Below are 144179 nucleotides of genomic sequence, written 5' to 3' on the forward strand. Positions count from 1 at the left end.
GCATTGTTTCCATCACCAAGGCCATATTTTCCAACTACTGATCCTTCTTCTTTGTTTCCAACTTTCGCATTCCAATCACCAGGAATTATCAATGCATCCTGATTGCATCCTGCCAGCCATGGAGGAGAGTTCCACATTGCTCCACATCCTCACCAGGCTTGGTATTGTCAGTCTTTGTAAATTTAGTCATTGCTGTAGACTGTAGCCAACAGGGCACTGGTGTATACGTAATGACTGGCTCCCGGTTTGTGGCTTTTCCCCTTTTCCATGGTGTAAACACTTCCACAGTGGCCGATTTTAAGTTGCCAATGTGATCTCATTGAACCTGGATTTGGGAAGCTCTGACTCCAGACAGGGTATTCAAAGATCACAAGAGGCCATCAATTCACTCCACTGGAGACCTCTATGGGGTGAAATCTGGACTGAGAATGCAAGACTGGGTACATTTAGCTGAGCTGCTCACTTGTGTACAGGTGGCCCAGGGGGCACTCCAGACCTCTCCAGAAGAGTTGAAGGCTCCAGGCTGGCCACGGATTTGCCCAAGTGCCTCTAAGCCTCTCACATGTTCCAGAAACAAACAAGGGTGAGCAGTTGGTACCCCTCAGATGCTCCAGAGAATCAAAAGTGAGAGCCTCCAGAACAGAGAGAATGAAACATTCTAGAGGCTATAGAGCTCAGGGGAGGATATGGCTAAGTAGGAAGATCTACTTTCCTTTCCCAGCCCTGCCTCAGCTTTTTTCTCTGCGTGTGTTCTTATTTCCTATCCATTCCTGGGGCTATATGCTGAGTTGTTCCCTTGGGTGGTGCTCTGAATAGCGATGATTCAGAAATGCTCAGTGTCAGCCTCATAGGAGAGAAGTAACTTAAGTGGCCAGTCCTGTATTTCTTTATTTAGGGGCCTGTCATGATGTTCAGGTTTGTCTGAGAGTAGGTTGTGACTGTTGCCATGATTTCCCACAAAGCCAGCCAAGCAGGAATCAGGAGGCCTACCTTAGGCCTGGGGAGGCTCAGAAAGGCAACTATGAGGATGGGGCAAGCCCCCGGGGGCCTCTCCCATCCAGGTGGTCTTCCTCTGTGACACCTGGGTTCTGCAGAAGCCTTGACAAGAGGCGCTGCGCCGGATTCTAGGCCCGGCGCAGTGGGCGGCTTTCCGCACAGACTTGTCAGGGCTGGAATTTGACTCCCCAGCCCCCAGGCATGCGGATCCTCACGCCCAGCCACCTCCACCCTGGGCTCCACGTGCTGCCAGCCCACCAGAGCCGACTCCCCGGGGTCTGAGCGCTCTCCCTTTGCCCCTTGCGGTTCGGCTGCTGCTCTCTGAAAGGAAGGGTCCAGGACTCGGCCTCTAGATTCCAGCTCCAGACCTCGTTGAGTAACGGACCTCAGGTTCTTGTCTGTCTTTAAGAGGCACCGACAGTCTGCCCACAGCAGCATGGTAGGGAGGTGACTGGTAGCCGCTCCGTGCATCCCAGGGCAGGTGCAAAGGTACTTTTTGAAAGGACACGAGTCCACACGGTCGCCGCTCCTCTGGGTGGTTGCTTTGGAACTCGGAACTTCCTCAGGCCGATGGGTGGACTTCTCTGTTTTCCCGAGACAAGCTCCCACCCACCCCAACCCCAACGAGTTTCTTCTTCCTGATACCTGGCCGACTTCTGAATCCCATCCGCGTGGCCGGGAGCAGACACTGTTCGAGGATTCATGGATGGAAGGGCCTAGGGATGCACAGTGGGTGCTCACCGCCCTGAGCGCCCCGACCTCCCCAGTCCCCCGCTACCCTCCCCGGCCCCGCTCCTCATGACGGGGGACGAGTCCGCGCAGGACCTTCTCCGGCACCGCTCCCCATGACCGGGGATGTGCAATCGCAGGGCCCTTCCCAGCCCCACTTCCTTCGAGGAGGGACAACCCCCACAGGGTGCGCCCGGGGACGGCGCTCAGGGCTGTGGCTGGACCCAGAGCTGACCGCGGGGCAAGGACTGAGCCCCCTACTCAGTTCTTCGCTCCAGGTGGCCGCTGGCTAAGCGCAGCGTCTACAAGGCTCCGCTCCGGGACACTTGGAGTCGGGTCTACGTGGGCATCTGACTCTGATCTTCACTCGGGCCAGGTGAGAGGGCGGAAGCAACTCCAGGTCCTCCTCCTCCTAGACCCACTCAGCCTGGGCCCGCCAGTAGCCTGTCACGCGCTAGGACCCAGAGGCTCCCGCCCGCCTCCCAGGAGTGGGCGGGAGCTTCAGACTTTGTGACGTCACGCGAGGCGGGGCTCTGCCGGCGCGGGGCGGCCTGACTTGCGCGGACAGACAGACAGACAGACTGACGGCGGCGGAGCCCGCGGGTGAGGGACCCACGGCCTGGGGTCCCGGGCGCTCTAAGCGCGGGCTGGGCGGGGCTGGGAGGGGCAGAGCAGGGTACCTCGGGGGGCGCCACCTGCCTGGACCCCAGGCCTCAGGGCTGTGCGAGTTCACGTGTCAGGGTGCGGGGTGCTCCCCCTGCTCCCCTTTCAGCTCTCGGGGCTCCGATGTGGGGGCACAGGGCGCTGGCCCCCGAGCGCCCCGGCCTCCGGTCGCCCCTGCGCAGTGCCGCCGCGTCTGCCCGTGGCCGGTCCTTTGCTGGCTTCCTGGCGCGCTGGCTGAGCCTCCGCCCCAGCTGGACTCGAGTCCTCACGTCCTCACTTTGCTCCCTGCAGGCCCGGTGGCGGCAATCACTCAGACAACGCTGCAATGTGGAAATAAGGAGCCAGCGTGAGCCCCGGAAGCTCCGGAGGCTCGGCCAGGTGCGCGGCGCCTGCAGCCGGCGCCCGGGTGCGGGATGGAGGCTCAGGGCTTGGACTGGCTGCTGGTCCCGCTGCAGCAGCTGGTGTCGTGGGGCGCGGCCGGCGCCATGGTCTTCGGTGGCGTGGTGCCCTATATTCCTCAGTACCGGGACATCCGCAGGACGCAGAACGCCGACGGCTTCTCCACCTACGTATGTCTGGTGCTGCTGGTGGCTAATATCTTACGGATCCTCTTCTGGTGAGCAGGACTTACTTACGCTGGTGCCCGGGGAGAGATGGGCGTCTCTACAGTGCATTCCAGGCAGGACAGGTGGGGAGTGCCTTCTTCCTGGGCAGGCCACATTCTGCACTTCTCAGGATGAAGGGGTTGTTGTTGTGTGCCGTCGAGTCGATTCCGACTCATAGCGACCCCTAGAAAACTAGGGTTTTCTAGGCTGTAATCTTTACGGGAACAGATTACCAGGCCTTTCTCCTGAGGAGCTGCTGGGTGGATTTGAACCGCCAACCTTCGAGTTAGCAGCTTAACGCTTATCTTTTCTGCCACCAGGGCTCTTTCAGGATGAGGTTATGCCCCCCCAAAATGATGGAGCTGGGGTGGGAATCTCAAGTGTAACTTCTAGTTCTGCTTACTCATTTATGGTCTCTCATACTTAGACATCAGCCACTTTCCAGGGCCCTCTCTGTGTGACATTGTCCTAGGACTGGGGTGCTGAGGTCCCACCGATGGGGTCCCTCCTCACAGGGAATTTCATTTCTAGTGGGAGGAGACAAGAAAACAAGGAAGTGTACAAGTGAATAAGAATAACAGAAAGTGAGGAAAATGGCACTGCCAGGTATGGAAAGGCCTTTCTGGGGAGGGGCCTCTGAGCTGAGACAGATGCTGGAAAGGGGCTGTAGCCCCCAGCCCTTCCAGGCCTGGTTTTGTTTCACTAGGGTTGTCTGTGCGTTTAATAGGAAGTCAATATTTAATAGGAAGTCAATGTTTTCTTTGCCTCCTCCTGGGCCAACTTTCTTTTATTGTCATTAGCATTCTGCTGAGGAAATTGAAATTAATTTTAATCGCCGCTGAAGCCACACATAATTGAGAAGGGGAGTTTTCAGAAGAAAATGAAGAGAAGTCTTATAGCTACATTTCAAGGCCAAAACACCTGGAATTTTCCTTTCTTGTGATCCTGAGGCAGGTGTGTGCTCCCCTCTGTCAGCACAGATAAGGAGGAGCAATGTTGTTCTTCTCAAAGATCAGCCTGAGAGCAAGGGGAGCAGGGAGGTGAGTCCCGACAGCTAGCATCCTGAGCTTTGCTGCTTCTTTTTAATATTTTATTGTTTTTGGAGAAAATTTACATAGCAAATTAGGTTCTCATTTAACAATTTCTGTACATATTGTTCAGTGACATTGGTTACACTTTTCACAATGTGTCGGCATTCTCATTATTTCCATCCTGATTGTTCTGTTTTCATTAATCTACCTTCCTTGTCCCCCCTTATCTTCTCATCTTTGGTCTAGGGTAAATGTTGACCGCTAAGTCTCATTTAGATGATTGTTTAAAGGAGCATAGTTCTCATGAGTAATATCTTTTATTTTATGAGCCATTGTGACTTTTGGCTGATAGATGACCGCCAGGAGTGGTTTGATTTCCAAATTTAAAAGTTATCCCAGGGCAATAGTCTTGGGGGTTCCTCTAGTCTCTACTGGTCCAGTACGTCTGGTTTTTTTGAGGAATTTGAGTTTTGTTCTACATTTTTCTCCCATTCTATCCTGGACCATGTATTGTGTCCTGGTCTGAACAGTCGGTAATGGTAGCTGGGCACCATCTAGTTCTTCTGGTCTCAGGGTGGGTGGGCTTGGTTCCTGTAGACAATTAGCCCTGTAGAATAGTTTCTTCTTTGAGTCTTCTGTTTCCTTCTTTCTCTTTTCCTCCTGACACCTAGAGACCAATAGTTGTATCTTAGCTGCTTGCAAGCTTTTAAGACTCTTCACGCAACTCACCAACCTAGGATGTAGAACATTATCTTTGTGATCTATGCTATACCAAATGACTGAGTTGCCTCATGAAACTGTCGTCCTAGATCTTCAAACCCAGTAAACCAATCCCATGAGGTATTAGGTTATGACTAGGAAGTGTCCATAACTGTGCCCCTCCTGAGCTTTGCTTCTGTTTATTACCTTTTGATTTTTGGGGTTACTTTTTGAGTAATCATAGATCTGCTTTTTTTTTTTTTTAACATTTTATTGTGGTAAAATACGTATAACAAAAAATTTGTGATTTTCACACATGCAGTTCAGTGATATTACATTCACCATTTTGTACAACCATCACCATTGTCCATTTTCAAAACTTTTTCGTCACTGCACACAGAAGCTCAGGTCCCCCTATTCCCTATCCCACTCCCAGTCTCTGGTAACCACTAATAAACTTTAGTCTCTATGCATTTGTCCAGCCTGGATATTTCATATAAGTGAGATTATACACTATTTGCCCTGTCGTGTCTGACTTAGGTCCCTGGGTAGCACAAACAGTTTGTGTGCAGCTGCTAACCAAGAGGTTGGCAGTTTGAACATACCCAGCAGTTCCATGGAAGAAAGGCCTGTGATCTGCTTCTGTAAAAGATTAGATCCAAGAAAATCCTATGGAGCTTGTTTTGTTTTTAGGTGCTATTGAGTCAGTTCCCCTATATGCAACGGGATGAAATACTGCCCAGTCCTGGCCATCCTCATAATTGTTGCCGTTTAAGCCCATTGTTGTAGCCATTGTGTCGATACATTTCATTGAGGGTCTTCCTCTTTTTCGCTGATCCTCTACCAAGCATGATGTTCTTCTCCAGAGACTAGTCCCTCCTGATAACATGTCCGAAGTATGTGAGAAAAAAATCTTGCCATCTTTGCTTCCAAGGAACGCTCTGGCTGTACTTCCTCCAAGACAGACTTGTTCGTTCTTCTGGCAGTCCGATGGTATATTCAGTATTCTTCAGCAATACCATATTCAAAGACATCAATTCTTTGGTCTTCTTTATTCATTGTTCAGCTTTCGCATGCACAGGAGGTGATTGAAAATATCATGGCTTGGGTCAGGGGCACCTTAGTCCTCCAAGTGACGTCTTTGCTTTTCAACACTTTGAAGAGGTCTTTTGCATCAGATCTACCCAATGCAATACATTGTCTGATTTCTTGACTTCCGCTTCCATGGGTGTTGATTGTGGATCCAAGTAAAATGAAATCATTGACAACTTCAACCTTTCCTCTGTTTATCGTGATGTTGCTTGTCAGTTCAGTTGTGAGGATTTTTGTTCTCTTTATGTGGAATCCATACTGAAGTCTGTAGTCTTTGATCTTCATCAATAAGTGCTTCAAGTCCTCTTTGCTTTCAACCAGCAAGGTTGTGTCATCTGCATATTGAATTGGTGCTTAATTCTACTCTCATGGAATCTCAGTGAGCTGGAATCAACTTGAAGGCAACAGATTTATTTTTTTCGTGTCTGACTTACTTCACTCAGCATAATGTTTTAAAGGTTCATCCATGCTGTGGCATGTATGAGGACTTCATTTCTCTTTATAGCTGAATAATATTCCATTGTATGGATGGACCACATTTTGTTTATCCGTTCATCTGTTGGTGGACATGTGAGTTGTTTCCACTTTTGCTAATTAGTTTTAAAATCCACCATATTGAGGCATAATTTTCATTCAATAAAACGCACCATTTTAAGTGTAGAGTTGATGGGTTTTGGCAAATGTACTCACCATTAACCACCAAGATACAAGTTTCATAAGCCCAAAAGTTCTCCTGCCACTCTGCCTTTAGTCCAGTCCTAGCCTATATGTTAGTTCTGCCTGTGTCTGGAATCTTAAAGGTGTTTCAACCCTAATCAAAGAGCCGGAGAGGTAACTGGCTAATCCCAGATTGTTTGACTCTGAAGCAGGGTGTTTTGTGCACTGCAGCTTCCTTTGAGAACAGTTTTAAGTCTCCTCCCAGGGTCTGTCTCTGCGCCAAGGCTACTTCTGAAGGGGCTGTCCAAAAAACCAAACCAAAGCCGTTGCTAATTTTTGTTTAGCATAAGCTGCAAAACCACATTTCGGAAATTCCTTCCCTTTCTCCACCCATTTCCCTTTCTGGGAGGCCTGGTTGCCTGAGTGGCTGGTGCCTGAGCACTTCTGCTTCTTCTTCTAAAGTGGCCTTAATTAAGTCTGTGGTTGAACAGAAGCAGCTTCCGGAATGGGATTGTGTCCGATAATGTTGTTTACTCTGAGCACACTGGGTTAGGGTGGGGGTGGAGTGGGAGAGGGGGACAGGGAATGCCTGGCCTGGAACCTAGCCCGTCTTTTTAGGTTGTGAAGGAGCACTGTGCTGTCTCTAGGGTTGTGAGATACATTTTCTTCAAAGCAGTGGGGGAGAGTGGCCTGAGGTTGGATTACCACATGGAGAAAGCAGTTCTGTTTAGAGGCCTACCCCCAGTGTGTTTATCACTCAGAATCGCTAATTCTCTGGTTTGGAGATGTCAGAGAGTTAAAACAACTTCTTATCTGCTGCCTCAGCAGTGCTTCTGGGTTTAGACGGTCACTGGCAGGTGCTACAGATGATAGCATTGGAGCAGGGCTTCTTATTTTCCTCTCCGGGCCCGATGTCTAAGGAAGCATGCAGAATGTGTGGTAGCCTTACATGGGATTCTGAACTTTGTTCCCTGTGGGTGTGTTTCTGTCCCCTGTTGGTCTTCTTTCATAGAACCAGCATTCTGACAGTGCTGGGTTCCTTCCAGCCAGCCTTCCCTAACACAGGACTCTCATTCCTCAGTGCTCCAGGAAACATTTTGGGAACTTGCAAGATGAAGAAGGGAGAGCAGAGGGAGCTGATCCCTTCTGGGTGTCTCTCTGGCTTGGAGGTACAGGCTCCATGTGTTATACACTGTAGTGTTTAATGCTGGTGTATAAGGCCAGGAGCCTTCTACGACTCTTGTAGCCAATGCATGTGCTCTGTCCCCACCCAGTTCAAAATCCTCTTGCTTTGAGGGTAATACAAACGATTCCATTTATTTTTCTCTCTGGAGCCCCTCTTGTGGCCTGCACTCCAGTAACCCCATCCAGCCTTCATGACTAGCAGCCTATTTGATCCAGTGAATTTTTTGAGGGTTTCCTATTTGCCAGGGACTGGACCAGATTCTGTAGGATTTATGCTTTTATAAGAAGTGATATGTGGAATATTCCTTCCATCCTTCCATCCATCCACCCATCCACCCATCCATCTACCTACTTACCCATCTATCACCCTCCCATCCATCTACCCATAAAATCTACCCAACCACCTATCTAGCCACCTGCTCATCCATCCACCCATCCATCCACCCACCCACTCATCCATCCAACCATCAATCCGTCCAACCACCTAGATGTACATATCTATGGCATAGGGGCAATGAGTCATAGAAGGTCAAGAGAGTAAAAGTTGGGTGGGGGCTATGGCAGGGGTCCAGGTGAGAGGGAGGAGGGCCTACACTGGGCCAGTGGTGGTGGGAGACACGGTGGAGTTAGACCCTTGAGCAGCATTTCCCAAAGCTGGTCTGAGGACCTTAGCCCACAGAGCTCCAATCCATTTGGAGTGTATCTGCATTCTGTTCCTCTCTGCCCCATGCACAGTATCTGAGAGGCCCTGGGCCCAAGTTAACTTTGTTTAACCTAGGGTTTCTGAAATGTGTGTAACTCTATAACCCTTCGTTTCATAAAGTCCTTATTATCATTTTGCAAAACTAGCATTCAGCAGATTACACTCTGTGCAGTGGTGATGTACAGGATTGGCCTTTTGGCATCAGAAGTTGGTAGAAGGGCTCAACGATGCCTTGTGGCTAATATGTGCAGACTTTTGATTAAGCAGAGGACGTGGGCATAGAAGGGTCCAGAGTGCTGAGTAGAGGTATTGGTATTGCTGGGCTTCTCACCAGATCCACATGCATTCAGCGGGACCTGGACCAAGCCTACACATTCATACACAGGATGTGAGATGCCCAGCTTCCTGGCATAAATCTAAAAATGAAAACACAGTAGCAGCAATTAGTAACATTTTACTACTAAGACTGATAAGCAGTGAGTGTTGCCAGAGTAGTGAGTGTTGCTGAGTGATAGCGGTGAGTGTTGCAGGAGCAGTGAGCATTGCTGGGGAGGAGACACACACTTCTTGACTCGAGTTCTCATTGCTACTTTGGCGACATGAGGAGGTGCTCATTTAGGAACTTCTACTGGAACTTGGCTGAACAGCGCAGGTGTGCATACCTCCCTGTGGCCTAGCACTTACCTGCTATAGTAATGACAACACGGCTCTGGAAGCGGCTGCTTTATGGCGTTTGAGGACAAGGCTTCCCACACTCTACAGTCCTATGCCCAGGCTGTTGTCATTAAAGGGAAAGAAATGAAATCATCTGATAAGTAAAAAGGGATGTCTTTCTATTCTGGAAACCCTGGTGGCATAGTGGTTAAGAGCTATGGCTGCTGACCAAAAGGTTGGCAGTTTGAATCCACCAGGCGCTCCTTGGAAACCATATGGGGCAGTTCTACTCTGTCCTATAAGGTTGCTATGAGTCAGAATTGACTTGACAATAGTGAGTTTTGGTTCTATTCTAATTGGAGCCCGGGTGGCACAGTGGTTAAGAGCTCGGCTGCTAACCAAAAGGTCAGCAATTTGAATCCACCAGCTGCTCCATGGAAACCGTATGGGGCAGTTCTACTGTGGGGTCACTGTGAGTTGGAATTGACTCGACAGCATAGGGTTTGGTTTAGTTTCTATTCTAATTAGATTTTTAAGATTACTTATGATGTTGAACTTTGTTTCATATTTATTTTGTCAGTTATGTATCTTTTGTGGAAACCTGTGCCCTTTGACATCTTGAACTTGCTTGTCTTCGTCTTGAAGCCAGTTAACTCTTCACCTGTGTGTCCCGTGCACATTGTTTTAAATGGCTCACATTTATTGTAAACTTGAATTTGTCTGGGTTCGACTTTTGACGTGTGGTATCAGGGGAAGCTTAAACCTTGGTATCTTCTCCCCCAGTTATTCCAGTCACTCATCACTTCTATTGAAAATTAAAAGAAAATGGAAGTGGTCTTCTGTGTAAAATGGCCCAAATTGCACATGGTTAGCCTTATGACCCTAAGTTAAGTGGGAAGAGTCCCTACTGGATTCTTGTAGACTCACTCGCTTTTATCTTGGGGAGGCTGCACCCCAGCTTCCTTGCCATCCCCTTGTCTGACCTCCACCAGTGGAAGCATTCAGTAATACCCTCCCGGGCCAATAGGTAGCTGGTGGGGCTGTTTCTAGGAACAACCATGAGCTGTGTGGAGCAGGGGGGCGCCTGGATCCTCTGATAGGTGTCTCTTTACCTCTCCAGGTTTGGAAGGCACTTTGAGTCCCCTCTTCTGTGGCAGAGCATAATCATGATCTTGACCATGTTGCTGATGTTGAGACTCTGCACCGAAGTCCGCGTGACCAATGAGCTGAACCTCAAACGCCGCTCTTTTGCAGGTTGGTGAAGGAGGGTTATCACTCTGGAAATAGAGCTGTACTAATCAGCAGGCACCATGCGTGCCCACTGGGGAGATAGCAGGCACCTTGATCTAATGTTATCTAAAAGCAGCTTGAATTTCATCTAATGGCACTGTTATCTATAACTGGTAAGAAGATTTTCAGTAGGTGAAATTACTTTAGTGACAAATTTTATAATGCAAACCAAGTCCTGATAATATAGCTTCTTTACTGAAAATTGAGTAACTAATCTTAGTGTATTATTCTTCGCTAATAATTACTGTTGCATGCGAACTCTAAATTATGGTAGGCAGAGTGTTTCTTTTCTATCCAAGTTTTGGTTTGATCAGGTCAGGGAAAGACACAGCCTGTGAGTGCAGTTCTATCTCCATCTTTGTGTATGGCTTATACATAAAATGCACCAAGTTTTCCTCTTGCACCCACAAGGTAAACTGGGGTCTTTCTCATGTACTTTGTTAAGTATACATCCAAAGTTATGCTTTTGTGGGTCAAGGTTACCAGACTTCCTAGAATATGTATCTGTGCTCTGATGGTTAGAGCTGGCCAGGACTAGTTCCGGGCTTAGTCCACACTACTCCCTGACTTTCTGGTTAAAGCTCCTTGCAGTCTAACATCCTGTGTTTGAACCAGCAGGGCAGCGGGCTGCTTCTATGCAGGAGTGCAATGCTTTACTTTCATTTCCCTTCTGGTGACTAAATCCAAGACAACTCTCTTTCTAACTTTGTCTGAGATTTTTGGGGGTGTGTGTGTTTTAATCTCACCTGTTGTGCAGAGAAATATTTTTCCCCAGAGTTTGTTTCGTTTTGGGGCCCCCGTGGGTTTCAAATCTTGCCGGGAAGTCGGCGCCCCTGTAGTTTCATTCCTGATCATGGTTTTCTCTCCCTCTGAGAGGATCCTTTCCCCTTTTGCATGCTTCTGTTTTTAGAATGAGATGTATGTGTGCCATTTCAGTCTTGGTAGAAAATAGGTCAGCTTCTAGCTCTAGTGAGTATCCTGGACCAAATAAAGATTTGTTTAGTGTCGTTTAAAGCTGTGAAGATGACCACTAATATGTTCTCTAGTGTGTTTTTGTTCTGTCTCCCCTGTTAATGCCGTTTCTTTTCTCCTCTACACGTCCTTTTTTGTCTCTCCCTGTTGTGATTTGGGTTTGAAATGACATTAGAGATGGCACTTATTATACCACTAATGTTGCCTAGGAGGCAGGATTTTTAAACCCATCAGGATATTACTAGGTAAGGACTTGTGCTCTTATATTTATGCTTAAATGGCTTGGGCTTTCATTTGCATGGCTTCTGTCCCTCCTCCCTGTGACTTAGGAGCTCTATCTGTCCCCTTCCCTTTGTGTAAACCCTCAGCCTTTAGCTTGGATGTGGTGTCTTAACTGACCAACAGGACACAGTGTGAAGTTTTTCCTTTAGAACACTAATTGCCCCGAGGGAAGGAGGAGAAAGATGAGAGGATAACTTGTACCCATGATAGCAGAGACCAGGTTTTGGGACCCTATTTGAAATAGTAAGCAGGCTGAGGTAAGATGCCAGATGTAGCAGGTTTGAGAACCTCTAGGGATGCCTCAGCTTAGAATTGAAACTTACATGGCATTGTTGAAATGCAGGAATACCTTCAAGAACCTAAATCTACGTGGTCCCCTTTATTTGGATTTTTGCCACCTGGTTCCCCTGGTGGCGTAGTAGTTAAGTGCTATGGCTGCTAACCAAAAGATTATTAGCTTGAATCCACCAGGTGGTCCTTGGAAACTCTATGGGGCAGCTCTGCTCTGTCCCACAGGGTCACGATGAGTCAGAATCAAGTCGCTGGCAATAGGTTTGGTTTGGTTTTTGGTTCCTCAAGTTGTCCTAGGTAAGGGCGAGGGTGGGCACTTTGTGCATACACAGAAACTCCTTCTTTCTGGTTGCTGCTCATCAAAAGGGAAGTTTTAGATTAAAAAGTTGATTGCGATAGTTGATAGCTAACTATTCTCTTTACTTCCAGTATTCTACATAAATTCCTCCAAAAGGAGGTGAGGATTTAGTTAAAATGCTGTTGTTGTTAGGTGCCATTGAGTCAGTGTACCCTGTGTACAACAGAACAAAACACTGCCTGGTCCTGCACTGTCCTCACAATCATTGTTGTGTTTGAGCCCATTGTTGCAGTCACTATGTCACTCCATCTCATTGAGGGTCTTCCTCTTTTTCGCTGATCCTCGACCTTACCAAGCATGATGTCCTTCTCCATGGACTGGTCCCTTCTGATAACGTGTCCAAAATACGTGAGACGAAGTCTTGCCATCCTCGCTTCCAAAGAGCACTCTGGCTGTACTTCTTTTAAGACAGACTTGTTCCTTCTTCTGGCAGTCCATGATGTATTCACTATTCTTCACCAACACCGTATTCAAAGGCATCAATTCTTCTTTGGTCTTCCTTATTCATTGTCCAGTTTTCTTATGCATAGGAGGTGGTTGAAAATATCATGGCTTGGGTCAGGCACACCTTAGTCCTCAAAGTGACATCTTTGCTTTTCAACACTTTAAAGAGATCTTTTGTAACAGATTTGCCCAGTAGAATACACCATTTGATTTTTTTGACTACTGCTTCCATGGGTGTTGATTGTGGATCGAAGTAAAATGAAATCCTTGGCAACTTTAATAGTGAATCTCAATTCCCAAGAAATGGCCAAAATTTATATTTTTACAGAATAATAGCCTCCAAGGGCGTCCACGTCCCAGCTCCCAGGATTGTGAATGGTACCTGATGTTGTAAGAGGAGTCTGCACGTGGGACTCAGATTACAGACTTTTAGATGCAGCAATTGTCTTGGGGTATCCAGGGGCTTGATCTCTTCACAGGGTCCCTAAATGGGGAAGGAGAGCTGGAAGGTCATAGAGATGACATGAGAGGGACTCAACCCACTGTGGCTGTTGTTGAAGATAGAAGAAGGGGCCATGAGCTGAGGAATGCAGAGGCCCCTGGGTGCTGGGACACCCTCATATGCTCTTCTAAAGAACCCAGACCTTGGTCCTACAACCACAGAAGCTGGATTCTGCCAACACCCGAGTGAGCAGGAAATGAGTTCTCTCCTGGAGCCTCCAGAAAGGACACAGCCCTGCTGACACCTTGATTTTAGTTCTGTGAGACCCATGTTGGACTTCGGACTTCCAGAACTGTAAGAGAATAGATTTTTGGTGCTTTAAGCCACTAAGCTTGTGGAAATTTAGAGCAGTAGGAAACTCATCTACCTACCCCTTATCCTTAAGGTGTTAAAGTTTGTCGAGTGCTTCTCTCAGTAGGCACTCATGATTTGTCTCTGTTGGTGATGTTGACAGTTGACATAATGGCTCCTGGGGCATTTAGGCCAGTCAGCAGTAAGCAGTGCAGAAGTTGCAGTGTGCTTGACCCATATGCTTCTGTTTTTTTTTTTTGCAGCTTTGCTGAAGTTGCAGTCTATAGTGGTTGAATAGCGTCCCCCTGTAAAAATGGTGTGGTGGAGGCATCTAACCTCCTTGTCAAACTTCACAAAGCGGGTGGAGAATAGTTATCAGCATTAGAAGCCCAAGGCTGGTTTCCTATGAGGCAGAGGTCAGATATATGTCTTTTTGCCAACTTTTTACCAATTTTGACACCAGCCTTCCCTCCCGTGGCACTCTCTACTTCTCCGCTGGGTTCCGTAACTTGTTGCAATGACCACGCAGAAATCACAGACCATACTCACAGTTATGGGGTTTGTTAGGGAAGTAGCAGGTTACAGTTCAGGTTCAGGAATGCTCAGGATACAATTCTTTGATCAGGACAGCCTCTTCTCAGCTGTGCCCACAGGCAGGCCTGTCTCTGGCTCTTGGTGCCTCGGCCTGGCCTCTTCCCTGCTTGGGCAAGCGTTACAAAGCTCTTTAGTTCTGCTAATAAGTGCCTGGAGGTACCCCACTCCTCCAGTAAGCCTCTTGCCTGAATACACTCAGCTTTTTTGCTCTGTGGCCCTGGAAGCTCACCATGCTGTCTCCTGCTGGTCTCCTGGTTCTACTGCCTCTGCTTCTCACCATCTTGCTGTCTTCCATGTTATAGCTCTCTCTTTCTGTCTTCTGAGTCTAGGAGGGTCTTGGTGTAGGGATCCTGGGTCCAAAGGAAGTGCTCTACTCCCTCTCTTCTTCTTGGTGGTAGTTAGGTCTCCTGTGCTCTGGGATTGGCTCTCTTTTAAGCATAGCAGGATAGCAAAACTGACCAATCTCCTTGTTAGGGTGCCATACACCTTATTTGCATGGTCCCCCCCCACCACAAGAGTGCCATACACCTTATTTACATTATTAGAAAGCTATCCAATCCCCTTGGTGGGCCATAAGCACCTCATTTGCATAGTCTTCATCCAGTCATTTGGTGGAACTTAAAAAGACCATTGGTAGAAGGGCCATATTAAGTAATTCACTGCAATGCTCCTCCAAAAAAATTCATGTCCACCTAGAGCCTCAGAATGTGACCTTATTTGGAAATAGGGTCTTTGCAGATGGCATTAGTTAGGGATCTTGAGATGAGATTGTCCTGGGTTTAGGTTGAGCCCTAAATGGAATGACTGGTGTCCTTATAAGAAGAGAAGATATAGAGGCACAGAGGGAAGGTGGCCATGTGAAGACGGAAGCAGAAATTGGAGAGGTGCTGTCACAAGCCAAGGAATGCCTGGAGCCACCAGAACCTGGAAGGAGCAAGGAAGGATTCTCCTCTGGAGCCTCCAGAGGGAGCACAGCCCCGCCCATGCCTTGATTCTTGACTTCCGGCCTCCAGGACTACAAGAAAGTAAATTTATGCTGTTTTAAGACTCTTAGTTTATAGTCATTTGTTACAGCGGCCCAAGACACTGGTACACAGACTCATGGGTGACATCTGTGACTCTGATGGATCAGAACCAGCATGCAGAGGGTGCCTGGCCCTGCTGCCCCCAGGCCTGCCCAGCCTGTGCTCCTCTGTGTGGTCCTTTGTTAACAGAGAACTGTGCCTCCTGCAAGGCTCTCCAACCCTGAAACGCCAGCTGGGCCTCGCAGTGACTACAGATGGAAAGCCAGCGGGGACACAGTGCATGTTGTGAAAATCCCTAAGAGTCTCACACTCAGCACTTTCAATATTTGAATCAAAGTCAAGTTGACCATTCTTGTGTCTGTCATATGTAGCTTATTCCTGAGGGAGTTTAATGAAATGTGTGGATTGTTTCCTCTCATCTGCCTGCTGGGAAGGGGTGGGGCAGAAACCAAGCAATTCAGGCTGAAAATTTGTTTCATTTTATTTATTTTTGCTTTTTAAAAGTTTAACTTTGTTTCATAATTTATTTTTCGTTTTTAATTTCTCTTAGAGAAATAGAATTATCTGTGGCTCAGAGTCAGGGAGTTGAATTTCTTTTACATTTACCCCAAACCTCAGCCACAGAGTTCCAAAATAGAACTGGCCCAGCCAGTCCACATATACCGTTTTAAGGGACGGAAGGACAGAAAGACAGACAGCCCAACTATTGCTGGCTGGGGCATTATTATTATTTTTTAAACAACATGTTTCTATCCTGTCTGCTTCACCCAAGGCTTAACAAGGGGAGAAGAAAAAAAGCTTTATCTTGATGTTGCTGTAACTCTTTGGGAGTGTGTGGACAATCTAAGCATGGAAAGGAAGGCCAGAGCTGAGGTGTCACGTGGTTCATTTTGCCTCACTTTTTCCGAGGAGCACTACCAAGGCTTAAAACGTGGATCTTGCCCCTCTTAGCAGCACTTACTCCACACACTGAGTCAGCGCTGAACCATGGCTTGTGAGCAGCCAGCCTTGGGGAGGAGGCGTGCTCTGTGCTGCTGTGTTTTTGTCAGTCCCTTCCTACCCTGTCGGATCTTCTTCTGCCCCATCACTTCTTAAAAAAAATACACACACACATACACACGCACGTGTAAATGCACAGGCATGCACACACACATATGTGCACATGCACACATGCTTGCACATTTCAAAACAAATGTTCTATTTGAACACATGCAAATAATGTAGAAAGAAATATACTTCAGTGCTGCCCCTTTCACTCTTCCCTAGATCTGTTAACTGTTTGGTGTGTATTTTCCAAGAGTTTTTGTTTTTTCTTTTTAACTTAATTTTTATTTTGTTGTGGTCAAAAAAAAAAAAATGTATATAGCAAAAATTTTCCATCTTAACTATTTTTAAGTTCAGAGGCATTGTGAATATGCTAAAAAAGACACTTTAAAAGGGTGAATTTTTTTGGTACGTAAATTATATTTCAGTTGAGATTAAAAACTTTTTTGGGAGGTGGGGGTCAAATACCTTTTTGAGAACGAAAGCTGAGGACACTCCCCTAGGCAGGGTTTGCACGCAAACATTTTTTAATGTATTTTGTAGGGGTTTGCTGGCATCCTAGGACATCAGGCTCCATAGATTCCTATACTGTCCTGCCTGCTGCCCAGCTCCGACATAGACCCGTCCCGGATTTGCCTGGACCACTGTGAGCATACTCCATTCACTGGTCCCTGGTCTCCAGTTTGTCCTGTATCTCACCTGTGGCATCCTCCCCCTCTGCTACCAGCGCACCCTACCCCAACGCAGGCTGAGCTGTAATGTATCCTTCCTTACCTGCCTGCAGCAGTAGGTCTCAGATATCATGTGACCAAATCCCTTGGGAAGCAGATGAAAGTCTGGCCTCTTGTCATCTGACCAGCCTTCTCTCCTGCTGGCCTCTGACCTGTTCTCTGACCATCCAGAACTGACTCTCCTGGGTGTTAGCTCAGGTGAGCCTTCTGCCAAATCACCTTTTGTTCCAGTAACTATGGCTGCTTGAAAAACTACCCCCAAACTGAGTGACTTAAGTCAACAACATTTATTTTGTTCACAGATCTGCAGTTTGGGCAGAGTGTGGCAGGGACTCTCTCTGTTCCATTTGACATCAGCTGGGTCAGCTCAGAGGCTGGGAGCTGGAGTGACCTGCAGCTCATTCACTCAGACATCTGATGGGTGATGCTGGCTGTCACTGGGACCTTAGCCGGGGCTGTCATGGAGCGTCTATATGTGGTCTCCTCACGTGGCCTCGGCTTCCTCATGACATGGAAGCTGGGTTCCAAGGGCAAGTGTCCCCAGAGCAGGAGTCCTGTGGAAGTTGGCTTGGAAATCACACAGCACACAAGCCCACCCGTAGTCAGGGGAGAGGACGTGGACTCTACCTCCTGAAGGGGAGTGCCAGGGTTCTGGATGGTAATGTGGGATAGAAATGTTGCTATGGCCATCTTTGGAAAATACAACCTGCTACATCTGTGGTTCCCTGGTGCCTGGCAGAATATGTGTTCTGTCCAGATTTGCGGAAGTGCATGATTGTAGAGAACATTCCCCAGTGGCTTCTCAGCTTCAGGTGGCTCCCTCTTCCAGTCCATCCTACACCAAGACACTTTTCTGAAACAAATCTGATCATATTGCTTTCCAGCCAGGAAACCGTAGGTGGCTTGACGCCATGCCAGACAAGAGTGCGACGTGGATTACAAGGCGGTTGCAGTCTGAGTCATCTCCCCTTATACAGTCTCTGTCTTGCTTCTTCCACCTTTACAGATGTCTAGTTAACCCACAGCTGTGTCCTCCACCCTTCTTGCCTTTGCTCTCCCTGTGCTTCTAGAAGCTGACCACATGGACCCCATAGCTCTGCCCTTCAGTGTCAGCATGGTTAGGCCTGGAAGATGAAGAGGGAAACAACTGAGTTGTTGTGCTGTGTGCTGCTCATTCCTGTGTTCTGCATTCACTCACCCCCTCCCCCACCATGCTCAGGTGCTTTCCTTTGGGACCATGATCTGTAGAGGAGGTACCAGTGACTGGTAAAATTGGTCAGAGGTAGAGAAATAAAGCAGAGAGGTCAGGAAATCCAGCAGACTGGTGGTCAGCACCAGGACACAGGAGGTGGTGCAGGACAAGGGCAGGGTGAGGACTGCAGTTTGTGTCCTTTGTGCTGTCGGCTCGTAAAAGCCTCTACTTTCCTGGCAATGTCCCACCTCCCACTGGCAGCATCTAGAGGGCATCTGCTGACACCCAGTCTAGGCGTGAACTTTGTTTAGCGTTTGCTTTTAGCTGTTTGCTTGCAAAGTTTCCATTTGAGGTCGATTCTGCACTGCCTGGGGCAGATGACACACAACCTTTGATTCCACACCTGCTTATGGAGCCCCCTGATTTGAGTCCTACTCTTCCTTTTTAGCCACCTTCCGTCCTCTGGAGGTGCTTGGCTCGTATCTTTAGGGCCTTTGGGCAGCTGTGGAGGGGCAGCGTGGTGCAGTGAGGTCCTGGTGGGGAGAAGCAGGCTTCCAGGCTGAAGTCAAGCATGTTGTTCCAGGTGCTTCTGGGTCAGCCAGTTGCACTCAGGTTTGGAGGTGTGTGGGTCACTGGGGGCCAGGGTAAGCCTGGTCTGGACCATGTGGCTGCCAGGGTCACATGCATTTGCTCCCCACTTCCGTGGGCATTTTCCCTTCTCATGTGCTCTGAAAACAGCTTTATGAGCAATCATCTGAATAGATCTTATTTGACCCTGAGACAGATGTACAGCAACTGAAGCTTCTAGGGAGTAAAAATGAGAGAGAAACGCATGAATGAGTTTCTGGGGCAAATAGAAGTGGGATCTGTGGTGTCACTTGTCCATAGTGTAGCAAACAGGCAGTAGACTTTTTGCCACTATGACCTTAGGAATTAAATGAAAACGTAGCGACTTTTAACTTTTGTCCCCAAATTTCCTCCTCCTGCCCCTGTGCACTTTTTTTTATAATATTGAAAGAAGGTAGCTTTGGAGAAAAAGAATTCAGAAAGTGAATTTTCCTGTACACAGAAACCAAAACCTTGTGGTCTTTCTATTCCAAGGGTTTTTTTTTTTTTTTAAAGAAATTCAAAACGTCTGGGAAACATATCTGCTTAACAGTGTTAAAACCGGTCTATTTTTGTCTTTTCTCCTCTTCCTGTCTGTTTTTCTCTCTTTTTTTAATGTACCTGCAGATAGTAAGGATGAAGAAATCAGAGTCCCCCTCAGGCGGTCCTATCTGGGTATGTACCACACTGCATGAGACTGCCACTCAGAATATGACTCATTTCATCCTCTGCGGCTCTGCTCCTTCTGTGTCACTCCCCATCATGCCTACCCTGTGACCGCGCATGCACGTCTTTGAAACCTGGCAATATGCACAGTGACTAACAACTCATAGCTGTGCCCTTTTCCAGCATGATGTAGTTCTAGAAGCCTGCTCCTTTTCCTCGTATGTGTGTGCATGTGTGTGTGCTTGTGTGTGTATGAGTGTAGTTTTCAGGGTATGAGTTTCACACTTCTTTTGAATCTGTTCCAAACTAATTTATTCTTTTGATCCTATTGTAAATGCAGTTGTTTTCTTAATTTCATTTTGGATTGTTCATTGCTACTTGATCTTGTATTGTGCAATCTCACTGAACTTGTTTATTCAAAGAGCTTTTTAGTGGATTGCTTAGGATTTTCTTTTACAAGATGATGGCATCTGCAAATATAGTTTCACTTCTTCTTTTTCAGTCTGGATGCTTTTTTATTTCTTCTTGCTTAGTTACCCTGGCTAGAACTTCTCGTGAAGTATTGAATAGAAGTGGTGAGAATGGACACCCTTGTCTTGTTCCTCTTAGGAGGAAAGAATTCACTCTTTCTCGATTAACTAAGATGTTAGCTGTGGATTTTCAATGGATGCCCCTTAGTAGGTTAAGTAAGTTCCCTTCTATTCTGAGTTTGTTGAGGGTTTTTATCAAGAAAGGGTATGGAATTTTGTGAAATGCTTTTCTGTGTCTGTTGAGATATCATGTAGTTTTTGTCCTTTATTATTATGGTTTACTACATTGGTTGATTTTCATTTATTGAACCAACTTTGCATTCTTGGGATTAAAGCCCACTGGCTAATGGTGTGTAATCCTTTGTATATGTTGCTGGGTTCTGTCTGCTAGTAATTTGTTGATAATTTTTGTGACTATATCTATAAGAGATATTGGTCTGTAGTTGTCTATTTTTGTGATGTCTTTGTTTGGTTTTGGTATCAGGATAATAGTAGTCTTATAAAACACATTGGGAAATGTTCTCTTCTCTTTTATATTTTGGAAGAATTTGGTAGAATCTTCTGGTCTTTGTGATAATTTTTTTTTTAGTAATTCAATATCTTTACTTCTTATAGGTCCATTCAGATTTTCTGTTTCTTCTTGAGTCACTTTTGGTGTTTGTCTTAGGAATTTGTCTTTTTCGTCTAAGTTATCTGATTTGTTGGCATATAATTGTTTATAGAATTCTCTTATAATCTTTTATTTTTGTAAGGTTGGTAGTAATGTCCCCTCTTTCATTCTTAGTTTTAGCAGTTTGAGTCTTCTTATCAGTTTTTCTTATCAGTTGAGTGTTTTCTTTATTAGTCCAGCTAAAGGTTTGTCAATTTTGTTGATATTTTCAATGAACTAACCTTTGGTTGATTTTCTGTATTGTTTTTCCTTTCTCTGTTTTACTTATTTCCACTCTCATATTTATTATTTCTTCTCTTCTGTTTGCTTTGGGTTTAGTTTGCTGCTCTTTTTCTAGTTTATTGCGGTAGAAGATTAGGTTAATGACTGGAGATGTTTTTTCTTTCTTTTTTTAAATAGAGGTGTTTACAGCCATAATTTCCCTCTAAGTGCTGCTTTAGCTGCATCTTGTAAGTTTTGGTGTGTTGCATTTTTATAGTCATTCATTTCAAAGTATTTTCTGCTTTCCCTTGAGATTTCTTATTTGAGTCATTTGTTATTTAGGAATGTGTCATTTAATTTCCATATATTAGTGAATTTGCAAAACTTCCTTCTGTTGTTGATTTCTAATTCTTATATTGTTATTATACATATTATGTCTGTATATGTTATAGACCTAACAATACATTGTTGTCATTATTAATATTTGTATATTTATAGGTTTTTAAGAAGTTGAGAGAAGAAAGGACAGCAATTATATATTTGTAGAGTTTGTTATATTAACCTTCTTATTTACCATTTCTGGTTCCCTTCATTTCTTCCTGTAAATTCGAATTACTATCTGATGTCATTTCCTTACCCAGTGCAGCTTTGCTCCCACCTACCTCCTTTGTACTGTTATTTTCAAATATATTACATTTTTATTTGTTAAAGCCCTGACAATAACCATAATATTGTTTTATTCAATTGTTTTTTAAGTTTTAAATCAGTTAAGAGAAGGAAGGAGAAGAAATATGAACTTATACTGTCTTGTATAATTACCTACATGATTACCTTTACCTATTCTCCTTTTTTTTTTCTTGTGGATTTGAATCACTTGCTTTCATCATGAAGACCTTACTTTATTATTTCCTGTAAGGTGGGTTCTCTAGCAACAAATTCTCCCAGTTCTTGTTTTATCTGGGAATATCTTTATTTTACCCTCATTTTAAAAAGTTTTGCTGGATGTAAGAATCTTGGTTGACAGTTTTTTTTTCTTTTCAGCACTTTGAAAATGTTATCCCACCGCCTTCTGGACTCCATTGTTTCTGATGCGAAGTCAGCTGTTAATCTTATTGGGGTTTCCTTGTAAGTGACAAGTCATTTTTCCCTTGCTGATTTCAAGATGTTATCTTTTTTTTTGGCCTTCAACATTTTGACTATGGGAATGTATCTCTTTGTTTTATCCTACTTAGAGTTTGCTGATCTTCTTAGATGTGTAGATTAATATTTTAATCAAATACAGGAAGCTTTTTGTCATTATTTCTTTGATTATTCTTCTCCTCCTTTCTTCTGTCCTTCAGGTACTCCAATTCTGCATATATTGGTGCATTTAATATTGTCTCACATTTCTCTGAGGCTCTGTACATTTTCCTTAATTCTGTTTTCTTTGTTCTTCAGGTTACATAATCTCTACTGACCTATCTTCAAGTTTGCTGATTCTTTCTTCTACCAGCTCAAATCTGTTGTTGAGCCCCTCTAATGAATATTTTATTTCAGTTATTGTACTTTTCAACTCCAGAATTTCCATTTAGTTCTTTTTAGAAATTTGTATCTCTTTATTGATATTGTCTATTTGATGAGACAGTGTCATCTTACCTTCTTTTAACTCTTTTTTGCAAGATTTCCATCAGTTCTTTGAGCATATATATTAGTTATTTTGAAATCTTTCTTTAATAAGTCCAATGTGTCTATCCTTTCAAAGTCAGTTTTTTTTCTGCTTTTTTTCCTTTCTCTTCTGTTTCTTTGTATGTCTCCTAATTTTTTGCTGAAAACTGAACATTTTAGTGATATATTGTAACAACTCTGTTTATTGATTCCCCCACCTCTGGAGAGGGGCAAGCTTGTTGTTTGCTTATTTATTTGTTTAGTGATTTGGCTGGACTAGTTCAGCACTGTCTATTTTGCCACAGTGTGCAGTGTCTGAACCTCCTCTCCCCTAAGAAATGACTGCTTGTTCTAGCTGGGTTTTCTGCAGTCTTTCTCTAGCCTCCCTGATGAGCTTCTGACTGGTCTGCCTCTACTGGTATTATGCCCAGCTGTTGAACCCCAATGAACCCATTGCTGTTGAGCCAAATTCTGACTCATAGTGACCCTGTAGGACAGAGTAGGGTCCCTGTAGGGTTTCCAAGGCTGTAAATCTTTACAGAAGCAGACTGCCATATCATCTTTCTCTACAGAGTGGCGCTTGGGTTTGAACTGCTGACCTTTCGGTTAGCAGCTGAGAGCTTAACCACTGTGCCACCAGGGCTCCTCCATTAATTGCCAGCCTATTGCTCTATTTTTTTTTTTTTTTTGACATCACCCTGAGGCATAAATTGTTCCACTGTCTGATCCAATTGGGTTGCTTTGCAGGAGTAGTCTTTGAGGCCAGTCTTAGACATTTGCTCTGGCTCCAGGAGGGCTCTTCTTAGCTGTCCCTTTTCCTGGTTACCTCTATTAAACTTTTAGATGGTCTCCAGATTTGCTGGTTGCTTTGTGGAGCTACTAGCTTCCTCTTGATTGTTCATCATCAAGGTTTCCATTGTTTTATCAATGCCCTTAAGCTTGAACTTCTCCATGCTCTCTTCCAAATAAAGTTAATTGCTTTAGGGAGAGCTGTGTCTCTCTGTTCTTGCTCCCCAAGAGCAGAGACAGAACCTCTGAATGACTGCTCTGGAGCTGGTGGTGGGGACAGCAGTTGGCTTCTCTCAGAATCACACCCCTGCTCTATAAGCCAGTGCTGAGGAGGTTGCAGCCCTTGGTCTTCTTGGCTTGTCCCTCCCAGTGTAGAACTTTCACCCTACGACTAAGCTGGGGCAGGGGTGATTGAGGCCCAGTATTCTCTGTATAGCTGGGGTACAACTTCCCACCCAAGTGGAGCTGGGGTGAAGAGAGGGAACCCAGACTTCTTGGCCATGTTTGCAGAGTACAGCAGAAGCTGAACCTGGGGGTGGGAAATGCTGGCAACCTACCCCTCCTGGGAGAAACCATTGCCTGATGCTGAGAGCTGGGACAAGAGGGAAACCTGTCTTCCTGGCTTCACCCATCTGTAGTAGAGCTTTTGTCACACTGAGCTTTGAGGGTGGGTAGAGGGGAGCAGGTCATGGCTCAAATGTCTCAGACTTCTACTGAGATTGAGTAGATTTTCAATTTCTAAAATTAAAAAAAAAAAAATTTTTTTTTTTTTTTTTATTATTTTCACCACTATTGTTGTTTCACCGGGGAGAGGATCTACAAGATTCTCATGTTACCATTCCAGAATTCAACCCAGCTAGGTCCCTGTGGGCTGAAATTATGAAGAATGTTTCAGGCCAGGAGAATAACATACTGTTGTGCTTTTATGTAACAGCTGCATTGATGAGTAAAACCAGTGGCCTTGAGCACTCACTATTGGTTTTGGTGTCAAGTGGGTGGACACATGGCGAGGTATCCAGTTGGATAGATAATCACTTTCCTTTGTTAAGTGGTTTACAAGTAGGTAGTCTTAAAGTTTTAATTATAAAGTGAAAGAGCCGTTTTGCTTTGGGGAAAAAAATTTATTTATTCCAGTGCCATTTGGACCAAGGTGTTTCTGGTGCTGTTTCTGCTTCATACAAGAGTGGGTAATGAATTCAACAGCAGGATCTATTCAGTACACAGGTCTTCATTCTGTTAGCCAGAGGGGCAGACCCTATAGTGGTGAGGGATGTGGGGACAGTGCTCAGTCCGCAAAGAGGTGGTACCAGTGCCCGGTCCAGGGAACACTTCAGCACCTTGCTTCCCTCTGTCCATTCTGCTGCCTCACTGAGCAGAGACTAGCAGGCAAAAGAAGAGAAGGATCTGGAGGTGCTGAGATGGATAAAAGGGGGAGAGGCTCCTGCAAATCAGAGGAGGCAGAGGAGCAAACAAACCAACAAGGCCAATGACAGAACACATCTTGACAGGGCTTTCCCCAGCGATTCATGGCAGCGGCTGCAGTAACATCACCACCTGGCTGCTGTCAGGCTCAGTACTAGGACAACTCTGGGTCAGGACTGGGATGCTGGTCCCTGGAAGAGCCTGCCCTTTCTTCCTGTGGAGGGTGTGTTTGTGTTAGGGTTTCCAGGGATTTGCTCAGTGCCTGCCCTATCTGCCCAGCTTCATGGGGCACCGTCACACAAACAGGCACTTGTAATCCTCTCAGTGTGTCTTTGGGGAGTGGCCTATCTCATCATCCCTTTGCCTGCTGTGGTGAGGATGTGATTAAAGGAGGATCAGGGAGTGAACCCAGGCTTTGAGAGCCAAGAGTGGACTTCATACTCACAGAGTTGAATCATGCTCCTTAAAGTTCTTAATAACCCCAGTTTTCAGGGGCCAGGCAAGTCCAACACCCTCCCCACCCTCCATGAGCCCCTGGTTGCTCCCCACCCTCTGTGAGCACCCATTGTTCTCCCCACTTTCCATGAGCATCTGTTGTGCTCCCCACCCTCTGTAAGCACCCACCATGTTCCCCATCCTCCATGAGTGCCCGTCATACTCCCCACCCTTTGTAAGCTCCCACCATTTCCCATCTCCATGAGCACCTGCATGCTCCCCACCCTTCGTGAGTGCCCACATGCTCTGCACCCTCCTTGAGCACCTGCCATGTTCCCCATCCTCTGTGAATGCCCATGTACTCCCCACCCTCCTTGAGCACCTGCTGTATTCCTCATCCTCCACGAGCACCTGCTGTGCTCCCCACCCTTTGTGAGCGTCTGCCATGTTCCGCATCCTCCGTGAGTGCCTGGGTGCTCCCTAGCCCTGTGAGTAGCTGCCCCTCTTGCACGTGACTCTGCCTGAGTCTGGACTTGCACCTTCAGGCCTCAGCTGAGCCGTCCTGTCTGCAGATGGGTGGCTCTGCAGTGCCCGTGCCCACCCTTATTTGCCACCAGGAGTGGTTTGTCCAAGCTCTGGCAAGTTGAGGCTGAGGCTGGTGGTCAGGGCTGTGTCCTAGGCTGAGTGAGACAGACAAAAACATTCGCCAATGGAGGGTACCCTCTGTTGTGCAGAAAAGTGGTCTGATAAAAGCCTGGCCTTAGTCAGAACCCTTGGTGGCACAGTGTTTAAGAGCTCGGCTGCTAACCAAAAGGTCAGCAGTTCAAAATTCACCAGCCGCTCCTTGGAAACCCTATGAGGCAGTTCTAATCTGTCCTATAGGGTTGCTATGAGTCAAAACCAACTCGACAGCCACCTAACAACAAGTTAGAAACAGGGTTTTGAAGGAAGGGATTTCTTTGTTTTGTTTTCTAGGAAAGTTGATTTAAAAAATTATTTAAATTTTGAAACAGGCACAAAGTTACAGAAAGTGGAACTAAAATGCACATTTTCGTGGACTGTTTGAGAAGTCCCGACCTGGTGTTCCTGATGCTGAGCATTCCTGAAAGTGAGGACTACTCCCATCTAACCACAGTGCGCAGCAGTGCTCGCCTGTCCTAGCCAGTCAGGCTCATGGCTGCCCCACAGAGCCCTCTGGAAGGAAAGGCTGGCTCTGCATCTGGTGCTGTGGGGGCTGTCAAAATCTCCTGTCTCTCTTGGCCAGGGCACTTCTGCAGAAGACATTTATGTTGGGGAGTGTCCTGGAGGGCTCGTCTTGTGCTGCCTGGGGTCTGAGGTGGTACCTGGTAGGAGCCTCTCAAAGTGGCACTGTGTCCTCTAGGGCAGTGCTGGTCTGTCTGTTCCCAGGGATGTACATGGATAGATAGATGGGTGGAGGCATGTCCACCGGCTTCCCTGCTGCGAGCTCTTCCCCACTTGTGATTAATACATGTTCCTGGGGAGGAGCTTAGAGGTTGGTGGCCACCAGCTGGTCAGTGGCCCTGGGGTCACTGTGGTCGTGACATGCAGTAATTCCAAGAGCAGGAAGGAGAAAGACAGTGGTTGTCCAATGTGTGTCTGAATTGGCCTGGGGTTTGGAAACACTCTTTCATTTAAGTTTGTACTACTGATGCTTTCCCCAGTCATTCCTTTGGAAAGCTATCTGTGGGCTAATAGGTTCCCAAAGGTGGGAAGACGGCTGCGTGCCCTCCGGTTCTTGTTTAATTTCCTTTTCTTACTCTTAAATGATCTTTCCTGTGGCTGGGAATGATCCTTTGCAACTCCTGTGTCCCCTTGCTCCCATGGTCTAATTGCCTAAGAGATTTAAAAGTTTAAAATTACCTGGCTCTCTCCCTTGGTTTAAAAATAAAAGAGAAGGAAAATATAGAAGCTCTTCAGCCACTGCTGGCTGCCCAGAAAAGAGCATTAGACTGCGAGCTATTTTGGGTCTGTTGTCACCAGCGTCTTTTATAGCAGGAATCAACTCCACAGCAGTGGTTCTGGTTTTTGGTTTGCCCTTCCTGGGGTATTTGTGATGTGACATCCCTTGGAATCACAGCAAACTGTCCTCTTCGGCTGCGCGGTCCCTCAGAAGTGCTCAGGCCTTCTCCCTCTTCCTGTCAGTTACCAGGGATGGCCCTTTGCCCTTCGCCGTGGAGGCTTTGCTGTGCCACACCTTCCATTGTGAAAATCTCAGAGCGCATGGACTTTCAGCTTTATTCTGGGAGCCTGGTGGGTCCTGAGGCAGCCAGGATTTCATGATCGCTTTTTAGCTTTGTGTGAGTTGTTGAATCCCCAAATTCACAAATTTGGATGTGGGTTTGGGTGGCCGACAGGGCCTATAACCTGATGAAGGAAGGGCCCCTCCCGCCCACTTTCAGCGCCCCCTAGCGGTGCCGGGGCCGCAGGTTGGTTGTGGGATAACTGGGTGCCTCGGGGCTCCAGGTGAGAGCGCGTTCCTCCTCACCTTCTGTAGGAGGGGACCCTCCTTACAAAACGGGCCTCTAGCCTGTCATTGCGGTCACAGCACACTGAGAACCGCATCCTAGCCGGGCCCCTGGCGGCTGCCATCTCTGCACCCTGCACATTCACGCACGTCCCTGGTGTTTGGGCCTCTGGGAGGCGGAGGTGGGGGGGGCGAGAGGGGAGGTGCACGGGATGGGGGCTGGAGATGGCCAGCGGGGTCACAGCACTGCTTCTCTGAGTCTTTTCCGGGGAGCAGATGAGCTTTCCCGGGGGTTGCAAAGGGTCTTCGGAGGGTCTTTCGTGTGTTCCCACGGGGCCAAAGTCCTGGCAGCTCCGGCTGGGGCGGGCGGAGGTTGCCCTATGAGCAGGGGACACGTCGAAGGGCCGCGGAGGGCCCCATAGGGAGGTGGGTTCGGCGGCCCCGGTGGTAGCTCTCCCCTGCTGAGGGAGGGGAGAGACTGCGTGCAGGGCGCGGACTCGCCACACGGGGGCGCTGTGAGCTTGGCGGAAGCGCTGCGCGACCCCACCACCAGGGTCTCAGCAATGGGGGCCAGGAACTCCTGCTCCGGCCTCGTTCTTTTTCCTGCTCTAGAGGAGAAAAGCTGGTCAGGTCTGGGGAGAGTCTTTGGGGTATTCCGACCCCTCTCCGCCCCCCAGGGCCTACTGCACTGCTGGGAAGTAGGGCATCAGGCCTCTCCATTCGAGTGCAGTGATGGTCAATGCTCGTAAAGTGTCCTGTGCGCACGAAGCTTGAGCAGGTGACAAGTGGAGCTGCTTTCACTATTGTGATACATGTGCGACATATGGGGTAATTTCCAGGGTTCCTTAAACCTTGGTCTTTTAAAAAAAAATTTTAACGCAGAACTCTAGAATAGGCTTGTCCCACATTCTTGGGTAAGATTACCAGCCAAGTTTAGAAATCTCATGCTGATTTTTAGTAATGGAGTGGGAGCTGGATCCTCACCCATTAGCTAATTTCTTTTACTGAGCCAGTGAGAAACGTCGATGGGACATTCCTCTGTTGTGGGGGGTATTAATCTGGGAATTCACGGACACAACTTAGATCCAGAGGACTGCCTGGGGAAGGTCCTGGATCTTTTAACCCCTGAGGCCACAGCTTGTGAATTTATGGAAAACCTAACCTTGATTTACAGAAGGAGACTGCTAGGTCGTTAGTGTGGTAAATGTTAAGTGCTCACACTCAGCAGGGTCCAGGCAAGGACATGCCGTGTTTGGTTTTGGGCTGCCTGGCTTCACAGTGCTGCTCGCCAGCCCGTCCGTATGCCGGGTGTCTGGGGTTCTCTGGCTGGGGGACACGGGGCTCGGGTCTGCAAACACTCCCTCTCCTTCTGCATTTGAGATATTCCCTCCCTGCAGACAAGTCACCAGCCAGAGGTGCATCTTTGAGAATTTCCTGTTGGGTCGGGTTCAGGAGGAGCTAATAGCGCAGCTGTGGGCTGGTGCAGGAAGGGCAGAGGGCAGGAGTGGGTCAGTGTGCTTTCTGCTGTCCCGTTCTGCCTGGTGGGCTGGGTGCAGAAAGCCGCCTGGCTGTGTTTGCTCCTGCCTCTCTTCTCCACTGATCTGCTTTTGCATCTTTGCCAAAAGTGAGTTGTCCGTTATGTGTGGGTTCATTTCTGGACTCTGTTCTGTTGCATTGACTTTCTTCTCTGTCCTCTGCTCCAGTGCTCAGAGACAGCTGCAGTGGGTGGGGGGATGTCAGTCTTAATATCTGCCTAGGTCAAATGCTGCTTCTTCTGACCACCCTGCTGGGTCTTCAGAGACCAGCTGTTCCTAGTCAGTGGCAGAAGATCGAAGCTAGCGAGAGCAGTGAGTGTCTCCACAGACCCTGAAATGCAGCATCTCAAAGCATCTTGGCTGAGACTCCTATGTCCTCCCAAGGGGCGTCCTGCCTTCCCAGCAAGGAGGAGGAGGTGGTGCTGGGAAGTGGGGCCTCCTCCCACGTAACCACCTTGAAGCTCTAAGACTCAGGAGATGGAAAAGTAGTTTCTCCTCACAGAAAACTTGGGGATCCCTAGCGTGTGGAACCTGTAGAAGCTGTGAGCCTCTGACCAGAGGACCTAGAGGAAGTGTGTGCCCATCCTTCTATTCTAAGAGACCCATGGGTAATGGGAAGGCAGCAAACTTTAGAACTTATAATGTGATGCTAGGGCAGAGTGGGTTAAACTCTGGGCTCTGGGTTCAAATCCCAGCTCCAGCACCAGCACACTGTGGGACTGGATCAGTTTTTAACCTCCAGTGATAATTAAATGAGCTAATACATATAAAGTGTCAAAACAGGCCTGGCACGGAGCAAGTGCTTAAAAACGGGCTTGATACTCAGCAGACGCCAAAGAAATATTTATTGAATGAGGAAGAATGAACAAGTTGCACGTGATGTCCTGAACAAAGCAGGGAGTGATTGTTGTCCTGATAGAGCACGGTCTAGTTTGAGACATTTCCTCATAAAGGGTGTTAGGTTTGAAAGAGGGCCAGTAAGAATGTCAGCAAGTGGTTTGAGAGTTAAATCTTCTAAGCAGAATGGGGATCAGAACTTCTCTTCAGATCATTTTCAGGAACTGGAGAAGAGAGGCTGGGTCTCAAAGGGAGCAGGCTCCATGTGGAGTGAACTCACCTTTCAACAAAGCATCAGGCAGTACTGCTACCATGTTCAAACCTCAGACGCAGCTCTGGGAACTTGGACTTGCACTAGGAGGATGACTTGGTGAGGAACTGGAGCACTACTTTCTCTACTTCATCGGTAGTCAGCGCTGAATGAGCCTGACAGGCAGGGCAGGGGCCTGCTTCCCAGCTCCAGGCAGTTCAGGTGTTTTTTTTTCGCCTCTAACTGCTTTATTGAGACATAATTGGCGTATAATAAACTGTACCTATTTAAAGTGTATTATTTGGTAAGTTTTGACGTATGTATACCATCATGAAACTGTCACCCAGATTAAGGTAATGAACATATCTGTCACCCCCAGAAGTTTCCTCGTGCCTCTTTGTAATCCCTAACCACCCTTTCCCACCCAGGCACCCCTAATCTGCTTTCTGTCACTCTACATTCATTTGCATTTTGCATTTACTAGAATTTTATATAGATGGAATCATACAGTATGTACTCTGTTTTGTCTGGCTTCTCTCACTCAGTGTGATTATTTTGAGATTTGTTCATGGTGTGGTGTGTATCAATAGTCCATTCCTTTTTACCACTGGGTAGTATTGCATTATATGGAGCTACCACCATTTTTTGTTTAGTTACTGGTTGATGGACATCTGGGTTGTTGCCAGTTTTTGGCTATTACAAATAACGCTGCTGTGAACATTTGTGCACAAGTCTTTATATGAACATGTACTTTCTTTTCTCTTGGGTAAATACCTAGGAGTGGACTGCCTGGATCATATGGTAAGTGTATGTTTAACTTTTTAAGAAAACTGCCAAACCATTTTTCAAAGTGGTTTTTCCATTTTGCATTCCCACTGCCTTGTGTGAGAGTTCCAGTTGCTCCACATCCTCATCAACACTTTGTATGGACAGCTTTTTATTTTTAGCCATTTCAATAGGTGTGTGGCAGTATGTCATTGTGGTCTTAATTTGCATTTCACTAATGACTAATGAACACCTTTTCATATGTTTATTTTTTGTCCTTTTTATCTTCTTTGGTGACTTGTCCAAATCTTTCTGCCGATTTTTAAATTATGTTATTTGTATTTTTATTACTGAGTTGTAAGAGTTTTTTACATATTCTGGATACAAACCCCTTATGGATATATGATCGGCAAATATTTTCTCCCAGTCTGTGGTGTGTCTCTTCATTCTCTTGATAATATTTTTGAAAAGCAGTAGTTTTTACTTTTGATGAAATCTAGTTTATCAGTTTGTTTTTGGATCATTCTTTTGGTATCATGTCTAAGAAATTTTTGCTTAATCCGGAATCACAAAGGTTTTCTCTTAGTAGTTTTACATTTAGGACTGTGACCCATTTTGAGTTAATTTTTGTTTATAGTGTGAGGTATGGATCCAAGTTCATTGTTTTTTGAGTATGGGTATCCAGCTGGTGTACCATCCTTTGTTGAAAAGACTATCTTTTTCCACTGAATTGCCTTTGAATCTTTGTTGAAAATCAGTTATCCTTGTGTGAGTCTATTTCTGGACTCTGTTCTGTTGCATTGATTTATTTATCTATCTGTATGCCAAGACCTACCATACTGTCTTGATTACTATAGCTTTATAAGTCTTGAAACCAGGTAGTGACAGTCCTCCAACTTTGTTCTTCCTTTTCATACTTATTTTGGCTCTTTTAGGTCTTTACATTTCTATATGAATTTTAGAATCAGTTTGTCAATTTCTACAATGAAGTCTACTGGGATTTTGTTTGGGATTGTCTTGAATCTATAGGTTACTTAGGGGAGAATTGACATGGTGACAGTTGTGCAGAAAAGTGTTAACAGAGCAGGCCTGAGACAGTTATCCTTAGAAAGATCTGCTTGCAAGGTTGGCCCTTGGCTGATGTCTGAGAACTTTGATTTTGGGAGAGTTCCCACCACTTCCTGATAAAAAATGGATGTTTAACCTTCTTCCCAGAAGCAGTGCTGACTTGGATGAATGATTCCTTTTGCTTCCTTCACTCTGGATTAGGGCTGCTGCTAGTTGGGCTTTCCCTGGGCAGCAGAGAAAATCAGGCCGTTCTGCTCCTCACATCAAACCTACTCTCCAGAGTGAGTCTTGCCCTCCACTTGTCCTTTTGCTCACCTGCGGATCCCTGCTGTTCCCCTGCTGCTCTTTGGAGCTCTCCTCCAACAGTCCATCTGTGGTCAGTACACGAATAGAGGCTGTGTAGATTGCGTTACTAAGCTTCTCCATAGTCCATGGTGGTCAGTGTGTGACTGGTGGTTGTGTAGAGTGTGTTGCTAAGTTTCCCAGGGCCCGTTTTAGAGGAAGACCTGTTACCTTGACTTCAGTGATGAGGCATGGGACTAGCTGGCATGAACTAGCAGGCTGAGATGGAGTTGGACATTCATTCACTTGTTAAAGGCCATAGACAGGGATGAATGGCCACACTGGGAGACCGAGGACATTACACCGAACCATCAGTCCACCATTGCCTTGGAAACACACACCAGGATCATCAACAGCCTCTCATTCCCCTTGACTGTAAAACACATTTGTTTTCTTTTCTTCTCCCAGGCATGCAATAAATGTCCTTACAACATTCATGAGGACTGATTTGCCTTTGGTGAGTCACCAATATGTCATTTTGGTGGTGCTGTCCCTGGTGCTGAAACATGTTTCTACTGGTTCAGAAACAATGATAAACCCAAATCCTGAAAGAGAGACTACTGTGCTTCCTGTAACAGGCAGGGAACAGACTTCTGGGAGAGAGTATTGATTATTATCTGTCCTTCCTTCGTGGACTCAGCTCAGATCTCACCTCCTTCGAGACAGAATAATCTCGCCCCTTCCTGTTCTCATAGTGAACTTCATCCTTATCTTTAAAGTATGGCTGCAAATCACCCTGCACTGGTTGTCCTTGTAAGTCAGGGAGCTTGTAATCTGTGTTGTTCTCTGACACCCAGCAAAGTGTTTCTGCACATGGGAATGTTTGTCAAATCAGTGTTGAGTCCTTTTATTCCTGATACTAGCTTTTTACTAGTACACACACACACACACACACACACACACACACAGAGAGAGAGAGACATCCTCCAGGACCTTTGAAGAAAACAACCTTTATTTATTCATTCAAAACATTTGTTTGGTTCCATCTTTTCCTAACTATGTAACTGTGACCAAATTATGTGACTTTTTTGTTTCTAAGTTTCCTATCTCACAGGGAGATAATGATGAAATCTAATGAGTTGTTTGTTTTTTTGTGGTTGAGTTGTTGAGGTTTTCTATATATTTTAGAGATTAGACCCTGTAAAAATGGCATGGGGGTGGTGTCTGACCTCCTCTACCTTCCCAAGGGGAAGGAGAATCAAGATCAACAGCTCAAGGCTGATTCCTATGAGGCAGAGGTCAGACATGCCTCCTCTCTCCACCGCCTTTATCAATTCTGACATCAGCTGTCACTCCCATGGCACTCTCTACTTCTATGCTGGGTTCGATAATTCATGCAGTGGCCACAGAGAACTCACAGGCTGTACTCACAGTTATGGGGTTTATTAGGGAAGTAATGGGTTACAATCCAGGCTCAGGAACACTCAAGGATACAGTTTTTCCATCAGGACAGCTTTTTCCCAGCCTTTCACAGACATGCCTCTCCCTGGCTTTAGGCCTCTGCTCAAAGACACTCAGCTTTCTCTGTCCATGGGCCAGGAAGCCCACCACTCTGTCTGCTGCTGAGTCTCTCCTGCCACTGCTTCTCACCATCTTCAGGGTTATAGCTCACTCTCTTTCTGTCTCCTGGTCCGAGGAGCCTCCCAGCACAGGAATCCTGGGTCCAAAGCGCATCAGGTCCTGGCTTTTCTTCCCTGGCGGTAGTGGGATTCTCTCTTTCCTGCCTCTGGGGTGGCTTATTTCATGCCCAATTGGATGGCAAAACTGACCAATCCCCTTCGTGGGCTACAATTACCCTATCTGCACAGTCCCACCCAATCACCTGGGTGAGAGTTACAAGACCATGGTGAGAAAGGGCACACAAAACCAATCTACCACACCGCAGACCCTTCTCGGATATGTTGTTGCTGAAGATTTTTTTTTCCAGTCTGTAGGTTGCCTTTTTACTCATTTGGTAAAGCCTTTTGATGAGCATAAGTACTTAATTTCTATGAGGTCTCAATGATCTAACTTGTCTTCTGCTATTTGTACATTTGTAGTTATATTAGCCTATTTAAAAAAAATAGGTCTCATAGTTTTCTCCTAGGAACTTTATAGTTTTACGTTTAACATTCAGGTCTTTGATCCATTTTGAGTTAATTTTTGTGTATGGTGTGAGGTATGGGTTCTGTTGTGTTTTTCTGTGTGTGGAAAGCACTTTATTAAAGAGACTGTTCTATGTTGAATGGACTTTGACCCATTGTTGAAAATCCTTTGTCCATAAATGGATGGATTTATTTCTGGGTTCTGAACTCTATTCCACTGGTCTATGTGTGTGTCACTGAACCAATACCAAGCTGTTTCAATTACAGTGGCTTTATAATATGTTTTGATATCGGGGAGTGTGAGGCCTCCTATTTTATTCTTGTTCTTCAATATTGCCCTGGCTATTGAGGGCCTCAATGATGGAATCTGTATTGTTGAATTTGGGGATAGTAGGTGAGTTTTCACTTTTAAGAAGCTAGAGTTGTATCTGGTGCTGTAGTTGGTACTCAGTAAGAGTTAACTGCTGTTGTCATTACTGATATTGTGTGCGAGGCCATCTGAAGGTGTTAGCTGCACCTGGTTCAGAGAAGTAGTGTCCGAGGATGAATCTGTGCCGGAAGAAGTTGGGCCCTGGACTGGGCTTAAGGAGCCTGGATTTGGCTTGGGTACATGACTCCATGGAGCATGGGTCTCTCCTTTGGTCAGATGGTGGTGCTAGTACCATGGGGGGTGTTGGGGTCCCATGAGCTCCATGAGGAGCCTAGTCTCTAGCGGCCCTGGGTGGAAGTCTTAGCCTCTTCCTCTCTGCAGCTCCTGCAGCCCCTCATGGGCCCTCAGCCTCACTCATGTGGTTCTGCTGAGGTGGACGTGGCTCCTGAGAATGGTCTGTGTCCAGAGCATGTGGCACCTGGCCATCAGGACCAGACCTGAGCAAGTTCCTTGGTATATCTGGTATATCAGGCCTCTGAGGTTTTGTGTCTGCAGTGCCATTACCACATACAGGTGCTTTAGGGAGAAAAGCAGTAGTTAGAGGGAAGAATTGAATTATGCTGAGTAGCATTCTGAGCCTCTGGTGACAGCGGTCAGCTGTGATGTCCTCACCGTTGATGCTGACTTGCATGTGTATGGTTTGCTCCATGGCTGTGAGATGTGGGGCTGAGATGTGTCATGAAGGTGTTGGCGCAGCCAGGCTGCAACCTGGAAGAGCATGTGATGAGAGTGTCTGAGTGTCTGGAGCTGTCTGTGAGTCCAGGAGCCAATGTAATGACATGCAGCAGTGCAGAGGGCAGGAAGGTCTCAGTGGCCTAGTGTGTTCAGATTTGAGGATAGTGAATCCTAAAAAACCCCTTGAGCTTGGCAACGGGGAGCTAAGGGATCAGGACAAAAAAAAAAAAATTAAAATATTATGGCTTTTGCATTGGTTCCTTGTTGGAATAATAATATCATAGATGTGTTGGGTTAGATGAAATATATTATCAACATCAATCTGGTTTCTTCCTTCTCAAAATTTGCCTCCTAGAAAATTTAAACTCAGGTTGTGGCTTCTGCTACAGTTCTGCCGGGCTGTGTGGTCCAGCCCTTTGGACATCTTGCTCACGGTTTGGTCCGCGACACGCCACCTCTCAGTCTCTGATGCTATCCCTCCTGCCCCTTGTACCCCAGGGCACTTGCTGTTACCTTGTTCTTTGAGCTTTAATTGTTTTGTGTCGTGTTCCCACTAGGTTTCCTCCCTTCAGCTTGATTGTGGGCTCTCTAAGGGCAGGAGCTGTTCCAACATGTCTCGTGTCACTGAACTTCCTGCACACTCAGACTCTGTCTTTCCTGCGAGCATTTTCCTGGTAGTCATTTGCCAGCTTCCTCCCTCCTGGAGAACCTAGAAGCTAGAATTGACTTCAGACTCAGTTTCCCAAATGCCAGCTGGACACTGCATCCCTACCCCCCACCTCCTGCATCCCTCCTGGACCCCCATGTGCTTTGTCCTTCTTGGACTCCCCTTTCCTCACCATGTCTTGTGTTCCTTTTGGACTCTCCCCCATGTCCCGTGTCCCTATGAGACACCCCTGTGCCCTGCATCCCTTTGGACTCCCCTCCCCCGCATGTCCTTCATCTGCATGCAACCCTAGTTTTCTGTGTCCCCGGCTTCCTGTCCATGCCCTGGGCCCCAGGTCCCCAGGCTGACCTTGGTGCTGCAGCTGGGGCCACCTCTGTGAGGCACTCAGGCCACTCCCTACCATTTCCGTGGTGACGCCTGTGCTACCCTGCCTGACCCTGGAACCTGCAAGCCATGCTCCCCAGCCAACTTCTCACTGCCTCAGCTGCTCACTGATGCCCCCAGAACTAGTGGCTGTGTCACCTAGGATGCAGGAGCGGACTAAGGTGGCACACCTCGGGGTGAGGGGGGCAGGCATTTCTGTGTGTAGCAGACTGCCTCCAGCCCTCACCTGTTGCTCTGGGACCTCTTGCCTGTGTCCATGCTGCAGCCACTGGGCAGCCTTTCCCTCTGCCAGGGCTGCCCCACCCCTCCACTGCACTCTGCCAGGTGCCCCTCTCCCCTCCAGGTCCACCGTCTGGCCCTCCTGCTTCAGGCTCTTCTCTGCCCATCTCTGCTCTGGTACCTTCTATGAGCCTTGTTTAATTTACTGATTTGGGTGAGCTCTTACAAATTCGGTTCCTATGGAATGCATCTGTGGAGCAAACTCTGTTGTTACAGCAACTAACCTCAGTCGGTTCTCATTATCCACAGATTCTGTATTTGCAAAGTCACCTACTCACTAAAATTTACTTGTGGCCTGAAAATCAATGCTTGTGGTGCTTCCACAGTCATTCACAGACATGTCCAGAGTGGTCACCCACCACACAACAGGGCTGGTTTGGCGTTGGCGGGACTTTATAGACCATCACTGCCGTGAATAACGAGAATCGAGTGTGGGTAGTGATGATAACTATATACGTTAATTGTGCTCTTACTCTGAGCTGAACTCACTTAACCCTCAAGGCCATCCTAGTACTTCCCTTTCCACTGCAGACATGGGACACAGGGGGACTCGACCTGAGGCCAGCAGCTCAAAGGTGGGCGACTGGGCTTTCAGCAGGGCGGTGAGGCCCCAGGGCCTGTGAGTTGGTGCCCTGCTGGGGCTCCCGCACCTGTGAACTGAGTCACGCTGTGCTGAGCCTGTCCCCATGTGCAGCAGGGCAGCGGCCACCCTCATGCTTTCCCTTTGCCCTAGACTTTGACCTGCACCACTTCTGGCGCTGGAGCAGCTTCATGGACTACGTGCAGTGCGTGCTGGCCTTCTCAGGTGTGGCGGGCTACATCACCTACCTGTGCATCGACTCGGCCCTCTTTGTGGAGACTCTGGGCTTCCTGGCCGTGTTCACTGAGGCCATGCTGGGCGTGCCGCAGCTGTGCCGCAACCACCGCCACCGGTCAACTGAGGGGATGAGGTAGGACGGCGTGCGGCTGCAGAGGCACACCTTGCACCTGCTGCTTTGTTTCCAAGCTTGCTGAGGAGTTCACCTCTGGCCCTCTGGCTTATGAGTGGGCCCATTAGGATGACGGGCATCGCCTTGTGGGCCGAAATCCTCATACACACAGGTAACAGCCTCCACACCTGTGAGCAGCTCCTTAGGGTGGTAGAGGATGAGGCTATGGAGCGGAGAGAGGGAGGGGTGCCCATCCTGTGCAGACTGGTGTCCCCAGACAGGAGGGGTGCATGCGGGGAGCACGGCTGTCATCCTTGTAAATGCAGGAGTGCTGGTGCCAGACAGACCCCAAAGCCATGTAGCGGAGTCATTGGCCCCACCCAGGCCTGAATGTCCTCACTCATTAGAGCTGGGGTTAGTGCTGGACCCACCCGGGTCACCTCAAGCTGTCCGGCACGCATCATTGGTGGCCCACACACCTTCTTGAGGAAAGGGTCCTCCCCTCTGATAGAGGCCTGCCTTGCCCCATGCCTCCCAACACCCGGCCCCCGGGTGGGCACTTGCCTGCGTCCTGCAAGCCCCAATCTTGCTGAGCCGCAGCAGCCCTGGCACCTTTTGCACACATAGGTTCCCTGCCCACCTCCAAGTTAGCCCCCAGGGGTGGGGTGCAGATGGGTGTTGTCAGGGGTCTCCTGGGTGGTTTGAAGGTGGCTGGGGTGCAGGAATTCCTGCCTGCAGCACTTGGGTGGCCCTGACTGCACCGTCCTAACGGGTCTGTCCCCCCTCACCCACTGAACAAGCCACTGGAGGTGGGGTCTATGTCCCCATTTGTCTCCCCAGAATCTGGTGCAGTGTTTGGCAGATTACACAGTTCAGCAAATGTTTATTAAAGAAGGGAAGAGTGGGTGCTCTAGCTCGCACTGAGAGATAGGAGAGCACTGGGGGACACTGGTCTTTGTGGGGGATCTGACAGTTTAGGCAGGTGGCCGATCATCTAATTCTTGGGGAGTCTGACGCATCACAGCCCAGGCTGCGGGACCTGTCTTGGGCAGCTGTCAATCCGATATGGGAGGCATCAAAGCAGAGCCTCTCCCTACTGCAGCTTCCAGGCCACTGGAGGTCCATGTTGCTCTGCAGAAACTGCCGGCAGTATTTGTGTTTCCAGCTAGAGGCTCAGCTGCTTCTCTTGGAAGGTGACGCTGTGACGGAGGAGCAGGCAGGAGTGGTCTGTGAGCATTTGTCTTTGGAACAAGGGCTGGCTGAGTGGCGCAGCTGATGGGGGGAGCAGCATCCCTCAGACCCCATCCTGACCTCAGCCCTTCTCCTCCTGTGGCTTCTCCTCCCCCTCTTCTGGGCGGGCTGGGTGCAAGGAGAGCAAGATCAGGGAGAATTCCAGGGAACAGCCTGACGAGGTGCAGAGCCCCCTGAGTGGTGGATCCTTCTGGCCCTCCTAGGAGTACAGGTTTGTAAAGGACCCTCCTTTGGCATTTGTGCCAGATGCTGCTGGGCGCCCAGGGGCTCTCTGGCCACACATGGGGTGGAGGGGAGGAGTTACTGGTGGTCACAGCCCCTTTGGGGGTATGACGAGGGACCAGGCAGAGGCATCGTCAAGACCGTGACCCCCCCCCCCGCCAGCCTCACTGCAGAGCGGGGAGACCTGTGCAGTTACCTCTCCCGGTGCACTTTCTGCTTCATGTGATTTCAGTTATTATCCAGTGTCCTTCTGTTTGAGCCTGGGAGGAGCTTTTAAAGCTCCTGGGATTTGTGGGTATCCTTCTTCCCCAAGGCAGCACGGTTACTGTGGTGTGCAGCCTGGTTTGGGTCTAGCTGAAGGTTTGTCAGCCTGTGGCCTCTTGGAGCCCCATGTCACTGGGCCAGCACACTGTGCGGTGGGTGTCCTACGTTGCTGGGCCACAGGCTGGAGATAACACCTGGCCCCTGAGGCGTTGGTCCGTCCTCTGGACACGGCTTAGCCCTCCCTTCCTCCGTGTGCCCTGCCACACTGTCTTGTTCCTCTGTGCTTCTTCGTGCCCCCTCCCCTCCACCTGTGTTGGAGTGGGGCGAGCTGCAGGCCCACCTCGGGGTTCTCCCTCAGCCACTATCAAATGCAGCTCACAGGCTCTCAGTGCCAGCTGTGATGTTAGCAAATGCCTGTTGAATTATTCTGATTCAGGGGGCCTGTGGGAGATCATGGAGGTGCCTTTGTGCTCCAGCCCTCTAAGATGGAGCATTATGTTGCCACTGGATCAGTTGGGACAGGGGATTCTTGAACCATTGTTGTCATTTCCAAACTTGAGTCTGATAGAGTGTACGTGCTTCCTGGTGCAAAACCCTCCGGGGCATAAAACCATGTATTTAAAATGTGTACACACACGTGTGTGCTTATATATACACACATTAAACCAGGATTTTGGTGGGAGTGGTAATCTAAGCCTAAGAAATGACAGCATGAAGTTTTCCTCTGAGGACCTTCTAACTCCCTGGTCTGAGATAGGGGAGGTGTACATCCCTCCTAGAATCTGCTCAGGACTGTTGGCCTCAACTCTGGTTGAAGTAGAAGATCAGTAAGATGTTTAAGATGACATCAGGGACTGGCATTGTGAGAATATGAAGGAACCTGTGAATGTCTATTTACATAGATTGTAACTTTCCTTGGCTCATGTCAGACCTCCTTCTGCAAAGTCCTGCTTCACAGATTTGTTTAAAGGATGTGTGCATACACGTGCATGCACACACACACACATGCATATGGACAAACATGAGCACACACATATATGCACCCGTGTGCATATGCACGCACGCAACACACAGCACAGTCACACATGCGTGCATATAGGCACATGAGCACACTCACAGATGCACAGTTGTATGCACACACATGCACACAGCACACATATGTATATGACACACAAGCACACACATGCACACTTGTCTGCACATGCACGCACATAGCACACTCACACATGTATATGAACACATGAGCACACTCACACATGCACACTTGTATGCACACACACGAACACAGCATACTCATGCATGCACCACATGCATGCACACGGATTTTCTGCCTTGGAGCAGAGGCTTTCTTGTTGCTGCCATAGATATTTTTGAATTCTGATTTCTTCTGAAATATATTAAGTGGTTGTGGCTTCTGAACAATGACAAAAAAAAAAATGACAAAGCTTTTGAAAAGCTATTTTGAAATCACTAATTAATGAAGCATTCAAAAGATGACTGGGGAAGAGCTGCCTCCTCAAAGTAGAGTCGGCCTTAATGACGTGGATGGAGTCGAGCTTTCGGGACCTTCATTTGCTGATGTGGCATGACTCAAAATGAGACGAAACAGCTGCAAACATCCCTTAATAATTGGAACCTGGAATGTACGAAGTAAGAATCTAGGAAAATTGGAAATCATCAAAAATGAAATGGAACGCATAAACATCAATATCCTAGGCATTAGTGAGCTGAAATGGACTGGTATTGGCCATTTTGAATTGGACAATCATATAGTCTACTATGCTAAGAATAACAACTCAAAGAGGAATGGTGTTGCATTCATCGTCAAAAAGAACGTTTCAAGATCTATCCTGAAGTACAAAGCTGTCAGTGATAGGATAATATCCATACGCCTACAAGGAAGACCAGTTAATATGACTATTATTCAAATTTATGCACCAACCACTAGGGCCAAAGATGAAGAAATAGAAGATTTTTATCAGCTGCTGCAGTCTGAAATTGACTGAACATGCAATCAAGACGCATTGATAATTACTGGCGATTGGAACGTGAAAGTTGGAAACAAAGAAGAAGGATCAGTAGTTGGAAAATATGGCCTTGGTGATAGAAACAATGCCGGAGATCGAATGATAGAATTTTGCGAGACCAATGACTTCTTCATTGCAGATACCTTCTTTAACAAACATAAATGGCGACTATACATATGGACCTCGCCAGATGGAACACATAGAAATCAAATTGACTACATCTGTGGAAAGAGACGATGGAAAAGCTCAATATCATCAGTCAGAACAAGGCCAGGGGCTGACTGTGGAACAGACCATCAATTGCTCATATGCAAGTTCAAGCTGAAACTGAAGAAAATCAGAGCAAGTCCACCAGAGCCAAAATATGACCTTGAGTATATCCCACCTGAATTTAGAGACCATCGGAAGAATAGATTTGATGCATTGAACACTGGTGACCGAAGACCGGACGAGTTGTGGAATGACATCAAGGACGACATACATGAAGAAAGCAAGAGGTCATTGAAAAGACAGGAAAGAAAGAAGAGGCCAAGATGAATGTCAGAGGAGACTCTGAAGCTTGCTCTTGAGTGTTGAGCAGCTAAAGCAAAAGGAAGAATTGATGAAGTAAAAGAACTGAATAGAAGATTTCAAAGGGCCTCTCGAGAAGACAAAGTAAAGTATTATAATGACATGTGCAAAGAGCTGGAAATGGAAAACCAAAAGGGAAAAACACGCTTGGTGTTTCTCAAGCTGAAAGAACTGAAGAAAAAATTCAAGCCTCGAGTTGCAATAGTGAAGGATTCCATGGGGAAAATATTAAACGACACAGGAAGCATCAAAAGAAGATGGAAGGACTACACAGAGTCATTATACCAAAAAGAATTAGTCAATATTCAACCATTTCAAGAGGTGGCATATGATCAGGAACCGATGGTACTGAAGGAAGAAGTCCAAGCTGCTCTGAAGGCATTGGAAAAAAACAAGGCTCCAGGAATTGATGGAATATCAATTGAGATGTTTCAACAAACAGATGCAGCACTGGAGGTGCTCACTCATCTATGCCAAGAAATATGGAAGACAGCTTCCTGGCCAGCCAACTGGAAGAGATCCATATTTATGCCTATTCCCAAGAAAGGTGATCCAACTGAATGTGGAAATTATAGAACAATATCATTAATATCACATGCAATAAGACCAGACTTAACGGTCTGACTGAGACTGGAAGGACCCAGGTGGTCATGGCCCTCAGACCTTCTGTTGCCCCAGGACAGGAACCATTCCCGAAGCCAACTCTTCAGACATGGATTGGACTGGATAATGGGTTGGAGAGGGATGCTGGTGAGGAGTGAGCTTCTTGGATCAGGAGGACACTTGAGACTATGTTGGCATCTCCTGCCTGGAGGGGAGATGATGGGGGGAGGGGGTTAGAAGCTGGCAAAAAGGACACGAAAAGAGAGAGTGGAGGGAGAGAGCAGGCTGTCTCATCAGGGGGAGAGTAATTGGGAGTGTGTAGCAAGGTGTATATGGGTTTTTGTGTGAGAGACTGACTTGATTTGTAAACTTTCACTTAAAGCACAGTAAAAATTATTTAAAAAAAAATCACATGCAAGCAAAATTTTGCTGAAGATCATTCAAAAATGGCTGCAGCAGTATATCGACAGGGAACTGCCAGAAATTCAGGCCGGTTTCAGAAGAGGACGTGGAACCAGGGATATCATTGCTGATGTCAGATGGATCCTGGCTGAAAGCAGAGAATACCAGAAGGATGTTTACCTCTGTTTTATTGATTATGCAAAGGCATTCGACTGTGTGGATCATACCAACTATGGATAACACTGCGAAGAATGGGAATGCCAGAACACTTAATTGTGCTCATGAGGAACCTGTACATAGATGAAGAGGCAGTTGTTCGGACAGAACAAGGGGATACTGATTGGTTTTAAGTCAGGAAAGGTGTGCGTCAGGGTTGTATTCTTTCACCATACCTATTTAATCTGTATGCTGAACAAATAATACGAGAAGCTGGACTACGTGAAGAACGGGGCATCAGGATTGGAGGAAGACTCATTAACAACCTGCGTCATGCAGATGACACAACCTTGCTTGCTGAAAGTGAAGAGGACTTGAAGCACTTACTAATGAAGATCAAAGACCACAGCCTTCAGTATGGATTACACCTCAACGTAAAGAAAACAAAAATCCTCACAACTGGACCAATGAGCAACATCATGGTAAACGGAGAAAAGATTGATGTTGTCAAGGATTTCATTTTACTTGGATCCACAATAAACAGCCACGGAAGCAGCAGTCAAGAAACCAAAAGACCCATTGCATTGGGTAAATCTGCTGCAAAGGACCTCTTCAAAGTGTTAAAGAGCAAAGATGTCACCCTGAAGACGAAGGTGGGCCTGACCCAGGCCATGGTATTTTTAATCGCATCATATGCATATGAAAGCTGGACAATGAATAAGGAAGACCGAAGAAGAGTTGAATTGTGGTGTTGGCGAAGAATATTGAATATACCATGCACTGCCAAAGAACGAACAAATCTGTCTTGGAAGAAGTGCGGCCAGAATGCTCCTTAGAGGCAAGGATGGTGAGACTGCATCTTACATACTTTGGACATGTTGTCAGGAGGGATCAGTCCCTGGAGAAGGACATCATGCTTGGCAGAGTACCGGGTCAGCGGAAAAGAGGAAGACCCTCAACGAGGTGGATTGACACAGTGGCTGCAACAATGAGCTCAAGCATCACAATGATTGTAGGGATGGCGCAGGACCAGGCAGTGTTTTGTTCTATTGTGCATAGGGTCCCTACGAGTCAAAACCGACTCGACAGCACCTAACAACAACAACAACAATAATTAATGAAGCAAGATCTAAAAGGCAAATTCTGTAAGAGTATTTGCATTCTTCTTCCTCCACTTTTTACCAGATGGAAGACTATTTCCTAACAAGCAATTATTGGAGAGCCAGGGGGCGGGGTGTAAAAGTTAAGAGGAAGCCAGCTATTTAAAAACTATCAACACCGGAACACATTATTATTAGAGTGGGAAAGGAATATATTGCAAAGCCAGTAGAGGTGTAGGAAAATATAAAGGCACAGAGCTTTAGAAAGCTGGTCCCTGGCTATGGCCACCCCAAGTGAAGGGAAGGAAGGAGGTTGGTGGGCCTGGGGCCAAGACCCCTCCCCAGGCAGGGCCGAGCATGGTTTGACCCTACAGCTGCCATCTCCCCTCTCCCGTTTGGGAGCCTGCGGGGCAATGAATTACTTAATATGGCCTTTTTAGCCATGGTCTTTGTGATTCTTACACAGTGATTGAGTAGGAGTATGCAAATTAAGTATATGGAACCTGTGATGGTTGAGATTATGTGTCAGCTTGGCTAGGCCATGATGGTTGTCCTTCATTTTATTTGTTGTGGATCTTGACGTCTACATGTTGATGAGGCAAGATTGGTGTGGGGTGTGTCTTGGGTGGCAGCCTTGCAGGAGCCTGTGACTCAAGTCTCACCCTTACTCAAGTTACACCCTTCCCTGCCTCCAGGTTATATATGTATATAAATGCTCTGGTGGGGCTCTCTCTCGCTCCCTCTGCATCTTCCAGTTAGTGATTGTCTAACTTCTGCCAGCAACCTATCATCTGGCCTGATTTGCCAGCTTTGACAGCCTTGTGAGCCAGCAGCCGGTGGTCTCACCTGCCAGTTTGGGTTCATCAGCCCCTGCAGCCATGTGGGTCTGGAGAAGCCTACTCCTTATCTACAGATTTGGGACTTGCTGGCTTTCACAACAGTGTGAGCCATTTCCTTGAGTTTTGTGAGAAGTTGCAGCAAATTATGGAACTTAAAAAGACAGGAAGGAGAGTGCTGAGGAGAGGGGGAATAGTTGGTGTTAGAGATGATGGAGTGGTACAGCAGCTTGGAAAACTTGGACCTTTGGGACATCTTTAACCTCTGCCTCATAGGAACCAGCTTTGGGCTGATCCTTACACAAAGAAATTATTCATTTGGAGCCGAAGCTCAGGCCCCCTCCTCAGGCCCTCTGCAAGGTCCCACATGACTCCCCGCTGGCACACGCCCACCAGCAGCACCAGGGAGGGAGCCTGTGCCCCTCACACATAGGAAGTGAACTTGCTGAGTTGTGGGTTCAGGCAGTCTGAGATGATGCCATGGGAGGCAGGTTGGGGCTGGCTAGAGCTTTCTGCCGCCCCAGTGGGCTGTCTGTGACCCGGTCCTCTGTGACCTGGTGGCCTGGGTGAAGCATTCTGTGAGGGCGGGCAGGGCTCAGTCAGGGCTGTGGGGAGGGGGCTTCAGCTCCCGCTTCAGCCTGACCTGTCTGGCCCCTGCAGGACTTTGGGGCTGAATGTCCGGGATCCCAGCCCACTCGCTGTGTCACCTTGGATGTTCCATTCCCATGTCTCTGTCCTTGTCCAGAGCAGGGGGTCAGGGAGGCCCCTTGCCATGTTCTGGGGCCAAAGCAATGGGCATAGCAAGCAATGGGGACAACACGGCATCAGCTCCAGGGTGGCCCTCGGCAGCCACAAATCTGGCTGAAATCAGCCTGGCGCCACCTCCCGGCTCTTTGTGAGCCGTCCTGTCCATACCTGACTGCCCTGTGCCAGCAGTGCAGCCTGACACTGCCCAGTGTCTGGCCACCCACACCTGGGGCTCTGAATGCCCTTCCCCTAGGAGCCCCATGCCCCACTCTTGGCCAGTGCCCTCCTCAAGTAGCACCCTGGGGAGCAGTCCCTGCACCTTACACCTACCAGCAGCTCCATCCTCACCCACTCCTGTCTGTGCCTGGCACCTGGCACCCCACATCCCTGACCCTCACGCACCCCACTCCCCACGCTCTGTCCCATCCTGCACCTTGCCCCATGCTTTGCAAATTAAGCCACAGCCCGGAAAACTTCTCCACTATAATCATAATTTTCTGTTTTACAGTTGCCTTTTGTTGTCTGTGGAAAAGATGAATGTGGCTCAGATGGGCTCTTTTCATAATCTGGTTTTCTAGTAAGGTTTTAGAATAAGAGGACATTGAAGTCAAATTATGGCTTAAATGTGTTTTAAATTACAGCTTACTTCATATGTGATCCCCTTGGAAGAAAATAAGCTAGAAAGAAGGCTGGTTGACCTTACGCTACACACCGACAATGAGTCCAATTTCAGGGACAGAATTACTGGTTAGAGAATATATGGAGGCCCAAAAGGGAAGAAAGGCAGCCTGGGTTTGTATTGACTGTTTCCAGAACATTGGTCTCAGCCTTGACAATTGAAAACCTCCAATAAAACCCAGCAGTCCTGCTTATTACCCATAAACTGCTGGGCGTTTATCATGGCAGAAAATTGCCAAGCTGATTTAGCTTTGCCTTCTGAGTCATGGAAAGGTGGACTGCGTTTCCTTAGGGGAAACATCCTCTGGAAAATGTTTGCAAGTGGGGACAGTGTTGTGTTCTCATCCATTAGCTCTGAACTTACCACAGAGAAGAATGTGAAGGCATGTGTGTATGTGTACAAATGTTTTGTGTCCATGTGTGGTGTGTATATGTATGTGTGCCCGACTGTGTTGTGTTCATGGCTGTGTGGTGTGTGCTGAGTGTGGTGTGCATGTATGTGAATGCAGGTATGTGTGAGTGTGCATATGTGTGCATGCGTGTGTGAGTGTATGTGCATGTGTGTGTGTGTTGGAACCCACTGTAAAGCCAGAGGGAAGAACCGTGAGTAGTGTTCCAGGGATGTCAAAAACCATCATTGGGGGCAGTCTTCAGCCCTAGAGAGATTTTTTTGCCTTTGTCCCTGGGGTTTGCACATTGAAGGAAGGAGGTGGAGTGCGGGCCTGGAGGAGGGGATAGTTTGGGACCGCACAGTGAGGAGGCAGCGAAGGCCTTGTAGGAAGGCTCCATGGAGCAGCTGAATGGGTTCAGAGCTGGATTTGGGGTCAGGCTATGGGTTTCAAATTGAATGCCATCTTCACCCTTTTCTCCCACTGGCTTTGGAGAAATTACTTAGTTCTGCCGAATCTCAGTTTCCCCACCTGGACGTAAGGAGAGTAATAAACACACGCTTGGGAAGGCAGTGAGAGCCCCAGAACGACCATAATGTAGCAGCTTGCATGGTCCTGCACTGCAGAGGGGACCCCAGAAGCAGTGGCCAGGGTCAGCACAGTGTGCCTGAGGGCTGAGGGGGAGCAGGCCAGAGCCCTGCAGGGGCTGAGTGCAGGAGTGGAGGAGTGGAGTCCGGCTAGGACTGGGATGCAGCACCTGGCCATGGCTCTGATCTGGGCTGTTGTCTCAGGCATTGTGGGCTTGCTGGATGGGCCAGCATCTGCCCCAGAGGTACCAACAGTGGTGTTTCGCTCACCAGGGCTGCCCTCCTTCTGGGGTAGCCTGAGCTTCCGTGACATGATGTGCAGGTGTACCAGGGGTGCAAACCAGGAGACACCTGCAGGCTGCCCCAGACCTCAGTAGTGTTTTCCTCCCTGCCTTTTGGGTAGTCTGCACACTCCATCTTCCTTCCTGTCTCCTGGCCCAGCCTGACTTGGGAAGTCCTGCTTCTGCCTCCCACCCTGTCTCTGCCCCAGGAAGCCTTTCCTTGGCACATTAGCATTTGTTTTCTTGTTTATTTGGAGGGAGGGTCTCTGAGTCTCCTATCAAAATTTGAATAACCCTGGGGGAGACTTGTCTTGAGCTTTTTGTTCTGTAAGATTAAACTAAACTAAACACTGCTTTACTGAGCCCTGGGCCACAGTGGACTTTCTCCCCTCCTCACCGCCTTCTGCAGAGCCTCTGTTGGTTTCTGTGCTTCTCCCGGAAATGCTTCCCTGCTGGTGCTGATTTTCCACTGGAAAGCAGGGGGAATGCTGGCTGGCTGGTACTGCCAGAGTGCAGCATCTTGGCACTTCAGAGGGGCTGGTTAGGCTTCAGGCTGCCTAGTGGCCCACAGCCCCCCAGGTGCCCAGCTACCTGGTCCAAGGCCGCCTTTGAAGCCAGTGTGCCTGCGCTGTCTGCTCTGTGCCATGGCGAAGACTGCCCTTGGCCACAACTGTGGGCTTGATTAAATCTCAGCCTGTTCCTCTGCCCATGCCTGGGGTTTGTCATTCCCACGATTTTGTCCTCATAGCCCTGCGATTCCACCCTGGGATTCCAGATCAGCAAGCTAGCCAAGTTCCTGTCTTGGACACCACAGCCTGGTCTGCACAGTCCTCATCTGACTGTGCTTTCTACATTCAGCTGTGGGCAGCTCTGCTCATGACCCTGCATCCTGCCAATGGTTGGCAGCTGAGCCCGCTGTTGAATTCTTCACAGGCTGAGCTCATTTGTCTCGCTGCTACTTAACTCTGAGATTCTGAGTTGGTACAAGACAGAATTCAGACAGAGAAAGGCAGAGCTTAAATTCAAACACATCAGTAGTTCGATTAAGTGGAACCGGTGTGATCACACCAGTTAAAGGAAAGAGCTTGTCAGACTGATTAAAGAAACAAGACTCAACTACCCACTGTCTATAAGAAATCCACTTTACATATAATGCTAAAACCAAAACCAACCAAACTCATTGACATGGAGACGATTTCGACTCATAGTGGCCCTATAGGACCAAGTAGAACTGCCCCATGGAGTTTCCAAGGAGCGGCTGGTGGATTTGAAGTGCTGACCTTTTGGATAGCAGCTGTAGTTGTTAACCACTGTGCCACCAGAGTGCCACATAGAATGCAAAAGATAGATTAAAAATAAAAAGGTGGGGAAAACATGCCACATAAACCAATCGGGAGTGGCTATATTAATATCAGACAAAATTGACTCCAGAGTGAGGAAAATTTCCAGAATAAAGAGGGACGTTACATAATGATAAATGGGCCAGTTCATCAAGAAGATATAACAATCTTAAATGTGTGTGTAGCTAACAACAGAGCCTCCAAATACATAAAGCCAAAACTGATAGAAATTAAGAGAAATGGACAAATTCACAATTACAGGGAATTCAACACTCCTCAGTAATTATAAGAAAAAGTAGACAGAAAATCAGGAAGGATAGAGAAAACCCAAACACTACCACCAACCAACTGGATCTTTTTGACATTTACAGAACACTCCACCCATAATACGAATTTTTTTCAAATGCTCATTGAACATTGACCAAGATAGACCATATCCTGGGTCATAAAATAAATCTTAACAAACTGAAAAGAATTGAAATCATCCAAAGAATGCTCTGTGACTATAATGTAATGTAATTAAACTAGAAATTAAGAACAGAAAGATGTCTTGAAAATTCCCAGATACTTGGAAAATAAACAACACACTTCTAAATAATCCATGATTCAAAGAGGAGGTCTCAGAGGAAATTAGAAAATATTTCAAACTGAATGAAAATAAAATACCATATTATAATCTGTGGGATGCAGTTAAAAAAGTGTTTAGAGGGAGATTTATAGCATTAAAATATTTCATAAAGAAGAAAGGTTCAAAATATCAATGCAAGCTTTCACTTTAAGAAACTAGACAACAAAATGCAAATAAACCCAAAGCAAGTAGAAGGAAGGAAATAATGATACCATAAAGCAATGAAATTAACCACAGAAAAACAATAGAGAAAATAAATTAAACCAGAAGTTGGTTCTTTGAAAAGATCATTAAATTGATAAACCTGCAGCTGGACTGGCAAAGAGAGAAAACACAAATTACCAATATCAGGAATGGAAGAGGGGATACTTTATAGATGCCCACAGACATTAAAAGGCAACACTCTGAACTACTCCATGCCATAAAGTCAACAAGGTAGACAAAATGAACCAATTTCTTGAAAACCATTGTTGTGGGTTGGATTGTGTCTCACTAAAAGATAAGTTGACGTCCTAACCCCGGTACCTATGAATCTGACCTTATTCAGAAATATGGTCTTTGCAGATGTAAATCAAGTTAAGATGAAGTCATACTGGATTAAGGTGTTCTTATAAGAAGAGGAGAGACACAGGGACACAGGGAGAAGGGCATGTATAAATGGAGGCAGAGAATGGAGTGATGCATCTATAAGCCAAGGAACACCAGCAATTGCCAGCGACCACCAGAAGCTAGGAAGAAACAAAAAAAGAATCCTCACTTAGAGCCTTCAGAGAGAATGTGGCCCTGCCCACTCTTTGATTTTGGAGTTTCAGCTTTCAGAACTGTGAAAGAATAACTTTCTGTTGTTTTAAGCCACCCAGTTTGTGGTACTTTGTTATAGAAGCCCTAGGAAATAAATACTACCATAAACTACCAGAACTGCCCAGGAAGATATAGATAACCTGAATAGTCCTATATCTAATAAAGAATTGAATTCACAGTTTAAAATATTCTGGAAAAGATTTTAGGGAAGCCAGAAATCTGGATTTTTTTTTTTTTTTAAACACAGGATTAGTTACCAACTAAATCAAAAACATTTTGAAACACTGTGTGAGCCAACACTGCAAGTCAATAAAATGTATCTAAAAAATAATAAAATGTTTCCGGCATGCAGAGCCTCTCTACTTGTTTGCAGCTCTCCAAGCCTTAAATCACAAAGGGCATGGGCTGGGCACCTGCCATGTGTACATAGGATCGTAATCCTCACACGGACTTTCTGAGAGAGCAGGCTGCTTATCCTGGCTTTATAAATAAAAGTGGGCTGAGGCTCAGGGAGATTGAGGCCCCAGGTTCCAGAGCTGAGGCAGGGAGGGTGGATCTGAACCAGGGCTGTTCATGCCTTTTTTCTGCAGAGCCTCCTCAACCTGGCAGGTTGGCACCTCTCTGAGGGCTGCCGTGTCCTGGGGTCTGTGCTGGTGGGTCTACAGTTATAACCTGTGTCTTGTCTGCACTGAGGACCCTGAGCCAGGCAGGCTGTCCTGAGGAAAGTGGCACACGCCCCCTCCCTGCACGCAGCTCTTGCTCTCTAAAAAAAAAAAAAAGTCTGGTTTAATTAGCTGGAAAAGATTCAGCCTGCCAATGCAAATGTGTCTAATTTAAACACATTTCATGCAGAAAAATACATCGTGCTTATTTTCATTACTTGGCAGGCCGTGCTTTTAAATGCTGGGTGCAAACAAGAGATGTGTGTAGAACATAGGTAGTAAGTGGCGATTGTTCCTAATTTGCTCCCCATGGTTTTATGTGCCTTTAGGCCTGGTCTGATGGAGGAGACCTGGAAGCCGTTTGCAGGGAAGGTTTGCTTCCAGTAATGGAATTGCCCTGAGTTATTTTATGAGTAAGATGGTCTGGGCCTGGCATCTCTCAAGAGCCCTGCTTGGCTCTGCTGTGTAGGGGGGGTGCTGGCTGGAGAACCGCCATTGGCCTGTGGTTTGTGTCCTCAGCACCCCCGGATGCAGATATGGGGCGCTCAGGGGTGAGAGCTACTCTTCAGCTGCCTTGCAGACATTGCACTTGAGCCCCGGGCATCCCCCATATTCTGTGCCGTGTCTCAGCCATGCACCCCCTGACCAGGTCCCCCATCACACACGGGCCAGATTTGAGAGCTCCCATGCAGGTGGCCTCTGAAGCTGGCTCAGGGTGGCATCACAACACCTGGCTCCCATTGCTCCTGGAGGGCCGAAGCCACTGCACGTGGTCCAGCCCTGCCTCCTGCCATCTTGGCCTCTGCGCCATCAGGACTGCACTCCCCATGGGGCACAGCCAAGCACACCACTGAGTGAGGACCACCTGGTGGCCTTCCAAAGAGTACCCCCTTTCCTTGGGAATTGGGGTCTGCTGGCTTAAGAGCTGCATTTATACAGAGCCCCCATCTTGCAAGGTCCAGTAGGGACCACCTTGACCCCTGTGTGTTTCCACAGCATCAAGATGGTGCTGATGTGGACCAGTGGCGACACCTTCAAGACAGCCTACTTCTTGCTGAATCGTGTGCCTCTGCAGTTCTCCGTCTGTGGTCTGCTGCAGGTGCTTGTTGACCTGGCCATCCTGCTGCAGGCCTACACCTACGCCCACCGCCCCCCAAAACCAGCACCCCATGCTGCTCACCCTGCCAGTGCCAAGGCCCTCTGAGCTGTCAGCGCTGAGACCTGATGCCTGCTGCCTGCTGGGGGGAAAGGGGCTCTTGCAGAGGGTGGGAGGGGTCCAGAGAGGTTGGGGAGCAAGTGGGGGTCCTCGAGTGCAGGGCTTGCAGGTGGCAGGCAAGGGCACGGGGGGCCAGGCACTTTCCACTGAGAATGTGTGTGCAGGTGGGTTTTACGCCCCAAGGTGAGTTTCTGTTGTCTTTAGGTGATTGCAGAAGTGACCCCCTCTGCTACTTCCCCCCAAAACACCTGGCTGAACCTAGAATATGTTAATGCCACGTAAGGATGCAGCATGGGGCGGTGGGAGCCAGGAGGGTGCCTGGTTCTGCACGCTGGTCCTGCTGGTCAGGCAGCCATGCTGCCCTGGGTGGGGCCAGAGGCACCTCAAGGTGGGGTGGGGGTGAGAGAGCAGGAACAGAAATAGTGTCAGAGGACAGTGGCCCCTGGACTGCAAAACCTTCAGACAGACCACCCCCCATGCTGACACCCCTGTGTGACAGTGTGTGATGAGATGGCCTAGAGAGGGTGGGCCGGAGAGGCTGTCGTAGAAATCCAGCGTAAAGGGAAGGAAGCCGTCTGCCTGCGTTTTCATCTGTGCCATCCGTTTATGTGGCAGAGTTGGCTCTCTGAGGTGGCTTCAGAGCTGGCTTCCCCATGGAATGGTGTGGCCCAGGCTCCGTCAGCAGTGTCTGAAGTGGCCCCATGCATCAGGACTTCCTCGTGGCTCCATGCCCTTGATGTTCCTGGGGGCAAGTGGGCAAGTGGGCATTGCTGGAACACGCTCTGGGGTGTCAGAATCAGAGCCTGAGCCATGGGGGCAAGTGGGGGTGGGCAGCTTCTATGATGGTCCCAGACAGGACCTTGGACCACAATGTGGGGTTCTGGGAAGGCTGAGGGGCCGAGCTGGCCATGGAGATGTGGCCCTGGCTGCCCACCTGGAGGGGCCTCCACTTCGGGGTATTTTACCAGGTGTCGTGTTCTGGGTATCGTGTGCACACTCAGGGCATGGCCTCAGAGCCCACTGCCTGGCACAGTGTCAGGAGAGGGGGTCTGGAGGGCAGGCCCTCTTCCCACCAGGAGTTCTTAGTACCTCTGACCGCTCTTGGGCCTAAAGTGACCTTACAGAATCCCTGCCTGCCGCCCTGCCACTGGCTGCCCACCGTCTATGCATTCTGCTGCATCTGGCTATGGTGGAACCATGTGTCTGCAGACAGTTGCTTCCCCATTGTGTGAGATAAGCTCTCCCACCACATCTGATTTCAAATGAACCCCAGCTCACCACACACTTTGTTCCACAGGCCCTGCCTATGGCCAGTTCCCTTCCGCTGGGTGGAGGGGTCATCTGCAGATGGGTCAGTGTCCACAGCTGGCACCAAAGCTGGGGGCAGTGTGTGGTGTTGCTGGGGTGGGTCTGTGGCTGGCCGGCAGGGGATGGCCAATGCTGCCCTCACTGCCTTCTGCCGAGTTTCCCTTGAGGACTGGAGTGTTGAGTGAGATCCTCACTTAGCTGTTGGGCCTCTAAGATGCTTTGGAGTGCTTATTTTTAAGAACTAGGGGGGATGTCTGCAGAGGCAATTACCTCCAGATGAAAGCCTGACCCAGACACAGTCACTGTGTGAATGAATGTATCCTAGTCCGGCCATGGTGTCGAGTTTAAATCAATAAATGACTCACGGACTCAGCGTGCACTGGCGTGGAATGGAACGCACCTGCTGGGGTGGAAGGGCCAGGGCAGTCCTGTGTCCTCCTTCACCTGACGAAGCTGGGTGTTCCCAGTGCTAACCTCCAACTGGACAGTGAGGGTCAGAGCCCTCCTCTGCAGGCCAGGTGGGCAAGCGCTGGCCCCTCAAAAGTGCCGCTCTACACCCTGTTGTGACCTGGGGCTGCCCCCCTCCTGGAGCCAGACTGGCCCACTGTAGAGGCAACTGCTTTCCGTAGGGCCGGGCCTGTGGCAGGGCCCCTGCATCCAGGCTCTGGCCTGTTTGCAGGGGGTTTGACCCCTCCTTTTGCACCACTGAAGGAGCCCAGCCTCTGCCAGTTCACACGTTCAGGGCCTTCTTCCCACCGACTCACTGCTGCCTTAGAGGGTGAGAGTCTCATTTAAAGCCCTAGAGAGTGCTTTAAGGGCAGGTAATCGGCTGCTAACTGAAAGGTTGGCAGTCCGAACCCACTCAGTGGGCTCCACTGGAGAAAGACTTGGTGATCTGCTCCCGTAAAGAGTATAGCCGAGAAAACGTACGGGGAGTTCTACTCTGTCGCATGGGGTTGCTAGGACTCAAAATGTACTCCACGGCACCTAACAACAAGAAGGAGATTACAGGTGGGAGCAATACCTGTTTGTTTGGAATGAACAATTTTTTTTTTTCCCGTGTATTTAAGTTTGGGGCAAGGTATGAGCTTCTCATCAAAAAAAAATTGAAGATCACATTTTCCCAAACCCTAAACCTCATTTTACTTTTACAGTTCTTTCTTTCAACAAGGAGAATATTTTGGGAATGGGAACAAGGTGAGAATGCTACACTAGCGCCTGGGGTGAGCAGCAGAGTTCTTCTCTTTCAGAGCTGAACCTCTGAAAGCTTAGAGCACATGAAGAGCTGTGAACGATGTGAAATGTAAACAGGATGGTTAACCCCTGCTGAGATTTCCTGGGCTGCTTCTGCCATCCTCGTATCCAACTAGCCAGAGAGAAACTGAGTGTGGTGGATGCATTTTTCCCTAAAATAAAGGGTGAGAGTTGGGTCTGTTTGGCAGCAGACGTGGGAGGTTTCCAACCGCCAGCACTGACAGTGGAATATGTTCAATTCTGTGGTGCCCTGTTCAATCTGTCAGTCCCTCTGGGGTACCTGTGGTCAGTTGGGGTGGTGGTGGAGGGAGCAGAGATGCAGCCTGGGCTTCTGGCTGAAGGGCCCGCTTGGGTCCTGTGGGAATATGCGCTGCCCTCTGCAGAAGGCTCCTGTGGGTGAGGCGGAATGCTTGGTGGTGAGGCTGGCAGATCCCTGAAGGGTCACAGGTACAAGTCGCCATCTCAAATGCTGAGAAGGTTCTCAGGGAGCATTCTGGCCAACTCCTGATTTTACCAATGAGGAGGTGAGGCCAAGCAGCACTGTCAGATAAGCCCTGTGGGGCTGGTTCTCGGTGCTGGCATATTTCTGCAGGTGAGTGGAGTGGCAGGACACCAAACAGCAGCCTGTACTAGAAATAGCTGCATGTCCAAACTGAGCCTCATGTCACTGCTCTCTGATCTTCTGATCATTTTCGAATGACAGGAAGCAGCTTGTTTGCTGCATCTCACAGGAGTCACCATGATTTTACCTACTGCAGGTGTTTTTCCAGGCAGGTCTCTAACGCAGCATCACTGGGGGGCTAGGAGGGCCTGAGGAGTCAGAGGGGCCAAGTACGGAGTGTTCTATGTCTGAGGGTAAAGAATGGGCCCTGCCTGATGCTCTACCGGCCCCGGATGCCGCGTTGTGGGAAGAGACACAGAACCAGGTTGTCAGCATGGGGGGGGGGGGGCAGGCCATAGCATCCTTAGGGAAGGAAGAGGAAACTGGGCGGGGGGGGGCAGCAACCTGTCAGGGTCACATGAGGGGTGCTGGGCAACCTGCGGGGGGCTCCCAGGAGGCCAGGGTTCTGGCTCCCTAGCTTCTGAGAAATAAAGACACTTTACAAACACAAGGGCAGCGTCTCCTTGTTCAACGGGAAATGTGTGCCCCCCACTGCACCTCCCATTCTTAGAACTGGCATGCAGTGCCCCCATTGCAGTGATCTGGGTGCCCTCTGTTTGCCTAGCTGGTGCTCGTGGTCTGGGGGAGGGCTACCAGCTGTCTGGGCTGGGGGGGCCCTGTGAGGACCTGTGGGAAGGGGTCAGAGACCCTGCATACGAGCCTTTCCCTCCTGCCTGGACTCTACGGCACTGGGACTGGGTGGGTTGGGCTTATTTTCAGGAGGGCTTCATGGTGGTCAGCCACTCCTAGCACATGTGGAATGATTGTTGGCCTTGAGGTCACAGCAACATCAGGAAGGGCAGTAGATGCCCTGAGGGCACCCTTCAGGCAGGGACCCTATGGGGTGCCCTGGGCACCAGAAGGTGTCTGCGTCAGCCATTGGCCTTGCCCTTGGCCCTGAGCAGGGCCACACACTGGGGCAGGAGGGAGGGCAAAGGTCCAGGGGTGCATGTGTCACCACCCCCAGTGTTTAGAGGCACATGGGTGTCTTCTGATGGGGTCCACCAGGAGGAGGCCCGCCTGGCCCTGGAGCCCTGGTTCCAAGGAGTCCTCAGGGTACAGCTGGTTGTGAGCCCCTGTTTGGGGGAATGTGCAGGAGCCTCCCATCTCAGGTGTGCCAGCCTGGCCCCTGCCCTCTCAGTAGCCCATGTTCCTACAGCCCTTCCACCCCCAACCCCTAGGAAGGAGAGGGGGACTTGTCTGGGGACTACAGGAGACAGGGCAGCGGCTCAGCCTGCAGATGAGGTTTACCTCCATGGGACCCCTGAATCCGGGTAGGCCTGCCCTGGCCTCCCTGGACACCTCTGCCTCCCCGGACACCTCTGCCTCCCCATCTGAAACCAGCAGTCATATCTGTCCCAAAGAGCCAATATAAGGACCCCCGAACAATGAGGACCACTAGACAACAGGAAAGCTGGGATGAGGGTTGCCCTCTGTGTTTGGGGATCCTGGGCACCATCTCACCACCGGGGAGTGCTCATCTCCTTCCAACGCTGTCGTTCACCTGTCTGATGGCCTCAGACTGATGGACAGATTCAGGGAGACGGAGCCTATGACAGTGTGGTTGCTGGGAGCAGAAATTGGGGGGGGGGGAGAGTGAAGGGAGGAGACCTAGGTGACATCCTGGTGGCCCAACTGCCCATGCAGGCCTAGCCCATCCTGGTGTTGGCTCCGCTCTGGGCAGGCACCCTGAGAACTTGGGCTTGGCACCCCCAGAACAGCAGCCCTGCCCTGGGGTGGGGGAGGCAGAAGGAGGTGGGGGTTTCGTGCACCATCATGGGTGTGGTGAGATGGGACTTGCGTTCACCGGGCAGAGCCAGTTGCAGGCACAAAGCAGACAGCTGTCAGGTTGGGCTTTCACTGTTGCTGCAATCTGGGTGTATCACCCCTGTGGTCCCAGGACCCCCACTAGCCCAGCACATGCTTTGGGCGTGATCCCGCAGGCCAGCAAGGCCCAGAGAGGCAGACAGCTGTGTTGGAGGGTGGGCGGCTTTATTGAGCTGCAGTGGTGTTTCAGGAAACACCTGTAGTAGAGAGGTTTCAGCACAGGCCCCTGTTCCACAGTGGGCCCTGCAAAGCCTCATATGAGGTGGCAGGGCAGTACCTTGGGGACAGGGACCCTCCGTTGGGGTCCGTGGCTGTGATGTCTCAGGGGACGCGGTGGAGCTCCTTAGAGTGAGAAAGCAGCGAAGCAGCATGATTTGGAAGTTCCGTTCGTTCCTCCTGAGCTCCGCATAGCAGAGAGCGGCTGGCGCTGCAGTGGACCCCTGCTCCTGGAAGGGAGTCGAGCCTAGTCTCCTGCCTCCTCCTATGGCACCTTTCGAAGGGCAGGGTGCTTTCCACATTTGAACTGACTGTTGAGGAGATCTCCTACCGGGAAGATGAGGCGTCACAGGAGGGTAGGATGTGGACCTGGGCCAGCTGAAGGCAGGGAGAAGTTTGACGTGTCCAGCACTGCCAGGGGTGTGGGAGTGAGTGGGGAGATCAGTATGCCTTTTCCTGGGGGATGGACCTGTGGGGCGGGACCCACGAGGAGCTACCGTTGGGACGAAGGGGCTGGGACCCCCAAAAGGTAGTGACGCGGGCAGGACGAAGGGCAGAAATGGGCTTTGGCAGAGCCGAGGTGGCGCAAAGGCCCCCTTCCCATTTGGCAGTCCCCACCGTGGAAGGACAGACGCAGCAGAGACAGGAGCGAGGCCTAGGGCGGGTGTGGTCCTCTTGCCTTTACTACAGTCTAGAATTTCTGGGACACCCTGATATTACTTTTAGCTAGCCATAAAAAATTAAAAATTCAAAGGAAAATCAGAGGAAGCGGGAGGAGGACAGGCTGGTGGCGCTCTAGGAACAATTGCTTACTCAGCGCAGGGCGGCTGTGGCCCCACCTCCGGAGTCACGAAGGCCAAGGAGCTGGATTGACGGAGGCTCAGAGCCTGCGCCTGGGGGCAAACACGCGCAGGACGCGGCCAAACTAGACCCTTCCAGGTCAGCTCTCCGCGACCCCACAGAGTGGGACCCCCTATCCCTGCTGTGCGTATCGGGATCCGGTCGCAACAGCGTACTGTGGTTCTCTGGGAAACGGGACACCTGGATGGTTTGAGGGCCACCGTGAGGCAGCTCCCTTGCCCGATTTGGAGGGAGCACCTTTCCGGGCCCCAACTCCCACCCGGCGGCCGGCCTGGGTCACGCCCACTGCTCGGCCTCAGCCTCCGCGCTATCCGCGCTCCCGGCCGCGAGAGCGCCGTCCGGGCTCTGCGAGCTGTCCTCGGTGGGCGAGCGCGTGCTGTCCTCGCACAGGGCTGGCTCGAGGCTGGTGGCGCGCTGCTGCTGCTCCTTGAGCTCCGAGTAGGAACGAGAGAAGGTGTGGAAGATGGAGGTGACGGGGAAGGCCAGCAGCAGGATGCCGCTGAGGATGCTGCTCAGCGCCACCACCTGCCCGGGCAGACTGCGCGGCACCATGTCGCCGTAGCCCACGGTGGTCATGGAGATGACGGCCCACCAGTAGCTGGCCGGCACGCTGGAGAAGTCGCGGCGCGCGCCCAGCTCGCGCTCGGCCAGGTGCACGAGCGGCGCGAAGAGCGCCATAGCTACGCAGAGGAAGAGCAGCAGCAGGCCGAGCTCGCGCGCGCAGCGCCGCGCCGTCAGCCCCAGCGTGCGCAGCCCCAGCGAGTGGCGCGCCAGGCGCATCACGTAGAGCACGCGCAGCGCGCGCAGCAGTCGCAGCACCAGCCCCGCGCGCTCCAGTAGCTTGTTCCCGCCCGAAGGGCCCGCGCTGCCCGTCGCTCCCGGCCCCGGTCCCGGCCCCCCTCCGGCCCCTGGCCCACCCCGGGTCGCCAGGTCCACCAATAGCGACACGTAAAAGGGCAGGATGGCCAGGATGTCGATGATGTTGAGCGGTGTCCGCAGGAAGGCGCACTTGCTCTCGGCCTGCACGGAGCGCAGCAGGAATTCGAAGGAGAACCAGGCTACGCACACCGTCTCCAGCACGAACAGTTTGCGGCACTTGGGGGAGCACTCGCCCTGGGGAAAGACGGAGGGACAGTGTTGGCTAGGCCCGCAGCCTGCGCCTTCATTCCCCGACGCGGGGAGATGTGGGCTTTTCCTCAGGGGCCACAGAGCCACAGCAAAGCTGCCCTTCCTCCCCATCCCCAACGAACCGGCCTGTGCCTGCCAGGGGTCAAGGAGTACTGACAAGAGAAGCCCAATTCTCATAAAAAAGGTTTAAACGAAAATCGATATCCGGCATGACAGCGAGAGGAACTCAGTTGATCCATACCCCAGTAAAATTGCTGAAAGTTATTTAAAAAAAAAGGGGGGGGGGATTAAAGCAGCCGGAAATGTTCCTAAGTTCAAGCAACAAATGAGGAAACACTTAAGAAAATCTACAAAAATCAGTAAGAAAGGCAAGAGTCTGTGCTATTTGAACCAAGACCACGCACTCCCTCCCTTCTTCCAGCCCCGCTGGGTGAAGAGTCCACTCCAGAGTAGGGCAGCAAAAAACAGGGCTCCTTCTCCCCACAGCTCCTAGCTTTCTTTACAGGAGGAACAACGTTTCTCACCCTGCCGCCAGCTGTCTGTTGCTGAGGCGAAGTCCCAGATGCATGGTGGTAAGGTGGGGCTCCTTTTTTCTGCCCAACCCCCACTGATGCAACAGAGGTGTGACCTTGGACACAGAGCTTTAACACTGAGTCCCTCCTCGTCTTTCCCTGGCCTGTGAGGTGGTGGGTCTATGCCAGGAAAGGCAAGCAGAGAGGACCTCAGGCTACAGCCCTTCAGCCCCCACTGAATGCTCAGCTCTAAAGTGCAGTGCTGTTTAGAGAGACCAGGTCTGGGTCAGCTCCGCCCCACACCATTGTACCCATGCCAGCTCCAGAGCCAGGGATGAGATTCTGCCTGGAGGAACAAGCTGGCTGCAAAAGAGCTCCAAGTCTCTTCCCAAAGGGACTGGCAAAAGAGCATGGAGAAGTTTAAACCTAAGGATGTTCTCCAGAACAGTAGGGGTTGTGTTGAAGGAAATTGGGGGAAGATTCGTGGATCTAATGAAGATATAGCCTAGACTGTAGGGTGGCTAGTTTGTAGGAGAGAACCTGGAAATAAGACAAGGGGGAGGAGTCCTCCTGGGATTGGAACACTGATCTCAGAAACCACTGAGAAGGAGCCACAATTGGATTACATTAGTTTATATAGGAATTTATGCCTCAGGACATTGTTGTGAACTGTAGAGCAATCAGCCAGCAGTTAGTGGGGCTTAACATCTGGTGTGGTCAAGGAAAAAGTGGAAGAGAACACTGCCATGATCACTGTCGTTCCAGGGTGACTGTGGGCATCCTCAAAGCTGACCCTCCTTACGGAGCAACCTGAGAGGCCTACCACTGCAGGGGAGAAATAGACCACTAAAATAATCCAATCAGTCTCTAAACAAATAAGCAATAACAAACTCCAGAGGGGGAGGAACAGTACCCAGTTTTGTTACAATATTTTCTCTAAGATGTTCAGTTTACAATGAAAAAATTATAAGATATAGAAAGAAACAGGAAAGTATGACCCATGCAGCAGAAAAATATCAGGAACAGAAACTGCCCGTGAGAGCAGACAGTTGCCAGATTTAACAAGATCTCAAAGTAGCCAAAACAAAACTTATTTACAAAAAGTAAGGTGGCAGATGTAAATCCAACTGCATCAACAATAACATTGAATGTGAATGAATTAAACAACCCAATCAAAAGGCAGAGATCTGTCAGACTGTTAAAAAAAAAAAAAATCCAATTGTATTGCTGTCTACAGGAGACACACTTTAGATTCAGTAAATAGACTGAAAATAAAAGGATGGGAAAAACAGTATCATGCAAACAGCAACTACAGGAAGGCTGGAGTGGCCATACTAATATCAGACAAAATAGGCTTTAAACAAACAAAAAATGTTATTAGAGATAAAAGGGACATTTTATGATGATAAAGGAGTCAATCCATCAGGAAGATATTACAATTAAAACACATGCACCTGATAACACCATGATGTTGGTGAAGAATATTGGATATACCATGGACTGCCAGAAGTACAAACAAATCTGTCTTGGAAGAAGTACAGCCAGAATGCTCCATAGAAGTAAGGATGGCGAGACTTCATCTCACATACTTTGTGCATGCTGTCAGGAGGGACCACTCCCTGGTGAAGGACATCATGCTAGGTAAAGTAGAGGGTCAGCAAAAAAGAGGAAGACCCTCAATGAGATGGACTGACACAGTGGCTGTAACAATGGGCTCAAGCATAACAACGATTGTCAGGATGACTGGCACAGGACTGGGCAGCATTTCATTCTGTTGTACATGGGGTCACTGTGAGTTGGAACTGACTTGATAGCACCTAACAATAACATAACACCAAAATGCACTAAGCAAAAATTGACAGAAATGCAGGGAGAAATAGACAATTCAACAATAATAGGTGGAGACTTCGATATACAACTTTCAACAATGGATCAAATAATTAGAAGATCAACAAGGAAATAGAAGACTTGAACAACACTGTTTACCAACTAGACCTAACAGATGTCTATATATAGAACAATTCACCCAACAACAACAGAATATACATTTTCTCAGGTCCACATGAAACATTCTCCAGGATAGCCCATATGTTAGGACATGAGACAAACCTCAATAAATTGAAAAGAATAGAAATAATACAAGTATGCTCTTCTGACCACAGTGGAATAAAATTAAAAATAAGTAACTGTACAAAATTTGAGGGTGCACAAATATATGGAATTTAAAATAACCAATGAGTCAAAGAAGAAACCGAAGGGGACATCAGAAAATACTTTGAGATGAATTAAAATCAAGATGCAACATACCAAAACTTATGGGACTCAGCTTAGAGGGAAATGTCTACATTAAGAAAGATCTCAAATCAGTAACTTAACCTTCCACCTTAAAATACTGGAAAAAGAAGGGCAAACTAAACCTAAAACAAGCAGAAGGAAAGAAATAAAAATTAGAGTGGAAACTAATGAAAGAAAGAAAACCAATGAAACTAAAAGCTGTTTTTTTGAGAAGTTCAATAAAATTGACAAACCTTTAGCTAATTTGATCAAGAAAAAAAGAGAGTAGACTCAAATTACTAAAATCAGAAATGAAAGAGGAGACATGAACACCAATCTTACAGAAGTAAAAGGATTACAAAGGGATACTATGATATATAGCATAACATGTCAATGAATTAGATAACGCAGAAGAAATGGACAAATTCACAGAAAGGCACAAACTACTGAAACTGAATGAAGAAGAAATAGACAATCTGCACAGACCTATAACAAGTGAAGTGATTGAATTTATAATCAAAATATATATATATATCCACAAAGAAAAATCCAGACCCAGATGGTTTCACCACTGAATTCCACCAAATATTCAAAGAGTTAATATCAGTACTTCACAAACGCTTACAAAAAAGAGAAAAGGAGGGTACGCTTCCCACATCATGTCACGAGGTCAATATTACCCTGATGCCAAAATCAGACAGTCACCACGAGAAAAAACACTACAGACCAATATCTCTTATAAATGCTAACATGCTGAATTCAACAATATATAAAAAGAATTATACATCATGACAAAGTAGGATTTACCTCAGGTATGCAAGATGGATATAATATGTGAAAATCAATGTAATAATATCTATATTTATCCATACCAGTAGAATAAAAAGCAAATGAAAAAATCATATGATCATCTCAATTGTCACAGGAAAATGTGACAAAATTCAACACACTTGCATGATAAAAACACTCAGAAAACTAAGAATAGAAGGGAAGTTCCTCAACCTGATAAAGGGCATCCACAAAAAGCCCACAGCGAACATTATACTTATTGGTGAAACACTGAATGTTCCCTCCTAAGGTCAGGAACAAGACAAGGATGCTTGCTTTCACCACCTCTATTCAACATTGTATTGGAGGTTCTTGAAAAAAACAAAACAAAACAAAACCCCATTGCCATCAATTCAATTCCAACTCATAGTGACACTATAGGACAGAGTAGCACTTCCTCATAGAGTTTCCAAGGAGCGCCTGGTGGATTTGAACTGAAGACTTTTGTTAGCAGCCGTGGCTCTTAACCACTATGCCACCAGGGTTTCCACTGGAGGTTCTAGCCAGGGCAATTAAGCCAAAAAAAAAAAAAAGGGCATCCAGATTGGAAAGCAAGACATAAAATTATCGCTGTTCACAGATGACATGGTTTTGTAATTAGAAAATCCTAAGGAATCCACTAAAAAACTATTAGAACTAATAAATGAGTTTAGCAAGGTTGAAATACAGAATCAACTGTGTTTCTGCACATTTGCAATGAACAATCCAAAATGAAGTTAAGAAAACAATTCCATTCAGAAAAGCATCAAAAAATAATAAAATACTAGTAAAATTAACAAAAGAAGTGCAAAATTTATATTCTCACAGCTATAAAACATTGCAGAAAAAATTAAAGGTGACCTAAATAAATGGAAAAACATCCCACGTTCAGGGATCAGAAGATTTAACATTGTTAAAATGGCCGTACTCCCCAAACTGATCTACGGGTTCAAGGCAATCCCTATCAGAATCCCAGCTGACCTCTTTGTACAAATTGACAAACTGATTCTAAAAATCACATGGAAATGGAAGGGACCCAGAATAGCCAAAATAATCCCGAGAAAGGAGAAAAAAGTAGGAGAACTCACACTTCCTGATTTCAAAACTTCCTACAAAGCAATGATAATCAAGACAGTGTGGTACAGGCACAAGGATAAACATAGAGGGCAATGGAATATAATTAAGAGTTCAGAAATAAACTCATACATCTATGCTCAACTGATTTTTGACAAGGGTGCTAAGGCCATTCAATGGGGGAAGAATAATATTTTCAACAAGTGGTGCTGGGAAAACTGGATAACCACATGCAAAAGAATGAAGTTGGACTCTTAGTTCACACCATAAACAAACATTAACTAAAAATGGGCCAAAGACCTAAATGTAAGAAGAAAAACTATAATACTCTGCAAAGTTTTATAGGGGGAAATCTTAATGACCTTGAATTTGGCAAAGGATTGTTAGATATGACACCAAAAGCAAAAGAAACAAATAAAAAAATAGATACATTTGACTTTATCAAAATGGAAATGTGCTTCAAAGGACTTCACGCAGAAAATGAAAAGACGATCCATAGAATGGGAGAAAATTTTTCAAATCATGTATCTGATAAGGGATTTGTATGCAGAATATGTAAAGAACTCTTACAAGTCAATAATAAGAGATAAATAACCCAATATAAAAATGAGCAAGGGATTTGAATAGAAATTTCTCCAAAGATATACAAATGGCCAATAAGCACATGAAAAGATGTTCAACATTACCCGTCAGAGAAATGCAGATCAAAACCACAATAAGATACCACTTCACACCCACAAGGACGATTAGAATCAAAAAGACCAGTGTTGGCGTGGGTGTGCAGAAATTGGAAGGAAGCCTCATACGCTGCTGGTGGGATTTTAAAATGGCCCAGCCACTTGGGAAAACAGCTTGGTATATCCTCAAGTAATTAAACATAGAGTTACCATTTGACCTAGGAATTCCACTCCTAGATATAAACCCAAGAGAAATAAAGTGTACATCCACACAGAAACTTGTACACGAATGTTTATAGCAGCAGGCGGAAACAATGCCAAAGTCCATACACAGACAAACAGATAAACACAGTGTGGTACATCCATACAATGGAACGTTATTCAGTCATAAAAAGAAGTGAAGTGCTGATACATGCTATAACATGGATGAACCTTGAAAACACGGTCAGTGAAAGAAACCAGTCATAAAAGACCACATACTATATGATTTTGTTCATGTAAAATGTCCAGAACCGGCAAATCTAGAGACAGAAAGTAGATCAGTTGTTGTTTAGGGCTGAGGGTTGGGATAGAGGACAGGGGTGACAGCTAAAGGATATGTAGTTTCTTTTCAAGCAGTGAAAACGTTCTAATGGTTCTAATCGTTGCACAACTCAAAAACCCACTGAACTGTACACTTTAAATGGGTGGACTATATGTTCTGTGAATTGTATCTCAATAAAGCTATCTTACCCCTGACTGAGTGACTGTCAGGGTGTTGATGTGGGGGAAAGCAAGTTGCTGGGGCCTTTGTGGGGGGGGCGGGGGGAGGTCCCGATGCTGTTGATCTGCTTGCAGTGGCTTCCGGGGGTCTCAGTTGATTAGACAGAAGGCACGGTCACTTCCTGGGGAGATTCGGGATAAGTGCAGACTTCCCAAAGGCATGGCTGCTTGTTGGGCCACATTCTCACCCTCTGGCCCTCAGCTTTGCCTAGCCTGGACCCCCACAGCTTCTCTGTTCAAGCTGCGTAGACCAGTTCCCAGGTTCAGGGAAAAGCACTCACATTAGTCACCTTGTTTATTGATGAGGAAACTCTGGGCTGATGACAACCAGATTCTGTGCAGTGCTTTGGGCTCCTGCTCTCATGTCCTGACCTACTTAACAGGAGTGAGCATGTTCGGAACTGATCTTGTACTGCTCCCCCCAGAGAGACCTGGCCCTGGCCAGGGTCAAGTCTCCTGTGAGCATTGGAACAGCACAGCCCTGGATCCAGAGAGGGCCACACCCCGGGGCCAGCAGGGCTCCATTGCTGGGGGACATGAAGCCAGAGACAGAACCCCAGGACCAGGAAGGTTCCATTGCTGGGGGGACATCAGGCTAGAGACGCAGCCCTGGGGCCAGCAGGGTTCCATCGCTGGGAGGACATGCGCCCGAACACGCAGCTGAGGCTCCAATACTAGGACAGATCTTTGTCCCACAGCTCTCTGTCATAGGCTGTCCCCCAGCACTGACCTGGGTGCTCTGGGGCACAGAGATGAGGGGACCCACAGGTACGATTTGTCACCCCATCTGCAGAGACCCAGCCGGCCTCTTCCCCTCTGCTCGTTCCCAACTACTCACTGCCTAGGGAGAATCTGTGTTTTGGGTGGAGCAGGCCCTTTCCATTAACTTCAGGGTTGTTAATGAGCTGTCCAAATCCAATAACTTGCCCTCTACATTAGTCATCATCTGCTATTGTTTGACTAGAAATATTGGCTGTGGGCTTGTTTTCTTGCTGGGGATCGGTGCCAGAGGGCTTGTGGAACCAGGGGGACTATGGGCAGGCTGCAGAATTCCAGGTGTGGGGCTGTTCCTGATCCCCTACTCCTGTCATTCTCTTCTCTAGAACCTTCTGCCAATGGGCAGAGAGCTGGGCACAGAGCTTTCCTTCAGGGTGAGCTTCTGTGGGTGATCTTTAAAACAGAGGTTCTCCTGTACCTTGCCTTGTATTTGAGTTCTGAGGTCAAGGGAACCATTAAGAATGGAGACCCAGATACCTCCTCAGTGCCCCGTACAAGAAGCCCCACGGAGATACCCGCCTCAGTTACTTTACAAGGAGTCCCATAGAGACACCCCCTTAGCCCCTGTAGAAAGAACCCCCTCATAGAGATGCCCCTTATCACCCGTACAAGGAACCCCCCCATAGACATGCCCCCTTAGCTCCTGTACAAGGAACCCCCCATAGAGATGACCCCTTCAGCCCCTGTACAAGGAACCCCCCATAGAGATGCACCCTTAGCACCTATACAAGGAACCCCCCATAGAGATGCACCCTTAGCACCTGTACAAAGAACCCCCATAGAGATGCCCCCTTCAGCCCCGTACAAGGAACCCCCCATACAGATGCCCCCTTAGCACCTGTACAAGGAACCACCCATAAAGACATTCCTTTAGCGCCTTTATAAGGAACCCCCTGTAGAGCTGCCCCCCTTAGCGCCTGTACAAAGAACACCCCCATAGAGATGCCCTCTTCGGCCCCTGTACAAAGAACCCCCCCAGAGACCACCCTTCAGCCCCTGTACAAGGAACCACCCATAGAGATGCCCCCTTAGTGCCTACACAAGGAACCGCCCACAGAGATGCCCCCTTAGTGCCTGTACAAGGAACCCCCATAAAGATGCCCCTTAGCACCTGTACAAGGAACCCCCTCACAGAGTCACCCCCTAAGGCCCTGTACAGAGCCCCAGAGAGACGCTGCCTCAGCCTCTGTATGAGGAGCCCCCTAGAGACACCCCCTCATCCCTGTAGGAGGAGTCCCATAGAGAAGGGGTTATGATGGGAGGGGCTTGGGGTCAGCAGTGGTGATGCTTTCCCCCTCCCCGCCCCTCCGCTCCCATCTGTCCTCATCCGCCCTGTTACAAGAGACAGCTGTGCAGGCTAATTGGCGGGAACTATTCCTGGAACTTTTAACCCAGAAAACAGACCCTTATTTATCATAAGTTGGACACATCTGGTCCACTTGTCAAGCTTGGTCAGAAATAAATCTTGTTCGGCCTGGCTTGATGTTGAGGGGCTGCCCTCACCGTTGACTTCTGCTTGGCGGTTTGCTGACATCTTCACCTACACTTGTGTTTTCTTCAGTCAGACCACCTGCTGCAACTCCGCCCCTCTATGGCTGTGACATGGACTGTTTGCACCCGGCACTGGGGGCAGCAACCATGGGGGCCATGGTCACTCTGGGTGCAAGCTGGCTGGCACCTTCCAACTCGGCCTCACTGGTCCCAGGCTCTGTAAACACAGCCGCTGTCCTGACACTGGCTCTGCTTCCACTCAGGAACAGAAGGGAGAGAAGAGGAAGGGGAGGTGGCTGTGTGCTGGTGGGGGGACACTTGGGTCCCACAGAAGCAGGTGGAAGAACCCTCTTGAAACGGCTTAGTCACTCCATGAAATGGAAGTGGAGGTGAAGGCTGGGGATCGGGGAGAGGTGGGAGGTGGCAGATGTTGGAGACCTGCCTTCAGGGCCATCACAGGGTGTGGCCGCTATGGTGGGTAGCAGGGATCTGTGACAGTCAGGGGTTATGTGGTTCCTGCTGGCAGTATCTTAAAAAGGAATTAAACTACTTGGTCCCATCATTTTGTTTTCCTGATAAAACTGAGTGTTCTTGTACAGATCTCTCCTGCAAGTTGCAGAGTTGAGATGTGAGTGTGGTCGCCTGAGGCCTGGTCAGCCAGTACTTCTCTCCTGGGACCTCTAGGATGTGTACCCGCCCTGGGCCTGCTGTGGTATGTGTGACACGTCTGTGAGCCAAGCTGTGACACGCCTGGGCCTGCTGCGGTGCATGTGACATGCCTGGGCTGTACTATGGTGTGTGTGATGCGCCTGAGCCTGCTGTGGTGCATGTGTCTTGCCTGTGAGCCAATCTATGGTGCATGTGACACAATTGTTCTTCCCACTGCTCCAGTTGTGCCCCGAGGAGGGAGCTGCACCTGCTCCGCTGGGCCCGTGGACGACTTCCTGTCTTGGTGAAAGACTACCACACCTGTGTCCCTTGGGAAAGACACTGTACTCACCAGGGAGCCACCACCACCTTGAGTCCCAGCCCACAACCACAAACAGCCCACAGGCCCCTCTGGGCCCAGCCACTACGGCTTTTACCTTTAATACACTGTCTTCCCAGAATAGCCAAGCGGACCTGAATTACTGTGGCTCAGGAGCCAAAGGCTGTGCTGTCTCCTGAGGACACGGCCTCCTCCGCTGAATAAAAGTTGCAGCCATAGCCAAGGTCAAGTGGTTAATGAGTTCAGCGACACCGTTTCCTCCAGAGAGGAGAGAAGTGTCAGCATCAGAGTGTAGGGAAAAATGGAGGCTGAAAAATACTGCGCCCTCCAATCCTCATAAAATGCAGAAAATACGTGAAAACAAGATACACAGAAAACATGGGCGCTGCCCATGCGCAACAGGTGTATGTTAAACCCGTGTGGGTGCCTCCTGACACTTTGCAATGACCGAGGGCAGGTTTTGATACTGCAAAAGAACACGAGCTATGAAGTAGAGGTGAGGGAGGCTATCAGCCTGTCAGCTGAGCTCCGGCAGGGAGGACCAGTCCCATCTCACCACGTCCCGGCTCACCCAAGGGGCAGGGAGAGGTGAGTCAATGAGCCACCGTCACCTGAGTCCTTTCCCTGACCTCACGGCTGCAGAAGACATGGCGCCCCAGAGACAGAGGCAGTGATGTGCTCTGAGATGTGGCTGAGTGGAGCTCCCTCTGGGTGGGGCTGTTCAGTGGGGACTCTGTCGGGGGGAACGGAGGGTCCACACAGTGCCCAGGTACACTTACACACATGTACACTCACACACTCTCACACTCACATTCAATCACATCCCACACACACCCATACTCACACTCAATCACTGACATTCACGCTATACTTAATTCAATCACACACACTCATACACACCCACACTCTAAACTCACAATCACACACTCACTCTCACACTTAGTTCCATCACACACTCATACGCCCACATTCTCACATACACTCTCACACTCACATTCAATCACACACACTCCCTCACACTTAATTCCATCACACACACTCACACTCCCACACTCACTCCCTCACGCTCACATTCAATCACACACACTCTCACACTCTCACGCGGAGGGCCCCTTCTGTCTTCACCGGCGGCATGTCCCACACCTACAGCTTTCCTCCAAATGCTCAGTGTGTGAGTCCACCAGCGTGCTCCCTGCCTTACACAAAACTGCCTCTGAGATCTCAGACCTCTGGTTCTCACCTGGCGGACAGGGGGCAGAAGTGTGGCCCTTGTGAGGGTCCCCCCGTCACATTTTTTTTTCTCTCATTCTCTAGAACTCACAGGCTAGGCCTCCACCTGCCTTTCTGCGGGTGGAAGGTAAGGTTTTTGAGATTATTTTGTGAAGTTCCAGCAACACCCATTGGGATTCTGGCTGAGGCTGTAATAAATGTAGATGTTAATTTGGGGAGCTGTTTTCCCCACTCAGGAACATGGTGTGCCTCTCTGCTTGACCTGTCCTTTTATGTCCCTCAGTGGAGTCACATTGTTTTCGTTCCTTATAGACCCTGCACCTTTCTTGCTAAGATGATTTGTAGGCATTTTATGGTTTTGCTCTTACAGTGAACAGAATGGTTTCTTCATTAAGCTTTCCATTACTGCTGGCATAGAGAGAACTGACTGATTTCTGCCTACTTCATCTTACGCCTTAACACATTCACTTATTTCTCCTAAGTTTTCAGTTAATTCTCTTGGATTTTCATCTGACCTGTAAATAATGAAGTAAATCAGATAATCAATATAAAACACACATATCCCCGTGGATATTCTAAAAACATTGAAGGGTGCATTTTCTTGGGTGGACTGTACGGTGTGTGGATTACACTTCAATAAAGGTGTTTTTAAAAAAGGGCCTGGCGATACACTGGTTAATAACACTGCAGTAACGGGCAGGCGAGCGCGGTTCCTGATCCTGAGGGCAGTAGGTCTAAGGCCTCACAGTTAAGAAACTGCTGGCCGACAGTGAGTGGGTCTATATTTTTTTTTATTGTGTAAGAATATTTATCTTCCTTTAAATCAAAAAAGTTTACATTTTTTAACTGTATGTATTTTATCATCTGTTTTTTAAAATGAACTTGTTTACATCAATTTCAGCAAGAGTTTTTAATATTAGAAATGAATGTTAAATTTTAAGAAATGCCTCTACAGTACTTGTGACTGAGGTGTTTTTCTTAATTTCTTCATCTAAATGACAGAGCTAGCAATTTCCTCCTTTAAGCGACATTGTAAGATCAAATCAGCAAATGTAAGTAAAGTGCCTGCCATGGCAAGTGCTCATGAAACTCACTCGGCTGTTTCTGGGTGTCACCAGAGACCTCACCTCGCAACACTCCTTCAAGGAGGGGCTCATGTCTTTGTTTTGCAAATGGGCAAACTGTGGCCTCCAGAGGGTTGGTGACTGACAGAGGCACTGAGAGGGTCAGTGACTGACCAAAACCTGGCTCAATCTCTGAACAGTCATTGCTGGGTTTGGTGGCCTGGCTCTGCCCAGGGCTGGTCAGTGGGCTGGTTGTTCAGTGGGCTGGTCAGTGGGTCAGAAAGGGGCCCTTCTCAATCTCAAGCCATGTCCTTTAAATTCTTTTTTTTTTAATTGTGCTTTAGATGAAAGTTTACAGAGCAAATTAGTTACTTATTAAATAGTTAATACACATATTGTTTTGTGACATTGGTTGCCAACCCCTTGATGTGTTAAACTCTCCCCTTTTCCACCTTGGGTTTCCTGTTTCTGTTTGTCCAGTTTCCCTGTCCCTTCCTGCCTTCTCATCTTCGCTTTGGGGCAGGTGTGCCTGTTAGTCGCATGTACATGATTGAACTATAAACACGTTCCTCATGTGTGTTATTGTTGGCCCTATCAAACCAAAAACCCATTGCTGTTGAGCTGATTCTCACTCATAGTGAACCTATAGGACAGAGTAGAACTGCCCTAAATGGTTTCCAGTGAGCAGCTGGTGGATTCTAACTGCCCACCTTTTGGTTAGCAGCCTGAGTTCTTAACCACTGGGCCACCAGGGCTGAGTGACTTCAGTACTGAGTTAAAACAAAGCCATGTCCTTTTGGTTGCACCATAGGAAAGCTGACAGAAGAAGCCCTGCGCTCGTTCTCACACAGAGGATGAATCTCCTGAGATGCTTCACTGAGGAAGCTTGCCCTGACACTGCTGGTAGACGCACTGGGCCTGGGGTGGGTGCAGGTGGAGGCAGAAGGGTGGAGGGCAGATCTGGTGTCAGGGAGCCACATCAGAGACCCTGGCAGGCAGAGGCAAAGACACCGTGCGCCATTGCAGTTGTCGTGGAGGAGTTCGGATTGGAGCCCTGCCTACGTCAGAGTCTGAGAACTTAACCAGCATCCAACTCTGCCTCTCACGGTGACAGGAGAAGCCTTGGACAAACTGCCAGAAAGGTAACCTTGGACCTTCTTTCAAAGTACAAGTCTTTGTTCAAACGAAACACAATATAAATCTCTTATTTTTTTCCTGCCAAATTTGTGCTGAAAGGAGAGGGCCCCTCCCCGAGCTTTCTATTTATCACTTGTTTAGTAAACTAGCCCACATACCAGCTCTGTCTGCAGCAACTGTCAGGGCTCCCAGCATGAACCCGGGGCAGTGGTCCCTCAGATATGGGCCCCAGAACCGAGGGACCATGTGGGGCGGGGGAGGGGGCTGCACGCAGGGGCCTGGGAAGTGCCTTGTGAGCCCTTGAGTGCATTGGGTCCTGTGGTAGCCCAGCTCACCTTGTGTCAGTGGGACTGCACTCAGGGATGACTGGCTCCCCTTCCTTTCTCAGCAGCCTCAGAGGAAGCCCTGGCCTCACTCCATGGAGAAGGAGGGCAGAGACAGGATCTAAGCCCAGCTGTGTCTGACCCAGCACTGGGCTGAGTCCTTCCCCTCACCTCCCCCACCCCGGTAACAGTGCTGCTGGGTTTTCTGAGACCTTGATCAGACAATATTTGCTAACAGATTAAATAACCAAACTGGCCCCTTTCCAGGGTTCTGGCGCAGCCCCCGCTCTGGGCAGCAGCTGTGGACTCTGAGTTCTGCAGTGCCCACAGCTTCCCTGGGACACCACCCTGGCCTTCACTGCCAGCATCAAGGCGCAGAGTTGCTGGTGATGCTCCCTTGTGCTTTGGGTCTCCGGGCAATGGGCAGAGATGCTTTGGGCTCTTGGCAGCAGTCTGGTGGCTGTGCTGGCTGCTGACAACCATTCTGTGTCCCCCTCCTCCTTGGGAACACCAGCCCATGTTCCAGCTGGGGAAGACGCATCTGCCGTCTCTGTACTGCCTGCACCAGGGTTTGGTGTGGTTTTTTGGAACCACCTGTCCTCGCTGTCTGCTGCCCTCCTGCGGCTAGGAGTGGCCGGCTGGGCGCCACGTGGAGGTCTCTCGCCAGCCCTGCCCTGCTGGCCTTGGGCTCTGTGGGAGAAGGGACTTCACTCTTGTTGAGGTGCTGTGGTTCCGGACCAAAGCTGCTGATCTTAGGCCAGTAATGGGTGGGGAGTTCCCCCAGGCATGCTCAGGAAAAAAGCCCCCAAGGGTCTCTTCTTTGCCTACTCTTTCTGAAGAAAGGAGCTCTTACTGCAAGAAACCCGCAGTGTGCCTCTTGCTCAGTCCATGAAGGGCTTGTCTCACTGTGTTTGGTTCCAGTAGCGGACAATGCCTTCCGCCACAGCTGCACCAAGCCTCATACAGATGGCCATCTTGGTGTTGATGGGGCTGGCTGGGCTCACATATGTGGCTGACGAGCAGATTATGGTAAACATAGAATAAACGTGTCGCCTTGTGGAGTGTGCCAGTGACAAGAACACCAGGAGGCTCGCTGACACACGGAAGCTGCAGCGCTCTCACCCGCTCCCACGTGTGGTCCACGTGACGTCACAGCTCCCACCGGCTCGGCAGAAACGTCCTCAGTGAACCCAGCACTCGAACACCATGCCCTGAATCTATCACTAATTACGTGGCTGTGACTCATCCTGTGAGTTTAAAGGAAAAGTCGACTCCCACTGCCAGTCTCAGCCTCAGTGTAAAGGAAGGAATGGCTCTTGAAAAACAAACCAAACTTCAGTGAAGACGTGCTGTTCCTGTAGGCAGGGTGGCTTGGAACCCTGCCACTGCGTCTCTAAGCAACACGGACAGTGCCAGACAGAAGGACATGTAGCTCTCTGTCCCCCTCTCTGTAGAGCATCCCGATGGCCTCATTTGGCACCTCCTCGTCATGTAGCCTCTGTTGTCCCAGCAGCCTGGGAATCTATGCAGATCAAGAGCAATGTGGCTCCAATAACATGCTACGTTGCTAGAAAGGCCCCGGGGGAAGTTGTTTCCACCCAGTAATAGGGGTGCACTGGTGAGTAAAATGCCACATCCCATCATCAGGGACAGTGTCCCCATGCCAGACCCTCCCCTCATGTCTGCGTATTCACGTGGCATTGCTGTCACTGAGGCATGTAGGCTATTTTATCCCCAGACGGTGGGATGGAAGAGATAGGACGAAGGGAGAGACATTTCCTTTTTCCCTTCCTGCACACGTTTCTACATCAAACTAAAGGCCCCAGGACTCAGTGGACATTTGGGGAGGCAACAGGAGGTGAAGGCGTTACCCTTCTGCACGGAGGGGCTTGTACAGTGCGGTGAATGCTTCAGGGTCAACGATGACACTGAAGGCTGAGACCCGGGGACACAAGGCAGAGAGACTGGGTCTCAGCTTGGACCCACCTTCACTGTCCCAGGAGAAGTTGTTCAGTATTCAAGTCTGAGATTCTTCGCCTTATCAGGCTTTGACCACCCTCGCTCTTCAAGGAGGCTATGGCCTGCCAAGCTCCCTCCAAGCCTCTGGTATTAAGAACATCTACTAGTCTGCCGGGGGAGGGTGTTCAAGGCGGTGATTCCAGGGAGGACAAGAGCAAGAACCGGCAAGAGCTCTTTCCAGAACACTAGCCCACCAAGGCCACCCAGGCCATCCACCCTGCTGGCCTGGGCACCTCAGGCTGAGAGCTCATGCTCATGCGAGCTTCTGACCATTGCCCTAAGCTGGCTCTTTCCAGAATACCAGTCCACCCAGCCCGTCCACCCTGCTGACCTGGGCACCTCAGGCTGAGGGTCTCACACTTACGAGCCACTGGCCTTCTTTCTCACCACTCACAGGCCCCCTGAGCATCTCCATGCTGTTAGAGATGTCATGGTAGTTTTGCTTGATTCTGGAGCTAATCTCTATCTTTATATACCAACCAACAGACCAACAGCTCAGATGAACAGGAGCATTATGCAGTGATTTTCTTCTGACTGGGGCATTGTCTCTTCAAACAGGCAGGTTGGAAGGAGCTGGCTCCACATCCTGAGAATTCTCATATCCCAGAGCAAGACCCACCATGGACCTCACCACTCCTGTTGCCCAATTCTTACATGAATGACTTTTTCTCCTGAATTCCATGTGGAGTTATTATTACCTAGAAAACCCAAGCGTGTAAAGTACCTCTTTAGAAGCAGAATTAGAAAGCTGGGCTGGGTCAAGACAGCTGGAATTAAAGGCCCAATGAGGAAGCCAAACCAATTTCCTAAAATTTACGTTTAAATTTAAACTCCAGTTAGTGCTACATCTCTGGTCAAGGCGGCTTTACGGGATAACATCCTGGGAGCATCGGGGTGCCCCCTCCCCAGCTCCTCACTACATCTCCTGATAATGAGGTGACCTGCCAGGTCAGCTCAGGCTTGACTTCCTGTGGGAGTTGGTTAAGGTCAGGGAGGGAAGGCCAGAGCAGGAGGGAGGAGGGAAGGCTCAGGACCCCCGCACCCACTTGGTGTGACTGCACGTTCTGGGGATGTGCCATCAGAAAATGGCCCCCACATGGGCTTTGGTACAGTGCTGTTCACTTCTCCATGAAGCCCGCGGACCCTGTCAGCACAGACCCTGCTCTGGTGTGGGCGCCACCCTCTCCGAGAGCTTTCTGGATGTTCTACAGCCCATGCACCGTGACAGGTCTGCCAGGTCTCCCCGCTAGCCATGGAATCCCACTGATCCACAGGGCACTTCCACCACCATTTGAGGCTGACACTCCCAAATCAACAGTGATGGGAGAAGGACAAACAGAGGGGCAAGGAACTCTACAACTTGCCAAGGAACATGACCCAGCACCTCCTGATTTTTGCCTCTTTCCCACAAAGCCGGTGCCAGCATTGCTGAACAGGGAGCCTGGGCTTGGACCTCGACCCCTGACCCCTGAAGAACACTCAGGTTGTGGCCTTCTGGGCTAAGGTGACCCAACTTAAAGCACAGGACTCTCCAGACCCTTAAGACTCAAATACTTTTCCTCCCGTTGTCCAGCTCTGGCACCTGCCTCCCTGAGCTGCTGGAGAGAGGTGCCGACAAGGCCTCAGCCTGCCTCGCTGCTCTGGGCAGCTGTTCAAATTGGCTGTGACTCCGGGCCTGTGCTGTCTTACAGGGCAGCGGTCTGGCCTGGAGGTGTCATCCGCTTATCGTGGTTCTCTGGACCAGATTACGTGAATGGGTCTCTTCCATCACTGAGTGGGTGGGGTGTAGGACCCCGCTGGGCCTGCGTTCCCTGGCTACACCACAGTCCTCCCCCGGCGCCCTGTCCACCCTGTCTGTCTGCGCCCACTTACTCAGACCACCCTCGTCCACTCCTGCTGCCCCGGCCCTCACACCCTGTTTCCCCTGCCCGGATGCCACGGCCGCCCCCATTCCCTTGCCTGGCCCTTGGTGCTTGCTTACCCGCTCCTCCTCGGCGCGGATGTCCGGCATGGTGCTCAGGCAGAGGCCCACGGCGGTGATGGCCACGAAGGAGACAGAAACGCAGGCGAAGAGCTTGCCCGCCAGCCCCGAGTGCGGGTTTTCCACTACTTCGCGCAGGAGCCTCCGGCCACGAGCCAGCCGCCCGGCAGGCCCCAGGGTGCACTCCTGGGAGCCCAAGGAGGCATGGCCCGGCCCGGCTCCGCGCTCGGCCTCCGCCACCTCCTCTTCGCGGCGCCGCAGTCGCCGCAGGCAGCAGCGCTCCAGGCGCGCCTCGTCGATGCCCCAGTAGGCCAGCTCGTCGCGGAAGGCCAGCGCGCACGAGTCGCGCAGCAGCCGCAGTTTGCCTGCGCGCAGGAGCGCCGCGATGATGCGGAACGCGCTGGGGTTGCGGTCGAAGAAGAATTCGTCGCGGCCCGCGTCGTAGTCGTCGCAGACGCGCAGCAGTTCGTCGGGGCCGCGGCAGGCGCGTAGGCGCTCCAGGCGCGCCAGAGGACAGCGGGCCAGCGCGGCCCAGGGCAGGCGAAGCCGACAGCCACCCACGTTGATAATGACGTGCCGGGTGCCGCCGAGGCCACCGCCAAGACCACCGACGCGGGGCTGCTCCGCGGGCCCGGGCAGCAGGGCCATGGCCCCATGCACACACCAACTGGGGGACGCGGGGGCAGCGTCTGGCAGCCGGGCCTGCAAAAAGCAACAGACTGCGATTAGGGCCCTGACGACACGAGGACACAGCTGGCAACACGTGCGACCCAGGGGTGCTGGAGAAGGGCCAACACAGCAGGAGCTACTCAAGAGCTTCCTGTGGCCCTCCTGTCCACTAGGTTATCCCTTTCTGACATCAACAGCATCTACAGAGACTCCAAACCTGTTACTTGGGTCACTAATGTCAGACCCATAGAGCTCTCCATACCCCCTTTAGGTGTGGACCTGGCCTTAATTCACCTCCAGTAGAACAGTAGAACAACCAAAATATGGGCCATGGGACAAGTGACAAAAGGCAGCTTTGCAAATAGACGCCTGGGTGTCATCTCTGGAGATGCTACCTCCATAGATCTCAGTGAGTAGTTCTGAGCCAGGGCTAAGGGCTAGGCATTTGCATATTAAAAGAAAAAAACACCCTACCTGCTCTTCAACAAATAAATGTAAAGGGAAAAAAAAGATGGCTGCTATCAATTAAAATAGACATAAGAAACAGCCAAATTCAACATGAAGACACTGGACTCCCATCAGAATGAACCCACTATAAAAAGACACTCAAGAGTAAATGAGACAACCTGGGCGCTGTACATTATATGACTTTAAGGGATTTGTTGAAAGGTATGATGATAATATGGTGATAATGTGGTAATGTGAAAATATGGGGGCTGGTTTTTATCTCTTAGTGATACATAGTGAGGTATTTACAGAGGAAATGGTACATTTGGGATCTTCATTAGACCAATCCAATGGGAGGTGGTGTATAGATGAGACAACCTTCACCTGATTTCACAATTGCTGGAGTTGGGTGATGGGGACACTGGAGTTCATGACACTATTCTCTCTACTTTTACCCATGTTTGGAAACTTTTTAAAGAGCTTCCAGATAACTTTGCTGTGTAGTTGGGGTTGACGACCACTGCGCTAGAGAAATAGGAAACTCAGTCCCTGACTCCTTCGTCCGCCACAACTACTCTGAATCTGAGGTTCATTATTTGGTGTCCGTAGAGATCCTTCAGGGGGACCATGAACCTTCTAAAATTATATGCAAATATTTCTGTATATGCACATTTTTGATAGAGGGCCCACAGTCTTCATCAGATTCTCAGTAGGATATGTGGCCCCAAAAGATTAAGAGCACAGCTTCAAACGTTCAGAGAAGGGGAAAACAATCTTTGGAGCACAGGCAGTCCCTGGGTTATGAATGTCATGTGACTTACAGACAACTCGTACTTGCCCTTCAATGTTATGTAAACTTGCCCTCAGTTTGAAACGATTGAACCAAAACTTACTCACAACCAATTCTTCATCACAGTCACCTTCACTTGCCGCACGTACAGCTTTTAAATAATTGAAAAGTCTTTGAGCCTTTTCCTGCGCTAAAACCCAAAGCCAAACCTGTTGCCATCAAGTCAATTGCAACTCGTAGCAACCCTATAGGACAGAGTAGAACTGCGCCATAAAGTTTCCAAAGAACAGCTGGTGGATTTGAACTGCTGGCCTTTTTGGTTAGCAGAGAACTCTTAAACCACTTAGTCACCAAGTCTCCTTCTTGCACTAAAGTAAGGCTAAATAAGAACCATATGCACCTGTTCCAGCTTACCCACAAATTTGACTTAAAGACACAGTTAGGAACAGATCTCATTCATAACCTGGGGACTGCCTGTATATGAATTGCTAGCCCAGGTTCCATTCAAAAGATGATGGATATGCATCCCCCTCACTAATTGGTAGTATGGATTACACCTCAACATAAAGAAAACGAAAATCCTCACAACTGGACCAATTAGCAACATGATGATAAAGGGAGAAAAGATTAAAGTTGTTAGGGATTTCATTTCACTTGGATCCACAATCAACACCCATGGAAACAGCAGTCAAGAAATCAAACAATGTATTGCATTGGGCAAATCTGCTGCAAAAGACCTCTTTAAAGTGTTAAAAAGCAATGGCATCACTTCCAGGACTAAGAGCACCTGACCCAAGCCATGGTATTTTCTGTTACCTCATACGCATGTGGAAGCTGGACAATCAATAAGGAAGACTGAAGAAGTGATGCATTTGAATTATGGTGTAGGCGAAGAATACTGAATATACCATGGACTGCCAGAAGAATGAACAAATATGTCTTAGAAGAAGTACAGCCAGAATGCTCCTTAGAAGGGAGAACGGCAAGACTTCGTCTCATGTACTTTGGTTATGTTATCAGGAGGGAGCAGTCCCTGGAGGACATAACCCTTGGTAAAGCAGAGGATCAGCAAAAAAGAGGAAGACTCTCAACGAGGTGGATCGACAAAGTAGCTGCAACAATGGGCTCAAACATAGCAGTGATTGTGAGGATGGCACAGAACCGGGCAGTATTTCATTCTGTTGTACATAGGGTTGCTCTGAGTTGGAATCAACGGCACCTAACAATAACAAGACTAATTGGTGGTCGTGAGCACTCAGCCACTCATCATCAGACGCCTGCTTAGGAACACTTGTGCAAAGACAGGATTTAGATGAATTACTTATACAAATCATTATTGAACTATTCTCATTTTATTCTCTGAACCAGGTTCAAGAGGCTCATAGAAGAAATTATATTCTTCTTCCTAACGAGGATCTCATACTAGCATCAGCACAGACCAACAACCAAAATTCCTAAACACTTTGGCTTACTCAGCACTCTTGAAAGAGCTATTTCACAAAATACGTTAATGTGACCAAATCATTTTTTGGTCTGAATATGTACATTTTCATTTTCATGACATGTTTACTTAATATATTATGTTTCATTCTGTTATAATGGGGTCAAAATGCAGGTGGAAGGAGGAAGACGTCTACAGTAATCACAAGGACAGCGTGTGCTGTGACCTTCACAAGCCAAGTTCACGGCATGATTTGAAGGAGGAAGTGACCAAGACCCAAATTTTTGTGTGTGCTTCTGCCCCATGTCAGTGTATTCATTCAATCCAAATTTAATCAATGTCTGCTGTGAGACAGACACCCTGATGTTGACAACTTGGCTTCATGGAGCTTCCAGGTGGGAACAGACAAATCCAGTACGTTCGATCCCGCACGATAAACTCTATGACAAGAAAGAAGAAGCTGCTGGACGGGCATGTAGCAAGGGCCAGGACAGTCAAAGAAGGCTCCTTAGAGACAGCTGAGGCCTAAAGGATGAGCCAATGGGAAGTTTGAAGAAGTTGTGCTAGAGGAAGGAGATCCTATTTTATTGAAGAGCAGCCAATTGTTTAGATCATGGAAACTGCTACAGAGACTTCCTGAGCTGCATCCTGAAGTCAAAGACTCTGGGGGATGAGAGGCTGTAAGAGCTCCATCTCGTCAGACTGCCGTGGGCTTCCAAGCCTGAACTCTCTTAATGAGGCAGTCAGACATCGGAGCACGCTGAGTGTGGAACTGCAGGGAATAAACAAGAGCTGTGCCGACTTGTCAAGGAAGGGTAGGTGCACACATCCAGCCTCACTCAGGGACTGTGGGGAATGGCACCTGAGGCTGCCCTGCAGTCTCCAGAAGCACCGGAAAGCGGACTTGGAAGGATTTCAGAGTCACGTGCAGTTCCGGGAGTGGCTCACGGGGCGGGGCCGTGCAGTCCTGTTGTGTGTTTGCTTTTAAGCCGACACTCAGAGCGCATCTCGCAGACGTGTGTCAGCAGCCCTGTTGTGTGCCTCAGCTTCAAACCAAGCTGAACACACTCATGAAGTCCACCAAGAAGACCCTCAGCAGAATTTCTTTTTTTCTATTACTCTTGGTATTGCTTGAAGTTTCTCGTCACAGTCTGGCAGGTTCTGGGTCCATTTTGCTCTGTGGGAGGACAGTATAATCTCTTTCAGGTAACTGCTGAAATCAAAGCAGAGACTAGTGATTATACCTGAAATATAAACCTCAAGTTTCACCATATGAGACCGAGAAATAATCTGACTTATGTAACACACATTATGTCGGGAAAGCTTTTCTTGGCTCCTGTCTGGCTTGATTCCTCCACTTCTCTATGTCCACTTAGAACGTGTATACTAAATCTGTAGAGCAGGTTGGGTTCTTTCGTAACCAATTCAAATGTGTGCTCCAAATTCTTTGTACGTAGGGATGAAAAATCATTCAGATAACTGATAGTTGGCTGGTTGTCAGGTGCCGTTGAGTTGGTTGCGACTCATAGTGACCCCATGTGCAACAGAACGAAACACTGCCCAGTCCTGCACCATTCTCACAGTGATTGTAATACTTGAGCCCATTGTTGCAGCTGCTGTGTCAATCCATCTTGTTGAGGGTCTTCTTCTTTTTCACTGACCCTCTACTTTACCAAGCATGATGTCCTTCTCCAGGGACTGATCCCTCCTAACATGTCCAAAGTATGTGAGATGAAGTCTTGCCATCCTTGCTTCTAAGGAGCGTTCTGGCTGTACTTCTTCATAATCAGCTAGAATTTGGAAATTTTGCTGTAACCCCGCCCTCACCAGAATATACATTTAAAAATGTAAACAAATTATATGCCATTTTAAAAGTCAACTTGTTTTTAAGTCAACTTGAGGTTGACCTAAGAGATTACAAAGTTACTTCTGAAAGCCGTGAAGTACATGCTCCATCCCCGGCATAGAACATAACAGACACTTAAGTGCTGTTGATTATAAGAAAAAGACTGACAGCTCAATAGAAAAATGGGCAAATTGACATAACATTTATAGGGAAGGAAAACAAATAGATTTTAGACATAAGAAAAGATGCTGGACTTCATAGTAGCAAAAATAAACATTTTAAATTGCCATGAGGTATCATACTGGCATAGATCAATACATTTGGTGACACACTTTATTGTCAAAGATGTGGGCTTGTTAGAATCGTTCAATGATGATAGAAGGGTACACTCGTACAACCATCATGGCAATATTCATTAAAATCTTAAATGCACATATCTTTTGATCTGGCAAGCCGTTCTGGGAATTTGTCTTCTATATTCATACTTGTACAAAATGATACATATAGAATGACATCCTTTGCTGTATTTTGTTGGTGGTAGTAAAGGATTGGAAACAACCTAAATATCCATTAATAGGGCATTGATTAAGTACTTATGGTATATCTCTGGAGTCCTGGCAGCACAGTGGTTGAGAGCTCGGCTACTAACCAAAAGGTTGGCAACCACTCCTTGGAAACCCTATGGGGCAGTTCTACTCTGTTCTGTAGGGTCCCTATGAGTCGGAGTTGACTTGACCGCAACGGGGTTGTTTTGATTTGGTATATCTATACAATGGAATACAATGAAGATGTTCAAAAGAACGCTCTCCTAGATGAAGCAGGAGAGAAAAGTAAGGTAGGCTTCCACTTCTGGCAAGATGGTGGAGTAGATAATCTGAAAACTCTCTTTACTCAAACATCTAAAAATGCTGGATAAGATATAAGAAATATCCTTTACCACGCATAGCTCTTTCTTGTTTTCTCAAGAACTTGCTTTAAAATTTTAAAGAATTAAAAATACTAAAGAGTCTACTTTGAATGTCAGGTATTTACTTACTCACTCAAGAAAGTAAGAGAAAGTCTCAGGGCTCAAACTCAAGAAGAACCAAAATGCAGAGTTAAGTATGAGCTGACTAGGGGCTGCTCTGTGCTTGTGTTTGGGTGGGAAGAAGTGCTGTTGATCTCAGTATCTAAGGAGCTTTGGATACAGTGGCCTTGTAAGGAAAGAAGAGACTCCTTGGCCTGGCATGAGGTGGGAGTTTGATCTGATTCCACGTAAAGCAGGGACCTTCGTAGGGCTACATTCTCAGTAAAAGGGTACTCCTGGAGAAAATTACCTCCTGGTATAAGAAGATTAACTTCTGTGCCTGGCTCCAGGTAAAAAATGAGACTACGTGTCTAAAAGCCTGCCCACACAAGGGGTTTGAGGTTGAAAGTTTGGTCTGTGAAACTCAATATGGTCCATGAAACTCAAAGCTAAGAAATTATCTCCCATAAAAAGTAGTCGCAGATTGGTGATCTACCTGGGGCACCTGATGGAACCAAATTCACAGTCTGTAGCAGGGGTCTGAACTGGAGTGACTCTTCCCCCAGAGGACATTTGGCAAGATCTAGAGGCTGTTTTGGTCATCGTGACTAGGGCGGGGGGGGTAAGATGGCATCTATTAGGTAGAGGCCAGGGATGCTGCTAACATGCTGCAATGCACAAGTCACCCCCCACAATAACGAATTATCTGGCTTAAAATGTCAATAGTTCTGTTGGCCTAGTCAAGCTTCATAGGATTCCCACAGATAAAGCCCCAACTAAGCTGAATTTACAAACCCAAATTATAAAACACACAAGGAACAACCCATCATGAGCAAATACCAGCAGACACATTAATAATAAATAGAATTAGCCCGCTAGGAACTTTAGATAATAGAATTATCAAAACAGTTAAAGACTGAAAGAAGACATTGAAAACACAAGGAAAAACAAGACATTATCAAAAAGACTAGGTGTATCTGAATACGAAACAAAACACCTAAAATTAAAAAAATATCTTCACTATGCGGGATGAAAAGATAAAGTTGAAAACCAGGTTGAGGAGTTTTCTCCCAGAAGGGCATCAGAAAGGGGTCAATAGGTAGCAAATACTACAGAAAGATTCACACATATGGAGGATAAATTGAAAATAGCCATATTTCTTGCTAGGAATTTCAGAAGAAGAGGCAAAAATAAATCAAAGAAAGAAAGTATTTAAAGATTTAGAATTGGCCAGAGTTAAAGAAAAATGAAAGACCTCTCGTCAGAAAAGATCTTAGAGTGCCAAACAGGAAAATTCCACCCTGGATTCATTAGGTGTCAAATGTGGAAGCTTTAATCACTAAAGTAAATGGATCGAAAGGACCTTGCAGATTTTTTAAATTGGAAAATAAGAAACGCTGTGGTTCTTTAGCCTAGGGGAAAGAGGCATTTGAATGCTGTAACCACAGACTCTAACAGTGTTCTCCTTTCGCCACCTTGGCCAGGGCACTGCTACCCTCACTCTGCATAAACCAAAAAAAACCGAACCTGTTGCCATCGAGTTGATTCTGACTCATAGTGACCCTATAGGACAGTGTAGAACTGCCCCATATGGTTTCCAAGGAGCACCTGGTGGATTCGAACTGCCAGCCTCTTGGTTAGCAACCATAGCTCTTAACCACTACACCACCAGGCTCTCCAAGTCAGACAGTTTTCAGCGTGAATCCCTGTAACACTTTGGTAATTGAGGCTCAGGCAATGAGGCCCTGCTGTGTCACGGACGGAAAAGTCCAGAAGGCTTGATTGGCTCTTTCCTTCAAGGCAAACCGCTTCAGAGCAGATGGTGAAATTTTTTTTTTTTGCATTTTTTACCTGGAGCCAGGAACAGAAGTTTTATAATCTTCTTATACCAGGAGGTAATTTTCTCCTAGAGTACCCTTTCACTGAGAATGCAGCCCTATGAAGGTCCCCGCTTTAAGTGGAATCAGTTCTCACCTTGTGTCCAGTTTTCCAGTCCTGCCTGCCAGCTGCACCCCAAGGCCCCTGAACCCATCATAGATAAACCTTTGCTGACTGGAAGCTACGTCAGGCACTGCCGGCGGCTCCAGGAGAGAAAACACGTGGGTAAGTGTGGAGCAGCAAATTAAAGCTGGATCTCTGGGGAGATGGAGGAGACAGTGCTGCCAGAGGTGTGTGCAGGGGGCACCTCCACAGGCAGGTGAGAGGACACTGGTCCGCAGCGGAGGGAGGGTTTACTCTGGACTGAATTTGTTGCTTTGGAGTTAGGTGTAAAAACATTAAGTGGAACAGACTAAACCTCTTTAGTAGACCAGGAGGTTTTGGATTTTACGAAAAGACTGAAGGGTTCTGTCCTGGGGGAAACTTCCTTTCTTGTACAAGAAAAGGCTCTGAGCTTTCTCCTCAGAGAAGTCAGCCTTTGACAGGAGCCCCCTTGCTCCATCTGGGAAGATGTGGCAGTTGCTGCCCTGCGTCATTCCTGGCCGTCCATCCTAGAGCTGTGAGTCAGATGTCCAGCTCAGCTCCTGTGTCTCTCCATGGGCTGTCTGGCTACCTGGCCCCATCCTGCCAGGATATGCTGGGGAGGGATTCGAGGACTGACACTCCCAGGAGCAGCTTGTAGCCCACAAGGAGGAAGCTGGGGTGCACATTGGGCGGGGCCTCTCTGAGGCACGAGCTGGCGTCCGGTCCAAACTCCGTCAGGTGAAGCCCCACCACCTGTCAGGGGCCTGGCTTGTGAACTGCCCCTTGCTTGGCTGCCTGCCCTCCAGTACCTCTTTCCCCAATCCCAAGTATTTTCTGGGATCACCTCCCAAACATACTACTTGCTTTCCAAACCTTGACTTAGGATTTGCTTCTGGGAGAATCTGAATTAAGACTGCAGGGAGGTGTGAGCCCAGCTCTTTGTTTGGGGTTTGCTCTTCCTGGATTTTGTGGTAACAGGAACAAGCCAAAAAAGTCTAAAAGTGTCATTCATTCATTCACTCAACTAAAGTGGTTACCAAATGCCTTCTTCTATGTACCAGGTGGAGTCCCTGGTGGTGCAAACGGTTAAAGCTGCTCGGCTGCTAACTAAAAGGTTGGCAGTTTGGGTCCACCCAGAGGCACCTCAGAAGAAAGGCCTGGTGATCCACCTCCCAAAAATCAGCCGTTCAAAACCATGAGGAGCACAGTTCTACTCTGACACACATGGGGCCACCATGGTCAGAAGTGACTCAATGGAAATTGGTTTATGTACCAGGTACTAAGATTTAAGAAGACAACTTTTCTGTTTCTTGTAGAAAGAAAAAGGATTTAATGACACAATCTTGGGCTGCTTTTACTATATCTCTTATAGGAATTAGTACTATTCTGGAGCCCTGGTTGTGCAGTGGTTAAGAGCTCGGCTGCTAACCAAAAGGTCAGCAGTTCGATCCACCAGCTGCTCCTTGGAAACCCTATGGGGCAGTTCTACTCTGTCCTGTAGGGTCGTTATGAGCTGGAACTGACTCGGCGGCAATGGGTTTGGTTTGGTTTAGTACTATTATGACATTATGTCTCTATACCCAGTACGCCCAATATCTGCCCTGTCAATTACACTCTTGGGTGTCTGTATAATTTATCATCCAAACTGGGATACTTCCTTGGACTGCACGGAGTGCTACTATAACGGCACCTGGACAAGGTAAAGTGAGAGCATGTGCCCTGCTCTTCAGGGTCGATGGGGCTGCATACAGCAGCCACGCAGTGGGACTAAGCAACTGTGCTTGATGGAGGTGGAGAGATGACAGAGCCCCACGAGAGTCCCTGAGTCCATCCGCCTATCCAGCCATAAGAAACTGCGGCAAGAGAGAGGGGTGGTAGGTCCGTGGAGACCCCTGACCCACCTTGCCCAAGGAATAGTGAGGCATGGAAGAGGGGCGAGAGTGGAAGAGGAAGCCCTGTGATGAGGCACTTACAAATCCTGCCCCCAACACGCATGCCGACTACCCATGACTCCTCTCTCTCTGGCCCACGGGAGCAGGAGAGAAAACAGGAGCTCAGAGCAGAAAGAGGGTGGAGGGCTCAGTCCTCATATGTGATGGAAAGTGGCAAATGAACTTCTTGAGTCCAAGAACAACAACAGTAGCACTGTTTAGTATTAGAGGGCTTGCAGTGTGGTAGGATTTTCATAAATCTTCTGTCTTTTAACACACGTTGACCCTAAGAGATAGATTCTATTTTACAGATTGAAAAACTGAGGCTCAGAGAGGTTAAGCAATGTCCCCTGATCACATCCTGAAAAGTGATAGAGTTAGGATTCTAATTCTCGTCTATCATCAGCTTCTAAAATCCACACTCTTTACACTACTGTACCCTGAACTACCTCCCCTGTTTCACCACCAGATTCCCTTTCCTTCAGCTTTATGTTGATTAATCCAGAAAGGAACATGGTCCTAGCAAACTTCCTGCCTTCATCTACTTTTTCCAAAACAATTATATGTGATGGAATTTGACTTAACTGATGGTTCATTCAACAAGAGAACACCAAGCTCATAAACAACTCCTACATAAACCAGGGTGATGAGACTTGCTACATCGCCAAGACGTGACTATCTGAATCGAAAGGCGATTTTGAGTAACAGAAACTCATATGTTTTGTTCATTCTTTGTGCCTTGGCATTTCTGTAGAAGGTTATACTGCTCAGGGGTATCTGGCATTGCTGATAGCAAATCTTCTAGCAGGACTCAGACAGCCCTGCACTGTTCATCAAAATCCTCTGAATGGAGATTGGCCTTCCCCTGGCTCCTCATCCATGTGGAGCACGATCTTGGTAATAACGGTGGGGTCTGACTGGTCATTCTGGCCTGGCTCCGCAGAGTGGACCGACAGCAATGGCACCACTTTAAGATCCCTGCAGCCCAAAGGCCCTCTGGCCTGTGCTTTTTATTCTAATGTTTCAAGGGTGCACTGGGCAACCACGGGTATTGCAAACTGATTCCTCCTTAAAGAGGGAATGGCTTTCGTATTTCTAAAATTTGGCATCTTATGTATTGTAGAACATCTAAGATCTTTATGTACTCACTTGAAGAATGCAACATATTTAGGAAAGCGTATGTAGGAAATGAGAGCGAGAGAAATCTCAGGCCAGCATGTTTGGGGTATGTGAGCCAAAAGGAGCTGAGAGGCTGTGCTCTGAGGAGGGGTCCCTGAAGACAGGGACTGTGGACCCCTTACACTTGAGGACTCCTCTAAGGACCTTAGCCATAGCAGTGCCTGATGTTTAATTTACTATGTTTTATAATTATAATATACACCCCTCCATTATCTCCCAACCTTCAGCTAGTCTGTAATATGCATGTGGGTGCACACACACATGCAGATACACACACAGAATCTCAGTGAAGTTCGTTCCTTAAGACTCTGACTTAAAAACTGGGCCCCAGAAGTTGGCCATGCATTCATTCATTCCTACCCATTTATATTCCAGAGGAAATAAAATCCATCTCCTGCTTCTTCGAGTTCCCTGTGCTTTACAAGACTACATTCATCAGCTGGAACCCAGTGAAGATCTTGAATCCCAGCACCATTTTGCCTCGAGGACCACAATGGGGTGGCACCGTCCTCACTTGAGAGAAAAGAACCTACATATCTGGTCCAGGAGGGAAGTCTCCATCTGTTCCCAGACCTCTGACCTTCATCATGGCCTCTCCCCATCACACAAGCTTCTGTAAGAATCCCTCTGGGTTGACCAGCAGCTGCTTAGTGTTGACACCATGTATTTGGTATTTTTTAGCAATTCCTGGTTTCTGCTGGTGTATGGCCCTGACAGATGTCCCTATTTCTGCCCTGGCCTCCCTATCTCCGTTTCTAAACACGCCCTTCTGAAGCCGGCCTGCTGTCCTCTGCTCCCAATGCTGCAGTGTTCTGTTCCCTCAGAGGAAGAGCCAGAGTCCTCACGGTGGTCTACAGGCCCTAACGCCATCACCCCCATCACCCCTCTGCCTCCTCTCCTACCGTTCTCCTCCTTGCCTGCTCTGCTGCTATCTCAGCCTCCTAGTCTGCTCTGGCCTCAGGGCCTTTACACATCCCCACCCCACCTCCTCCTCCCACGGCTGCCTCCCTACCCCTGCAGGCTGTTCACATCTCACCTTCTCCTTGAGGCTTACCCTCATCTCTCAGTTACACTGGTAGATTTTGGGGTCGAAGTAGTCTGAACTGACCAGCTGAACTGGCTCCAGGAACATGACCATATAATGCCCCCAGAAGAAATGGTAAACCACAGCCTCCACCAGCCTCAGCTCAGAAGAACTAGAGGTGCCTGGCTACTACCACCGACCGCTCTGACAGGAATCACAATAGAGGGTTCCAGACAGAGTGAGAGAAAAACGTAGAACAAAATGCAAATTCACACAAAAAAAGACCAGGCTCGCTAGTCTGACAGAGACTGGTAGAACTCCCAAAACTGTGACCCCCAGACACCCTGCTAACTCAGAACTGAAGCCACTTCCAAATTCTACCTTTTTGCCAAAGATTAGACAGGCTTATAAAACAAACAATAACACTCGTATGCAACGCCCCTCTAGTTCAATCAAGTGTACGAGACCCAGTGGGCAATACCTGCCCAAGAGCAAAGATGAGATGGCAAGAAGGGACAGCAAAACTGGATGAATGGACATGAAGAACCTGGTGTGGAAAGGGAAAGGGGGAGAGTACTGACACAATGCAAGCAAGGATTGCAACCAATGTCACACAACAATTTGTGTATAAATTTTTGTGCTGTAAACTTTAACATAAACACCCCCAAATTAAAAAATTAACCATCACAGATGCATATTTAATAAAGTTCAATAGTAGAACAAAAAAAGGAAATGGTAAAAGCCCCCTAAGGCACAAGACCAAGCCCCACACAACATTGTGGAGCAGAAACAGCACTAAACGGGGTCAGGACACCTGGTGTCTAATTATGGCTCCAGGACTAATTGGCTGGGAGAGCCTGGAGAAGTCTTAATTTCCCCTTGATGAGGTGAAGGTCCTCTCTGACACCTGTAGGTAGCACTACCTGGGTGGGAGGAGGGAGATTCTGGTCACCATCCTGTGGGTCATGGAGCCGGTGAGGAGCGTGGTCACTGCTACACAGGGACCCAGGCCGAAAGTTGGCCAGGGAGGCCTCAAAGGAGCCTGGCCAACCCCCCAAAAGGCTGCCTAAGTTGGGCTCAAGCTCCCATGCTGAGGTGCTGTAAGGAAGAGTTTTGGTGTCGAGCTACAAGGGAATGTCTGCCTTCTCCGTTAATTAAAGCCCTGTTCTCTCAGTTAAGTGCATCTGATAGTGTGTGGGCTCCTTGGACAGGATTTGATATTACAGACATAAAGCAAAGGTTCAGTTGGATGTAAATGTGCCGTAGGGAGTTGGGAGAGTTCAAACAAAGCATCTTTCTGCCCTGCTGGAGATTAATGACACATTATTGGAAGCAACAATGCCAGCATTATCCCTTCCCTGGGGCACCACGCTCATGAAATCCGAAGAAAGCTTATCTGAAGTAATGTCATTAGGAGTGAGCGCATAGCTTGTTTGGTTGTAATTAAATGTTACTTATACCCACTACCATGACTTAAAATCCTCCCTCAACTCTGGCCCTAAGAGAGGTACCCACGGGACATCCAAAGAGCTCAGACTCAGTGCGGCGTGATGATTAAGAGAGTGTGGCCTCCCAGGTCAGACAAAACCAGGTTAACATCCTAGCTCTCACACTTACAAGCCGTGTAACCTTGAAAGCCTCAGATTTCATGCCTACAAAACTGGAAGAAATAATAGCACCTATCTTATATGGTTATTGTGGAATCGAAATATAAGATCCTTTGAATAGTGCCTGGCACCTGAGACCTCAATAAACGTTAGTACATATACCACATACGTGCATACATATATTTATTTATTCTTTTATTTGAAGAATATGTAAGGCCTCAGAAGGTATTCTGAGGGAAGAGGGTTATAGGAAATTGAGGGGTGTCCAGGCTACGAGGCCCAGCTTTTCCCTGAGGCTGGAGTCTATTTACGCCTTTCAGAGAGGACTGTTAAGGAATGGATGGAGGGCTGGAGGGGGCAGCTGGATGTGCCAGTCAATGCCAGACAGGAAGGGCCTGAGTGAGAGGGGACATGGGAAGAGAGGGAGCATGGGAACAAACTCCTTATTGGTGAAATGCTCATTATTCACGGTTATCTCATTATATTTATCCAACAAACACTCATAGAGAACTTAGGAGGTGACAGCAGTGTTCTGAGTCTGTGAAAACATTATATTAGTCAGCTAACGGCCCTATGAGGTAGGTAGGATTACTACCCATACTTTACATATAGGACACTAAGACACAGAGAGGTAACTTGCCCAAGGTCACACAGCAGGTAAGAGGCACAGCAGCTATTGAACCAGGCAGTCTGGCCTGAGTCTGCATTCTTCACCACGATAGTATGCTGCCTCTTGGTAATAAAACTCCCAAAGTACAAGCACAGTGAAATTATGCTTTTTGGGGTAACATAAAGGGGTGAGCCAGTTGGGGGTGGGCAGGTCAGTGATGTGGGCTCCCAGCCCATAAGGACCAACCCCACTGCCTTTTTCTCTCCATGTGGCTGCTGCCCAAAGGGAGAGTAAGGGTAGGGGTGAAAACATCATACCATGTGCTTCCCAGCAGAAAGCAAACTACATGTATCAGCATGTGCAATACTGCTACACGGAAAGGAAGGAGAAATGGAGTTACCTCATTTATTGATGCCTGACCTCTCTGTGGAAACCCTGGCGGCATAGTGGTTAAGAGCTATGGCTGCTAACCAAAAGGTTGGCAGTTCAAATCCACCAAGCGCTCCTTCAAAACCCTATGGGGCAGTTCTACTCTGTCCTGTAGGGTTGCTATGGGTCGGAATCAACTCAACGGCAATGGGTTTGGTTTTTTGGTTTTGGCCTCTCTGTTGGTGCTACACTAAATGTTAGGTTTTTAGCCACTTTTTTTTTTTTCCTTTTATCATGAATGGATTTGAAAGTTTGGTTTGGTTAGGATCCCAGGTCAAGTTTTATGCATACTCCACGGATTATTTTCTCATCCAGGATTCTTCCCTGCCCAGCCCCACTCCCCTGATACAGTACAACAGTCCAGAGGAAAATAATGACTATTTTGTTTAAACCTGGCTGAATAAATGCAAATAAATTATATGAGTCTAGGACCACTCCTCCCAAGCAGTTTAAAATAAACGATGGGTTAAATGGCATCATGAACCTTAATGCCATTTGCAGTGGGTCAGAGCACACAGTTCATTATCATGGTGCCTGGCTCAGGGAGTGGACACCCACCACCCACGCTGGCCACAAACATGCGCTCCATGGAGCCATAGCGGCACAACAAAGCCACTGTAAGTGTGAGGTTTTCTTAATGTGAGAATGGGTTGGTAACATAAAAAGCTGAGAAAGATATTACCGTCAGTGTTACAAAGCTTTCCGGTAAATGTAATAAATAAAGAGAAGTTGCTGGGACATAACAATATTTACAATCCTGAATTAAAATTAGCCAGGGTTTCTGTAAGTGCTCATTTGGGGTTCTTACACATAGCACACACATACTTCCCCCCCCCCCACACGATGGCACTTTCACACTTTGGCAGGTCAATTAATTTACGTACATGTTTGTAAAATAAACGGCACCCAGGCAACCCCAGTAGAGGAGGGAATTATTGCATAAGTGAAGATATCGAAGGATGGTTTTCCAAACCAGTGGTTCTTAACTGGGGATGATCTCTTACCCCTACTGGAGACATTTTTGGTTGTCACAGTACAGGGGTAGGGGGAGGGTTCTAAGTGACATGTAGGGGGAGAGGCTGGGATGCTCTCACTATAGTGCACAGGACAGCCCACCACCAAGAATGATCCAGCCCACTGCTGAGGGTGAGACCCTCTGTTCAAAACTTATCAGTCTTATTGAGTAAACAGCTAGTTCTGACGGCAGCGCAAGGAAAGAAAGAATAAAAAAAGCTGGATAGAAGTTCAGACTTTGGAGGGCAACACAAGGCTGTTGGGGAGGACCAGTCAGAAGAAGTTTTGCAGGAAGGTGAGAGGTGCTGCTATCAAAAGGAGGAACATCAAAGCAAGGGGGAAGTTCAAAGGGTTGGTTTTGATCTAAGTTTAAAAGCTAACTATTTGAGGATTAAAAAAAAAAAAAAAAAAGTGATGCCATAGATTTTGCAAGATAATTAATCCAGCCAATTAAAGCTTTTAGTAAGTTGTTCCCTGCCTCTGTTTTGGTTAAGGTATCTTCATAAATTCCGTTCCCACTTCTCACATACTTGGTTTTCCTTTTCCCTCCCTTCTTACTGTCAGCCATGCTGTGGCCCACAGTATTCTTTCACAGGAAATGGAGTGACCACAGCTCAGGCCCTTCTCAAAGGTGAGTCCAATTCTTGTATGTCAGTCTTTTCTTTTCTCCAAGATGCACTTTACTTTGTGGTTGGAATATTTTGCCTCTGAGATGACGCAGGTTGAAAAGAGCAAAAACATAAAACGGAGTCATGTGACAATAAGAAAAAAAGTGATCTAAGTAAGATATAAATTTCTTATGTATATTGACCTTAGCTGAGGATAGTTTAAAATAAACATTGCATCTAGCATCACGACAACACACAGGTCACAAGTTAATATTTGGTGAGCATTTTTGCTTTTCGATTCTTACTTGTGCTACCAGAAAAACATAAATTAAGGTAATCATCAGCCATGGGTTAAAAAAGAGAGAGAGCACAAAAAGTAAATAAGAAATTTTCAATAAAACAAGATTCTTAGGTGATGTTAGTAGTCTCAAAGATAAGTACTATCAGTGTCATTTCTACTGTTCTTTTTGATTATTAGCCTCATGTGTTCAATTACTGTACATTTTACAATGGATTTATTTTCTGTATGTCAAAATTACACAAATTACAAATAGGTTTTTAAAGCATATATATGAACAGGACCCCAGACTGGCTAACTACATCTATTTTTAGCCATGTTGTTGACAGAGAAATTAAAACATTTTTAAATTATGATTTATAAGAACTAGGCATAATCTTCAAATCTCTAAGACATATAGATATTTGATAATGAATAACTCTTGCCCAACTTAAAAAAATTGTTGAGGTTTGTTTTATGGTCTATCTTAGCATATGTTCCATGGCACTTGAAAAGAAAATGTATTCTGCTGTTGTGGGTGGAGTGTCTTATAAATATTAGCTCCTGTTGGTTGATGGTGTTGTATCCAACTATAATTGTGGAGTTGTCTATTTCTACTTTCAACTCTATCATTTTTTGCTTCACTTAACTTGTAGCACTGTTGTTTGGTGCATATATATTTAGGATTGCTATGTAATCTTGGTGGATTGATCCTTTATCACTATAAAATGTCTCTGGTAATTTTCACTACTCTGAAGTCTACGTCATCAAGTACTAATATAGTCACTCCATCTTTCTTTTGATTAATATCTGCATGACATATCTTTTTCTTTCCTACTTTCAACTTACCTATATTGTTATATTGAAGTGAGTTTCTTGTAGACAACAACTCAAGAGGAGAAGAAAGTCTATTGTACTTACCCATAATTTTGCTTACTGTGCTGTTCCTTCCTGATGTTCCAAAGTTCCTTCTTTTACCATTTTCTTTCTGTTTAGAGGATTTCCATTAGACAATCTTTAATGATAGGTTGGCTGGTGACAAATTCTCTTAGTTCTCCTTCATCTGAGTATGTCTTGATTTCATTTTTATTCCTGAAGGATTTTTTCACTAGACATAAAATTCTTTGTTGATAGTTCTTTTCCTTCAGCACTTGGAAAATGATATTTCACTTCTTTTTGGCTATCATGGTCTGATAAGAAATTCACTGTATTCAAATTATTTTTCCTCTATAGGTAGTGTGTCTTTTCTTTCTTGCTTCTTTGCAGATTTTTTACTTCTCTTTAGTTTTCAGAAGTTTGACTATGATGTATCTTGGTATAGATTCATTGGATTGGATTTCAATGTTTGGGATTCATTCTGCTTCTTGAATCTGTAGATATATGTCTTTTGCCAAATTTGGCAAGTTTTCAGCCATTATTTCTTTGAACAGAACAAGGAGATACTGCATGGTTTAAATCAGGAAGGATGTGTGTCAGGGTGGTATCCTTTCACCATACTTATTCAATCTCTAAGCTGAGCAAATAATCTGGGAAGCCAGAGTAGACAAAGAAGAATGTGGCATTAGGATTGGAGGAAGGCTCATTAACAACCTTCAATATGCAGATGACATAACCTTGCTTGCTGAAAGTGAAGAGGACTTGAAGCACTTACTGATAAAGATCAAAGACTACAGCCTTCAGTATGGATTGCACCTCAACATTAAGAAAACAAAAATCCTCACAACTGGACCAATAAGCAACATCATGATAAACAGAGAAAAAACTGAAGTTGTCAGGGATTTCATTTTCCTTAGATCCACAGTCAAGGCCCATGAGAAAGAAGCAGTCAAGAAATCAGACAATGTATTGCATTGGCGAAATCTGCTGCCAAAGACCTCTTTAAAGTGTTAAAAAGCAAAAATGTCACTTGAGGACTAAGATGTGCTTGACCTAAGCCATGGTATTTTCAATTGCCTCATAGGCATGCCAAATCTAAACAATGAATAAGGAAGACCAAAGAAGAATTGATGCCTTTGAATTATGGTGCTGGTGAAGAATATTGAATATACCAGAAGAACAAACAAACCTGTCTTGGAAGAAGTATGGCTAGAATTCTCCTTAGAAGTGAGGATGGTGAGACTTCATCTCATGTACTTTGGACATGTTATCAGGAAGGATAAGTCCCAGGAGAAGGACATCATGCTTGGTAAAGGGTCAGCAAAAAAGAAGAAGACCCTCAATGAGGTGGATTGACACAGTGGCTGCAACAATGGGCTCAAACATAGCAACAATTGGGAGGATGATGCAGGACCAGGCAGTATTTTGTTCTGTTGTACATATGTTCACTATGAGTTGGAATCAACTTGATGGCACCTAACAATATTCCTTTGAGTATTTTTCATCTTTCTCCTCTCCTTCTAGGACTCCAATGACATGAATGTTAGATCTTTTGTTATAGTCCTACAGGTTTCTGAGGCTTTGCTCTCCCCCTTATCCCCAGTCTACATGTTCTCTCTGGTGTTCTTATTGGGTAATTTCTATTGTTTTATCTTCTAGTTCACGGATTCTCTCATCTGTCACCTCCATTCTGCAGTTCAGTCTGTCAATTGAATTTTTCATTTCATTTGTTTCATTTTTCAGTTCTAAAATTTCCATTTGATTCTTTTTTGTAGCTGCCATTTCTTCAGAGACTATTTTTTAGAAAAGAGACTGTATAATTTTATTTGTTTCAAGCATGTTCCAATTGTTCATTGAAGTATTTTTGCAATGACTGCTTAAAAATTTTTGTCCGATAATGCTACATCTCTGTCATCTTGGTGTTGGCAACTATTTATCATTTTTTTTCCATTGTGTTTGAGATCTTCCTGGTTCTTGGTATGAAGAGTGATGTTTTAATGAAGGAAACCCTGGTGGCGTAGTGGTTAAGTACTATGACTGCTAACCAAGAGGTCGGCAGTTCAGATCCACCAGGCACTCCTTGGAAATTCTATGGGGCAGTTCTATTGTGTCCTATAGGGTTGCTATGAGTTGGAATCAACTCAACAGCACTGGGTTTGGTTTTTTGGGTTTGGGTTTTAATGAAACCTGTACATTGTATTATGTTAGGAGATTCTGGATCTTATTTAAACTTTCTATTGTGGCTAGCTTCCTCTGAAACTCACCCGGCAGGAAGAGAGGGGAGTGCCACCTCATTACTGCAGGAGTAGGGGTAGAAGTCCAGGTTCTCCATTGACACCTGAGGGAGGGGCTCCTCATTAGTGCTGGTGGGGCGTTCCAGCTCCCCATGTGGCCTTGTCATTGCTGGGCAGTGGTGAAAGTTCTAACTCTCCACGAGGTCTTCTCGACGCCACTCCAATGGTGGAGGGCTCGTTACTACAGGTGGGGGTTGGAATCCAGTCTCCCACTTGGCCTGTGCTGGTGGAGGTAGGGCCATGGTTTTTCTGTAGTGTTTGGTGACCCTATTGCAGTTATCGTCTAGAAGTTTTCTGTCCTGCTAGGTTACGTCTTTACTGTTCCTTCACTTGAGAGACCAGGTCTGGGGCTTTTTTTTATTGTTGTTGTTCCCAGGTGGCTGGCTTCTGTGGCACCATCTGGAATCTATAAGGCAAAGAGAAAACACAGGGCACCCATTGCTGGGCTGTGCCCTGGGCATCGAGGCCCCAGCTGGTCTGTCTTCTCTTCCCTCCCCCATTTCAGCTGTCTCCTTGTGCTCATTTTCTTTCTTGTGTAGGTTGAATGTAGCAGGAAGAATAGGGAAAGCACATCCACTCATCTTTGCACAAGCCCCCAAAGATTTTGAAAGCAAGCTAGAAAATGTTTGCTAATCTCATGATTTATAAAAAAGCCACTTTTAAAAGAAGCCCCACTTACTCTGGAAATCAGCTACAATGAAGTAAAACCAATATACAGTGACATTTTCTTTAAAAATTTACCTAACTTACATACCTGATGTGTACTGAGCATCTAGTGGGTCTTTTACTGTCCAGTCGTCCAGGGTCTTCCAAGTTTTAGCACACTGTCTAAGGACAAATGTGCAAGCTGTCAGATGCTTCGGGGGCCCACTGACTCTTATTTCTGAACAAACCATTTTTCTAGTATTATTCTTAGAATAACAGCCACTTAAATCAAGTGGTTCCTGTCTCCCAAGCTGACTCAGGCTCCCACAGTTTTAAAAAGCAACCTCATTTGCATCCCTGTGGGTCCCAGGAGCATCCCTGCTCCCATCCAGGACCTGAACTCTGTCCACAGCTCTCAGCCCACCTCCTGCCTGTGCCCGGCCCCTGGCAGCACAGGCAGGCGCTCAACGCAACCCACTGCTTTACGCTGCCTTTTAGGAACTTGAAGTTAGTAAACCTGATAAGGAAGAAATTTCCCTCTAAGTATTTGTGAAGTAAAGACGATTCTATTGAAAAAACTTGCAGTATGAATAAGAAAAGATTCCTCTTATACTCAGGAGAGTGAACACATCCAACACAGCTCACAATTCATGTGGTTAAATACCTTTTTCTCCTACCGACAAGACCGGTCCTGCCTACGTAGAAACCCCTTCTCACTAGAGAATGGTTGATTCCTGACCTGAGGCTGGGGAAGTATGGGTGAGACCAGACTCCATGGGCCAGACAGCACAAAAGGGCTGTGTTCTAATGGGTGTGTGGCCAGAGGACATGGGAGCAGGCACAAGAGGCTCCTGCTGTCAAGCCTCGAGCATTGAGAAGCATGATGACTATAACTTAATATACAACACTGAGTAGATAAACATCCATGAGTCTGTGGTGATGCTTCAAGTAACAAAAGAGAGAGAGAGGAAAAACAACGAAAACCCATCTGCTACCATAGGAGGGCACCATATTCACCTGGGATCAACTCCTGGCCACTACAAAGGTTTATGACAGAAACATCCAGTGCGTACCACCAAATCCAGCAACAGACCCAGAACGCCGTCCTGACGGGCCACCCTGAGGTGACTCGAGGGAAGCAGCCACGTCCTCTTTCTCCACCTGATCAGATGTGCAGACCTAACTTCCAGGGCACAGTAGGCATGAGGTGAGAGCAACAAAGTAAACTAGATCCCAAGGAAACAACCGGAGAAACCAGAGTGCAGCCACTCCCTGAAACCACAGCCTGGATTCTTCAGACAGTCATACGTTTTGGTGTAAGATTAAAGTTGTCGTTCCTGTTGTAATTCAGATTGCCTATAGTGCTTGGTGGAAACCCTGGTGGTGTAGTGGTTAAGTGCTACGGATGCTAACCAAGAGGTCAGCAGTTCGAATCCACCAGGCACTCCTTGGAAACTCTATCAGGCAGTTCTACTCTGTCCTATAGGGATAGGGTCGCCATGGGGTCACTATGAGTCGGAATCGACTCGACGGTAGTGAGTTTGGTTTTTGGTTTGATGGTGCTTGGTTATTATTTTTATAATCAGACAAGGCAATCTTTCTTTTTTTTTATCCACAAAATAAAATAAAACTTCCCAATCATTTCATGCAGAGGAAGCTTTTCCCATGATGAAGGCCTTGCTCTTTGCAGTGAGTGAAAACTCTCTTGGCAAGACTCATGTAAGTGATATCTCTCGCATCAAGATATTTTATTGCAGAACCGAGTTCTTTGCCTTGACTGAGTTTTGGAAGTTGGTGTACAGAGCTATTCTCTGGCAGCTGGCGACATCTGCTCGTTCTGCACAGACCCTGCTTCAGCCTGCCGATTCTCACCATGGCTGCTGGCTGACGCAGCTCCCCTGCTGTTCAGTTGACCTTGATTGGATGCTGCCCTTATGAAGAACTTTGCTCTCTGGATGCTGCCTTTGTTTCCTTGGGCCACTGTAACTCTGGGTGGCTTAAAATAACAGAAATTGATTCTCCCCCAGTTCTGGAGGCCAGAAGTCCAAAATCAGGGTGTTGCTGTATGGATTCTGAGGCTCTGAGAGTCTCTGTTCCATGCCTCTCTCCTGGCTTCTGGTGATGGGTGGGTCTCCATGGCTTGTAGATGCATCACCCCTATTTCTTTCTCCTTCTTCACATGGCATCTTCCCTCTGTCTGTCTCTTCTCCTCTTTTATAGGATCCCAGTCATATAGGATTAGGACCCACCCTACTCCAATGTGACCTCAGATTAACTGATAACATCTTCAAAGATCCTATTTCCAAACAAGGTGACGTTCACAAGTACTGGGGTTAGGACTTCAACATGTCTTTTGGGGGGCACAATTCAATCCACAGCAAGGACCTAATATTTTATACTTTAAAGTTAAGTATAAGTTTGTGTGTTTTTAGATAAACAAAGTGACAAAACCCCACTACCCAACCAACAGAAGTTTCCTCTGCCCGGTCTTACCCTAGCTCCTCACTAGTGGCCCCTGGCTACACGAGTCCCAGGTCCTGCATGTTCAGAAGGACTGTGGCTGCTTGGGGGGATCTTTACTGTTAGACACTCACATTTCTTGATTATCTGCTGTGACCGCATCCTCCCACTCCTCTCACCTACTCAGTATAGCGGGCATCTGCCCCTACCAACTGCTTCTGAGAAGGGGCTTGTGGACATAGGCTCACATGCTCTTCTCCAATATGTTCCAATTCCACTGTTGTAATATCTCCTTCCACAACAGCAAGTCAGAATTTGCCCCACTGGTCTTGTCAAGCAAGCCAAGTTACTCTTTTTTATGCATCGACATTTACAGGCTTATTATTCACCCATTTATACAGCAAACTTGGACTTTTCAGCTTTTTGTTTACCAGTGGCACTAACGTTCTAGTGAAAGTTTGTTTCTTTTAAACTCCATTGTGGACAAACAGACTTGGGTTTTGTTCTATAAACTCACAGGTTTTGTTCTACAAACTTGTAGTTTCTGATTTCTCACTTCCCAAATATAACACTAACAATGTGGGTGTTGAAAGAAAAACAACAATTAGAATCACAGAATTCCCAACAGACATAACAAAGTCAAAGCAAGCTGCGGCAAGAGAGATTTAGGTTAGACAGTAAGAAATTCTTATACAGAGCTGGAGAAACACTGAAATGTTGCAACAAAGAAAAGTTATAAAACTGTCTTCATTGACAATTTTTAAGGGAAATGAGACTTGTAACTATTTTCTCTGACGATGGATATGTTCCTGGCTCAAATAGGACAGCAGACATGGTTGGCCCTCTGAAGCGCATTGTTCATCTGCCTTATGATGTCGGGGGTTTGGGAGGGTGGGGAGATGAAGAGAACACCGCTCTCAGAGACAGGACCACTGGAGAGGAATATCACGTAATAACACAGCTACTTGTGCAATACCTCAGAAAGCTGCCAAGTGGTGCACAAAAGGGGATTCTTTCTGCCTGTGTGGGAAAAGCCTCTGAGGAGTTGGAAGACTGAGGCTCTAGTCTTGGCCTAGTCAGCCGTAGTCTTGGGCCAGTTATTGCAGTCTTCCTGGGCCTCAGGATCCTCACAGTAAAACTTACACCTGTAAGTCAGTGGCTGGAGCAATCTCAAGTCTTCTAGATTTCCAAAAAACAGCACACAAGAGGAAATGTGGAAAAGAAGATGGAGAGGGACAGTGGAAGAAAAGGAAAGGTTGATGAGGAGAGAGGCTGAGGAGGGACTAGGTGGGCAAGGTTGTTGTTGTTAGGGGCTGTTGAGTTGGTTCTGACTCGCAGTGACCCTATGTACCACAGAACGGAACACTGCCTGGTCCTGCACCATGCTCACAATCGTTGATATGCTTGAGCCCATTGTTGCAGCTGCTGTGTCAATCCATCTTGCTGAGGGTCTTCCTCTTTTCCACTGGCCCTGTACTTTACCAAGCATGATGTCCTTCTCCAGGGACTGATCCCTCCTGACAACCTGTCCAAAGTATGTAAGACACAGTCTCGCCATCTTTGCTTAAGAGTATTCTGATTGCACTTCTTCCAGGACAGATTTGTTCATTCTTCTGGCAGTCCATGGTATATTCAATATTCTTCACCAACTCCACAATTCAAAGGTGTCAATTCTTCTTTGGTTTTCCTTATTCATCGTCCAGCTTTCACATGCATATAATGCGATTGAATATGCCATGGCTTGGGTCAGGTGAACCTTCGTCTTCAAGGTGACAGCTTTGCTTTTCAACACTTTAAAGAGGTCCTTTGTAGCAGATTTGCCCAATGCAATGATGCATTACATTGGGTGGGCAAGGAGGAGAGAAGAAAGAGCGAGCTCTGACTCGAGCAGACAGGAGGGACCAAGGCCACAGGGACAGCAGGAGAGGGGAAGAGGAGGGAACGTGGGCAAGCACTGGCGCCCAAGCACGGCGGGCAATGGTCGGAGGCCTTTCTCGGTGAACCCGAGCCCTACATTCCAAGGTTCTAGGATGACCTCTAAGAACATCTTCCAACAGCTGAGGTCCTTTGGCAGTGACACAGAGCCAGCAGTGGGGAGATGCATGCAGTGCAGATTGGGGTTGGCTGTTAGCAAATTCTGTGCATTTCCATGGAGTGCCCCAAAGTCACAAGACGGTCACATCTGCATTAGGAGTGCAGGCACACATGGGCGGGGGAGTGTTCTCTCTTTAATCCTTTTGCCCCATCCCTGCTTCTCTTACATTATGGAGCCCTGGTGGTACAGTGGTTAGAGCTAGGCTGCTAACCAAAAGGTCCATAGTTCAAATCCACCAGCCGCTCTTTGGAAACCCTATGGGACAGTTCTACTCTGTCCTATAGGGTCACTATGAGTCGGAATCGACTTGATGGCAACGGCTTTGGTTTTCTGGTATACATGGAGCAAGAAGCCCTGGTGGTGCAGTGGTTAAATTGCTCGGCTGTTAACTGAGAGGTCAGCAGATCAAACCTACCAGCTGCTCCTCAGAAGAAGGATGTGGCAGTCTGAGTAAAGATTATAGCCTTGGAGACCCCATGCGGTAGTTGTACTCTGTCCTATAGGGTTTCTATGAGTTGGAATTGACTCGATGGCAACAGGTTTGGTTGGGCTTTTTAATACATGAAACCCTTGGCAGTCTCTTCAAATACCATTTCTGTCTTACATTCAGTGACCAGAGCACAAGGTGGCTTGAAGGAACCATCTTGGGGTGGGGGTGGGGGGTGACATTCTAGCTGACCCAGCATTAATTCTTCCGGCTCTTTCCTCAAGTCCCATCTTTTCTTCCTGTTGAAAACCACCTATTGTTATCTAACCTCTGAGGAATTAATGTTTCCCCAGGCATCCATAATTTATACAAGAAGAAGAACTGATGCCTTTGAACTGTGATGTTGGTAAAGAATACTGAATGTACCATTGACTGCCAGAAGAATGAACAAATCGGTCTTAGAAGAAATACAATCAGAATGCTCTTGGAAGCAAGGATGGTGAGACTTGGGCTCACTTACTTTGGACATGTCATCAGGAAAGACCAATTGCTAGTAAAGGGCATCGTGTTTGGTAAAGTAAAGAGTCAATGAAAACAAGGGAGATTCTCGGTGAGATGGACTGACACAATAGCCAAAGCAATAGACTCAAACATATCAAAGATCATGGGAACGATGCAAGACTGGACAACGCTTCGTTCTATTGTACATAAGGTCACCACGAGCTGGCGCAAACACAATGGCAGCTAATGACAGCAATATTTTAAGATACTTAAAATACGGTGGTTTAATTTATAAGCACTCCTTCCAGTTTTCTCTTATGGACTGTTAATATCTCACTTCTGTACACATTTCTCACCCTTGGTCAGTTGTACCATGTGGTGGCTCATGCCCAGTGACTTCTTCTAGACAATGCCATCTCATAAGATCTCAGTTCTTATGGCCATTCTGCCAGCCTTGGAGAAGGAATAAATTCACAATTGGGGGAAAATAAAATCTGCTAGCTCCACTAACCTGGGGAGCTCAGGATAGAATCGGTTCCTGTCCAGGCATAAACAGTCCGTGGACTTTAAATACCTTTCTCCCCTGCATGGACCCGTGCAGGCCTATTTCAGAAGAATAGGCCCTTGTTGGCAGACTGCAACTGTTTCAGCTGTGCGGTGGAAGGTGAGTGTTTGATGTGTGACACCGCTTTGCCTATTAAACTGGGTCCTCACCTACCCACATCAGGGGCCTAAGAACTGGTGGCTCTACTCACGTAACCCAGCCACCTGTGACAGGGGTCCAAGGATAACCGGTACCTCCCAGTCCTTACAACCAAAAGCATTGGATGCCCATGGTCCGTCTACAGAACCCACCCACCTGTGCGCTCTAGGGAACGGGGCACGCTTTCCTCACAGATGGTTGTCAGCCACCTGCCTTGTTCAGAGCGTGACCCCCTGCTGCAACCAGATACCTGTACCTACACCAATCACCCCTGCCCCTCTAAGACTGTAGGACAGATCCTGTACAGCTCACTTGATGACCAACTATCTGGACACCTGAGCTGAATCCATACAAGAAAAGTGAATGGACTCAATAAGCTCATATACCTGATGACAGCTCTAGCCATCTGGTGACAGGACATTAGAGCTTCAAAGGCAAAGATAATCAAGCTAGCTCACTCAAGCAGCCCATTTGGGAATATCAAAACAAAACAAAGCAAGAAGGTAGGATACAGTAAGCAAACATAAAATAAACTAATATAATAGCATAGGTGGCTTGGAGACAACAGTCAATATCAAATCACATAAAGAAGCAGACCATGGTATTCGAACCGCACTTATGACCATCTGTTTCTTTTTTTTTTTTTATCTTATTGTTAGTAGTATGTACTACATATAATGTTGCAGCACGTAATTTGCTGATGTTATCATTTTCAGATGTTCACTTGCAGATGTTCAATGTTATGACTTACTACTGTAGAGTAGGCAATAATGAAAACTAAAAAAAAAAGAGGTATTCGACTTACGTCACAACCAACTTTGGATAGAGTCGTCAGAACAGAACCACATTGTGAGTTGGGAACTACCTGCAATCCCTTGAGGTAAAAACTGCAGTTAAAAATGAAAATTCCAAATTTCACTTAAAGAACAATAAAAGAAAAAAGAAAATTCTCCAAGAACCCCAATGTTTCATTTAAGGTTTGCCCCAGCCAGGTTTACCCTGTACCAGCCAGAGGGAGAAAACAGCATTGTGTATTCAAAAGCTATTCTAATCTAGGAAAATACTTTTTCTATGTTCAAGGAAAAAGTGAACAAAAAGTATAGACTTTTATGAAACTGTGTATTTGAAAGGACCTGGAGGTTTTCTGGAGCCCTGGTGGTGCAGTGATTAAGCCACTCAGCCGCTAGCCAGGGGGTCGGTGGTTTGAACCCACCAGCTGCTCCACAGGAGAAAGATACAGCAGTTTGCTTCTATAAAGATTTACAGCCTTCGAAACCCTATGGGGCAGTTCTACTCTGTCCAGTAGGGTTACTATGAGTCTGAATTGACTTGACGGATTTTTGGTTTGGGAGGTTTTCTAGAAGGAATTCTGGTGACTCAGTGGTTAAGTGCTTGGCTTCGAACCAAAATGTCGGTGGTTTGAATCCACCAGCCACCCCATGGGAGAAAGATGTGGCAGTTGAGGAGAAAGTAGTCTGCTTCCATAAAGATTTACAGCCTTGGAAACCCTGTGGGGCAGTTCTACTCTGTCGTTTAGGGTTGCTATGAGTTGGAATTGACTCGATGGCAATAAGTTTGGTTTTTGGTTTTTTTGAGATTTTCTAGGGTTATTAATATCAAATAATAAAGAGTTTAATGTAAAATGAGTTTCAGTGCAAATTCTAACTTCCAAAGAGTAGACAATTAGGCAGTGATCTGGGGGGAATGTTTAGGTGACCTAGAAACAGGGCCAGTCAGAGGGAAACCATTTCTTGATTGGAAGAAGACAAGCATGTGTGATTCTCTGTACTCAGGAAAGGCACAGAGGCACTGGCATGCATGCAAGAAAGAACAGCTTGTTCCACGAACTTTGACCTTCTCTGCCATGAGACCAGAAAAAATGGATAGTGCCCAGCTACCATTACTGAACATTTTGATCAAGGACCCAGTAGATGAATCTTGAGCAAAAGAAGAATAATCCGGGAATGAAACTTCAAATTCATATGGAAACCAGACTTAGTGGGTCCAATGAGACATGGGGGGACTCCTGAATCTATTATTTGGAAATAATCTTTAAACCTTGAACCAAAACTATCCCATGAAGCCACTGTTAAACTAAACAACAATTTAGCTCAATTACATAATAAAGAAGTTTGCCTTGGGGGAAAAAAAAAAAGCAGACCATGATTGCTTCAACAAGCTCTCAAAACAAATAATCAAGGGATCTACTGGATGAAAGTGCCTTCCTGGAATTAGCAGATGCAGAATACAAAAGATTAATATACAGAACTCTTCAAGACATCAGGAATGAGATCAGGAAGGAGATCAGGCAATACACAGAACAAGCGAAGGAGCACACAGATAAAGCAGCTGAAGAAATTAAAAAGGTTATTCAAGAACATAGTGAAAAATTTAATAAGCTGCAAGACTCTATAGAGAGATAGTAATCAGAAATTCATAAGATTAACACTAAAATTACAGAATTAGACAACTCGATAGAAAGTCAGAGGAGCACAATTCTGGAAGTGGAAGGCAGAATTTATGAGACTGAAGATAAAACACTTGGCACCAATATATCTGAAGAAAAATCAAATAAAAGAATTAAAAAAAATTAAGAACCCTTAAGAATCATGTGGGACTCTATCAAGAGAAATAACCTAAGAGTGATTGGACTACCAGAAGAGGGAGGGATAACAGAAAACACAGAGAGAATTGTTGAAGATTTTTTGGCAGAAAACTTCCCTGATATTGTGAAAGATGAGACGATATCTATCCAAGATGCTCATCAAAATTCACATAAAGTAGATCTTAAAAAGAAAGTCACCAAGACATATTATAATCAAACTCGCCAAAACCAAAGATAAAGAGAGAATTTTAAGAGTGGTTAGGGATAAATGAAAAGTCATCTACAAAGAAGAGACAGTAAGAATAAGGTCGGACTACTTGGCAGAAACCATGCAGGCAAGAAGGCAATGGGATGACTTATATAAAGCATTGAAGGAAAAAAATTGCCAGCCAAGAGTCATATATCCAGCAAAACTGTCTCTCAAATATGAAGGTGAAACTAGGACATTTTCAGATAAACAGAAGTTTAGGGAATTCGTAAAAACCAAATCAAAACTACAAGAAATACTAAAGGGAGTCCTCTGGTTCGATAATCAATAATATCAGATATCAACCCAAGACTAGAACACAGGACAGAGCAACCAGATGTCAACCCAGATAGGGAAATCACAAAAATAAATCAAGATAAAAAAACACTCAAAATAGGGAAACACTGATGCCATTATGTAAAAGAAGACAGCATTAAAACAATAAAGAAGGATTAAGAAATGTAGTCACAGATCTTTCATATGAAGAGGAAGACAAGGCAATATGAAGAAATAAAAGTTAGCTTTAAGCTTAGAAACATAAGGGTAAACATTAAGGTAACCACAAAGGAGACTAACAATCCTACTCATCAAAGTAAAATACAAGAAAAAATAGAGACTCAGCAGGAACAAAATCAACAACAATGAATAAGAGGAAAAACAATATATAAACTACTCAGAGCAAAAAATTAAGTGGGAAAAAGAACCTGTCACCAACACACATAAAAGACATCAAAATGACAGCATTAATCTCATATCTATCCGTATTTATGCTCAATGTAAATGGACTAAATGCACCAATAAAGAGACAGAGAGTGGCAGAATGGATTAAAAAACATGATCCGTCTATATGCTGCCTACAAGAGACACACACACCTTAGACTTGGAGATACAAAATAAAACTCAAAGGATGGAAAAAAATATATCAAGCAAACAACAATCAAAAAAGAGCAGGAGTGGCAATATTAATTTGTGACAAAATAGATTTTAAAGTTAAATCCACCACAAAGGATAAGGAAGGACACTATATAATGATTAAAGGGACAATATAGCATGAGGATATAACCATATGACATATTTATGCACCCAATGACAGGGCTACAAGATACATAAAACAAACTCTAACAGCATTGAAAAGTGAGATAGACAGCTCCACAATTACAGTAGGAGACTTCAACACACCACTTTCCGTGAAGGAGGGAACATCCAGAAAGAAGCTCGATAAAGACATGGAAGATCTAAATGCCACAATCAACCATAGTTCAACACCCATTGACCTCATAGACATATACAGAACACTCCACCCAATAGCAGCCAAGTATACTTTCTTTTCTAGGCCACACGGAACATTATCTAGAATAGACCACATACGAGGTCATAAAGCAAGCCTTAGCAGAATCAAAAACATTGAAATATTACAATGCACCTTCTCTGACCATAAGGCCATAAAAGTAGAAATCAATAACAGAAAAAGCAGGGAAAAGATATCAAACCCTTGGAAACTGAACAATACCCTGCTCAAAAAAGACTGGGTTATAGAAGACATAAAGGATGGAATAAAAAAATTCAAAGAGTCCAATGAGAACGAAAACACTTCCTATCAGAACCTTTGAGACACAGCTAAAGTAGTGCTCAGAGGTCAATTTATATCAGTAAACGCACACATACAAAAAGAAGTAAGGGCCAATAAAAGAATTATCCCTACAACTTGAATAAACAGGAAGAGAGGAACAAAAGAAACCCTCAGGCACCAGAAGAAATGAAATAAAAAAAATTAGAGCAGAATTAAATGAAATAGAGAACAGAAAAACAATTGAAGGAGTTAACAAGACCAAGAGCTGGTTCTTTGAGAAATTAACAAAATTGATAAGCCATTCGCCAAACTGACAAAAGGAAAACAGGAGAGGAAGCAAATAACCCAAATAAGAAATGAGATGGGTGAAATCAAAACAATCCAACCGAAATTAAAAGAATCATATCAGATTACAATGAAAAATTGTACTCCAACAAATGTGAAAACCTAGAAGAAATGGATGAATTTCTAGAAACACACTACCTACCTAAACTAACAGAAACAGAGGTAGAAAAACTAAATGAACCCATAACACAAGAAGAGATTGAAAAGGTAATTAAAAAGCTCCGAACAACAACAACAAAAAAGCCCTGGCCCTGACAGCTTCACTGCAAACTTTCAGAGAAGAGTTAACACCTCTACTACTAAAGGCATTTCAGAGCATAGAAAAGGATGGAATACTCCCAAACTCATTCTATGAAGCCAGCATATCCCTGATACCAAAACCAGGTAAAGACACCATAAAAAAAGAAAATTACAGACGCGCTCCTTGGAAACTCTATGGGGCAGTTATACTCTGTCCTATAGGGTTGCTATGAGTCGGAATTGACTCGACGGCACTGGGTTTTTTTGGGGGGGTTATATCCCTCGTGAAGTTAGATGCAAAAATCCTCAACAAAATTCTAGCCAATAGAATACAACAACATATCAAAAAAATAATTCACCATAACCAAGTGGGATTCATACTTGGTATGCAGGGATGGTTCAACACTAGAAAAACAATCAATGTAATCATCATATAAATAAAACAAAAGACAAGAACCACATGATCTTATCAATTGATGAAGAAAGGGCATTTGACAAAGTTCAACATCCATTCATGATAAAAAACTCTCAGCAAAATAGGAATAGAAGGCAAATTCTACAACATCATAAAGGGCATTTATACAAAGCCAACAGCCAACATCATCCTAAATGGAGAGAGACTGAAAGCATTCCCCCTGAGGTAGGACAAGGATGCCCTTTTTCACCACTCTTATTCAACATTGTGCTGGAGGTCCTAGCCAGAGCAATTAGGCTAGATAAAGAAATAAAGGGCATCCAGATTGGTAAGGAAGAAGTAAAAGTATCTCTATTTGCAGATGACATGATCTCATATAAAGAAAACCCTAAGGAATCTTCAAGAATACTACTGAAACTAATAGAAGAGTTCAGCAGAGTATCGGGATACAAGGTAAACACACGAAAATCAGTTGGATTTCTCTACACCAACAAAAAGAACATCGAAGAGAAAATCTCACCAAATCAATGCCATCTACAGTAGCCCTCAAGAAGATAAAATACTTAGGAATAAATCTTACCAGAGATGTAAAAGACCTATACAAAGAAAACTACAAGACACTACAGCCAGAAACCAAAAGAGACCTACGTAAGTGGAAAAACGTAACTTGCTCATGGTTAGGAAGACTTAACATTGTAAAAATGTCTATTCTACCAAAAGTGATCTATAGATACAATGCAATTCTGATCCAAATTCCAAAGACATTTTTTAATGAGTTGGAGAAACAAATCACCAACTTCATATGGAAGGGAAAGAGGCCCCGGATAAGTAAAGCATTACTGGAAAAGAAGAACAAAGTGGTAGGCCTAACTCTACCTGATTTTAGAACTTATTATACCACCACAGTAGTCAAAACAGCCTGGTACTGGTACAACAACAGATACATAGACCAATGGACCATAGAATTGAGAATCCAGACATAAACCCAACCACATATGAGCAGCTGATATTTGAAAAAGCCCCAAAGTCAGTTAAATGGGGAAAAGACAGCCTTTTTAACAAATGGTGCAGACATGACTGGATATTCATCTGCAAAAAAATGAAACAAGACCCATACGCCAGACCATGCACAAAAACTAACTCAAAATGGGTCAAAGACCTAAATATAAAATCTAAAATGATAAAGATCATGGAAGAAAAAATAGGGACAATGCTAGGAGACCTAATACATGGCACAAACAGTATACGAAAAATTACTAACAATACACAAACATCAGAAGAGAAACTAGATCACTGGGAGCTCCTAAAAATCAAACAGCTATGCTCATCCAAAGACTTCACCAAAAGAGTAAAAAGATTACCTATAGACTGGGAAAAAGTTTTTAGCTATGACATTTCCGATCAGCATCTGATCTCTAAAATCTACATGATACTGCAAAAACTCATCTACAAAAAGACAAATAACCCAATTAAAAAGTGGGCAAAGGATATGAACAGGCACTTCACTAAAGAAGACATTCAGGTAGCTAACAGATACATGAGGAAATGCTCACAATCATTAGTTATTAGACAAACGCAAATCAAAACTACAATGAGATTCCATCTCACTCCAACAAGGCTGGCATTAATCCAGAATTAATGGGGGGGAATGTAAAATGGTACAACTGCTTTGGAATTGACTTGGTGCTTTCTTAAAAAGCTGGAAATAGAACTACCATACGATCCAGCAACCCCACTCCTTGGAATATATCCTAGAGAAATAAGAGCCTTTACATGAACAGATATATGCACACCCATGTTCATTGCTGCACTGTTTACAATAGCAAAAAGATGGAAGGAACTAAGGTGCCCATCAATGGATGACTGGATAAATAAATAATGGTATATTCACACAATGGAATACTATACATCCATAAAGAACAGTGATGAATCTGTGAAACATTTCATAACATGGAGGAATCTGGAAGGCATTATGGTGAGCAAAATTAGTCAGTTGCAAAAGGACAAATATTATATGAGACCACTATTATAAGAACTGAAGAAATAGTTTAAACGGAGAAGAAATTATTCTTTGACAGTTATCAGAGTGGGGAGGGAGGGAGGGAGAGGGGTATTCACTGATTAGATAGTAGACAAGAACTATTTTAGGTGAAGGGAAAGACAACACACAATACAGGAGAGGTCAGCACAACTGGACTAAACCAAAAGCAAAGAAGTTTCTTGAATAAACTGAACGCTTCAAAGGCCAGCATAGCAGGGGCGAGGGTTTGGGGACCATGGCTTCAGGGGACATCTAAGTCAATTGGCATAATAAAATCTATTAAGAAAACATTCTGCATCCCACTTTGGAGAGTGGCATCTGGGGTCTTAAACGCTAGCAAGCGGCTATCTAAGATGGATCAATTGGTCTCAGCCCACCTGGAGCAAAGGAGAATGAAGAACACCAAAGACAGGGTAATTATGCGCCCAAGAGACAGAAAGAGCCACATAAACCAGAGACTACATCAGCCTGAGACCAGAAGAACTAGATGGTGCCCAGCTACAACCCATGACTGCCATGACAGGGAGTACAACAGAGAATCCCTGAGGGAGCAGGAGAGCAGTGCGATGCAGACCTCAAATTCTTGTAAAAAGACCAGGCTTAATGGTCTGGCTGAGACTGGAAGGTCTGCAGAGGTCATGGGCCCCAGACCTTCTGTTAGCCCAAGACAGGAACCATTCCCAAAGCCAACACTTCAGATAGGGATTGGACTGGACTATGGGATAGAAAATGATACTGGTGAGGAATGAGCTTCTTGGATCAAGTAGACACATGAGACTATGTGGGCAGCTCCTGTCTGGAGGGGCGAAGAGAAGGCAGAGGGGGCCAGAAGCTGCCCTAATGGCCAAGAGGAGAGAGAGTGGAGAGAAGGAGTGTGCTGTCTCATTAGGCGGAGAGCAACTAGGAGTATATAGAAAAGTGTATATAAATTTTTGTATGAGAGACTGACTTCATTTGTAAACTTTCACTCAGAGCACAATAAAAATTAAAAAAAAAAAAAGGCACACAATTTCGTGTTCAATTTGGGATTTTGTGGGCCCTCTAACTTGGCACCTGATCCTGAGGCCCCAGGTTAAGGACTCCTATTTCAGGGGGAGCATTTTAGATTTATCCCAATTACCAATTTAGTTACATCATGATGAATGTTTCACCTTTCCCCAACAACGCTCTTACTCTCACCTACGAAAGTATAGAACCTCAAAGTGCAGGGTTTTGACAAGACAAATGAAAGCATAATAGCTTTACAGAATCTGGTCCTTTGTTCTAATCTGTCTCCCATTAGCAAATTATACAGACACACAGGGATAACAGGCTATAAATGCAGACCAAAGACAAAGCCCTCATCTTCCTGGCCCTGAGTTACCTCTTTCCTGCTTGAGGCTGGGGAGGTTCTTTCCAGAGGCTCAGCCATCTCATGTTCTAGGTCCCTGCCCACCCAGGGCGTCCTCCTGGGTCTTCTTCCCCAAGTATTTCCTCTTCCTACCTTTCTTCCACACCTTTGAGGTCCCCATGGGCTCTTCTTTCTCAGCATGTGTTATGGATTGAATTATGTCCCCCCAAAAAACCTGCTGAAGTCCTAACCCTTGTACCTGTGAACATGAGGTTGTTTGGAAATAGGGTCCTTAAAGATGTTATCATTTAGGTTACCATGTGGTTGTACCAGAGTAGGGTGGGCCTTAATGCCATCCAAGTGGTGTCTAATAAATGAGGAGAAGAGACAGAGAGACATACAGGCACAGGGGAAGACGCTAGGTGAAGATGCATCTACGAGCTGAGGAACGTCAAGGATTGCCGGCCTCACTGGAAGCTGGAAGAGGCCTGGAGCAGCCCTTCTCAGATCTGCAGTAGGAATCAGCACAGCCAACACCTGGTTTAGACTTCTGGCTCCAGACCTGTGTCCCTGCTACCACAGGTGGGGCTCCGGTACACAGCGTCTCAGCACACCCAGGGCTGGGTGTGGGCGGGGTTCCCTGATACAGAGCTGCCCCTGGTGGTGGTGTCCTCTGGTTTGGGCACATGCTAGTGTCCAGCCCCTCCAGGCCCCTCAGGGGCATGTGTGCGCCTGAGCCAGCACTCTACACAGGCTCACCCCCAGGGAGAGCCTCAGAATTCCTAGAAGAGGAAAGATGATGAATTGAGAGTAGAGAGACTGCACGACAGCTGGAGTCTATTAGGTTTCCAGCAGCCCAGATGCTCCCTGCAGCCTGTGCCACTGTGCCACAGGGAGAACATATCTTCATGCAGCCACATGGGGGCCAGCCTGGATGCCCACACACCCAGGACCCTTGACATGAACCCCCGCATGCACACAACCCTTGGCCTCTACCCCCACAGGGACAGGACACTTGGCTTGGACCACCAGACGACCAGGACCTTCAGCCTGAAACCCGCATGCACACAACACTCATTCTGAACCCCAACATGCACATGTCCCTCAACCTGGACTCCCCCATGCCCAGAACCCTTGGCCTGGAGTCCCACATGCATAAGACCCTCAGCCTGAACCCCCCTAGACCCTCAGCCTGTATCCCCCCTCCACAAGATCCTTACCCTGAACCCCCACACGAACATGACTTTCAGCCTGGATCCCCAGATGCACATGACCCTCAATCTAGACCCCCACACACCCAGGATGAGGGTCCTGATGTCTGTGCTGAGCTGCCTGTGGGCAAAGACCTGGTGAGGAAGGACACCGCCCTCCCAGCTTCAGGGTCCCACCCGCTTCATCCTGAGGCTCCAGCTCTGCTGGCTGCCAGTGTCCTGTGCAGCCCCCTGGCCTGAGCATCATCCTCGTGGTCACCAGATTCCTGCCAGGAAATGGGGCCTAGGTGGGGAAGGGCAGAGCCAAATCTTCCTAACAACACTACAATGTTGTTTGCAGTTTTCACTTCATTCTCCCACGAGTACATGGCGAAGTTCCCCAGAAGCTGCACGACGTGGAAAATGGCTATAGATTGACGGAGGAGCAGCTGTTTCCGATTAAGTCAGATGCTAATGAGATTTGCAAACAATGAAAACAATGCCACTCCTCTTGCTAACTTTTCTGGCTTTGGAAAATAGTTATTTTTCATAAAAAAATGTTATTTATATAAACATGTAATATATAATGGGTTTATAACTGTTATTTTAAAATGAACTAATACATAAACATTTTCAGTGTTTTCCAGTTTAATTTCTAACGTGTTAATTTTGCTAAGTATAACATGCATAAACAAACCCTTTTTAAAAAAGAGGTCCTAAATAATTGTTAAGAAGGCAAAGTGGTCTTAAGACTAAATCCCAGCTCTAAGCTGCCAGCTCTTCCTGGCCTGATCTGCGTGACGCCTGTGACCCTGGTCCAGCCTCTCCCTGGAATTCTGGCAATGGACAGACATTTTTACAGAGGCCCAGCTACTGAAATTGCCAGGGAAAAAGTAGAGGAAACCTTGGTTTAAAGTCATCGTGGATACTGCTAAGTTTCCCCTCCCTGCTGTCTGCACAGAGCCCAGCCCAGTGGTGGGCTGTTCCTCGGGGGATCAGGGGGTGGGGTGCAGCAGGGGTGCTCTGACAAGTCTTCAATGAAGGGTCTGTAAGCTCACTTCCCTGAGGGGTCAGGGGAACCCCACCTCATCTGCAGGATGAGGGGTCTGTAGGCTCCATACCTCGTCAGCATGAACAGAGATCCTCACCCTGAAGAACCGTCAGCCTCCTCACCCGACACCCCACCCAGTCTCCACTCCTCACCCCCTTCCTCAGCTTCGCAGAAGTGAGCACAAGGCACTCCACACAAGCAAATGCTCCAGACAACAGAATTTTTCCTTTTAAATCACTGTGATTTCTAATTGGTAATTTCTTTTTGAAATCAATTTATTAAACAAGTGATTAATCATTTCCACAGCTTCTTAAACCAAGTGTAATGAACATAATTTAACCTTTCCTCGATGTTTGTGCAATTATCACAGGGAGCTGTCGACACAGTAGCCCTGGGGTGAGAGGAAGAGGCCCATGCCCAGAGGAAATGCTGGGGTCCCTGATGCCAACCACAGTATCAGGTGCCTCACCTTTGGTGAATGGAGGGTCAGCAAGAACAACAGAAACCCTTAATGAGATGGATGGGCGCGATGCTGTGACAATGGACTCGAGCATCCCAGTGATGGTGATGATGGTGCAGGACCAGGCAACCTTTCATTCTGTTATAGATAAGGTCACTATGAGTCAGAGCCAACTGGACAGCAGCTAACAACGACAACAGCAAGATAACTCCTCACAAAAGTGGGAGTACCCAGGAGACCTAATGCACTCAACTTTCTGCAAAAACATGTATTTGTTTGAATCGGAACAATGGCCTCCCGTGTGGACACCTCAGACTCCAGAAACTCTCTCAGGTTTGTGACTAGTGTCCTGGATTTGTCAGTGGCTCAGAAAGCCCCTGATGTTTCTGGGCCCCGATGCTGCAGGCCTTGCGTTTACTCCACACCAGCGCAAGAGCAGAGATGTGCTGAGGACTTGCTCTGGAGCCCACAGCGTCACCCCCAAGATGGTTTTCACACGCGCTGGCGGGGACGGTGCCCGCACAGTGTCTGAAGGCAGAGACCTAATGCATAAAGACTTCTGGAAGGAAAATCACTGACAGGCCACTGGCACTCAGGTGGGGTGGTAGGATTTCAGGTGATTTCCACTTTCTTTATATGGTTCTTGCCTGCATTTTTAAAAACGAAAAATACAGGTAATTTTAGTAACTAGGAAAAGGAAAAAAAATCTATTTCGATTTTAGGGGAAAAATCACATCTTAAAGCTTTTACATAATAAGACTTTGTTCCATGAAATGCCAGCACATAACTCTGCATTAAATCTTTATCAAGGTGCAATACCTTGAAGAGCATCTTGACATTAACAAGCAGTCGGCAAGTTAGCTAAAACTTCCTCTGATGTTGAGTCTGCTCCTGTAGCAGGGGTTCTGTAATTCTCAGGCAGTAAAATGACTTTTCTGGTGGGGCAATTCTCTAACCAGCAGTACAAAACAACAGGTGAGGTGTTCTCTTGTATGAACACGTCATAAACTCAGGGAAAACAATACTCTGTAATGTGTTGACTTTGAAAACAACAATGCTTAAAATTCTAGTATGATGGAACTTTTCAGTCATCCAAATTTCTTCCTTTTTCTTTTTTTAAAACCACACTATACTATCAAGAAGTTTGACTTTTCAAACAGAAGGAATTAAAAATTTTTAAGAGATACTTTGTAGACCTCTACGCAGATACATTCGAAAATCTAGACAAAATGGAAAATTTCCTGGGGAAATACAGGTGGCCAGAATTGATCCCATTAGAGTTAGCAAGCATAACCAGCAAATTTCCATGGAAGAAAACAGAGAATGTAGCAAAGAGCTGCCCCACAAAAGAGCACCAAGCCTGGATAGATTCCAAAGAATTCTACCAAACCTCATAAAAGCTAGGTAGACCTGATGCTCTGTGAGCAATGCCGGAGCATTGTTAAAAAGACTTTCCTCATTCCTTTTATGAAGAGAGTGAATGCTGTTTTTTAAACCAGACAAAATCAGGAAAAGAAAACTACAGACCAATGTCACTCATGAATATTGATGCAAAAATTCTAAATAAAATATTGCTCTTGTTACGGGCTGTTGAGTCAGTTTTGACTCAGCAACCCTATATACAACAGAACAAAACACTGCCCGGTCCTTCACCATCCTCACAATCACTGCTACGGTTGACCCCGTTGTTGCAGCCACTGTGTCAATCCATCTTATTGAGGGTCTTACTCTTTTTCGCTGGCCCTCTACTTTACCAAGCAGGGACTGGCCCCTCCTGATAACACGTCCAGAGTACACAAGACGAATCTCACCATTTCCTTCTAAGGAGCATTCTGGCTGTACTTCTTCCGAGACAGATTAATTTGTTCTTCTCGCAGCCCATGGTATATTCAATATTCTTCACCAACAACATAATCCAAAGGCATCAATTCTTCTTCGGTCTTCCTTATTCATTGTCCAGCTTCACAGGCATATGAGGTGAGGTGATTGAAAATACCATGGTTTGGGTCAGATGGACCTTAGTCCTCAAAGTGACATCTTTGCTTTTTAATGCTTTAAAGAGACCTTTTGCAGCAGATTTAACATAGACGAGTGAGTACCTCCAGTGCGGCATCCATTTGTTGAAACATCTTAATTGGTATTTCATCAGTTCCTGCAGCCTTGTTTTTCGCCAGTGCCTCCAGTACCATCAGTCTTTGATCATATGCTACCTCCTGAAATGGTTGAATGTTGACCAATTCTTTTTGGTACAGTGACTCTGTGTATTCCTTCCATCTGCTTTTGATGCTTCCTGTCCCGTTTAATATTATCCATAGAATCTTTCCTTATTGCAACTTGAGGCTTGAATTTTTACTTCTGTTCTTTCAGCTTGAGAAATGACGAGCGTGTTCTTCCCTTTTGGTTTTCTAACTCCAGGTTTTTCACATTTCATTATAATATTTTACTTTTTTTTCTCCAGCTGCCCTTTGAAATTTTCTGTTCCGCTCCTTTACTTCATTATTTCTTCCATTTGCTTTAGCAAATTCTGAATTATTAAACAGAATTCAACACCTCTTTAGGAAAAAAAAATTCTCTGGCAAAGTGGATTTATTCCAGGAATGCAAGCACCATGTAAAATAGGACGACTCACAAATGTTTGCTTCTTTCTGATGCTGAGCTGGTCAGGGCATATTAAACTGGACAAAATGGCTCATTCAAGTGAATGTCCTTCAGGTAAATGGGACTGCCGGAATGTCTTGGGAGAGTCTTGTGTGATTTGTTCAAAGTGTCCCACCACGTACGCAGAAAACACTTCTCCACGTGAGGACTCTGGTGGAAAAAATTTCAGACACAGAGAGCTGGCCAGCAGCCCTGGCTCCCTAACTTGGATTCTCTCCCGGACTGTTTTTCAAGTACAAACCCGATGGGCGGGTGAAAGCACCGCTCCGGGAGCCCCAATTCTGCAGCCATGGATGGGGTCAGCACCAGCCCTTTCTGGGTCAGCTTCATCACCTTTAAAATTAGGGGCTGAATGGAGTCTCCCCAAAGTTCTTTCCAGTGAGAGAAGAGGAGAGGGGAGAAGGGAGGGAAAAGGAGCTCAGGGGAGCCCTGAACCAATGCATCTTTTTGAAAATCGACTCTCCTTCAACTGAAAAGGAGAAAAAGAGTGCCACTTCCTTCTTTATTAATTTGCTAACGTTTGCTGCCTGGAGACGCTTTTAAGCCCATATTTCTAGGTTCAGCCCCAAAGGGGGCCCTGGCTGTGGTCTGAAAGGGGAGAATGCCACGTATTAAAACGGACAGCAGAGGTTATTTCATCGGTAAAGCAAAACACGTTAACAGAGGAGTAAGAGAAAACATGTTCTGAAATGTTCTTCTAGCAAGTATTAATGCTACAAACGTTTTCCTAAAATAATATCAGTTGGGAGGCAACAGGCCGCTGCCACTCTGGGTGCTTTCTTCCTAAGGCCCGACAGGGGTCGAAGAAGGCATTTTAGGAACGCCAATGTAACCTCCTTGGGTGTCATGTGAGTATAAGTGTGTGCAAGTATAATTGTGAGTGTGCAAGTATAATTGTGAGTGTGCATGTGTATTTGTGAGTGTGCACGTGTGTGTTAGTGTGTGTGTGAATGTGTGAAAGTGTTAGTGTGAGAGTGCTAGTGTGTCTGAGTGTGAATGTGTATGAGTGAGACTGTGTGTGTGAGTGCCTATGAGTCTGTGTGAGTGTGTATATGAGTGTGTGAGTATAAGTGTGGGTATACATGTGCATTTGTGAGTATGAATGTGAGTATTAGTGTGAGTGTATGTGTGTGTGTGAATGTGTGTGCCTATGAATGTACATACGCATATACTTTCTCCTCCCCCACAGCTAGACTTTACATTTTACAGGGATGAGATACTGTTCTCATTCTAATGAATCACTCTTAGAACAGAATCCAGCCCACACTGGGTACTCAAAAATGTTTGTTCAGATTCTAATAAGGGACTTATATCCAAAGTACACAAAGGATTCTTAAAACTCAACAATAAGTAAACAAACAACCCAATTAAAAAATGGGCAAAAGATCTGAACAGACAAAGAAGATGTTGTTGTTGTTAGCTGCCTTCAAGTCAGCCCCAGACTCATGGTGACCCCACCCATAACAGAATAAAAAGCTGCTTGGTCCTGTGCCATCCCTATGATTGGTTGCGGATCGGACAATTGTGATCTCTGGGGTTTTCATTGGCTGATTTTCAGGAGTAGATCTTTTCTTCCTCATCTGTCTTAGTCTAGAAGCTCTACTGAAAGGTATTCAGCATCATAGCAATCCAAAATCCTCCAGTGACAGGTAGGTGGTAGCTGTATATGAGATGCACTGGCCGGGAATCCAACCCAGGTCTCCCACATGGAAGGTGAGCATTCTGGAAATGAACCACCAATGCCTCCCAAAGGAGACATACAGAAGGCAAATAGGCATATAAAAAATGCTCAAAGTCAGATGTTCAGAAAAATGCAAATGAAAACAACGATGAGATGCTACCACACACCCATTAGGATGGCTAAAACCCAAAATGTTGGCAACACCAAATGCTGACAAGGATATGGAGCAACAGAGCTCTCACTCATTGCTGGTGGGAAGGTAAAATGGTACAGCCACTAGTTTCTCACAAAGCTAAACATATACTTACCACGCATTCCAGCAATTACGCTCCTAGGTATTTACCAAAATGAGATGAAAACATATGTTCCTCTGCATAAAAACCTGCACAGGAATGTTTATAGTAGCTTTACTCATAATTACCAAAATTTAGAAGCAACCAAGATGTCCTTCAGTGGATGAATGGATAAACAAACTGTGGCCCCGCCATACAATGCAGCATTAGTCAGCCATGAAAAGACATGAAGGAACCTTAAATGCACATGGCTAAGTGAAAGAAGCCAGTCCAAAAAGGCTGTAGATGGTGATTCCAAATATACGACATTCTGGAAAAGGCAAACTATAGAGACAGGGAACACATCAGTGGTTTCCAGGGGTCTGGGATAGGAGAGGGGTGAACAGGTGGTGCCCTGTAAAGTGGCAGCCATTACCACTGGAGAGTGGGATTACACAGATATTTTGAACCTATACTTCTCTAATTTGTATTTCCAAGCCTTCTACGATAAAAATGTACTACTAGTATAATGAGGGAAAAACAACACAGTGAGTTGCACTCATTGTACCTGGAGACAGGACGAAGTGGTTCCAACCTGCCCCCACAGCTCTCTGCAGCCTCTGTCCGTCTCATAGTCTCTTTGGTGTGAAGTGAGCCCCTCAGAGGATGTCCACCACCAGTTTCAATGAAAGCAAATCCATCCAGTTGACCAACGTGCAAACCTTTCTGGGCGGTCAGCACCGAGGCGGGCTCAACCGCTGCATCCTCAACCCCCTGCCACACCTGTGAGGTGGCCCACACCCCAAACATGGCCTCATCAGAGGACGTGGCAGTGCTGGTCAGTGGCTTGGCCCCAGATGGAATGCATTGAAACCAAGTGCCAGCTATGTAGATCAACGATTTAGCCATAGGAAGGGAGCCAGGGTACTGATTTCATGGTTATTGGTCCAGGTTTATTTCTCTGAAACTAAAAGAGCTAAGACAGCATCCAGTCCAACCATCTTATCTGAGCTGGGAGGAATTATATACGCAGTTGGAAGATTGCCCAATACCCAAGACCGGAGAAGGCCAGTCTGAGTCTGCATCTTCCGTGTCCCTGTGCCTACGGTCTCGAGCCCACAATGAGTCCTAGATAGAATTCGCACCCATTAGTTTATAGAGTAGAGAGCTCTTAACAACCCTTGTGTGTGTTGCTGTTTAATCATAACTTCATTTGCCAGATGAAGAGCTGAACTATCATGTATAGAATGCTTCATAAAAACTCTGAGGCTGAGTGACCTTCCTGAGCCCCTTCCAATGATTTGGGTGGATTTGTCGTTTGGTTTGTTTCTCATGACAGTTTCTTATCTGGGCAGAATAAACCTACTTGATAAGATGCCAGGCAAAGACTGTACGTGCCCACAGGTAAGACACTGCTATGGATTAAATTGTGTCCCCCCAAAATGTGTGTCAACTCGGCTAGGCCATGATTGCCAGTATTGCGTGACTGTCCACCATTTTGTCATCTGATGTGATTTTCCTATATGTTGTAAATTCTATCACTATGATATTAATGAGGCACGATTAGAGGCAGTTATGTTAAAGAGGCAGGATTCAATCTACAAGACTAGGTCTCTTTTCAGGTATAAAAGAGAGAAGTGAGCAGAGAAACAGGGAACCTTATAACCACCAAGCAAGAAGAGCCAGGAGTGCACATCCTTTGGACTCAGGGTCCCTGTGCTGAGTAGCTCCCAGACCAGGGGAAGATTCACGACAAAGACCTTCCCCCAGAACTGACACACAGAAAAAGCCTTCCCCCGGATTCACCCTGAATTCAGGCTTCTAGCCTCCTAGACTGTGAGAAAATGAATTTCTCTTTGTTAAAGCCATCTACTTGTGGTATTTCTGTTACGGCAGCTCTAGATAACTAAGACAGACATTGAACAGCAAGGGTGCTGACCCAAAGCCAAGAACCAACTCACTCTGTTTGCTCTGCTTCCTCTTTAGAGAACTGCCACACTGTCAGGAAAGCTTTGCCTGGGAATGGGTGGTTGTGTTCCTTTACTGCCAAATAGACCTGGAGCTCATCTCAAACTTTAAAGTGTACACAAGGTAAAAGGTAGATTCTGACTCAGCAGGTCGGGGTGGGGGGTGGTTCTGCATTTCTAACAAGCTCCCAGGGACCTCAATTCACTGAGGGGGGATGCAAACCTGCAAACTTTGCTCAGTCCACACCCTTGTCTTGTGGTCAGGAAGACCAAGTGCAGGGCTCTGTACTGCGCAGGCACTGTACTGTGTGGTCCGTGGATCCTGGGTTAGATGTCAGGTGCCTGGCTCTTGTCCGCAGTGTCCTGCTTGATGACACCCCTGGTTTAGTCTGAACTGCGACACCCCCAGTGCTCCTCAGCCCTCACAAGCAGCAGCAACTCAGTGGTCTCCTTCCTCAATGCTGAGAACGTTGTTTCTGTGGAAGTCACCCTTCAGTGGATGCCGCCGCTGGCTACGTGTATGGCCCTCTGACATCTGCCCTTGGACACCAGAGCCCTGCATCCCATCTGGAAAGGCCTCCTCCCCCTACCTCAGACCCACTGCTGCCTCTCCAGTGGCATCCAGGCTCCTTCCTGAACCCATATATTCTGCCCCATCTGCTCCTGTCCCTCCACCCCCACAGCTTTCCCTAGGCGGCAGAACCGGGAACACCCTCCCACTCCTGGCGCAGCCAGCCGACCTGCCCACCTGTGCCTGTCCCGAGCCACTACAGCCCCAGAGGGGCTCGGCCCAGCAGTGCCTCTGCAGCTAGGTTCCACCAAAGCCCGCTCAGGCACCAGAGCGAGCCTTGGATTTTATCATTTCCTGCCAACCTGTGTGTCTCCACCACCTGTTAATTATGGTGCATGGACCCTGTAATTATGATATGCACTGGGTAGAAACTCAATTAGAACTCAAGCAATTCACCAGCCAGGGTATACTGTTTCAGTACCTGCGGGACCCTGAGTGGCACTAACAAGGAAAAACCACACAGCCTCAGCTTCTGTAGGCTGAGAACTCGCTTCTCTCCTTTAATTTCCATACCCACAAAACACCCAGTTTCCCCCTTAAATTATGGAAATCTCAAGCTTTAAAAAAAGAGAACTTTTGCAAAGTGGAATATATAAATGGTAAGACGAAAAGGATCAAAACACTATTTGGCACTGGCCTTGGATCTTTCTGAAAGTTGTTTTCATAACCATTTTCCAGTTAAGCTACAGATACAATGGTATTCTCTTGGCAATATTGTATAATTCTTATTATCTGTGTAGCCTGTAGGTAACTAAGGACCCACAGCCAAGTAAATTTCATCCCCAGAATGTGCCACAATGACTTTAAAAAAATTCTGCTTAGAGAACTCATCACAATTATGATACTCTTATTCCAGAGAAGGAGCCATAGCGGTGCAGTGGTTAAGAGCTGGCTGCTAATCAAAAGGTCAGCAGCTGGAATCCACCAGCCTCCCTGGGAACCCTATGAGGGCAGTTCTACTCTGTCCTATGGGGTCACTGAGTCAGAATCGACTAGATAGCAGTGGGTTTGTTTTTTTGGTTTATCCTAGAGAAACTAGAATCCATTAACCGCCTACTCGGGTTATTAATGACTGAACCTTTCACAAGCCAGCTGTAAATCCTAGAGAGACTGAATGCTGGACAAGGACAACCACCCTCTTGGCTATGTGCCCCTGTCTGGGTTTGCAGGATAGCCCTGGGGTTCTCAGCAGGGCTCCATGCCTCACTACACACACGAGAGGCCCTGTGACCAGTCCACACTGCCTCACAGCACACAAGATGCCCTGTGGCCGGTCCACCCACGGCCCCAAGTGCTCCCTCCTGGCTACCCCTGACCAAGTGTGCTGAGGCGTTAACCCAGTTTAGGGATCCTCAGAGGCCACGTCTTAACCCAGTCACGCCAAGCTTCCCCTGCAATGTCAAAATCCGTTATCTACGGCATGCCGCCCGCTCCAACGTGAGATGTGTGCACACGCTTCAGGGAGCCCCCGCCTCCGCAGTCAGAAGGCAGGACCTAGGAGAGAGCCAGGCATGAGGCAGAGGAAAGGCGGACTTTCTGGAATTTTGAGCGATGGCTATAAAATCCATCCACGGAGCCCAAACCAAACTCCTGGGCCGAGTTTGGAAGAGGTGAGAAGGGCCCAACCCACCTCGGTGCTGCCCCGGGGTGGGGGAGAGGCTCGGGAAGTGCAGAAACCACGCACAAAGCGGGCTTGGAGCGGGATCACAGAAAAGGTGTGCAAAGAACTCCCCTGGGGAGCGGGGCTTGGAAGCTGGCAGGGTGGTCCTAGGAGCGCAGAGAAAACTGAGCTCATCAGCGCGGGGTCCCTTGCCGTCAGCGCAGAGCCCAGGCCCAGGATCATCCCGGGCCCGGCTCTCTTCGTCCCAGGGTCGCCAGCCGTCCCCGCGGCCGCGCCCCAGCCCGGGCAGTCCACCCAGGCTTCGGTGTAAGTGGGCCAGTCCTCGGAGCAGTGTGCCCAGCCTCTCCGCAACCCCCTCGGGAAGAGGGGCGCTCTTGGGCTCTCAGATTTCCGAATTCGAAGCAGCTCGAGGCGGGCCCCTCTCCGCGGCCCCAGGTCAGCGCCCCGCCCATGTGTGCACGTAGAAGGGTGGGGGTACATCACATCCCCCATGCCCAGGGGGACCGAGGGGGCTGCAGAGAGACTGGGCATGCGGCGCCGAGGACTGGCCCATATCCGCCCCCAGGCCAGACCCAGGCGCGGACGCTGCCCCCGTCCACCCCTCCAGCTATCACAGGCTCCGGCGGGATCGGCTCCGACGGACGTGGCGGGCGGCGGGTGGCGACACCCGGGCTCCGGCCGCGGCCGCTCAGACCTCCAAGGAAGGGCGTGGAGCTGCTGCCGGTCCACCACTGGCCTCCCCCCGGGGCTGCGCCCGCGTCGGAGACGCGGCCAGGACTGGTGGCGGCGAGCTTCCCGCAGCCCTGCCCAGGCGCCGATCCTCAGCTCTGAGGTCCGGGGGCGGCTGGAGCCGAGGCGCTTCAAATGTCCCTTCCTGGGCGCTCCCCTTGCCCCACCTCCCCCACGCACCCGGAGTAGAAACTGCGTGTGCTGGAGCATCGCCCCTGCGGGACACGCGCCCGAGTCCTTGCGCCCGCTCCTGGCCCCGACACTCCTTGGTAGCCCCACGCCCCTGCCCTGGAACCCTCTGGTGTGGACCACCGCGCCCCACTGCACCTCTGCTACGGTTCCTGTTCCTTCAGCGTAGCCCGGCGCACCACTGACCCGGGCCTCTGCCTCGGGACCCTCCAATGTAGCGCCCGCGTTCCACTGCCCCCTCTGGCCAGGGATCCTCTGATATAGACCCTGCTCCCCATTTTCCCTGCTCCCAGGACCCTTTGGGTCTCCTGTCCCCGCTCCTGCCCCCCTACCCTGGGGTGTAGACCCCCACCCCCCGCCGCGGGTGCAACTCTGCCGCTGGTGCCTCACCTGCCAGCCGGAAGCTCCGCGGGTCCAGTGCTAGGTGCCGGGCCTAGTTACCACCTCGGGAGCGGGGCAGTCTCCCATCCGCTTAGCCCGAGCCCAGCCCCGCCCCGTGCCCGCCCCCCGTCGGCCCTGCGCTGGTCCCAGTCCCTCCAGCGGTGGCACGGCGCCCCCTCGCGCCCGGGCTCGCCCAGCTTGGGTCCGAGGGCTGTGGACCTCTGGGCGCTGCAGCTCAAGGCGGGGGCGGCTCCGCTGCAGCAGGGCACCAAGGCCACAGGGCTGCGCGCAGGCGATCAGGCAGTCGGCATGGAACCCTGCGTCTGGCCCGGCTCCGCCAGCCACGCCGACCCCCGCGCGCACTCAGATATGGACGCGCTGAGACCCGCGCGCACTCACATGCGCTCACTGCGGCCGTTCCAGAGGTGTGAACTCCTATCTCCTATCTCCAAATCACCACCCGCAAAGCAAACTTTGGGGGTGAAGGGAAAGAAATGCGAGACCAGGACAGCAAAACCGAAGCCGGCATGGAGCCCGCCACCCCGAGCTCCCACGGACAGGAACGCCATAGTCTCGGTGTCGACGCTAAAGTAACTTCCCACGGTGTGCAGAGACTCTGGGGCACTGGCTGAGACTCAGGGCGCGCCAGGCTTTGGTAACGAGCGGACACCAGATGCACCGGTGTCACAGCACAAGCGCAGCATCTTCGATCCCCCCCACCCCCAGCAGGCGGCCTCTGTTGGGCGGATCTTTCAGCGTTTGCATTTACGAGAAGGAAATATTTCTCTCCAGCTTCAGCCTGGGTGTCAGAGATGTTGGAAAGGAGGTTTCTTCTTCCTAGGAACATTCATTGACTTGCACAGCTGGAGAGACTTCATCACCAAACCCCTGTCGCCCAAGGATCACTCTGACTGGAAACCTCCGCTGACAGGGAACTGTTACTCTGGGGCGGGGAAGGGGAGTTCATTTAGGATAGCTCTATTTGTTAACAGTTAAGCAGACCACTGCTTCCAGGAACGTGTGCCTGAGAGGCCGGTGAATATTTGTAGCTGCAGAAGGCAGAGCTAGGCCAAGTTATTCCCTAAGCAAAAACCGAACTAATCCGTTCACACAGAAGCCCTTCAACCCTGTGACAACCCTCCATTAAAAAAAAAAAAGATACTCATGAGATGCACTCAGCAGGGTGGTTGTCACAGAGTGGGTACTCAACCACTGGTCACTTTGTTTACACACTTATGAATGTGTGTTTGTGCACGTGTGTGTATTTTCAGGCTAAATACTGCACCCTGGTTGCCTCTTTCAGTCCCTCCACTTTAAGGTTGCTTTTAAACCTTTATTAAAGGTCTGGGTTGCTGTGATCTTTGCAGAATGGAACTAGACTATCACCTCCCTTTTATAGTATCATACCTCTGTTGATCCAATCAAGCTTTCACTAGCCTGTCCTGGCACCCACACCACATTTTCAGACAACCTGGCTTTTTAGTCCACTTGAATCCTCAAGGTTGTTTCACACAAGCAGAGTAACAGCTCTCTCCAGGGTTCTCATAGCCTTCACTGGTGCAGATGAATTTTTTTTTCTTTCCTGATCCTTATTTTCAGTTATGCAATTCTTTAAAATCTACATGCAGCATATTGTTATTTCTCCCTATTAAATCTTATTCCTTTAGTTTTTACTAACCTTTTTAGTGAACCCGTTGGACCTCTCAGAACCTGAATCCTATTACAGACATATTAGCTCCCTCCTTACCTTGAGCCATTTGAAGGTTGGTAAATTGAGCTGGATGGTCCAAGTCACTGATACACAAATGTCTGCAAAAGAAGAGAGAGGGTAATGTAGCCCCAAGTTATTCCACTGAGATCTTCCTCTGGTTGAATATGGCCTAAGAATCAACATTCCGTGTGCCCGATGGTCACGCCAGTCAGGATTCTACCTACTCCCTATACCCCTAGGATCAGTTCAACATTTTACCATTTTATTGAGGAGATGATCATGGGAGACTTAACCAAATGCCTTTCGAAACTGAAATATAATTAATTAACCATCTGAACAGGTAAGTCTAGCAATTTTACAAAAGTAAAAGGGATAACAATGTGGTTTGTTTAATATGATTTTTTTTGAAACAAAACAAGTTGCCTTCGAGTCAATTTTGAAGTATTGGACTAATATTCACTATTTTCTTTTTGGAATCAGTATAGTGTAAACTTGGTGACCCTGGAGGGTTCGAAACCTGGGCTACATTTTGTCAGTTGTTGATTATTGCTTTTCCTAAATCATGGTAAATTCATGTCCCAAGTGAACACTTTTGAGTAGCTTCTGTTTTAGGAGAGGAGCAAACCAGGTACAAAATGTTTTTTATCTTGTTACAAATGTAGCGTTGAAGTTGTTCAAGGATCTCATTTTACTTGGATCCACAATCAATGCCCACGGAAGCAGCAGTCAAGAAATCAAACCACTTATTGCATTGGGCAAATCTGCTGCAAAAGACCCCTTTAAAATGTTAAAAAGCAAAGAAGTCACTTTGAGAACTAAAGGTGTGCCTGACCCAAGCCATGGTATTTTCAATCGCATCATATGCATGTAAAAGCTGGACAATGAATAAGACCAAAGAAGATTTGGTGCCTTTGAATTATGGTGTTGGCGAAGAATATTGAATATACCACGAACTGCCAAAAGAACGAACAAATCTGTCTTGGAAGAAGTACAGCCAGAATTCTCCTTAGAAGGGAGGTTGGCAAGACTTCATCTCATGTACTTTGGACATGTTATCAGGAGGGACCAGTCCCTGGTGACGGACATCATGCTTCGTAAAGTAGAGGGTCAGTGAAAAAGAGGAGGAGCCTCGACAAGATGGATTGACACAGTGGCTGCAACAATGGGCTCAAACATAGGAATGATCGTGAAGATGACACAGGACCCGGCAATGTTTTATTCTGTTGTACACAGGGTTGCTATGAGTCAGAACTGACCTGATGGCACCTAACAACAACAAAACAAATGTAATACATGTTCATTGTAGAAAATCTGTAAACTTTTAAATAAAACACAAGGGAGAAAATAAGACATCCTGTGCAACTCTTACCTTCACCGTCCAATCTTTATCACCTATCCTTCTGGTCTCTTTTTAATGTAAAAATATATTTTTGTTTTTTTATATTAAAAAAAAATGCTGTTTGTTGTCGTTAGGTGCTGTCAAGTTGATTTTCACCGCATAGAGACCCAATGTGATGGAACAAAATTGCCCCATAGGGTTTCCTGGGCTGTAATCATCACAGAAGCAGATTGCCAGGTTCTTTTCCCATGGAGATGCTTGAGTGGGTTTGAACTACCAACCTTTCAATTAGCAGCTGAGCGCTTAACCACGGAGCCACCAGGGCTCCTTATATAAATAGCATCGTAATATATACTGGCTTTCAACTTCAAACTTTCCGGGGTCTTGGAGGCTGGATGAACCCCTGAAACTGTTGCCTGGAGATAATCTTTAAACCTTAAGCCAAAAATATACCCTGAAGTCTTAAAGCCAAAGATTAGTTCAGCTTAACGAGTAAAAAATGTCTGCCTTGAGCATTATGCTCTTTTAAGAACTGTCTGTATGGGATGAGAGTGACAACAGTAAGTCAAAAGATTAGATAGGAAACTTAGGGGGAAGTGAGTTTATGTTAATGGGGGAGGAACAACTCAGAAAAGGAGAGTGACAATGGCTGCACAACTTGAAGAATGTAATCAATGTCACTGAATTGTACATATAGAAACTGGTGAATTGGTATATGTTTTGCTGTGTATATTCTCAACAACTACACACACACACACACACACACTGGCTTTCCTCCCACTTAATAGAAAACGAACATTTCCCCAGTTTGTCTTCAATATTATTTAAATGATTGTATAGATTTCAATCCATTTATTAAACCAAATTTATTATTTAATTTATTCAACTAAGTATATTTAACTGCAAGTCTACCACTTGACATTTTTTTTTACCCAGTTTTTCACTATTATAAAATACTCTGTCATATACATCCTCATAGATATAGCTTGACCCACCTACTTGACTATAGCGATATGTTGCTGAATAAGGTAGAATTTGTGGAAATTTCTTGAAGTGTTACCTCAACCTGTAATTGGAAATTCATATCTTTGAAGAAATAGAAAGTTCCTGAATGCATTTGCTTATCTGTGTATCTGAATAGACACTCAGCCTCTTGCGGCAGGGGCATATCTTATTTTTGCATCTTTGGTCCTGTAGGGTTGTTATGAATGGAAATTGACTCAGCGACCATGGATTTGGTCCTTAGCACAGGGCTTGGCACTTAAGCATGTGTTTAGAAAATGTTTATTGAATGCATAAATTAGGAAGTGAATGAATAATACTGTTAAAAAAAAAACTTAAATGTCAAATTACTTCCTTTACTAATATTTTCCTTGTTAGTAATTTTCTCCTACACTTTTAGCTGTAATTTTTATTTCTTGGCTGCTTTTCAAAACCAGATGATCTATTTCTTTCTTTCTTGGTAACAGCTTTGTTGAGAAATAACTCACATACCATACAATTCACCCACTTAAAGTGTACAATTCAATGATTTTTAGTATATTCACAGAGTTGTGCAACCATCGCCACAATTTTAGAACATTTCATCATCTCAGAAAGGAACGCTTGTACCCTTTAGCTACCACCCTGCCCCTGTCCCCCAGGCACCCAGCCCCTGGTAATCTCTAACCTACTTTCTGTGACATATATTTAATAGCTGTGAGTCGTAATCTACTCAAGAGCACGTGGCTGGAGTCTTATCTCACCTCATCTGAAATGTTTGAAGAATTCCAGAAGATGTCTTCTGTACCTCTGGATTTCTCAGTCTTTGAGACACTTGCATTCTTTGCTTACCTGCCTAGCTTGTAGCTTTCTTTATCTTTGTTTCTGTCTCTTATTTCATGAAAGGAAGATGTTGCTGTGATATCTGCCCCCCACTGTCTCTGAATGATGAAGCAGAAGACCTGGTCCTCCTTGGTGGTGGTCACTCTGACGGTCAGTTACCATGTCCTTCCCCATCGTGTGCCTTCTTCTGCCTCTTTCGGCTGCGACTTGAAACCATTTATTTTTCTGTGTTTCCATTTTCTCCTTTTTCTTTCTCTTTAGCGTTTGCAGCATTTTCTTCTTCAAATGTCATTATGCAATTCTTCCAAAATGACTCAAGATTGGTTCCTCTCTGCCATGAAAGCACCTATGCTTCTAGCCACGGCCACACTTCTTTTTATCTTGGTGCCATTTCCATTTTTTTGATGGTTCAAACATTTCTCAGCAGAGGGAATCTGTAGTCTCTCATTGAGCTTTCTCACATTTCCTCCTTTGTTCATTACTTTTAAGCCTCTAACCCTAAATTCTCTAGCTCTAACTTCATTGTGTTCTTCTATGTCCTCATCATAATTTGAGCTCTAAGTGGGAATGTAATCCACTAAAATGCATCTCCCCGCCTGGGAAACATACTCCTGACAAAGCCAAAGATGGTCAGTTCCTCATCCTTATGGTTAGAGATGGTACAAAGAATATGAAGGTATTTCATTCATAAAATAGATGTGCACATGAAGTCTGTGTAAATTAAACATGTGTAAATCAACTCAAATTTAAATGCTCTAAGATGAATTCTCTAGTTAAAGGCACTTTCTGGTGGATTCTTTAGTAATATAAGCAATTAGCTGCTTCTTTTTATTCTTTTCTTTGAATAAAGTAAGATCTAGCTTATATTTTATTTTTTATTTGCAAATGATTCCTATTTATTATTATTTTATTGTACTTTAGCTGAAGGTTTACAGAACAAACTAGCTTCTCATTAAACAATTAGTACACATATTGTTTTGTGACATTGGTTACCAACCCCATGATGTATCAACACTCTCCCTTCTTGACCTTGTTACCTATTACCAGCTTTCCTGTCCCTGCCTGCCTTCTTGTTCTTGCTTGGGCTGGTGTGCCCCTTTAGTCTCATTTTGTTTTATGGGCCTGTCTAATCTTTGGCTGAAGGTGAACCTCAGGAGTAACTTCAATACTGAGATAAAAGGGTATCTGGGAGCCATTCTCTCAGGATTTCTCTAGTCTTTGTTAGACCAGTAAGTCTGGTCTTTTTTTGTGAGTTAGAATTTTGTTCTACATTTTTCTCCAGCTCTGTCCCGGACCCTTTAGTGTGATCCCTGTCAGAGCAGTCAGTCAGTGGCAGTAGCCGGGCACCATCTAGTTGTCCTGGACCCAGTCTGGTGGAGGCTGTGGTAGTTGTGGTCCATTAGTCCTTTGACCTAATCTTTCCCTTGTGTCTTTGGTTTTCTTCACTCTCCCTTGCTCCAGATGGGGTGAGATCAGTGGAGTATCTTAGATGGCCTCTCACAAGTTTTTAAGACCCCAGATACTACTCACCAAAGTAGAATGTAGAACATTTTCTTTATAAACTATGCCATGCCAATTGAGCCAGATGTTCCCTGAGACCATGGTCCCCACAACCCTCAGCCCAGTAATTCAGTCCCTCAGGGAGTTTGGATGTGTCTACAGAGCTTCCATGTCCTTGCCTTGGACAAGTTGTGCTGGCTTCCCCAGTATTGTGTAGTGTCTTAACCCTTCACCAAAGTTACTATTTATCTACTATCTATTTAGTGTTTTTCTATCCCCACCCTTGCCCTCCCTCACAGTCATCAAAGATTGTTTCTTTTTGTGTGTAAACCTTTAGCAATTAGCTTCTTATTTATCTGTTTGACAAGTTGTTGTTGTTAGGTACCGTCAAGTCGGTTCCGACTCACAGTAACCCTATGTTCAACAGAATGAAACACTGCCCAGTCCAAACACTGTTTGGCAAAGGGAGGGAGTTCAAACACTGAGTTTTTCTCATCCAAAGGAGATCTGCATGGTAACACATATGTTCTTTAACCAGTTGCTTCTCTCTGAGAAGGAGATTGCACGGGCATAGTTGTGCTTTTATACTGATGGACTTTCAGAATTGGAGCCTTACTGTTCAGTTTACATAACACTTCCCAATATTGCTTTGTTACTATGAAGTGTTTGTGATTCAGTTAATCACCGCGGTATTTCTTCAGGAGCATATTATATCATTTAATTTAAATCTGCAGTGGAATGGAGGGATCTTTTACTGCCTCTATCAATTTTGTGCTTATGCATTTAACATTCAATTGTGCAAGTGTCATGCTTCCAGGCAACAGTTTCAAATTTCATGAAATAACTTTTTAAATTATTTGAATTGCTTAATCCTGTATGGCTTACTGTAATAAGGTTTTGGATGATTAGGGCTTGCTTATTTCCCCTGAATTATATGGCATCGATGACATTCTGAATGAAAAAGCTCCTCTTGTCTTTTGTGAAGAGTGGAATCCCTGGGCCATTCAGGTGTCTGGAAACAGATCATTTACTTTTATCTTATTCAACAAATATTGGTTCACCTACTGAGTACCAGATGTTCCAGGCGCTGCAGTTCCTAAAAGATGATCAACACAGCTCTGCCCTGGAGAGGCTGAAGGCCGCCCCGTGCAATGAGCTGTGCTGAAAGTCAAGCCAGTTGAACGACTGAATGTTAACACCCCAAGAACTTAAGTAGGAAGGGCCATGGCCTTAAAGAGAGCTTTAAATTCTTCCCTTCCAAAACATGAGCCTCCCGGGTCTTCGATCTTCACAGAAAACTGCTTAACTCAGAACAGAGATAGGAGACAGAAGAGGGAGGGAGAAAAAAAGTTTCGGCTTCCCCCTACCAAAAAAAAAAAAAACCCAACTAGAACCGAGAGCCTCTCCCACACGCATAGTCTCAGATGACGTGTTTTAAGGAGACGGTCTTCTCAGTAGTAAAACATGAGGACCGTATTTAAAGCCTGGACTCAGAGTAAAAGAACACCTGCAAACACTGAGCGTGTCTTGTGAGAACTAACAGAATGGTACAGATGACATGCAGAAGAGGATTGTTAGCATAAATAAGGCAATAAATGAAAGCACTACAGATACCCAGAAGTGATGGTCCCGCTACCCTGGCTAAGAGTTGTCGCTAGTCCTCAGTGGAGAAGACAGAGAGTCATTATTGCGCATTTGCCTCTCTCCGAGCTCCCCGCCACTCTCCTGGTTCCAGCCACCACGCTTCCTGCTTGGATTATTGTTGGCTCCTCACTGACCTCTCTGGTTCGGCCCCACCCCTAGCCCCTTCCTGCCCCTTGCCAGCACCTTTTTGATGCAGTGCATGTCACTGACCTGATGGAGGCTGCTGACCAGCACGCCAACCACTTGTCCTGGCAGCACCCCAGTGCTGAGAGGGGTTGGTCCTAGTGGGCACGGGCATCCTACAGACACCCGGCAAACACCCCGCATTCAGACATGCCTTGAAGATGGGAGATACTCTCCAGGGTGTCATCCGGGGTAAGCCCAGTGAGGAGCAGGGGGACCACACCAGGGAACCATCTAGTTCCCTGGAGGTGGCATGAGAGGCCTGGAGGAGGTGGAGAGAGGTCCCCACTTTTTAGGAAAGCAGATCACACATGGGGGAGCAACTGTGGTCACATATTTAACAGTAGAGAACAATTCCTTCTAAATGTACACTGCATCTCTCTATCTGCACGCTGTTCCCTAGCGCTTTGCTGGTGTTATACCACAATCACTACAGGTTTCTGGAAAAAAAAAAAAAACTGGACATAGTTCTTGCATAACAAGCAACTATTTTGAAATTTTTAAAAATGGAGGCCAGGGTGAACTCCTGCTTGCTGGATGTAATCAACTAAAATTTTTCTTCCATGTTGTAATCAATTGGTTGAAATTTATCCAGCTGGGCAATTAAGTAGGTAGAAAAAAAGAAAAAAAAAAAAAAAGAACTCTTTCTCTTTGTTCAACTCTCCCTTGGAGATGAAATCTCTCTGCATTCTTGGTTATTGTTTTTTTAAATGGCGTTTGGTATCAGCAAAGGGATGATTGATGAATGCTCGGAAGAGGTGATTAGCTGCTTCAACAGCCAAAGAGGAGAGAAAGCGGTATGCTAGGTAATAAGACCAGAAATGGCCTTAGGAGATTTTCATTTATCCAGAAAAAAGTGTTTCAGCAGAAATACAATACTACAGACAATGGGTAATACCTGATGGAAATGGTTAGAATTTACCTCAGCCTGAACCTTGGGAGCCAATTTGGGGCCCTGGGATGGAAGAACAGAGAGACAAGTATAAAGTGTGCTTAGGATTGTGACCTCAGAACCAGGACAACTGTGGGTATCACCTTTGCTGCTGCTGTCAAGTTGGCTCCGACCCATGGTGACCCTGTACACAACAGAATGGAACCCTACCCAGCCCTGCACTGTCTTCATGATCACTGACATGCTCGAGCCTGGTATAACCTCGGGAAGAAGTCATTCTGAGAAGGAGCCCTATTGTCTTGTGTGTAACAAGGGCGTCCCTGCATGCTGTGAGAGACCACTGTGTGATTGCAGAGAGCTGTCACAGCTGGGCCCTTGAGGGCTGAGCCTTGTCCTGCATGCCCAGGTTGGAATGTCAGGGTGTTCTGCACACACATAGCTGACTGACCTGATCACCAGCCTCGCACAGTCCCACTGCGCCTGTTGAGTGCTGAGGCTCTCAGAACTGCTCTGTGAGCTGGGCTCGCTTAATGTGCCCCCAGATACCAGCACTGCCCCCAGCACACAACATGAAGGGGGCTGAGCCCTCCTCTGGGGTCAGAAACGGGCTGTCTACTGACACCATACAGAGCAGGACCACTGCTTTCCACGCATATTTTTACGATCACCATTCCTCAGGATAGTGAAGGTTAGGCCAGCACATTGTTATGACTGCAGTTCATTGGGATGGTGATGATAAGGCCAGCACGTTGTTAGACAGCCGTTCACTGGGATGGCAAAGATTAGTGCAGCACTGTTCATCCACCTAAGCATCCCTCCCCGACTGGCTATGATTAAGCATGAGCATGAACGTGGTCAGGCTATGCCTTTCCTTTCCATTTGTATCAGGGAAGGGAGGCTGCCCTACCAGCAAATAGCTCCTTACCATGCACTCCACCTCACAGCTCCCCCAGAGGGAAGTGTCCTTTATCCCTATTTACAGAGAAGGTATGTGAGGACTTCCTCAGCGACAGTGACAGCAAGCCCAAATCTGCCTTCTTTCCTTCCTCTTTCTCACGAGGCTTGACTTTTAACTCCAAAACCCTCCTCAGCATTTCCTTCCCTGGTGGATTTGCTTCTCAGACCAAGGAGGTGTTTTATTTGTTTGCTCTCTGAGAATATTCAAGAGAGGCACCTTCCTTGAGGACTAAAATGAAAGCTGCAAAATATAGAAATATCAGCAAACATTTGAAAAAGGGTTCAACCTCACTTAAAGAATGCAAATTAAACCATGAGACACTATTTCCTATAAAGCTAGAAGAGTATCTTCTGACTATCCCAGTTAATTTACTCTAGAAGTCAACCCTAAGAAATAAATTGGAGAGTTCATAAAAATTTAGGTCCAAGAATGTTGATAGATTGCTTTGATGGATTATGGTACATCCACATGGTACCTAGAATACTTGTTGTTGTTGTTAGGTGCCATCAAGTTGGTTCCGACTAAGTGGCCCTATGCACAACAGAACGAAACACTGCCTGGTCCTGAGCCATCCTTACACTCGTAGTTATGCTTGAGCCCATTGTTGCAGCCACTGTGTCAATCCACCTCGTTGAGGATCTTCCTCTTCTCTGCTGACCCTGTACTTTGCCAATAGTATGTCCTTCTCCAGGGACTGATCCCTCCTGACAACATGTCCAAAGTATGTAAGATGCAGTGTCACCATCCTTGCTTCTAAGGAGCATTCTGGTTGTACTTCTTCCAAGACAGGTTTATTCGTTCTTCTGCCAGTCTATGGTATATTCAATATTCTTTGCCAATGCCACAATTCAAAGGCACCAATTCTTCTTCGGTCTTCCTTATTCATTGTCGAGCTTTCACGCGCATATGATGCGATTGAAAATACCATGGTTTGGGTCAGGTGCACCTTAGTCTTCAAGGTGACATCTTTGCTTTTAATACGTTAAAGAGGTCCTTTGCAGCAGATTTACCCAATGCAATGAGTCTTTTGATTTCTTGACTGCTGCTTCCATGGGTGTTGATTGTGGATCCAAGTAAAATGGAATCCTTGACAACTTCAACCTTTTCTCCATTTATCATGATGTTGCTCATTGGTCCAGTTGTGAGGGTTTTTGTTTTCTTTATGTTGAGGTGCAATCCATACTGAAGGCTGTGGTCTTTGATCTTCATTAGTAAGTGCTTCAAGTCTTCTTCATTTTCAGCAAGCAAGGTTGTGTCATCTGCATGAAGCAGGTTGTTAATGAGTCTTCCTCCAATCCTGATGCCCCATTCTTCTTTATATAGTCCAGCTTCTTGGATTATTTGCTTAGCATACAGATTGAATAGGTATGGTGAAAGAATACAACCCTGGTGCACACCTTTCCTGACTTTAAACCAATCAGTGTCCCCTTGTTCTGTCTGAACAACTGCCTCTTGATCTATGTACAGGTTCCCCATGAGCACAATTAAGTGTTCTGGAATTCCCATTCTTTGCAATGTTATCCATAATTTGTTATGATCCACACAGTTGAATGCCTTTGCATAGTCAATAAAACACAGGTAAACATCCTTCTGGTATTCTCTGCTTTCAGCCAGGATCCATCTGACATCAGCAATGATATCCCTGGTTCCATGTCCTCTTCTGAAACCGGCCTGAATTTCTGGCAGTTCCCTGTCGACATACTGCTGCAGCCGTTTTTGAACGACCTCCAGCAAAATTTTGCTCCCATGTAATATTAATGATATTGTTCTATAATTTCCACATTTGGTTGGATCACCTTTCTTGGGAATAGGCATAAATATGGATCTCTTCCAGTCAGTTGGCCAGGAAGCTGTCTTCCATATTTCCTGGCATAGATGAGTGAACACCTCCAATGCTGCATCCATTTGTTGAAACATCTCAATTGATATTCCATCAATGCCTGGAGCCTTGTTTTTCTCCAATGCCTTCAGAGCAGCTTGGACTTCTTCCTTCAGTACCATCAGTTCCTGTTCATATGCTACTTCTTGAAATGGCTGAACATTGGCTAATTCTTTTTGGTATAATGACTCTGTGTATTCCTTCCATCTTCTTTTGATGCTTCCTGCATCATATAATATTTTCCCCATAGAATCCTTCACTATTGCAACTCGAGGCTTGAATTTTTTCTTCAGTTCTTTCAGCTTGAGAAACACCAAGCGTGTTCTTCCTTTTTGGCTTTCCATTTCCAGCTCTTTGCACATGTCATTATAGTACTTTTCTTTGTCTCCTCTAGCCACCCTTTGAAATCTTCTGTTCAGTTCTTTTACTTCATCAATTCTTCCTTTTGATTTAGCACTCAACGTTCGAGAGCAAGTTTCAGAGTCTCCTCCAACATCCATCTTGGCCTCTTCTTTCTTTCCTGTCTTTTCAATGACCTCTTGCTTTCTTCATGTATGTCATCCTTGATGTCATTCCACAACTTGTCTGGTCTTCTGTCACCAGTGTTCAATGCATCAAATCTATTCTTCAGATGGTCTCTAAATTCAGGTGGGATATACTCAAGGTCGTATTTTGGCTCTGGTGGACTTGCTCTGATTTTTTTCAGTTTCAGCTTGAACTTTCATATGAGCAATTGATGGTCTGTTCCACAGTCAGCCCCTGGCCTTGTTCTGACTGATGATATTGAGCTTTTCCATCATATCTTTTCACAGATGTAGTCAATTTGATTTCTGTGTGTTGCATCTGGTGAGGTCCATGTGTATAGTCACCGTTTATGTTGGTGAAAGAAGGTATTTGCAATGAAGAAGTCATTGGTCTTGCAAAATTCTATCATTTGATCTCCGGCATTGTTTCTATCACCAAGGCCATATTTTCCAACTACTGATCCTTCTTCTTTGTTTCCAACTTTTGCATTCCAATTGCCAGTAATTATCAATGCATCTTGACTGCATATTCGATCCATTTCAGACTGCTGCAGCTGGTATCCTACCTAGAATACTATGTAAAACCCTTTGCCGTCGAGTCAATTTCGACTCATAGCTACCCCATAGGACAAAATAGAACTGCCCCATATGGTTTCCAAGGAGCGCCTGGTGGATTCGAACTGCTGACCTTTTGGTTAGCAGCTGTAGCTCTTAACCACTACGCTACCAGGGTTTCCTATGTATCCTATGTAGCCATTAAAAATACTTCCAAAAAAGATTTAACAACACTGGAAACTATTCATGGCATCATGTTAGTAGAAAGTGGGATATATGGTGTGTGATGTCAAGGGCCCCTGGGTGGCCGCTAGCCTAAAGTTTGGAGGTTCAAACCCACCCAGCAGCTCTGTAGAAGAAAGGCCTGGCCATCTGCTTCCATAAAAGTTACAGCAAGAAAACCCTATGGAACTATTCTGCTCTGTCAGGTGGGATCATCATGAGTCAGAGTTGACTTGGCAATGGGTTTGGGTTTGTTTTTTTTTAATGGTATGATGTCAATTTTATAAAATCAAGCGAACATGTACACGTGGTACAGTGGTTAACCCCAGACTCTTGCCAGGCTGGGTTCAAATATTTCATTTACTTACTAGCCCTGTGACCTTGGGGAAATGACTTCTCTGTAATCTTAACATTTCTCGTCTGTAAAATGGGATCACAATCACACACAGGTGTAGGATGTTGAGATTACTCTGAGGTACTCTATGTGAAGTACTTAGCCAATACTAGGCACTTTTTTTTTTTTTTAACCACTTGCCATCAAGTTAATTCTGACTCATGATGACCCAATGTGTCTCAGAGTAGAACTATGCTCCACAGTGTTTTCAGTGGCTGATTTTTTGTAAGTAGCTCATTAGGCCTTTCTTCTGGTACACCTCTGAGTGGACTCAAACCTCCAACCTCTCAGCAGCTAAGCACATTAACTGTGCCATCTAGGGATTCCACTGCCAGGCACATAGTCACATTTAGTAAACGTTTGCCATTACTGCTAACATACATAAGCAAGAACAAAGGTCTGGAAACCGAGACCAGAATAATAGTTATCTGTAGTTCGCCAGATTTGAGTGATTTTAAAATTCTCCCTTACGCTTTTCTGTATTTTTCGTATTTTCTACAAAGAACACGTGTAACTTTCATACTGATAAAAGGTGAAAAATGTAGGACATGAAAAAAGGGGTCCTTTTCATTCTTTGATGTTTTCTCTGTCACCCCAGTAAGGGAAGGAGTCACCTGCCACCAGCATGTCAGACTTCTGTGTTTTCACTCTAAAACCTGCTGAATTCCCAAATAAGACTTTATGTGTAATGCCCTAGCAGCATTTACAAGCAGGTTCTTTTACAATTTGGTGAAATGCTGAGAAATTCAAATGTTCTTCCTAACCGTAAAATGATGAAGTGAATAGAAATAAAACAGAAAGAAAAGCTAGTTTATTAGACTATCTGATATTTTAAAAAAGGGAAGAAGGGAAGAACACTAAATCTGGTGGAATATAATATTTCCAACTTCCAATTGGATAAAAGAGTTATAGGCCAAGTGTGTATTGAAGAGTGAACGATGCTGTATTTTATCTACATAGATTGCCCCTTTACTGAAAACATTTATGACATAAATAAGTGTATCAGCTGGGACTCTCTATTGCAAATGACAGAAGAGCTTCCCAAGCTGGCTTCTGTGGAGGGAAGCCCCCTGACCACCAGCCTACTCATGGAGTGAGCCTGGCTCAGGCAGACCTGGGCTGAGGGTTTGGACAGTGCAGTGGTTGTACAGTGTGTTGGTTCTCAACCACCAGGTACTGTTGTTTTCCCGAGTCTTGGCTCTGTTCTCCACAGGCTCCCCCACATGGAGATAAAGGAAACCCTGTCTCTCCATGTTCATCTTAGTGGCTCCAGTGCAAGGAAAGTTCTGGAAAAGTCCCAGGGCGGAGATTGGATTGGCTTAGTTCAGGTCATGTGTCCTGACCTGCACTGGTGGCCAGAGAATGAACTGCTCTATACATCAGACTGAGAGATTGGGGGTCAATCCCAGCTGGACTATTAACTGCAGTCCCCCCAGGAAGGGGGTGGAGGGATTGGCATGTGTGCTGAGCAGACTACCACACCGTCCACGGTACCCCATGGTTCAGCCCAGGTGAGCTCAGTGACCCGGACCAGGCATCTCACCTCAGTACGTGACACCCAGGGTCAAGTCCTTCTGTATGCACTGCAAAATGTTGAGCAGTGTCTTTGGTCTCCACCCACTTGTTGCCAGTACCACTTCCCCCAAGTTGTGACAATAAAAAATGTCTTCGGCAGGGGGGAAGGGTGGACAAGATCAGCTCTGTTGACAACGACTGCACTATAGAAAGTCGCCACCGAGGGTTCTCTACTGGAATAAATGTGAGACATTGCTGTGTAGCAGAGATTTCAAGTTCCTTGGGCTTATCTAGCCTTAGAGACCACTGGCTCTCATGTCACAGGCTAGGACAGGTGAGTCACCCCCTTTGCATTGATTCCAACTCATAGCAACCCTATAGGACAGAGTAGAACTGCCCCATTGAATTTCCAAGGAGTGTCTGGAGGATTCAAACTGCCAATCTTTTGGTTAGCAGCCATAGTTCTTAACCACTATGCCACCAGGGTTTCCAGGAGAGGTGAATATTGCCTGGAGGAACCAAAGGGGAAAGGCAGAGTCCTGGTTTGTCCCCATTGTTTGTGGCTGACAGCTCACTGCAAGGGGGAAAATGTGACCCTGGCCACCCAGGGAGCATGATGAGGAACATGCTGGGTTTTTGGGAGCTGCCCCGGCCCCCCTCGACAAGACAACGGCAGCTCCAGCAAAAGTATCGCCCCTAATAGTCCTCCAAATTCCCAAACCTCCAAAATGGGAATTACAGAAGCTAAAAATAGAGCTGCGAGCTGTTTCGGGTAATGAATGCAGGCTGTCTTCTCCCTCCTCCAAGCTAAATAATTCCGATCCCACTAGCAATTTTTCATAAGATTTATCTGCCAACACTTTAATCATCTGTGTGGCCCACGACTAAATCCGTCTTGAGTCCTCCCTCTCTCTTGTAAGCCGTGGGTCCGTAGCAAGAGCCAGCATTTAAAATCACTCCACAATCAGTGCAGAGCGTCCTTGGGAGCGATGTGCTCTGTGGGAACATTTGCAGGTACTGGAATAGATTTTCAACCAAGTGCCTCAGAGGAAACCTTTTCATCAAATAACTTGGAATAAGTACACGATATAATTCAGCATGTCTTCTTATGTTTGCTTGTTCTTGTGCAACCAGCGTCGGCATAGGCTTTATCAACAACTTAATTGTTTTGACTCCAAATACCAGTCAACCAGCTTACCTGCGTGACCCCATGCATTCCATGTTGAATTGACTGGTCAAATTCAAAAAAAATGAAAACACCTATTAAATTTCCTATTATCCTAAAATAATTTCTTCTAATTCATTCAAGAACGTTCTTTAATTACCTGCTATTATTTATTATGGGTCGAATGGTGTAACCAAAAAGATTAAGTTCAAGTCCTAGTCCCAGTACCTGTGGATGTGACCTTACTTGGTTGCTGCAGATGGAATTAGTTGAGGCCATCAGGGTGGCTCTAATCTCTTTATGACCGGTGTCCTTGTTAGAAGAGGAGAAGGGACTGACACATAGAAGGAAGATGGCCAGGCGGTGACGGAACTAGAGATTGGGGTGACACAGCCACAAGTCAAGGAACGCTTGAGTCCACCAGAAGCTAGAGTCTTCAGAGGGAGCACGGCTCTGCCCACATCTTGATTTGGGACTTGTGTCTTTGCAGATGTCATTAAGTTAACATGAGGTCATGCTGAACTAGGGCGGGTCCTAATCCAAGGCCTGGGAGCCTTATAAGAGAAAGGAGGAGGCGATTTGGACACACAAGAGAGAAAGCCATGTGAAGATGGAGCAGAGATTGGAATGAGGCAGCCACAAGCCAAGTAACACCTGGGGCCACCAGAAGCTGGGAGAAACAAGGAAGGACCCCTCCCCCAGAGCCTCTGGAGGGAGCGAGGCCCTGCTGACAGTGACATCACTTGGGGGTGTGGGGGGTGCAGATGGCATTGGGTGACACTTTCAGAGGGGGTGACATCAAAATAACTGTCTATAAAAAGATCCCGGTAGTTAGTTATAACAACAAAAGCATTTTTTTGTAAGCCCAGCTTACGTGTACAATATACCTACAGGGCTATAACCCTAGGCTGATTTACTTTCTGAGCCTTCTGGTGTGCTCCAGACAGAGCTGTCTTTATCACGTGATGCTTCCATTCAGTGGTTTCTTTGGCATCTGCTACCAGCAAGCCCTGTTTTTGTTGCTGGTGGTGTCTTTATAGTCATTGATTTGGTCAAATTTTCTGGTGTTTTAGCCACAATACTGTGATAATTAGTATTTGTGAACCTATATCAATAGCTTTTTGAAAATAAAGTAGTAACTAAAGGAAAAAAAAGGAGCGATATGTGGGAATTATGATTCATGAGTACAAAAAACATTACTAAGGGCCTGTGTGGTCTGGTACCGGAGGAAGTCTATGGGGGGCTAACAGTATGAGTTACCGCACTGGGTGACACCAACCCTAGTGACACCATTGCCTGCTGACAGCCTGAATTCAGACTTCTGGTTCCAGAACTGAGAAAGAATGAATTTGTTGTTTCCAGTGGCCCAGCTTGTGGTACTTTGCTCAGGCAACCCCAGGAGGCCAAGCACCTCTCAAGGCTCCACCTGCCAGCGCTCTGTACTCACGAGGGTCCTGTTCTGAGGGCTTTGGCTCATGGAGGAGGAGGCGTAGCCCGGACAGGCCAGGTGGTCCTCTGTGAAGGTGTTATTGGGGGTGATGGGTGGGAGTGGCTCCAAGAGGGCACACCTTCCAGCTGCTCTTCACTGTCTCTCCTCCAGGGTGGGTGTCTGTTCCCTACAACCCCAGGTGGCGACTTAACAGAAGGAATGAATGGCACGTGAATTCCACTAAGAAGTGATAGTTTCACTCCTGATTTGTTGATCGGCAAAGCAGCGTTTGTAGTGACTCCTGCGACACTTTGGCTTCTTACTGTCAAAGGGCGTGGAGTGATGTAGAACAAATATGAATCCATTCCCCAACGCTGTGTGTGCATACTTCCTCTCCTCTTCCGGGAACTGGGTGACGTGCTAGGCAGCCTGAGGAGAACAGTGAAACCTTTGGTTCAGCTCCTCCACTCCAGTGAAAATCCCTCAGACAGGACTCTGGAGCCAGATGGAGAAGGGCCCGGCTGATGGGTCATCAGCTTGCTCGGCCACATGCCCACAGTCCACACCCAAGTGGTGTCTTGGATTATCAGGCACAAGAATGGAGATAGGAGACCTTGTCCTTGTCAGTTGTCCTGTCCACAGCACCATCTGATAGGGGCCCAATTCCAGCCAGGTGTAGCTGGTACTGAAAATGCCCCTTTACAACCATGAGTGTGGGCCTGGGTCAGAACTGACCTCTCAGACCCCAACCTCTCAGGCCACCGAACCCACTCCCTGAAATGAGGAGCCAGACCAGATGCTGTCACATAGACTGTGGGGGGCCAGAAAGTATAGGGAGCCGGGGGTTGGGGCTCCTGCTTCTGCTCAGGCAGCCTCCAGAACCACCCACCACCCAGAAAAGGCCTGGCCTGCTCCTGGTACCCACTGTTCAGTGAGACTAGAATGTTCTCCCCTCACCCACCTCCCCTCCCTACCCTAAGTGTCATGGTCTCCAGTGCTTCCCATGCGGCTCGGATCACCTGGTCTCTGTCCAGGCAGGGCATCCTGAAGACAGGCTTTGTCTGTGGTACTTACCTCCCCGGCCTGGCACCCGCCTGTCTCGGATGTGGGACGAGGGTGAACCTGCAGGCCAGACGCCCTACCTGTGGGGATGGCCAAGGTGACCCCCTGCGGGCTGCTCTTCCTGC

The 144179-nt window shown here is 46.8% G+C and overlaps 2 protein-coding genes across 4 annotated transcripts; one reads left to right on the top strand and one right to left on the bottom strand.

Annotated features, from left to right (window-relative positions):
• Positions 1–2245: 2245 nt before the first annotated feature.
• Positions 2246–54164, top strand: SLC66A2 (solute carrier family 66 member 2). 3 transcript variants are annotated; one of them, XM_010586678.3, is made up of 6 exons: positions 2246–2328; positions 2680–3004; positions 10135–10268; positions 19264–19311; positions 37528–37744; positions 52264–54164. In XM_010586678.3, exons 2-6 carry the CDS (start codon positions 2802–2804, stop codon positions 52469–52471), a joined length of 810 nt encoding a protein of 269 aa, XP_010584980.2. In that variant the 5' UTR covers positions 2246–2328; positions 2680–2801; the 3' UTR covers positions 52472–54164. The 3 variants fall into 3 exon arrangements, with proteins under 3 accessions (XP_010584980.2, XP_010584981.1, XP_023399482.2); XM_023543714.2 differs by lacking the exon at positions 2246–2328 and adding an exon at positions 3794–4033 and having other exon boundaries at positions 2892–3004; XM_010586679.3 differs by lacking the exon at positions 19264–19311 and having other exon boundaries at positions 2248–2328.
• Positions 54165–58886: 4722 nt separating this feature from the next.
• KCNG2 (potassium voltage-gated channel modifier subfamily G member 2) lies at positions 58887–77510 on the bottom strand. Its single transcript, XM_064293206.1, has 3 exons — positions 77488–77510; positions 76855–77452; positions 58887–59723 (listed from the first exon to the last, which is right to left on the bottom strand). Exons 1-3 carry the CDS (start codon positions 77508–77510, stop codon positions 58887–58889), a joined length of 1458 nt encoding a protein of 485 aa, XP_064149276.1.
• Positions 77511–144179: the final 66669 nt, after the last annotated feature.

This window comes from Loxodonta africana, chromosome 11, assembly GCF_030014295.1.
Source record: "Loxodonta africana isolate mLoxAfr1 chromosome 11, mLoxAfr1.hap2, whole genome shotgun sequence".
In the NCBI taxonomy this organism is placed as follows: domain Eukaryota; kingdom Metazoa; phylum Chordata; class Mammalia; order Proboscidea; family Elephantidae; genus Loxodonta; species Loxodonta africana.

What these genes read in the sequence shown, in the direction of transcription:
- SLC66A2 (XM_010586678.3), top strand. Translation starts at nt 2,802, where the DNA reads ATGGAGGCTCAGGGCTTGGACTGGCTGCTGGTCCCGCTGCAGCAGCTG. An exon ending in CAAACGCCGCTCTTTTGCAG is followed by an intron (nt 10,269 to 19,263) that starts GTTGGTGAAGGA and finishes ATGTACCTGCAG; the next exon opens with ATAGTAAGGATGAAGAAATC. An exon ending in CCTCAGGCGGTCCTATCTGG is followed by an intron (nt 19,312 to 37,527) that starts GTATGTACCACA and finishes CCTTTGCCCTAG; the next exon opens with ACTTTGACCTGCACCACTTC.
- KCNG2 (XM_064293206.1), bottom strand. Translation starts at nt 77,510, where the DNA reads ATGGGGCCATGGCCCTGCTGCCC. An exon ending in GGGCCATGGCCCTGCTGCCC is followed by an intron (nt 77,453 to 77,487) that starts GGGCCCGCGGAG and finishes CGGTGGTCTTGG; the next exon opens with CGGTGGCCTCGGCGGCACCC. An exon ending in TCCGCGCCGAGGAGGAGCGG is followed by an intron (nt 59,724 to 76,854) that starts GTAAGCAAGCAC and finishes GTCTTTCCCCAG; the next exon opens with GGCGAGTGCTCCCCCAAGTG.